The following is a 144179-nucleotide window of genomic DNA, read 5'->3' on the forward strand; positions in this document are numbered from 1 at the left end:
TGCACAGGGAGGGGGGGGGGGGGGTTCAGCCTGTGGCAGCTTTCGGGGAACAGGCAGTCCAATTCAGCAGCAGGGGACTATTCCGACTCAGTGCTGGACTAAAATGGCGGCTGCAACCAGACGGCTCCCTGGCTGTTAGGGCGAGCAATGTCCCAGAGTCACAGCCCCTGTCCCCTGTTGCCCCGTATGAGCTCTGCAGCTTGTTTTGTGTCAGGTGGCAGCTTCCCCCCGGACTTGCAGGTCTCCGCGTGGTCAGGAGCAGCGCCCGCTTCAGGCCCCACAGATTGCAGCACCGGACAGCCGACCCACACCAGGGCGGAGCTCAAGTCCGCAGCTCATGGCAGCGTACCGTAGGCTTACCGCCTTCCCCAGTGCTCCTCCGGGTCCCGCACTCGTCTGGGGAAGCCCTCTGCAGCCTGCCCCGTTGTCTTCGGCCACACCGCTTCGAGGGTCCGACCCGCCAGTCGCTGAATCTCCGCGTCTCCCTCCGAAGCTCTCTCCTGACCTCCGCCTCCGCTTGGCGCCTGCTGATGCCGCTTCTTGGCTTGCAGCCGCATCCAGCCGTTTCAGGGGTCCTTTACTCTCCCCCAGTCACATTCTCACCGGCCGTCCCACCATACAGGCACTGGCAGCGCTCGGCTGGGTCAGCGGCTCCACCTGCCCCCCTCCTTTCGCCGTCAGCAGCGGTTGGGTCCCACTCCCGGTTTCGCGCCTTCCCGTCTGAGACGTCTCCTCCCGTTCTGCGCTGCCAGCGGCTCGTTCCTCATCCAGATCTCGCTCGAGGGTCCCGTAGGGGATTCCGCAGCCTCACCGCTCCGTGTTCAGGAGTAAGGAACACTGCAATGAGTCAATGTCAGGATAAGTTAGGGCCCGCCAGACGGAGCTCTAAAGAGTCGCGTCCGCCATGTTTGCCTGGCTGGCCACGCCCCCCGGTAATTTTAGGATTTATAGTGGGTATGTGTTTTTGGGATTGCAAAGGTAATTTTAGGTTCTAGGGTGGGTATGGTTTTTGGGTGGCAAGGGTATTTTTAGGGTTTAGGGTAGGTATGGGTGTTTGGGTGGAAATTGATTTTTTAGGGTTTCGGGTGAGTGTGGGTTTTTGAGTGGCAAGGGTAATGATAGGGTTTTGGGTGGGTATGGGTTTTTGGGTGGCAAGGGTAATTATAGGGTGGTTATGAGTTTTTGGGTGGCAAGTGTAATTTTAGGGTTAAGGGTGGGTATTGTTTTTGGGTGGCAAGGGTAATTTTAGGGTTTAGGGGGTGGGTTTTTGGGTGACAAGGGTAATTTTAGGGTTTAGGGTATGTATGGGTTTTTTGGAATGCAAGGGTATTTTTAGGGTTTAGAGTGGGTGTGGGTGTTTTGGATGGAAAGGGCCTTCATAGGGTTTAGGGTTGGTACAGGTTTTTGGGTGGAAGGGGAATTTTTAAGGTTTGGGGTGGGTGTAGGTCAATAGGGAGTATAGGGATGTGTGTGTGTGTGTGTGTGTGTTTGTATATATAGTGGTTATACTTACCAATATTAATTTAATAACGCATATTATTACCACGAAATTTAAGTGTTTTACAGGTACACACAAACCCATTACACACATATATATATATTGTGCGACTCACCTCTTTCTCGGAAAGAAACCTGTTGTCATAACAAGCGGCGGGGTCCTGCCGCCGAGAACGCACTGCCACTTAAAGGAGCGCCCAAAACTGCCTACACTTGGACCCACATCTTTTGACTGCGCGAGCAATTCCAGGCAGGGGCAGCCGCCAGGGACCGGACCTTGGTTCATGGCCCTCTTTGACTCGAAAATAGGTAAAATGAGGCGAAGGTGTTCAGCAGCAAAGAACAGTAATTGCGTGCATCGCTCCCCCACGGGGCTTAGCAGGAGCAGACTACGAAGACCAGAAAGCCTCAACTGACCGGCCGACTGCGGCGCCCACCAGGGGGCAATCATCCCACCATGTCCCGAGAGTGACGCCCACCGAAGGGTTATAACATTAAAAAAACATGAGGCAAACGACATCCAACCTCTCCTGCTTTTGCCGATGCCACTAGCCCCCTTGAGAAAGGTCTATGTTTAGACCGAAATGCATTGGGACACCAAATGGCTAGATCACTGCTAGCGAAATAAAAGACTTTCGTAAATCACCTTCAGGAGTGCGACTCACCTCTTTCTCGGAAAGAAACCTGTTGTCACAACAAGCGGCGGGGTCCTGCCGCCGAGAACGCACCGCCACTTAAAGGAGCGCCCACAACTGCCTACACTTGGACCCACATCTTTTGACTGCGCGAGCAATTCCAGGCAGGGGCAGCCGCCAGGGACCGGACCTTGGTTCATGGCCCTCTTTGCCTCGAAAATAGGTAAAATGAGGCGAAGGTGTTCAGCAGCAAGGAACAGTAATTGCGTGCATCGCTCCCCCACGGGGCTTAGTAGGAGCGGACTACGAAGACCAGAAAGCCTCAACTGACCGGCCGACTGTGGCGCCCACCAGGGGGCAATCATCCCACCATGTCCCGAGAGTGACGCCCACCGAAGGGTTATAACATTAAAAAACATGAGGCAAACGACATCCAACCTCTCCTGCTTTTGCCGATGCCACTAGCCCCCTTGAGAAAGGTCTATGTTTAGACCGAAATGCATTGGGACACCAAATGGCTAGATCACTGCTAGCGAAATAAAAGACTTTCGTAAATCACCTTCAGGAGTGCGACTCACCTCTTTCTCGGAAAGAAACCTGTTGTCATAACAAGCGGCGGGGTCCTGCCGCCGAGAACGCACCGCCACTTAAAGGAGCGCCCACAACTGCCTACACTTGGACCCACATCTTTTGACTGCGCGAGCAATTCCAGGCAGGGGCAGCCGCCAGGGACCGGACCTTGGTTCATGGCCCTCTTTGCCTCGAAAATAGGTAAAATGAGGCGAAGGTGTTCAGCAGCAAGGAACAGTAATTGCGTGCATCGCTCCCCCACGGGGCTTAGCAGGAGCGGACTACGAAGACCAGAAAGCCTCAACTGACCGGCCGACTGCAGCACCCACCAGGGGGCAATCATCCCACCATGTCCCGAGAGTGACGCCCACCGAAGGGTTATAACATTAAAAAACATGAGGCAAACGACATCCAACCTCTCCTGCTTTTGCCGATGCCACTAGCCCCCTTGAGAAAGGTCTATGTTTAGACCGAAATGCATTGGGACACCAAATGGCTAGATCACTGCTAGCGAAATAAAAGACTTTCGTAAATCACCTTCAGGAGTGCGACTCACCTCTTTCTCGGAAAGAAACCTGTTGTCACAACAAGCGTTGGGGTCCTGCCGCCCAGAACGCACCGCCACTTAAAGGAGCGCCCACAACTGCCTACACTTGGACCCACATCTTTTGACTGCGCAAGCAATTCCAGGCAGGGGCAGCCGCCAGGGACCGGACCTTGGTTCATGGCCCTCTTTGCCTCGAAAATAGGTAAAATGAGGCGAAGGTGTTCAGCAGCAAGGAACAGTAATTGCGTGCATCGCTCCCCCACGGGGCTTAGCAGGAGTGGACTACGAAGACCAGAAAGCCTCAACTGACCGGCCGACTGCGGCACCCACCAGGGGGCAATCATCCCACCATGTCCCGAGAGTGACGCCCACCGAAGGGTTATAACATTAAAAAACATGAGGCAAACGACATCCAACCTCTCCTGCTTTTGCCGATGCCACTAGCCCCCTTGAGAAAGGTCTATGTTTAGACCGAAATGCATTGGGACACCAAATGGCTAGATCACTGCTAGCGAAATAAAAGACTTTCGTAAATCACCTTCAGGAGTGCGACTCACCTCTTTCTCGGAAAGAAACCTGTTGTCATAACAAGCGGCGGGGTCCTGCCGCCGAGAACGCACCGCCACTTAAAGGAGCGCCCACAACTGCCTACACTTGGACCCACATCTTTTGACTGCGCGAGCAATTCCAGGCAGGGGCAGCCGCCAGGGACCGGACCTTGGTTCATGGCCCTCTTTGCCTCGAAAATAGGTAAAATGAGGCGAAGGTGTTCATCAGCAAGGAACAGTAATTGCGTGCATGGCTCCCCCACGGGGCTTAGCAGGAGCGGACTACGAAGACCAGAAAGCCTCAACTGACCGGCCGACTGCAGCGCCCCCCAGGGGGCAATCATCCCACCATGTCCCGAGAGTGACGCCCACCGAAGGGTTATAACATTAAAAAACATGAGGCAAACGACATCCAACCTCTCCTGCTTTTGCCGATGCCACTAGCCCCCTTGAGAAAGGTCTATGTTTAGACCGAAATGCATTGGGACACCAAATGGCTAGATCACTGCTAGCGAAATAAAAGACTTTCGTAAATCACCTTCAGGAGTGCGACTCACCTCTTTCTCGGAAAGAAACCTGTTGTCACAACAAGCGTTGGGGTCCTGCCGCCCAGAACGCACCGCCACTTAAAGGAGCGCCCACAACTGCCTACACTTGGACCCACATCTTTTGACTGCGCGAGCAATTCCAGGCAGGGGCAGCCGCCAGGGACCGGACCTTGGTTCATGGCCCTCTTTGCCTCGAAAATAGGTAAAATGAGGCGAAGGTGTTCAGCAGCAAGGAACAGTAATTGCGTGCATCGCTCCCCCACGGGGCTTAGCAGGAGTGGACTACGAAGACCAGAAAGCCTCAACTGACCGGCCGACTGCGGCACCCACCAGGGGGCAATCATCCCACCATGTCCCGAGAGTGACGCCCACCGAAGGGTTATAACATTAAAAAACATGAGGCAAACGACATCCAACCTCTCCTGCTTTTGCCGATGCCACTAGCCCCCTTGAGAAAGGTCTATGTTTAGACCGAAATGCATTGGGACACCAAATGGCTAGATCACTGCTAGCGTAATAAAAGACTTTCGTAAATCACCTTCAGGAGTGCGACTCACCTCTTTCTCGGAAAGAAACCTGTTGTCATAACAAGCGGCGGGGTCCTGCCGCCGAGAACGCACTGCCACTTAAAGGAGCGCCCACAACTGCCTACACTTGGACCCACATCTTTTGACTGCGCGAGCAATTCCAGGCAGGGGCAGAAGCCAGGGACCGGACCTTGGTTCATGGCCCTCTTTGCCTCGAAAATAGGTAAAATGAGGCGAAGGTGTTCAGCAGCAAGGAACAGTAATTGCGTGCATCGCTCCCCCACGGGGCTTAGCAGGAGCGGACTACGAAGACCAGAAAGCCTCAACTGACCGGCCGACTGCGGCGCCCACCAGGGGGCAATCATCCCACCATGTCCCGAGAGTGACGCCCACCGAAGGGTTATAACATTAAAAAACATGAGGCAAACGACATCCAATCTCTCCTGCTTTAGCCGATGCCACTAGCCCCCTTGAGAAAGGTCTATGTTTAGACCGAAATGCATTGGGACACCAAATGGCTAGATCACTGCTAGCGAAATAAAAGACTTTCGTAAATCACCTTCAGGAGTGCGACTCACCTCTTTCTCGGAAAGAAACCTGTTGTCATAACAAGCGGCGGGGTCCTGCCGCCGAGAACGCACCGCCACTTAAAGGAGCGCCCACAACTGCCTACACTTGGACCCACATCTTTTGACTGCGCGAGCAATTCCAGGCAGGGGCAGCCGCCAGGGACCGGACCTTGGTTCATGGCCCTTTTTGCCTCGAAAATAGGTAAAATGAGGCGAAGGTGTTCAGCAGCAAGGAACAGTAATTGCGTGCATCGCTCCCCCACGGGGCTTAGCAGGAGCGGACTACGAAGACCAGAAAGCCTCAACTGACCGGCCGACTGCGGCGCCCACCAGGGGCAATCATCCCACCATGTCCCGAGAGTGACGCCCACCGAAGGGTTATAACATTAAAAAACATGAGGCAAACGACATCCAACCTCTCCTGCTTTTGCCGATGCCACTAGCCCCCTTGAGAAAGGTCTATGTTTAGACCGAAATGCATTGGGACACCAAATGGCTAGATCACTGCTGGTGAAATAAAAGACTTTCGTAAATCACCTTCAGGAGTGCGACTCAACTCTTTCTCGGAAAGAAACCTGTTGTCATATATATATATCAATAAATCTTGTGAGCAATTTTTCCGTGTCTGAGGCCTGACTTCACTAGGGGCTACCTATTGGTTTGGATATATATATATGTATATATATATATATATATATATATATATATATATATATATATATATATATATATATATAAAAATAGATATAGGTTTATAACTACCTGTAAAATAGATACATTAATGGGGTAAAGGCAATCATGGTAAAGGCATAGCAGTTGTAAAAAATAGTTGTTGTTAAAAGTTTAGTGGTTTAGACCAAGTAGTGGTTAAGGAGTACTTGTTTAGACTGTAGTTGTTCACGTGGTTGTTGTTCCATCATACAATCCATTAAAATTAGTTACAGTTTTAGGCAGAAATAGTTAACCTCCTGTCTGGAAATAACAGCACAAGAGGCCAAATAGTCCGGTTCTCCTAGGTATGTCTCTTTATAAAGGTAGGACACACATATTGGCAGCATCATTGGAAGGAATACTGTTCTTTGATTCCAGACCACTTTATCCAGTGTCTACTCTACATGTAATATTGAAACCTACCTAGGAGGACCGGACTATTTGACCTTCTCTGCTGTTATTTGCAGACAGGAGGTCTGACTACTGTACTCCTACAAAATATCAGCAATACGGAAGTCGTAGGGACATATCCCAGAAACGACGAAACACATGTTGGCTAAGGCTAAAAGAAGGTCATCTGAAGAAGATGAAATAAAACACAACACCTGAAGACAAGACAAGAGATCCTTTATTTATTACTAATTCTGATTATTTCTACACAAAACTGTAACTGATTTGAATGGCGTGTGCTTCAAACCTATAGTAATTGTCTTACTTGGTCACTATTACAACACCAATAATATTAATAGCTCGGGTGATTTTCATCGAACATACGTAGCTCTAATTTCTTTTAAAGTTGAAGACCCCTGCACTAAGCTTTTGTACTTTGCCTCCCATAATGAAGACTTGCCTTGCATCGGCTGATCTCAAACTTCCCTAATGACTGAGAAAATGGATTTCGTCACATTGGGGGCACTGAAGGTTTTGTTTGAATAGAAGCTGCTTTAGATTACCTAATTGTCCATGTATAAATAGTTGATATTTAGCCTCTTAATTTTAATGACGAGATCGTAGTCTTGGTGCTGGCGACACTCAGTAGACCATACAGATAGTTTGAGATCAGCCAGCTTTTCAGAGAGCCATCTGCCAGAAGGGTGAGCATGCTTCCCAACTCTATTAACCACTGGAGCATTCTGACCCGTAATCTAGCTCACACTGGTAGAATAAACATCCATCAGTGGTTGCTGAGCTGCATCTGAAGGGACAGGAGGCAAAAGGCAAGCCAATGCCTCACAGAAACACTTCTCCACTTCCTAAACTCTGCTGATGGCTGAGAGACAATAGCATCCTTATTCCACTTACTAAAGGAACTAGAAAAAGGGACACCTTGGTGGCCCGACCAAGGATATGCAAAAAGAAAGCAGGCTTAGCAAAGTGCAGAGTTGGAAATGATAATATTGACTGCCTGGCCTTTTGAATGTGCAGAGAAAGAAACACTCATGGTCAGATCAAAAAGTGAGAATAAATCAATAACCTTAGAAGACAGTCATCTTCGGTACATCGAACTGGACATTCAAATCTCCCAGGACAAAAGACTGGGCTGTCTCAGATATAACATTGGAATGAGCCGAGGCCAAGAAACAATTAGCCTGAAGACCCCCCTGGAGATGTCTAAATACCAACAGAATGTTCCACTGAGAGCCAGAGGGGTCAGTACGTTTGAAAGAGCTTCCAAAGCAGGAACTAAGCAGGCATCCAACTTTGTACATTTCAAACTATTGCAATGGTAATAGTAGTAGTAGTATTTATAGTGATAGCAAGGCCTCCACCTCTTTTAGAACTGGGATGAACTAACACAATGTGTAATGGCAGGGCAACATTAATTAGATTAAATAACTAACTGATCTATGATAAATATATAGCCCCACATGGTAATTTGAGATGTAAAACCAGAATAAAAAGATTTAACCAACAAAAAAAACATTAATTAGAATAAATAAAATGTCAGGCATGTTTTTGTTAAACGAGGTTTCTGTCAAGCACTCAATATCTAAATTAAATTCAGTTATTAAATCAGTGATTAAATGTCTAATCTCTAATTTGTGTTTTGTATTGGTTACACTTTGGATGAGACCCATGCACACTTTGGAAATGTTCAAAGCTTGGTCAGTGTTTTGATCCAAGGGCTGCTTTAAGCCTACACTGGGATATTGAAATCATCCAAAAGCAGCAGGCTTGAGTATTTTAACTTCAAGTAGTGTAGCAAAATAAAATCGGCATCGGTGTCCAAGGAGACTGAGCAGATTGCAGAGAGACGGCAAATAGTCAACACCAGCCTTCGAAGCAGCAAAGAAGTTAACAAACAAGGTACTCTTTGCAGATAATGCTGGAACCCCCACCTACTACAATTACAAGGGGATAACGTTTTTTATTTTATCCACGGGCAGAAGGAAGCTGTGATGGCTGAACCACCAATATTTTCAGCCAACTCTACATCAAGGAAATTGTCAGCATCTACCAGGTAGAAATATCTAAGGCATGCTTCACCACAGATCAAAGCTTTGATGCTCATACTACACAGGTAAAAACAAGACTGTCATCTCTTACTGGTTTTAAGGTACAGCCTAAAAGAGGCTCACCCTGATTTATCTTGGAGTGCAGAATAACTGACTCTTTGAGTTGAGTGAGCAAGGTTCTGTGCCCTCAGCCTGGATTGCACCCAGATGGGCTTATTTAGGCGTCTTATTTTAGGCATGTAAGCAGACATGCCAGGAGCACATCCATTGGGTATGTGCGTTGTGTGAACATAGTATTTCTTGTCTTATGTTTGCAGGATGTGATGTCATAGCTCATGGGGCCAACTCTGCACAGAACGAGGCAAGTTCTAATAACAGGAATTTACAAAAATGAAGAAAATCCCATTGCGTGTACACGTTCTAAATAAAATAATAAAGCTACACATGATTGGCTCCTGTGCTCACTTGGAAAATGTCTACATAACCTACCGACTAACTGGGAAATAAATAATTCAGTAACACTTCTAAGACAAACACTCAGCCAACAGCAATGGTATCAATTACACAGACAAGACAAGATGGTGTCTGCTCGTAGTCTGCGGTCTGCTTTAAAACAGATGCACTGTAAATCTGGTCTTATGCGTACAGAAATAGATGAATAGAAGACCACTCGTAGCAATATTTGTCATTTTGAGTGCAAAATTAGGCTACTTCGTCTCAGCTTCAAATCCTCTGAATCACATATTTTTAACGTTCTTTTTGATTTTTTCAGTGATTTATCTGGATGATTATTGATTATTTGCAAGCAGGAACATGTCATTTCTTTTTAAAAGCAGTATTGCGATGTCCTGAACCAAATAGCTCAAATGCCATCTTAGACGAATTCGTGGGGTATGAAACATGAAACTGGTTACAGCCAAAGAAGTAACTGATTCTGTACATTTAACCAAACTATTTTCAGCAAAGCATCTCTTATACAATTAACCAGAAAGAGTTTTTCTTTTTTATGCTGAGTAATGAAGAAGTGACCCGTTAGGAACTGGGGAGGAAGATGGATTTTGGTTCACCATTGCAAAAACTAAAGTATACTAAAATGGCCTTATTGGGAGACTAACGCATCCCACATTGTTGAAAGAGGGGAAACATCCTTTACAACGCCACTTTTACCACGCAATGCCTTTACAACGCGGTATTTACAACGCAAACCATTACAACGCATTGCGCTGGGGGGCACTCTAGGATAGGGAATAGATTTAATTTACTATCCAACACCTTCCCTACTATCCACGGGGACTGGAGTTGGAATAGTAAATTAAACTATTCACTATCCAGCGCCCCAAAGCACTATGCGTTGTAAAGGTATTCGTTGTAAATACCGCGTTGTAAAGGCATGCGTGGTAAAAGCATGCGTTGTAATGTCATACATCCTTGAAAGAGTTGTACTGCGTAAGATAGATGATGATGGAAAATGCATCCTTTGGGATATTTTTCAAGAAAACTTCCTAACAATTGGTTTATCTTAAAACTTTAATGTATGCTAGCCTTCTCTAGATTTAATAGGAAGCTTCACAACTTTCAATGAATACATGGTTCCTGAACCCTGATAACAATATGGCAGCTGCTGAAAAGCTCACACACGCTGAACAACCACTTTAAAAAGAGAATTCAACTAATAGCCGGTAGGAAATCTGACTAAACTACTTTGTAGTCCAAATAGAGGGACTCTCTAGGACAAATCAGCATTCTCCAAAGGTATCCTTAGCTCCCCTTTGGTAACAGCGACAAGGTAAAACTCCAGAAAAGGGCATGTTGAGTGACTGAATTAACTAAACAAGTGATAGAAATAAAGAATATAAAGGGTTAAACTGGGTTACTTTAAATAGGCAAATATTTCATAAGCAAATGGTCACAAAAACAAATAAAATAATTAACTGGGTTACTGAGATGTTACTGTTCAAAAAGCAGATTTCTTCAAGGAAAAAAATAATTCAGAAACTGTATTCCTTATTACTGGCTAGAGCCATGGCTGTGACTATACAGCAACCTGCAACTTATAACACATCAAGCTCCTTCATGGTGTTCTACCCTATCACAGCCTAAAAATATTTGGCTGAACTACAGAGATGCAAGTCAGGCTGTCATGGGGATCCCTGAGCCCCACAGATTTTTAGATCTTGGGCCCCACTGTTGAACCCAGTGTTGAACTACATCTGGAATTCCTCATTGAAAAAGGGCATTTTTCCAGCCGCATGGAAACAAGCATTCTTACTTCCGCTAACGCTAACCCAGCTATGCTAAGTAACTTTCAAACGATTTCTCTTCTGCCGGCACCCACAAAATGCTAGAGAAGATGGCTCAGCGACAGCTAGCTGATTTCATCGGGGCAAACGGCCTCCTTCATGATACTCAATCGGGTTATTTCCGCACTGGATTCAGCACAAAGACAGCCCTGGTTGAAGTAGCTGAGTCTGTGAGGATGACTGAATCCGGTCTATGTCTTTTTACAGCCATTTCAATCTACTCAAAAACCTCTAGTGTGCAGAGTGCCTCAGGGCTTTGTCTTGAGCCCGTTGCTTTTTAATATCAATCTGGCACCACTGTCGGCTCTCATTGCATGGGGGGGGGGGGTGAAGGCGGTCTCTTATGCGGATGATAGCCAGCTAGTGTTCTCTTTTAAAAAACAATCCGCTGACGCCTTCCATAATTTTAAGGAATGTCTGATAATATCTCAAGTTGTATGAACAGTAACTGCTTGAAATTAAATGTAGATAAGACGGAGGTCCTGTTGTTTAGTCAGACACCTCCTCCTGGGGAAACATCCTTTACAACGCAACTTTTACCACGCAGTGCTATTACAACGCAGGTTTTACAACAAAAACCATTACAACGCATTGCGCAGGGGGGCGCTCTAGGATAGGGAATAGATTTAATTTACTATCCAACACCTTCCCTAGTGTCCACTGGGACTGGAGTTGGAATAGTAAATTAAACTATTCACTATCGAGCACCCCAAAGCGCTATGCGTTGTAATGGTATGCGTTGTAAAAACTGCGTTGTAACAGCATGCGTGGTAAAAGCATGCGTTGTAACGTCATACATCCGGCCCACTGATATGTGACCTCTACTGATTCCAACAGAGGCAGCAAGAAATCTTGGAATCATGTGGGAAACTGCCCTATCCTTTACAGCACAAGTACATCAGATTTCGTCAGCATGTTTTGGGAGATTGCGTTGCATAAGGAAATTCCTCCATTTGCTAATGGAAGAGAGTCGCAGGATAATAGTCCATGCGCTGGTGACTTCGCAGTTGGACTACGCCAATAGCTTGTGTTTGGGGCTGCCAGCCTACCTGATACACAGACTACAGATGGTTCCGAATGCTGAGGCAAGGCTGATTCGCCGGGTCCCTTTCTGTCATCATATATCACCCCACCTGAGACAATTTCATTGGCTCCAGGTGACTAGGAGGATTGAATTTAAGGCGTTGACCTTTGCTTTCCAAGCTATGGGAGATATGGGCCCAGGTTGCCTCAAGCTTCGGCTGAGCTCATATCTACAGGAACAGACGCTTATATCCAAACACCAGCGACTGCTCTGCGCCCCTCAATATGCCCACGCCCGACAAGGGGGACGGTCCTTTGCAGTCAGGACTGCAAGATTGTGGAACTCTTTGCCATCATACTTGCACCAGCTTGAATCGAACGCGAGTTTAGGAAGACCCTAAAAACCTGGCTCTTTAAACCTGGCTCTTTAACTTTAACCACTTAAGCGCTGATGACGAGCTCAGCTCGTCATCAGTTGCGCCGCTCGCACGCTGATGACGAGCTGAGCTCGTCATGTAACGAGGCTTTTTAAAAAAAGCCGCGCAGCGCAAAAAAAGCCGCCGCACGCATGCGGTTAAGCAGGGATAATATCTAACTGTTGCTAGGTCACAGATGCAGTCTGCGCAGCACTGGGAAACCTCTGTTTGAGGTAGCTGCGCACTTTATAAATGTCCATTTGTATTGTATTGTATTGTTACTGTTTAAAAAGGTTCCCACAAGAACAAAGGGAAAACAACCATTCAGTGGTATTCATTAGAACATCCTCAGAAAAGTGCGAGCTCATTACCTGGAAGTCTTACTGGGGCTTAGGTACCAAATGAGACCGATGTGCAAGCGTACATAGTCAGATAAATGTTTGGTCTGGATGATGTGGTTTTAGAACTGGAAGTGCACTGGGACTTGCTAACCAGGCCCCAGTGCCAGTGTTCTTTTCCTCAAAAGGTAACGTGAATTGGTTGACCAATAGGCAAGATGCTTTAACCCCCTTATAAGTTCCTAGAGTATATGGTACTACTGGCACCCAGTGCAATTGTGTTAAAGGGGTCACTAGGGATGCAGCACTATTTGTGACACCCCGATTGACCCAAGTAAAAGTAAGGTCTGCAGGGCTGCTACAACACCCTGGACAAGCAGCTTCCCTGCTCAAGTTCAACTCTGCAGACACCATGTGTGACAGAGTCCCTTCACAGCATTGATATATGTAAGTCACCCCTAAGGCAGGCCTCCTAAAGCCTAGGGGGCAGGGTGGATTATATTAATGGTGAAGGCGTATATGTATAGACATATCTACCTCTACAGTAACCCTGCCATTCAAGTTTATTGTAAGTGAACTGCGGTCACAGGTTAATGTGGACTGGCTACTGAACAAAACCGAGACAGTCAGCCCCATGATGGTACCACCAAATGTAGCCATGTTTGGTATCAAACACTGTGCTCTTTCACCTCTGACATGATTCTTGTGTTGAGTGTGAGCTGGCATGCACTAAGATGACGCCCTTAGAGGGTCCCCACTGCACTGAGATACTGAGTTCCCTCGCACCTTGGTGGGCTTTCTGAACTGTTTGCCACCTAGACAGAAGTCTGAACTCCTTCTTGTGAGTGCATCACACCCAGAAGACATGAGACATAAGGTCTGGGCAGGAAGGAGATCATACATCCGCCTTCCCAGGGTGGCTAGTGAAAGACCCATCAGGGTGGTGAGTCTCAAAGGCTTCACCACCTCTGATAAGTAAGTGGCTTGTCTCGCAGTGGAGACAAAGCCCCCCTGGCACCCAGGCACTTGTGTTGGCTGGCCGGCAGGAAATTAGGTATGCAGGAGGTGTACAACCCCCAAAAGGCTAGCCACACCTCTAGGGTGGGCTAGTGGATCTGTACAGCAGAGGATGGCCTGTATCATCTTGAAAAGTCCCAATAATAGCGGGTTCTGGGTTGTTTAGTGACATACATCCCCTGGATGTGGTATCCTAAGGGGCAGATTATCTGCAAGACTAGTAGCCCAATGGCCACTAGTCCTCACACCCGTAAACACCCCCTAAATGTAGGATTTGAGGGGCAACCATGACACTAGAACTCCAGATCTGCTCTGAAGAAGAAAATGACAAAGAAGCGACCAGTGTCAGCACAAGGCAGGACTCCAGAAAGAAGAGGAGCAAAGTACTGCCGTGTGGCAGCCCCCTGCATGTGCTGGACTATGACTCATCCTAGACCAGAGTCCGGTTCCAATAGGTATATGATCCCCTCTGCAACCCAAATACTTCACTAGGATTCCCTAGGGCTCGGCGGCGGCCGCCATAAACATTGGATGGTGCGGCAGGTGGGGTTGTGTGGGGGGGGGGAATATAATATTTTAAAAATATATAAAGGTATATTTTGCCGCCAGCCGCCTCCAGCGTCGTATGTCGTCATTCCACCTCTCCTCATCTTCCTGGGTCCCAGCAGCCCCTGGGACAGACTTCCTGCGCGGGGGATTTGTCTGAGCAGGCATGAAATATGCCCTGCTCAGTCCAGGGAGTCTGTGGGGTTTCTCCAGCCCGGCTGCTCAATGCAGCTGGGCTGGAGAAATCCGAAGTACGCATGTGTGTTTTGGTTGGCCTGAGATGGCCGGCCAAAAACACATGAGCACTTAGGGAGTGGAATGCACTAGCACTCCTCCCCACTCCCATGCCTCGGCCCCGCCCCTCCCAGCACCGCTGGCTAAGAGCCGGCAAATGTAAAATAAAACGATGTAAGAACATCATTTTATTTTACATTTGCTGGCTCTGAGCCAGGCAGTGGGGCGACGCTCCTCCGCCATTGCGGAGGAGCCACCACTGCTAGGGCTAGAGGTACTAGTCCACGCCAGTCGGCAGGCACAAACCGCATTTCCAAGTCCCAAAGAAAGACTGTCCACCAGGCTCTGTCGAGGCCCAGCCCAAAAGAAACTGACCAGGTTGTCGTGTATTTCTATAGGTTCTGAATCAGTCCCCCTATTCCTGACCCTATTCTGGTTAAACTAACTATCAAGTTAACTAACAGTCAGCCCATGAGGCAAGAAAACCCCCATGATGCAGATACCGTTATCTGACGCAGTCACACTACGGCACAGGAACGTGTTATCTGATTAGGTCATAACGCTTGAGATCTAATTAGACAAGCGACATTCCTCCAGCCCCTGATAAGGCATACGACGTTCTCATAACAAATCAAACCTATGACAACCTGGAAAATCCGTGCGGCCATTGTTTTGATTTCACAGAGAACTTTTGCAAAAGAATGTGCTAACGAGCAAGTCGTATGACATCTTTATTGACGTACCTATGTCCATCCTTACGTCAATCTCGGCACCTTTAAGGTATAAATATTGCCGACCTTGCCCTATGCAAACACACGCGTGGTGACAAGACGGAGCAGCCATACTTGCCGAAGCCGAGAGCAGAAGCAGACCCCGCTGGCAGCAGCCCCGCCTTCCTGACGCGCTGAGAGACGCGCTGCTATCTCAAGCCGAGAGACCCAGCACCGGCGCTTTCGGGCAGCCCTCGCAGGCAGCCTGGAATATCGAGAGCAGAGAAAGAGATACCATTCCTCATTCATCCTAACTTCCAGGTACAGAACTGAATAACCCCTCACAGAGAATTCTTTAGTTATTCACTTGGCAAAAACAAACTTAACTTAAACTGTAACTTTCTATTCCCGCCCACGCATTAGACTTAGGTCAGGTACACGGGGTAGGCGTATTTAGAAACACCAGTTGAGTACGTTTAGTCAAATGTATATGTGTATGTAAATATATTTTAATCATTTTAAACATCATATGGCTCAGAAACCATATCAATGTTTTTACAGTATTATTTTATACTATTGCTTCTAATGTATGCACTTTACTTAACTATAAGTATTGCAATAATATCGATCCATTTCTCTTGTACGAGAAAAGAGACTGATCAATAAATAACACCTTTTTATTGAACACGCCCGTCTCTTCCTTTTCTCTACATTCTGATGAGACTAAGAATGCACGTACTGACTGAGTAAAATAATTGCCTTGTGCTCACACGACTCTTGAGATTGACTCTTGATTAGGGGAGAGCAAAGTTGTCATGTTCTATGGTTGTCAGAAACTAAATCCCTTCTTGTCTAATCAGGGGAGTTAATCCCTTCCTTGAACATTCGAGAAAGTTTCTAGCGAACTCTGAGCTTAGCTGGCAAACCCAAAAATTAAGTCTAGCATCGACAGTAGTAGACCTAGTTAACGTCTGGCCTAGGCCTTTACTGCTGTAGGTACTATTCCAATGCGCAGAGCCTATTGGGAAGATAGGAGCTACAATACATGGCGCCCAACGTGTTTGGAAAGGGCGATAAAACTAACGTAAGACATTTAGAGTAACTCAGTCGTGCTTTCTCACTCAGACCCCTTTTCCCAAATACTCCAAAGACGTCTGGAGTGGGTGAAAGGTTATATCCTCCAAAACCTCGCAGGAGGGAACTCCTATGTATGGTTCTTGGTGAAGTCAACGTTGAAGGATAAAACAGTTCCGAAATATTGTGCATCTTATCTTTGTTCCATAAAGAAACCTGATCTGCAAACAAACATAATACCATCCTGACAGTAAAATGTCAGAAAGTGATGAAGAAAGAGAGGCAGTTAGATTAGCTACTGAACTCGCAGATGCTGATGCTACCATGCAAGCAGCAGACGCGGAAATAATACTCATTCCGGTCATTAAAAGGAGATCTATAACCTTAAAACTTATAGAAAATGGACTGACACCTAGAGGTGGCACAGTCATATTCGTAATTGAGGCACACGAATATCGGCAGACAGAGGTATACTATTCATGGATACATTTTCCAGCAGCAAATGCTGTAACAAAGTACTTCCACTATTACAAAGTAGAGGAACCTCCTGAAACGTATACTCCTTTCGAGGAGGTGGAAGTACCACTCAAATTCCAAGAGCATTTGCTCTTATTTGATGGCGCCCTAAAACATAACAATCACATTACAAGGCTCGGTCCTTTAGGAAGACCAGGAGCAACGTGGCCGGTCTTAGCCGGATACACACCACATCCAGACATCGAAAGAATGCCTGCAGCAGAGCTGTTAATACAGCTAAAACAATTAATAAAAATTCATAGACAATTAGTTCAGTATGTGATGCGGACATCAACAATTCAGCCAGCGATTAAACTTCCACAGCTGACCCCTCACCAGGGGAACACAAATAAAATTACACCACAGAACATCCAATCCTGCCTAGGTAAAGTTCCAGCTAAACGGGAACAAATACCATTCTGGTTGGCACAGAAAATCACCCAAATAGAGGCGGTGTTTCCTGACACCACCCCGCTGGAAAAACACAGGATTCTGACTATATGTCTCCCAATGGGAATCGCACCACACATTGAGGACTGTGACATTTGGGGTACAGTCTTTGCTTCCATCTACACAAAAACGCACGGTGTCCCATCCATTTCGGTGATACCAGATGTGCTAAAACAAATTCAAGATGAATACGGTCCAGAACCTGCTTTAACTCTTGGTATGAAATTACTAAAAGACTTCAAACAGGTTTCGGCTATATTACTAGCCAACATAAAAGGTGAAGCAGCAAACGTGGCGATCCGCCAGAGGTTAAAAGAGACAGATATAGCAGACCAACCAGCTGAAATTGCCAGAATCATAGAAAAATCCTATGAAGAACTAGGCAGAGATAGTCTAGGTGGAATACCAGTAAAACCGCAACTGACTACAAGTCCAGAAAAAATATTTTTTAATAATAATAATTCACCAAAAAAGAACTGGGATGGAAACAAACAATCCAATCCTAAAGAAAAGAAATTCCAGTCCAGAGGAAGGTCTCCTAGGCGAAGAGAGAAATCTCCAAACCAAAGACAGAGGTCACCGCAGAGTGACCCCTCTGGGAATAGATATAACCTTAGAAATAGGGATAATATTAAAAAACCTGATAGATATCAAGACATTGATACACGTCCCTCTCAATCTTTTCAGACTTCCTCGCAGAAATCGGAAAGAAGAGGACGATCAGAAGAGCACGCCAAGTCCAAAGACAAGGAACCTGCTCAACAAAAAAAGAAATTACAATTTCCAAAAAAGAAGGTAGCCAGTATCAAGGTAGTTAACAATGCCGAGAATACTGAGGACACAACTGAAAAACGGAGAGTGGGCTCAGACAATGCTAGACAGCGCAGCAGAGGTGAGCATAGCTCGCAAAGTCCTTATGAATCATCTGGAGACAGTGGACACGAATGAATACCTTCAAGTGGAAACTGCAGACACCAGAGTTAGCAAGCCCCACAAGATATACGAGATAACATTACGTATAGAGGGAGATAAGACTAGGAAAATAAGGGGACTATTTTGGGATAACCTCTCCAAAGGCTATGACATCCTTCTAGCTGAAAAAGACTGGCCACCAGAGTTTGTCAGGGAGTGCCCTCATGGCGAAGAAGTAATTATGCCTGCCTTCTCGAATCAAATACCGATTCATAAAAAATACACACTTGCTAGAAAGTGGGCAGTGGCCTTAGCACCTGCTTTATATAAAAATCATGTAGGATGGGATGAGGATTCTCCTCCTCACAAAATCCAGTTAAAATCACAACCAACTGCACAAAGGCAGTACCCAATTAAGCAAGAAGCTAAAAAACAAGTAAATGAAATACTAGATCAGCTAGAATACCAGGGGGTGATTGAAACTTGCACCTCACAAATGAACAATCCTTTGTTTCTGGTCTCCAAACCAGACAATTCGTACCGTCTAGTTTTGGATTACCGACACCTTAACACATGTTGCAAAACCTTTGCAGTGCAAAACTCACACAGTGCTGCACTAATGAATAACATAGTGCGCAAAAAATACAAAACTACCTTGGACATTTCCAATGGATTCTTTTGTCAAAACATAGCACCAGAGAGCAGATCTTTAACTGCATTCTCAGTAAATGGCACTCAAAAACAATTCTGTCGGTTAGCCCAGGGGTACAAGAACAGCCCGGGGGTATTCTCAGCGAGAGTAACAGAATTACTACAACTATATGATGATGAAGCATTATCTTATGTCGATGACATTTACTTAACAGATGATGACTTGGATACTCACTTGAAAAGAGTGAACACCATAATACTTGGGTTCGCTGCAGAGGGTTACAAATTCAACTTCAAAAAGTCCAGAATTGCCCATCTGACGGTCCTATTCTTAGGATATGAGTTATCAAGTGAAGGCAAAAGCCTGGCAGACAATTTCCTAGAGAAATGTGCCGTAATCCAAGCTCCTAAAACACTAAAAAACCTACAGTCAATTCTAGGCTTCCTAAATTTCGGAAGAACATACATTGCAAATTACGCAGAAAGGGTCAAACCCCTTTATGATCTAATTAAACCAGACTTTAAAAGATCCAGTTGGACTCAAACACACACAGAAATTTTGAGATCCTTACAAACAGACATGCTAATTAAAACAAAATTAGAAACCCGTGATAATACACGCAACCTTGTGATCCGAGTCATCCCAGGGAGATGCGGATTCACATACCTGACCTCTAATGAGGGAGAAAAGGTACCAATTGCATTCAAATCACACTTGTACACTAAGGCTGAAATGAAATTTAGCCCAACGGAAAAAATTCTTACAGCGACACAGACAGCTGTAGCAAAAGAACGAGCCCTGGCACAAGGTAAACGAATAATAATCGTGACACCGATACCAGCCCTAGAGGCGGTAACAAAGGCAAGCATTCCAAATGCTAAAGCACTCCATCCGAGATAGATACAATGGGCTAACTCTCTTGCTGCAACAGACGTGGTGTACGAATTTGATCCTTACTTAAAAACACAAGAATTTCTCCAATATGAATTTGAATGTCCTCCGCCGACCGAAATTCTGCCTCTAGACCAATACGGCTGTATAATATTATTATCCAAGCTTCTCTCTCACACTCTAAGAATCTCTTCCTTGGTGACTACAACATCCACTGGAACAAAAGTGATGACCCTGCTGTCATCACATTGAAGAATACCATGGACATCACCAACATGTCCCAACTCTGCCATTCCCCCACTCACAACAAAGGTTCCACCCTAGATGCTATCATAACCAGCAACGACCTGGCCTCCCTCTCTTGTATACTTCCTGTCGATTGGTCTGATCATTACCTCATCCTCTTCAACGTGAACAGACCCTCTAATCGTCCCGCCCCCATAAACACCCTACCTAAGAAACCTACACGCAACCTTCACCTTATTCCTCCTGGTGAACTGGAATCCACAATTAAAACCCGCTTACTTCTCCCCCCTCCCTCTGACAGCACCAATGACCTAACTAACCATTATAATAACTCTATTCTCGAAGCCCTTGATGTAATTGCTCCAATTAAACTCAAACAACAAAAAAACAACCCTCCCAAATCCTGGTTCAATTCTGAACTCAATAATGAAAGACGGTCCCTTAGACAATCTGAACGTATTTGGAGAAATCGTCCCACCGCTGACAATCTGGTCCTCCTCAGAACTGCTAGAGCCCAATACAAAAAACACATCTATAACGAAAAAGCCTCCTTCCTCCGTTCACAACTTGACCAGGCTAGAAACAGACCTAGAGAACTCTTTAGCATTGTTAAAAAACAAACCTCTACTGGCCCCCCTAAAATATCAGCCTCTATTGACAAATGCGAAGAAATCGCCAGCTTCTTTATTAACAAAGTCAATAAGATCGAACTTTCCTTCTCCTCTCTCCCCCCATCACTCCAACCCTCCTACACACAACACACCCTCCCGAACACTCCTAAGTCACTCTCGTCCAGTCTTCCCACTCTTCGCGACCCTTCTATAACCCTTCCTACCCCCGCTCATCCACACCCCCCTCCTAATGAACCCACAGCCAAAAACAATGCTTCATGGAGTGAATTTTGTCCAGTTTCAGAGTCATCAATCATTAACATCATCACCAAACTCAAACCTTCCTCCCACTCCAAGGATCCTCTTCCCGCTCATTTGGTCCAAGACCTCAAATCTACCATTGCCCCTATATGGACCAATATCATCAATTCCTCCCTTGCCACTGGTTGCGTCCCGGCCTCCCTTCAGCTTGGCCAAATCTCTCCCATCCTGAAAAACACCTCTGCCGACCCAAATGACCTTAACAACTTACGCCCTATCTCTAACCTTCCTTTCCTCTCTAAAGCCCTGGAAAAATGTGTCCTATCTCAACTAGAGAACCATATCCTCGCCTTCAATCTCCTTGATGTTTTTCAATCTGGATTTAGAAACGGCTGTAGTACAGAAACTGCAATGTTAAACATCACAGACGACATTCATCGCTCCCTTGACAAAGGTGAATCCTCACTGCTAATACTCCTTGACCTATCGGCGGCATTTGATACTGTTCATCATCCCACCCTTCTCAACACTCTCAAAGCTCGATTTGGCTTGGAAGGCACGGTACATAAATGGTTCTGCTCATTCCTTCAAAACAGATCTCAGCAAACCAAGCTTAGCCACTTCCTTTCTAAACCCCAACCTGTCTCCCTCGGTGTCCCTCAAGGCTCTATCCTATCCCCAACCCTTTTCAACCTTTTCATGGAACCATTCACCCTCATTCTCAAACAAGCTAAAATAAGTTACCACCTCTACGCTGACGATACCCAACTATACTACAAGATCAAATCCCACAATGACATCCTTCACCTCAATGACACCCTGAATAGAGTACAAGCCTGGTTCCACCTCAACCATCTCAAATTGAACCCTAAAAAAACTGAAATCATTCTTTTCACCCCCAAAAACAATACCCTTCCCATCCAAATCTGGATCAACGATATCAAAGCTCTAAATTGCTCCCTCTCCACCTCTAATTCTGTTAAATCCCTAGGCATCAGCATCGACCAGAATCTCAATCTCATCCCCCACATTAAAAACACAGCCAAAAGTGCTCTTTTCACCCTTCACCACCTCAAGAAGATCAAACCTTTCATTCCAGCCGATGATTTCAAAATCGTTGTCCAATCGCTTGTCCTCTCCAGGATTGACTATGGTAACGCCACGCTTACCGGCTCTCCTAAAACCCATCTTGCTCCGATTAAATCTGTCCTCAATCTAGCTGCACGACTTATCTCTGACTGCAAAAGATTTGACCACATATCCCCCGTCCTCAAAAATCTTAACTGGCTCCCAATTGAAGGAAGATCCGCTTACAAAACCGCTTGTATCACCCACAAAGCTCTTCACCAAAACACCCCCTCCTACCTTGCAACCAAACTAAAAAAAGCAGGTTGCTCCAGGTCCCTGAGAAGCACTAACTCCCTCCTCTTGATCCCACCTAGACTTAAATGTCAAAAAACCCAATCACGCGCATTCTCTGGTAATGCTCCTACCATTTGGAACTCTCTCCCCAAGGACCTTCGCTGCATCCCCTCTTACTCCCTTTTCAAAAGTGAACTCAAAGCACTTCTCAGCAACAAATATTGGGGTATATAACAATATTGTCACTGAGCTTGTCCACTCTTCTCTCCTCTCTTATCCCCCCTTCCATTCTGAATGCAACTTTTTATCACTTTTTGCTGTTTTCGCCCTTTTGTAAGTTTACCTTCCTTTTTCTACCACCTTTTAAACGAAGTATTACAATAGAGTATCACGTTGCTAATTTTGCACCTATTGTTATCCTATATTTTGTTGTTCTACCTTGTTGTAAAGCGCTCTGATACTCCAGGGTCCAGCAGCGCTATATAAAACCCTCGAAATAAATAAATAAATAAATAAATAAATAATATATACAGACGGATCAGCACAACCCGCAGTAGGGGGTAAACAAGCTTACAGTGCTGCGTGCGCGATCGTTAAAGGTCGTTGGCACGAAGGGAAATTTAAACCAACCCTCACTAAAACACAATCTCTAGGAGATTGCACAGCTCAGCGAGCTGAACTACTAGCATTCAAGATGGCGCTTGAAAATACTGATCGAGAATTCCCCACACTTATAGTGTGCGATTCGTATTATTGCGTTCAGTCTTATAATGAATACTTGCAGATCTGGCTTCAGAACGGTTTCAAGGATGCAAAGGGTGGCACAATCAAGCATAAAATGCTCTGGGAACAAGTAGCTCTTTTACAAAAAGAACTACCAAAGACTCACGTGATACATACACTGAGTCATCAACGTGATGGCGTTCACGTTGCAGGGAATTCATTGGCTGATGAGGCCGCGAAAGCAGCTGTGCAAACGGCTTCCGTAGCTGCCGTCACCCGGTCAAAAACAAAAATAGACAGCGAAATATTACAAGCTGTCAGCGCTTCAGAAAAGGATTCGATAGAACCACTCCCTAAAGGCTTTCCAGTAAAATACTCATACATAACTGATGCAAACAATGTTCCTTTTGCTCGAATCCCTGGAGTGGGGGATAGGGCAATTCCAAACATGGAACATAGGTCAGGACTAATAATAGCGGCACACGAAGGGCTTGCTTCTATTCATGCTGGCGTCTCAGCCACAGTATCATTATTAAAACAGAGATACTGGTGGCCACAGATGAGAAGACAAACAAGGAACTATGTTCTAGCATGTGAAATATGTCAAAAAATGAAAGTATCAACGGTGAGACGTCCAGCGCAGACGCCCCTTCTAATCTCGGATAAACCATTAGCCTGTGTTTATCTAGACCACTGCGGTCCCTTACAAAGGGATGGTAACTATAAATATATCTTGGTCGCAGTGGACTCATGCACGAGATTCATATGGATGTGGCCCCAGCGAACGGCTGACGCCAGAACTGTTATAAAAGATTTGCGGGTCTTCATCGGCACATACGCAATTGGCATTCTGCATTCGGACAATGGTCCTGCTTTTAGCTCTCGGGCTTATAAGGAGGCCATGGTCAGCATGGGTGTGCAATTGCGGTACTCTTGTCCATTTCACCCTGAGGGGAACGGAATTGTTGAAAGAAAAAACCGTGACATAAAGCAATCTATAACGGCAAAGGTATTAGGTTCGGGAGCTGGGTGGGTCAAACATCTAATAAGTGTCCAACGTAGTCTAAATAACTTGCCAAGAAATTCTCTGAAGGGATTCAGTCCGTACGAATTATTATTCGGAACTAGGATGTTGATCTCTGACCTTGATAGTCAGACTTCAGTGGTAATAGAAAAAACCTTTGATGTCAAAGACCGTTTGGCTATTTTGCAGGACTTAAACAAAACAAGAAAAGACCTGAGCAACATACAGTTGAAACAACAGCCAACGACCACTGAAGAATCACCACCTGTCCCAGCAAGACCTGTCTGGATTCCAAAAGTCGGGAATCTAGTCAGGGAGAAGATCGCGGTAAAGAAGGAATTTGGGCCTTCTTACAGAAAAGCAGTTCCTGTCTTGTCTGTCAACGGGACAAGATCAGTTGTACTACCGCCACTTGCTGGAAAAAAGGAGAACCGAGTTGTATCCATCGACCTGGTAAAACCACAACATGTGGCCAATAACAAACAGTAGGCCAAGTGGACTCCCAATAAGTAGCAGAACACCAAGGTTTGCTACCAGCACAGAGGTCCTAACAAAAAGGCTCATCACATTCGAAACGCCTAAAGAAGAACAAGAAGGACTATGCAACAATGCAATAGAACTCAGACCTCTGAAAACCCAAATAAAAACATTTAGCAGAGACACACCAATCTATACTGAAGTACCAAGTGACAATGCAAAAAACAAAAATCCTGAACCAATTGGAACAATTGACAGAACTGCATCTGGTTACTTCATCAACTTCGATGATTCCTCTGAAGGCTTCAGTGAACCAAAGACACAGCCATCATCAAAATCCTTTAAAGACAAAGCTAAGGAACTTTTGAAACAACTGAAAGAAACATATCTGGTTTCTCCATGGATTGAATTTTGGGTGGGTTTTGGTGCATTTATCCTCATACTTTGGCTCATCATGGTATTTACTTTGGGACGCTTCATTGAGGGAAAATATGCTAAAATGGACACAGCAAGTCAGAACATCAACTTGGTCCTCAAACCACACACATCTTCACACGTCGAGAAAAGAGAACTTTCTCCAGAACTTTCTTCAGCCAACTTCACAGCCAATCCGATACCTGGTGGGGTAGCCTGGGACAACACTGACTATGAAATTTATGGTCCGGTCGAGATCCTGAAATATCCACACCAAATCAAGATCTCTTTGAGTGACTTTGCAAAACCAAACTCATTTGCTGATGATTGGGACTTTGAAAGTATTAACAATATGATGTCTGACTTAGTAATGTCTGCTAAATTTACAAAACATGATTATTTGCAAGGTTCTACAAATTATGATAGTATGTATTGCTATAACCATTATGGTAACCATTTCTTGCATAAATCTGCACAACCTAGAAATGTTTTAAATTATAATCAATGGGAACATTGTGCTACACCTCCAAAAGGGAGCTCTAGAACCGTTTATGACAAATATTCATATTTTTCAGGTTTTAACATAACTAATGCTGAAACATTTTATTACAAATTGTCAAACAAGACAGGGATGAAAACCATGATAACCAACACAAAATTGATATATTCAGATTCATTCTTTGAAAAAATGAATACTTTTGGATTTGATTATTGGGACAAAAATGTTGATTTGAAAAGTGTTTGGGGTACAAAAGAATGGCAAGTACAGGGTTTAGACGCTTTGTTTAGAGCCTGCATGATCCCAGAACAAATGATATTTTTAAATGACACTGTTCAACAAACCACCTGTCTTGGCTTAGCCAAAATCAAAGATTTAAATAACCCGTCTATTCCAAAGCCAACAATGTTTAGCAATAGCTCTGATACAGATGAAGAGATAGACGTAAACCATATACTTAACCAAAACAGAACACATCCTGATTGGAAACAATGGTTGATCTGGCCCACAGATACAAATAACTGTCAAGATAGATTCCTGAATAAAACACAGGGTTTCAAAATGACCAGGCCAGACCCTAGATATCCCCAAAGACATCACCCAGGGATAATAACAACCTACAGTGTGGGCAAATTATGCCTTCAATGGCTACAGACTTCCACACTGCCTGAAATTAAGCAACACCTAACTTTACTTACTGATGGTGCTGACTTGCGTGATTTCATACTGGGACCACGCAAACAGCGTCAAAAGCGTTTCATAGCAGCCTCTGTATATGCAGCATACAATGAGGCCTGGAAGGTTACTCAAATTGAGACAGCAGAAAGAATACGGGAAATTGACCGTATCAATTTGGAAAAATCACTTTCTGTAGTGGACAATGGGTTAATGACTCTGTCCTCCAGAATTTTTTCATTGGACAGCATTGTGTCTTCAGCAATCGATATATTATCGCAAGACTTACTGTTATTACAACATGGACAGTCACAATTGCGTTCCATTGTACAGCTTGGCTGGACGTTACAAAATCTGCGTTCAGGCTATGTGCCTTGGCGTTTAATCAACACAACGTCACTATTCCAAATCTTTAACCTTACTGATAGACAAATCGGTATGGCGCAAAAGGGTGCTGATTATACAATCTTGAGCATTGAAAAACTAGAAAGATTACCAATGACAATGTCAGAACGACCTGTCAGTGAATGGATAATCCACGGAATCATAAATATTCCAATCTCAACCTTCAGGTTTCAATACTGCCAAAAATATATACTGCCCTATTCACATGCATGTGTCAGTAATAAAGGACAGAAAGTGTTTCTTAGTGGCAACAATTGTGATATGTCACTAAGCGGCACGCTTCTGTGTAACGGAATTAGTTTGCATGGAGCCTGTGAAGGGAATTCATACAACCTTTCATGTCACCAGCAAGGCGCACCTGCAACTGAAATAGAACCATTCTTTCAAAGACTCTATAATGGGAGTTACATTCTTATTGTAGACCGCAGATGTTGCAGTCTTATGCCCGGGACTCCTTATCTAGTAACTACAACAGCGAAGGTCAAGTGCTGTGGACGTTCTTTATTCCCCAGCTCCTTTCCAGACAGGGAGGCAAGGGCATGGCCCAGTTTGAAAATTACTTCTATTCGAATAGACACTTTAAGCAGAATGAAAACAGTGCTTCTTCAGACGCCTACAAGGCTCACGTCATCAAAAGAAACGTATGATCTACAAGTCGCAAGGACGACTGCAGAGATACATACATTATTATCAACTAATTCCCCCGTACATTTCGCGGAAATCCTGAGCGAAATCTTAAATATTTCTGATACCACTGGGGTCTCAAAGGTATTTAAGACAGTATTTTCGATGGCATTAACACCATTCAAAGCCATACTGGGTATTTTTCCAGATTTCGTCCATTCGATTTTTGGCGGACTTCCCCTGATCCTGGGACTAATTGCAGGAATCCTATTCCTAGTCCTTATTTTTCGTTATGGCAACCCATGTCACAGATCAAACTCTCGCGACAATGGAAGATACGATCCTAGCCATTGGATACCGGGACCGGATATCAAAAATCCTGGGACTCTCCCGGCTTAGAGACCTAAACATGACTTGGTTTCTATCATTTCGACCAATGTGGCAAAGGTGTGTTTTACCTGTACTAAGGTGTCTGCTATGCGGAGAAGAATGCGTGTTAGACACCTGTCTGACGCTACAATCGGATGCGCCGGTGGATGCAGATACACTGTTGGTTCCTACCAAGGTTCACGCTTTGTGCTGCCCTCAAAGGCTGCCAATCCTGATGACGGCATTCCTGGAATCTTCACCACTACGATTGAAGAGTAGTGAAGTTCAAGATGAAAGCAACATCGAACAGGTACGACCTTCTGTCAGCAATGCGAATCAGAATGTCAATGGAGACAATCATGCGCACGAATGCATGGTTACCCCTATTTCCGACTTAGTGGAACTTTCCCATGAAGCTGTTGACAGTTTTTTCGAAAGCCTGAATGATATGATGTTCTCTCCGGAACAGAAATAGAGACTTTTGAGTAAACTCGCACACGGCGTTCCCTGAATTCGGCCTTCAACTTTAAAAATAAAGTCACATGAACGATTACAATCCAGTTCACGGACAGCAATTTTTTCAGCATGCCCCTTAAAATATTTTTCTACATATTTTTTCCCGGGACACTGATCTTCTGCTTAAAGTAAGAAACTATTCCTAGAGAACTAAGATTTCTATTTTTAGATACTTTATATAGACTTTAGCTGCCCGCTGGTAGGTTCACAAATATTTTATTATGTGATGAAATGGTCTCGGACTTCCTTTCTGTATAGCCATATTAAGAGCCATTTCATGTGTATTTCTCATATACCAAAAAGCAATAATGCATAACAATGCGTGTTTACTTTTGCATTTAATTCATAGCTTAAGTGCATACAATATATATGACTGCAATTTTTCAGTATATTTGAAAATTTCGAAATGCATTTATGTATTTTGGGGTGGTAAGGTATACACTATACTCTATAGTATGTTGTACTATGTTATACTATGCATAGATTAGTAGATATGACCATAGTTAGCGTGGAGTGGGTGTCGTGTATTTCTATAGGTTCTGAATCAGTCCCCCTATTCCTGACCCTATTCTGGTTAAACTAACTATCAAGTTAACTAACAGTCAGCCCATGAGGCAAGAAAACCCCCATGATGCAGATACCGTTATCTGACGCAGTCACACTACGGCACAGGAACGTGTTATCTGATTAGGTCATAACGCTTGAGATCTAATTAGACAAGCGACATTCCTCCAGCCCCTGATAAGGCATACGACGTTCTCATAACAAATCAAACCTATGACAACCTGGAAAATCCGTGCGGCCATTGTTTTGATTTCACAGAGAACTTTTGCAAAAGAATGTGCTAACGAGCAAGTCGTATGACATCTTTATTGACGTACCTATGTCCATCCTTACGTCAATCTCGGCACCTTTAAGGTATAAATATTGCCGACCTTGCCCTATGCAAACACACGCGTGGTGACAAGACGGAGCAGCCATACTTGCCGAAGCCGAGAGCAGAAGCAGACCCCGCTGGCAGCAGCCCCGCCTTCCTGACGCGCTGAGAGACGCGCTGCTATCTCAAGCCGAGAGACCCAGCACCGGCGCTTTCGGGCAGCCCTCGCAGGCAGCCTGGAATATCGAGAGCAGAGAAAGAGATACCATTCCTCATTCATCCTAACTTCCAGGTACAGAACTGAATAACCCCTCACAGAGAATTCTTTAGTTATTCACTTGGCAAAAACAAACTTAACTTAAACTGTAACTTTCTATTCCCGCCCACGCATTAGACTTAGGTCAGGTACACGGGGTAGGCGTATTTAGAAACACCAGTTGAGTACGTTTAGTCAAATGTATATGTGTATGTAAATATATTTTAATCATTTTAAACATCATATGGCTCAGAAACCATATCAATGTTTTTACAGTATTATTTTATACTATTGCTTCTAATGTATGCACTTTACTTAACTATAAGTATTGCAATAATATCGATCCATTTCTCTTGTACGAGAAAAGAGACTGATCAATAAATAACACCTTTTTATTGAACACGCCCGTCTCTTCCTTTTCTCTACATTCTGATGAGACTAAGAATGCACGTACTGACTGAGTAAAATAATTGCCTTGTGCTCACACGACTCTTGAGATTGACTCTTGATTAGGGGAGAGCAAAGTTGTCATGTTCTATGGTTGTCAGAAACTAAATCCCTTCTTGTCTAATCAGGGGAGTTAATCCCTTCCTTGAACATTCGAGAAAGTTTCTAGCGAACTCTGAGCTTAGCTGGCAAACCCAAAAATTAAGTCTAGCATCGACAGTAGTAGACCTAGTTAACGTCTGGCCTAGGCCTTTACTGCTGTAGGTACTATTCCAATGCGCAGAGCCTATTGGGAAGATAGGAGCTACACTACAAGGTGCCTTCTGGGAAGTGTAGTCCTGAACCTCGGCGAGTCTCAGTCCTCTACATCGTTCCCAAGTCTTGTGTAAGAAGATTTTCTTCATCACTGCATTTGCCGTGGCCAAGGTTTGTTGGTGGTCTTGCTGACTACTGTCTACTTTACTCAATGCTCATAGAAGAGGGAATCCCTTGCTCTGTCAAACTTCTCCTACTATGGTACAGTTTTCGAGTACTTGCATCTCAAACCTGTCTGCGTTGGCATGCCTGACAAAGTCAACTCTTGCAGTCCCATTCAGCACCATGGATAGCCAGGTACACCTCTGCACCCGAGACAGCCGAGCTAGGTAGAGCTGTTCTGCTTGCCGATTCCTGGTCCAGGAGCCCCTCCAATCTTCACCTCCAAGGGGCTCCCGTGAACTCAACCTGCAAGTATTCTTTTCCTAAGTACTGCTTTTCAGCACCCACGGCTCTCATTCAGCACCAAGGACACCCAAGTCACCTCTACACCCGGAGTCCCCAGGCAAGGTAAAAGTGTTCTGACTCTCCTAGCTTGGTCTGTGGACCCGCAAGACCTTAACTCCAAGTGGGTTCCGTGGAACTCAACCTGCAAGTGACCGAGTGTCACCTTGTGTTTTTCCAATTGACTGCAATAATACAGTTTGACAGCTCTGCAAAGTATTGAATTTATTATCACTGTAAATTCAATAACACCGGTTATACGAACTGTTCATACTTTATTCTGGTGTCTAAAATTATATAAAAATAAGCTCTATGTTTATAAATTGGTGTCAGATTTCTTTTGACTCATGTCAATCACTTATTGTCAATGTTGGTACTGTAAAATGCTTTACACGTGTTCCTCTAAACAAGACTGTCTGCTCTTTGCCACTCTACCAGGACTAAGAGAAGGTTTACTAGATTACATCCAAGGTCCAATTTTGGGTATGGTGTAAATATTACATTGTAAGGCCTCCCAGCCATACCACATAATATTACCACTTTGCTACAATATCTATAATTTACAATAGTTCTCTGCAATATACTACTAAACACACTGTGATTTGCTATAGACATGTTTTAAGCAAATTAGAAAGAGCCACGTGGACCAACTCCAGAAACAAAACTGGAATATAGCAGGTTCCTCTGGTTTCGTGGCAACTTTACTTTAGGTCATCACTCTGCACCTACTAGAGGTAAAAACTGTGCGATCTGGATGATAACTACCTCATGGATTGATTTTGGGGTTGTGTACACTGCTTTGGTTGGAAGTGCGTTGTTCTTTGATTTTTTTTTTCAGTTTGCTTTTCTATCAAAGTATCCACTACTTGATAACTGGTATCTGAGAGTTCCTACACAGACATTGGTGGTATCCAGAACTGTGGAGCTGACTCAAAGATTTAAATGATTCAACTGTGCTTGTAAAATGGTCATGGTCTACTATGGTATGTGTTGGTGGACAGGATATAGTTCTTATTGTGGTAATGAACTTAAAATAATATATACTTCGATTCACCAAAACGACTGGGGTAGCAAAAGTGACATCATGCACCATTTGACCATTTCCCCATGATGACACCAGATTGTGTACCCCTTTGTCCCATTCTTAAAAGCATCCTATTTGCTTCTAAGAGGCTAGGAAACGGACAAGAAAATTGCATCACAGAATGTATAGAGGACTTTTGTACCTTTACTAACTTTTTGTTACTGCCACTCCTTTCGTACCCACTGAGAACCAGGGTATCAAAGGAATTCCAATAATTATCAAAGGTATAAACAAGCACCTGCTAGCCCAAATTGACATCCACGGTAAATAAATGCATGGTTGAGACTTTTATGCCTGAACTCGCTGAGCTTTGTACTGCCATAAGGTTTAAAAAAAAAAAAAAAATCTATAATAAATAAAAATGCTGCTACGGAGTTTTGGAAGTTTATTCGATAGAAATGGTGTTCAGAACGTATGGCGAGCACTCTTTCCAAGCCCTTCCTAAAATGGCGGACTCACATTTCCAGTTCTGTTCTTGCGTGGCAGAGGAATGTGAGCCCCAGAAACCACAGACATTTCCGTGGTTATTGCTTTTGAAGTCTACGCCGCTCGTGCAGCTGCTGAAACGTCACTCCGGAATTCCCCGTTATGTTTTTAAGGCTCCAGTGTGCAGTTCGTTTAGAAAAATAAATGTAGGGCGTTCCATATATTGGAGGGTGATTTCAAAGTCAGTCAAGATGCAAATAATTCGTCTATAAACACCCTTCCACAGGGAAATATGCAATTTGCATTTTCTTAAGCTAAAACTCATGCAATGCGAGAAGATGAAAGCTGTAATTTTGAAATATGAAGACATTGCTTTAAAAAGGTGAACAAAAATGCGGAAAGAGAGAGAACAAGTCATGCTGGGAGCTTTATGCAGTGTTGTACTGGCACTTGATTAAACAGCTTCCCTGGAGTGCACACGACGATAGAACGCCATCCAAAGGCCATTATGGACGCCCGTCAACTGAACTTTGACCTAACCTTTGCCCGGCACGCGGATAAGCAGTAGCTCTCTTTTGACAAAATGTGCCCGGCTTGTCATTTGGAGCCACGCTTCCCTGTGTAGGACATTGTTCACAACAACGTGAATGGCAATTTGCATGCGTTTACATTTTGTGAAGAAATTGTCAGAAATTTGCCATTCGTGTTGCATGTGGTGTGCATTGCATTATTACCTTCCGGCCTTCAAGAGCGAAATGCGAGTGTGTGAGCATTGTACCGCCAGGCCATAGCAAATAAATAACATAGAGAATAGTGTTTTTTTACATAAAGTATTTTACTTCCAGAGGACAGGCACTACTCGAGTGGTAAACAGTATAATACAGAAGACACAATAAAAAACAACAACATGCAACTATTGATACTGTTTTAAAACAGAATCCAAGACATTAGGATTCGTATATTTTTGTACATTAAAATAAGAAGTGTTCAGGATTTTAATTTCCCTTTTGAAATTGCCTGCCACAACCTTTTGCATGCCAAATCTCCTGTCAATCGAATATGTGGAAAAATCTGAGGTAAAAATAGATGTGTGTTTTTCCCATACATAGGAAATACGCAATTTCCATTTGGTATGCACTAATTATGCCTTGGGAACATATGCTTAGATGTTTTTTATGTTTTATCACTCATGTGCATGTCGTCAGTAAAAATGCAAGATGTTTACAAGCACGTGTGATCTGGCTGGTTTGCTGCTTTGCTCTCTGCTGCTCTGTCGCTGTACCGCTTAATGCTGGCATACCTTACTCCTGCATTGCAGCATCGCCATGACACAGAGGAACGCATTTTCTGGGAATCTGAGAGAGAAGTGGTGGTCTGTCTATTCAAATGTGTCCTCCACTGCTCACCAACACCCACGCCTGCAGATTAAGGTTGCACAAACTTTTGGGGCCCAGGTTGTGGTTTAGCAGAGGATTAAAAATTTGCAAACATACGTGACAAGAATTTTCAATTCTATTAAGGACACGGAGGCGAAGATTATGCTGTCTCATTTCTTTACTAGAAATACTCAGCAGCCAATCACAATAAAGTGGAAAAAAACACAACTACATTTCCCATGAATACTCTGGGTAACCATAGAGTATACACACTATATAAGGGACCATAGAGAATAGGCTATCCTCTTTCTTTGTCCATAAGCAAACAGTTCAAGTGAAGAAAAAATCACAGTCCCAAACGAAACCATGGATTAATGAAGAACACCATGAAGAAAAACAGTCCACTGGAAAGGCAGAAGCGATGGTCGCAGCAGCTGAAGAATTCTCCGGGACGAACAACAGCCATCAGGCAGAAGGATGAACGCACAGCATGAACTTCATTTAGGATCAGAACCTGAAAGGTAAACCAGAGTCGTAATACACTATACCCATCATAGATCAAAACATCAGAAACAAAGAGGGAGGGTAAAAAGTGCAAGGATCATCATAAAACGATGATATGATATGATAAAAATTTATAACGCGCATGGACAATAACCCGCAGGTATCAAGGCGCCTAACAAGATCAAAAATTGAAAACAGACGTCCTTACATATAAGCTTGCCGGAAGAGGCAAGTTTTTAGGGCAGTACGAAACTTCTGTTAATTCGGAAGGGATCTCAGGTCCAAAGGAAGATCATTCCACCATTTAGGGGCTAGAGTGGAAAAAGCCCTGCCACCCCATTTAGCTCTTCGTACGCGGGGGACTGTCAGAAGCGATTTCCCGGAGGAACGCAAGTTCCTTCCGGGGGTGTAGTGGGAGATGATAGACCCAATTCCCGTGTCGCTATTTTTAGCGATGGCTCTGTAGGTCATGCATAAGACTTTAAATCGGATTCGATGTTCTACCGGTAGCCAATGCAACGTTTTCCTGGCCGCAGTGGCCGAGGAGCGTCTAGGAATATCCAGGACAAATCTAGCTATGGCGTTTTGGACTACCTGTAAGCGCTGCAGGTGGCTCCGGTTTAGCCCAGCATACAGCGCATTACAGTAGTCCAAACGAGAACCTATAAGTGCGACGGCTATTTGCTTTCTAGCCTGTAAGGAGAGATATTTCCTGATCCTACGCAGGGTGTGAATCAAGCCCCAGCAGATGGAAACGGTTCTACTCACCTGACTAGCCATGTCAAGGGCAGGGTCTATCATCACCCCGAGATTCTTAGCAGATGTTGTGGGGGAAGGGCATATGCCTAGGGAGTCAGGCCACCAGTTGGCTGACCAGATGTTTTCTTTTCCCCCAAACACCATCACCTCAGTCTTATCCCCATTCAGTTTAAGAGAGTTCTGAATCATCCAATGACCAACCGCCTCCATACAAGATCTAAACTTGGAGGCGATTAGCACATCTGAATGGGGGAGAGAGACGAGTATTTGGGTGTCATCTGCATAAGAGACTACCTCCATCCCGAAAGATCTAATTAGTCTGGCTAGTGGGGTCACATAGATGTTAAAAAGGGTCGGGCTGAGTGCCGACCCTTGGGGGACCCCACACAGCACTGGTCGGGATGGAGATAGGAACTCCCCCAGCTTGACTCTTTGTTCTCTCCCAGTAAGGAAGGAAGTCAAAAGATCTAAAGCTGCGTCCCTCACACCCACCTCCCTCAGGCGAGATGTAAGTACTGAGGGGGAGAGGGTATCGAAAGCCGCAGTTAGATCTAACAGGACCAGGAGGGAGGTCTGGCCCCCATCCACTGACGTGCGGATCTTATCGAGCACGATGGTGAGGGCTGACTCGGTACTGTGTTCCCTCCTGAATCCATGCTGGGAGGAGTCCAGACATCCCGAGCTTTCTACAAAAACAGCGAGATGCTTGTTAAGATGTGCCTCAAGCATCTTCGCTGGGGCAGGAAGCAGCGAGATAGGACAGAAGTTTTTTAGAACCTCCGGATCAAGGGAGGCCTTTTTTAACAGGGGTTTTACTACCGCCTTCTTCCACTCCAAAGGGAAGATACCATCTCTAATAGCTAGATTCATAATTTCTAGCAACGGTGGTAAGAGGGTCTCCCTACACTGCTTGATGATTTTCAGTGGGCAGGTATCCAAGGGAGAGCCAGACTTGATCTTATTAAGCAGGATCTCCAGATCTTGCAAGGCCAGCGGGGGAAAAGAGTCCAGGGTGCACAATGGGGAGATGTCAGTAGTGATCATGTTCATCTCAACCCGAGCGGTGGGCACACTGATACAAACTCTTTGTTCCTCGAGAGCTAGGTGGATATCCTGTATTTTGGAGTGGAAAAAGGAGGCAATCCTGTCACATAGGTCCTGCGAGGGAATAACGGGATCAGGGGCTTGCAGGTTGATTAAAGAGTCTACGGTTTTAAAGAGCTCCTTCGGCGAGGAAAGTGAGGTTGTCAGAGTTACAAAGTAGTCTTGTTTGGCCAGCACAATCTCAGCTTTATATTTCCTAACAAGGAGTTTATGGTCTTCCTTGTTCTTAAAGTCCCAACTAGCATGCCAGAGCCTCTCCTTTCTTCTCACTTCTTGCCTGAGAAGTCTGAGGGAATCCGAGAACCACGGGGCAGATGGTCTCTTTCTGGCTCGGCGGCGGGACTGTACTGGGGCCAGTTTATTCAGGGCCTCAGTAGTAACCTGTTCAAAATGACCTACTGCGGTCTGTACGCTGTCCAAGCCAGTGGTAGAAAGGCTAGTAGCCCAAGGCACGAAGGAATCACTGCTAATACTCCTAAGGTTTCTAGCAGTTTCCATAACGTGATTCCCTTTTTTGCAGGAGTCCACCCTATGGTATTCCAAAAGAAAAGGAACCGCAAGATGATCAGACCAAGATAGGTACACCGGATCCTTGATGGTCAAACGAGGGTCATTGGAGAAGATGCCGTCCAATGTGTGGCCCGCACGATGGGTAGCTCCGCTAACACGTTGCGTGAGTCCACATGATTCTAGAGCCTCAATAAGACATGATGTATCAGATAGATCTTGCCGTTCTAAATGATAGTTAAAATCACCCAGGATAGAAAAATTTTCCCGGCCGAAATAGGGTTCCAGGGACTGGAGAAGGTTGTATGTAAAATGAGTTCTAGAGCCAGGTGGTCGATACACTAAGATTCCATTAAAAAAGGGCCATTGCGCTTCCTTTATTGTAAAGTAAAATGCTTGAAAGCTATCCGGGAAGTCGGGTTTGGGTACAATATGGCATTGCAGGTGATCCTTATGAAGGATCGCTATCCCCCCTCCCACTCGACCCTGTCTATCAAGTCTGACCAGACAGTACCCTTCAGGGACCGCATCAATTAGATCAGGGGCAGAAGAATCCTTGGCCCATGTTTCCGTGACAAACACTAAAGTAGGCATTCTATCTAATACCATCTCTTTGAACATTATTTTGTTCTTGACAAGGGAGCGGGCATTAATCAAAATGCCTTCTACTCCTACTGTCTTAGGGCTGGAAATGGCGGGATGGCCAAGAACAAGATGGTTAGGGACAGAGTTAAGAAGCCTACACGAGGGGTAGCAACCACATCGTAAAGGAAGAAGAAGATCATCCGGCTCGTAGGAATGCGAACATCGCTGTCGGCGAGGTTTCAGACCCAGCATTTGCTGGAGGGAGTAGCTATAAAGGGAAGAGGGAGTTTCGCAGGAGTCCGGAGTCCAGCCATCCAGCCCGTCCTCAGCGCGGACGGGCGCAGACGGGCTGGACTCTGGCGTGACTCCGGCGTGGCTATGGCGTCCACGCTGCGCGTACACGCTGCGCGCCATATCCTGCTGTCTATGAAGGGCTCTAGACAGACCACGTGTCTGCTTCAGCGAATGGCTGAGGAGCGCTAGTGACCCACCCAAGATGACGTCCCAGAAAACAAAGCGCGGGGACCGGGCCGCCCAAATGGCGGTGAATGCAGAACTATTACAGTGCAGCAGTGCAGTCCGGGTCTAAGGGCACAGGTAGGGACCTAATGATCTCTAAACAATTTATTCTAACTATTAAAACCAGGGAATAACGAACGTAACTCAAAGGAAAGTAAAACAAAACGGGGCTTTTAAAATTCATCAGTCAATGGTAAACAAAGCAAAATATCAAACATTAGAAATGCAAGCAGATAACATGGGTGGGATAATCTTCGCCACCGTGTCCTTAATAGAATTGAAAATTCTTGTCACGTATGTTTGCAAATTTTTAATTCTATGGCAGGGCCAGAGGCTCCGATTATGCTTGTTTAAAGCTGAGCCACCACAACAGAAGCAATATCAACAATAGGTTTAAAATAGAAAGTTTTAAACACAGTCAGAAGACCAATCAGCGGTTTTCATGATATCATGTAGACTCACACCCATAGAAAAAGCTTTAGAAGCCATAGCTCCCCGTGCGGAATGCGCACCACAGATGGAAACATCAATGCCGGCTTCCAGCATGAGCCAACGCACCCATCGTGCTAATGTAGCAGGCGTCACAGGCCTAAAAGGCTTCTGTAGAGCAATCAGCAATTGACCATTTAAATCTTGACGAAAAGGAGTGGTACTCACCTCATAATCTTTAAGCACTGGACTACACATAATTGTGGATTATGAGGAAAAGAAGGATACGTGACAGAGGACGTACTGCATTTGGTGCGTCTGGAGATAGAAAAGGTAACACCTTCCAGTGAAAAGGAACGACCAGCAAGGTCCAGAGCCCGAACATCGGAGACACGTTAGCATGATACTAAACACAGCAACATCGTCAATTTTGCTGAGAGTTGTTTGCGAGTCAACAAAGAGTTGGAAGGCCAAGACTCCAAAAAACGCAAAACAAGAGAAACATCCCACAAAGCCACATACTTTGGACAAGGCGGTTTTACCAGCCGTATACCCCTAAGTAATGTGGAAATTAAAGGATGTTCCCCTGCAGGCTTCCCATCTATAGAGATGTGGCCCACAGAAATGGCAGAACGAAAATTATTGACAGTCCTATAAGCCAGACCTGAAGAAGCAATGGAGGCTAGAAAATTAACAATCAAAGCGATATCCGCTGAAGCGGGATACACCTCCCGTTGTGAACACCAATCACACCATCGTTTCCAAGCTGAAGCATAACGTTTGTGTGTGTTGGGGGACCAAGCTTTACTGATAAATCGCGCAGCGTCTCTAGAAAGGCCTTGGACTTGCCAGCATTCCCCGAAATCCGCCAAGCAACCAGAAGGAGTTGACCTGATTGAACCAGAGGGTGCGGATTGAGAAGAGGGTCCAGCAACAGATTCAACTTCTGGGGAAGAAGGAGCGGCGTCGAATAACTCATCTCCAGAAGAACCGGGAACCAAGCCTGAGCCCTCCAAAGAGGAGTGATCAGAATGAGCTCCGACTGGAAATGCTTTGTGCGAGCCAGGACCCTGGGGATCATCGCAAACGGGGGAAACGCATAACACAGGTGAGGAGGCCAGACCTGGAGAAACGCATCCGTGGCAAGAGCCTCCGGATCCGGACGCCACCTGAAAAACTGGGGCAGTTGAGCGTTGAGGCGAGATGCGAACAGATCGATCTGACACCGGCCCCAAATCCGGGACAAAGACCTGAACACCCGAGGATGAAGCCTCCAATCGCTGAAGTCCCTCAGATAACGAGAATTCCAATCGGCAATCAGATTGTCGCGACCCGGGCAATATTCTGTAATAACAGTGATCTTGCGCTGCAGACAAAAATGGCAAAAATCTTTTGCAATCTCCGCCAGAAGTCTCGACCTCGTCCCTCCCAGCTTGTTGACATACCGAACCGCTGAGACATTGTCCATGCGGAGGAGTATGCAACAATTCGTCATGTGTGGTGCAAGACAACGAATCGCGAAAGAGCCCGCCAGGAGCTCCAAGCAATTTATATGGAGATTCAACTCTTCCTGAGACCAACGGCCGCCCGTCGAGATGGGACCGCAGCGGGCTCCCCAACCCCACAGGCTGGCATTGGATTCCAACACCACATCCGGAGATTTTCCGAACAGGGCTCTCCCGTTCCAAGATTCCATGTGGTCCAACCACCATAACATCTCCCACCTTGCGTCCTCCGTCAGAGGAACAAGATCGGAATAGCGAAGGCCTTTCTGGAGATGCCTGATCTTCAGATGCTAAAGAGCCCGGTAATGTAAAGGACCCTGGAAAATGGCTTGAATTGAAGATGCCAACAGGCCGACAATCTGAGCCACCGATCTCAATGACACACTCTGTTTGGATAAAAGTAATCTCAACTCCCTCTTGATGGACCTGATCTTCTGATTGGGCAAGAGGAGTTGGCAGGAAACTGAATCGACGCGAAAGCCCAGGAATTCCAGAGACTGAGAGGAGCGAAAGACAGACTTCAGAGAATTCACTAGAAAACCTAGTGATTGCAACAGATCTATTGACCAATTCAAATGAGTTTTTAAAAGGAGCGGACACTGCGCCATAATGAGAATATCGTCGAGATACACTATCAGGCAAACTCCGCGGGCCCGCAAGGACCCCACAACGGGTCTCAGAAGCTTCGTGGAGCACCACGGTGCTGACGAGAGACCAAACGGGGGAACCGTGTATTCGAACCAAGTCCCCAACCATTGGAATTGGAGGAACCGGCGATGAGGGCCGTAGATCGGGACCGACAAGTAAGCATCCTTCAGGTCGAGGCGGACCATCCAGTCCCCTTCCCAAAGCAGATACCTGAGAAGATGGATGCCCTCCATCTTGAAATGGCGATAAACAACTCCGCCGTTGAACTCCTTGAGATTGAGAACCAAACAGGAACCGCCCCCTTTCTTCTCGACCAGAAAGATAGTGCTGGCGAAACCCTGCGGATGATGGGAAGTCTGAACTATGGCCCCTTTGGCCAGAAGAGATTAGAGTTCCACGGAAATGACCTCTTGATCTCGTTGGGAAAAAACAAGGGGCGAAGGAGGGTGGGTCTGACGCGGACAACTGTAAAACTCTATTTTTTAACCTAGGACAGTCTCCAAGACCCAAGCATCGCTCGAGATCAGACGCCACTTTGGTAGAAAAAATTGTATCCTGCCCCCCAAAACAACCGTTGAGGCTGGGATTAAGCTCACCTGAATTGGAGGAGTCCTGACGTCCTCCCTGGTTTCCACCGTAACGGCCTTTATGGAACAGCCCACGTCCTTTGCGGTAGGGGTAGAAGTTGGACTTATTACTGGAGTAAGAGGCATCTTGACCACCTCCCCTCTGGGACTGATAGCCACGTTGATTCTGCTGGCCGGATCCACGGCCGAACGAGCGTCCCCATGAACGTCCGGCCCTTCCAAAAACCGGGCGGAAAGCCCGACGGAGAGATGACTGAGCTTTGTCAAGCCCACTAAAAGTTGCAACAAATTTGGTTAATTCTTTAAGGAAGGGCTGGCCAAACAACAAACCCTGTGCGAGGGATCCCGATTCCGACGTAGCCAACTCAGCCAACTTGGGATCCAGTTTCAACAGAATAGAGCGACGGCGCTCACATGATATCGCACAGTTAGCATTTCCTAACTGGCAAATGGCCCTTTGGGACCACCCAATCAACTCGTCAGGATCTATGAAGGTGGCAGATCCTTGGCCCGAAAGCCCAGATCTAGAATCTTCGTAAGGGGACTCAGAAGATCTAACATTTTATCTTGACACAAACACCAAGACCTGTCAATGCCCTTTTTGGGATCCTTAGCATATTTCTTGAGATATGTAACCATTGTGGGATCCACTTCAGGGGTTTCCGCTAACTTGTCAGCCAAGTCAGGGCATGGGCACTCCGACCTAAGACGGGCCCGTACTTCCTGGTCGAAAGGTTGGAGGATATGCGCCTGTATATACTCTGCCACTTCTGAAGAAGGAAGCCAAGATTTCGAATTGGGGTGAATAATGTCAGAAGGATTGAAGGTAAGTAGTTGGGGATGAGAAGGCGCATCCACAAAGTGCTCCTTACGAGCCTTCTTTGCTGGAGGAGGGACTTGAGGACCAGAGGACGAAGAAGAAGATGAGGTATTGTCATCGTCCGAGGACGTGTGCGCAGCTTTGGATGCTTTCCCAGAAGTGTGTTCAGAAGACAGCGTCTTGGCCAGTTGGCAAAATCAGAGTGAAGCGGGTTCTTAAGATATTTGGAAGCGCGTTTGGAGGAAGAAGAAGGCAACCAGCCCTGCTGCGAAGCATATTCCGACAAATGACGCTACAAGGGTGCAATGGCGTGGACCAGCGCATTATTTTTTTTTTTAAACATTTTTTATTGAACAAAAGCAGAGTAAGTGATCAGTTGGCAGTCATAAATTACAGAAATTGACACATAAGGCACACATCACAGCAGTACATTAGTAGTTTCAAGTGCGAGGAGGACCATTCCTGGTCAGTGCCATATCAGCTGTAGGGGAACTACAGAGCTCGCCTCTATAGACATTCCAGTGACCCCATTTCTTATCCCATTTCTTAGGACAACCCCAAACCTTGTATACAGTTTTCTCCGACACAATACATGTATCCATTGCAGCGACCCATTTGATCAGGAGCGGTTTATTTGGTGAGCCCCATTGCATTGCTATCTCACGTTTTAATAAAAGGAAGCCCAAAGCCGCCCATTGCTGTTCCAGTTCAGCGAGATCAGTAAGGTCCCATACGTTAAGGAGTCCGCTTTTGGGAGATAGGGGGACAGGCTTTCCCAGTGCGTCAGACATCTTAAGGGTTGCTCGCTCCCACAGGTTTTGAATCACCGGACAACCCCAGATAGTGTGGTAAAAAGTGCCTACAAGTCCACAGTTACGGAGACATAGATCGGTTGTGCGCCTACCAATTTTGACTAGGAGGGGAGCAGACATGTATGTTCTATGCAGTATCTTCAGTTGTATAAGTCTAAATCTGTGATTGATAGCCGACTCGCGCGTGGACATCAGTGCCGCCTGCCATTCATCGTCTTCTAAGGCCCCAATGTCACCCTGCCACTTGTCTCTCAGAAGCTGGAAGGAGTTAGGCATGTTATTACTTAGCTTGCGGTAGGTGCAGAATATCGCCTTGGCCTGAAGGGGTTCCGATAATAGCCTGTCTTCGAGAGGTGAGGAGTGTCGAAGAGCAGAGAGATCAGGGACACTAGTGAGTATGGCATGTTTGATTTGGAGGTAGCGGAAGGCCTCCGAGTGGGCCAAAGCATATTTCTTTTGAAGCTCTGTGAACGTTAATAATTTGCCCTTAAAGATCATGTCTCCCAGGGTAGAGATGCCGATCATGTCCCATTTATCAAATCCCTGATAATGACAGAGGGAGCCTAGTGTATATGAGGCCCAGAGTGGAGTGGCCAATGTGTGGGTGTCAGACCAATCTAGGCGTTTATTTGCTCGGTGCCAGATTGCTAGTGTTTGTGACAACGGGCCTATATAGCGATTGCGGGAAGGTTTACCATATAAGGCGCCAAGGTAACCCTCACGGCCTGTCTGATATCGTTCAAGGTGAAAAGCAGGGTTGGTTGGCGACCATATATCCAAGAGTTGGCGGTAACCAATTGGGATGCCTAGTACTAAAGTCAAATATTTGGCAAGGCAATGCCACCATCGTAACATCCCTGCGTGAGCGAAGGAAGAGCTATGCGGGGAGAACCATCGTCCCATAGGAGGAGGCGGAGGTCTCCTTCCAGTGCATTGAAATAGGAATCGGTGATGGGGAATGGGCAATTCTGCACGGCGTATAAAAAGCGAGGAAGTGCGAGCATTTTGAAAAGGGCTGCTCTGCCTGGGAGGGACAGAGGCAGTGATATCCAGTGCGATATGTCGGTATGGAGTCTTTGCAGTGGGCCCTTCAGATTCCGGTCATAGAAGACTTTGGGGTCTGGGGTGACAAAGACGCCTAGGTATTTAAATCCATCTTGGGCCACAGCAATCGAGTATCCCTTCGGAAGGGGGGGGTGGGCCATGCAGTCTGTATAACACTGATTTAGACCAGTTTATGGAGAAGCCCGATTATTTGCCAAAATTGGTGATGACGTGTAGTAGACTATTGATAGAGGACTTGGGGGAGGAGACGTAGACGAGAATGTCGTCTGCATATAGTGAGATCTTATCAATTGTATTGTCATTCCACCGAAGGCCTTTGATAGTGTTATCAGTTCTGACCCAATGTGCCAAGGGCTCCAGGGTGAGTGCGAAGAGTAATGGGGATAGGGGACATCCCTGTCTGGTTCCCCTGTGTAGAGGAAATTGCCTGGATGTATGACCATTAACGTAGACCTGACCCCAGAGATGTGTAGAGCAAGCGGACCCATTGAATAAAATTCGGACCAAAGCCATAGCGGACTAGGACCTTGAAGAGATAAGACCATTCTATGGAGTCGAAGGCGAGCGTGGCGTCAAGGGAAAGGACAACCGCGTCTTATTAAAGATAAGGCATTCTACTCATAACGTTGTGAACCCTACGCAGATTAAGCGCTGTGTTGCGGCCTGGAAGGAATCCTGACTGGTCTTCGTGAATTAAGGAGGGGAGGACTAACATACGTCTGGTGGCGAGGAGTTTCGCTAAGATCTTCACCTCAGAGTTAATGAGGGAAATTGGTTGGTAAGAGCTGCAATCAGTAGCTGGTTTATTAGGTTTGTGGATTACGACTATTGATGCCAACCGTTGGTCAAGCGGCAAGCTTCCGGCATCTCGGCTCTCTTCAAACATGGCCTTCAGGTGAGGGATTACCTCACACGCCATGCCTTTCAGAAATTCAATAGGGATGCCATTGGGGCCCATGGCTTTACCCGAGTTTATGGCAAATAGTGCATTTCCAATCTCCTCCGTTGTGAGGTCCGCCTCTAATTCCGCCATGTCAGCCTGAGAAAGCGCAGGCAAGCGTATTTCATTTAAGAGTAGCCTAGACTCCTCGGCATTATATTGTGCCCTGGCTGTGTATACTTCCTCTAGGTGGTCAGCAAAGGCCTCTGCTATTTCCTTGGGATCTGTGATAGGAGAATTGTCTGGGCCGGATAGCTCCGGGATCCATCTGGAGCCTTGTTCGCGTTTTTCGAGCCATGCCAGCATTTTACCTGCTCTATCACCCAGTTCGTATATTCAGTGGCGAGTTTTTAGGAGCTTGGCAAACGCCTTCTCCAAGGCTAATGCTTTATATTCTTGTTGCTTAGTTTGAGACGGTTTCCTCCGAAGAGTTTGTATTATGGGCCGATTCCAGATGGACTAGATCCATTTCGGCCTGGATTAGGTGTTCACTCTGTTTGCGCAGATAGCCAGTCTTGAGGGCTATCACCTTCCCTTTGAGTACAGCCTTGTAGGCCTCCCAGATGGTTATGGTTGACTTCACAGACCCGACATTTTCAGCAAAATAATATTCTGTATGTTCTAGCAGGCAGTCTTTTATGTCGGGAATTTTTAGAAGCCATGGGGTTATTATTATGGGACCTCGGGATCTCTGGCAGTGGTATGTAAGTTCTACAGTAAGTGGGGAGTGATCTGAGATTCCCCTGGGGAGTCCCTTAGGGTGTCGAAAAAGCTCTATATCAGTCGCGGGGGAGAAAAGATAATCTATGCGAGAGCTACTATTATGTGCATTAGAGTAGTGTGTGAAGTAAGAAGTAGTCGGGTGGAATGCACGCCATATATCTTCGCGTCCCATTGCCTGTGTAAAATCTAGGCGATCAGAGCCTTGTCTATGTGAGACACGTTGGGGGTGTCGATCTAGTGCATCATTCATCGTCATATTGAAGTCACCTCAAATAAACAGGGGCCCTTGCGGGAGTTCCAGTATGAGTCATTTCAAAGTCTGCAGTGCATCCACTCCCAGGGTTGGAGGAATGTAAACTGAAATAACATTTAGCTGTTTTTCCTCGCAGACGGCCTCCATCACAGCAAAGCGACCGAGAGGGTCAACCCATGTCTTTGTGCACGTTAGTGCAACATGTTTGCGAACTAGAATACCGGTTCCTCTGGACCTGGAGGTAAATCCTGCGTGCACGAGCAATTTGTATCCTCCCCGGTGTAGTGCTTGGCATGTGTTACCCATCAGGTGCGTTTCTTGGAGGAGAACGAGGTCAGGAGCATGGCGTTTAAGATATTGCATCACTATCCCTCTTTTCACTTTACTTCCTAGGCCATTAACATTCCATGACATGAGGGAGAGCGTCTTAGTCAGGGGGGTGTCATGGCGGCTCAAAGAATGAAAGATATTTACAGAATATAGGCTTTGGAGTCCCAGGTGGCCTCCCAGAACCAGTAACGAAACTGAAACGGCCGGGGGCAGAGTCTAAAGGAAACCAAACATGCCTCAATGCTGAGTATGGAATGCCTCGTAGGGGCATGGATCGCTGTGTGGCAAGCCTCACGCTCAAAAAACCTCTGCTGCATCTGCTGCATAGAAACAGAAACAAAACCAAAGTCATAATCTCAACAAGTGTCCCAACTACCCACCTCTCCCCCATACCATCCCCCCTCCCTGCCCCCCTGCCCACGGACTTTAAACTATCCACTCCCCAACTCGGCAGAGTGCCTGTCGCCCTCCCAAACATAGGTGGGGTGTGTGGAGAGCCTCATAAGCCCTCGCCCGAGAACTATTAGAGTACATGCATTATAGAACACAGATCAGTTCGTATCGAAGTAGTCGTCTACATATCACAGTAAGCAACAATAAAACCTGATGGCGGTCATCCCGGCGTCTGATCCGGAGGAAGGGAAGCAACAAAGTAGTCCCGAACAGCATCAGAGTGAGGTCGAGGCGGCTAGAGATCGTCCCTGATCACCTCGAGTGCCATCAGTAAACAAGTCCTGACTTCCAGGCATTGGGCTCCGGTCGAAGAGGTCTGTCGAGGTTCGGCAGTTATTCGAAGGTGCACTCTGTTGACGCCAGCCTTCGAGCCAGTCCCAGGCCTCCTCAGGGGACATGAAGAACCATGTCTTCCCCTCCGTTTCCACTCGCAGTTTGGCGGGAAACAGCATAGCGTATTTTATACTCTTGGCTCTCAAAGCTTTTTTGACCTCAAGAAAACTGCGCCTCTGTGCTTGTACTTTTACTGTGAAGTCGGGGAAGATTGTAATTTGGGCATTCTCTAGTTTCAGGGGTGTCACCGCTCGCGCCGTCTGGAGGATGACATATCGGTCTCTGAAGTTAAAGACCCGGGCAATTATAGGGCGAGGAGGAGCTCCCGCTTTCGGCCTAACTCCTGGGACTCTGTGTGCCCGCTCGATTGAGAAATAGTTAGATAGGTGTTTGGGCTGGAGATGTTTGAGGACGAGGTTCTCGACAAAGAGGTCAGTGGCCGGCTCCTCCATCCGCTCCGGGACTCCCAGGATACGGAGGTTGTTGCGTCATGCGCGTCCTTCATAATCATCCAGGAGCTCCCACATCAACTTTTGTTGTTTTTGAAGTTGGGACACATGTTGTTGGAGGGTGGAGGTGTCGTCAATGAGTGCTGTGGTCTTGACATCTATGTCTTTTACTTTGGAGTACATCTTGCGTAGGTCAGCACTTAACAGGGTGACCTCTATGTTCACCGAGTCTATATGGGTCTCCAAAGAGGAGCGAACGCCAGCGATGGCCTCCATCACGTCCTCCAGTGTGGGTGATTTTGTTGCCGGTGGGGAAATTACTTTTTTGGGTCTATGTCCGAGTTAGCCTCCTTGCTCTCTCCCCTAGAGCCCCACGAGAGCTTGTTGATCTGTCTTTGCATAGAGGGTCTGTTGCCCTTGTTAGAGGCCATCTTGTAGGTCAATCTGTACCTCCCAAGCCATCGCTTCTAGTCGAGATGGAGACAGTAGCCAGGGAGTGGGGCAATATCACCACAGTGGAGTGGTTGATCAGTCACCACCATGTTTAGAGTGTCACCATCAGATCGTTCCGAGCGTAGAAATCACCAAGGGTGTGCCAGCTCAGGGGGGATATAGTAGTGGGGAGAGACCAGAGTTGATCACTTATTGTGCTATAGACCGGGAGTTACATGTAGGAGTGCGGCGTACCAGATGAAGGTAGGTGAGTCATACCGAAAGGTGCAGTCCTCAATGCGTATGTCTACTGGCTCAGGGGAGAGGCACACAGGAGCAGACACTTTACCACCGGCGTTAAGGTGTATACCTGGCCTTCACCGGGGCACGAGCAGGGAGCAGCTCCACTTGGCCGTCACTTCCAGGGCCGGGAGAACAGGCTCAAAGTCTGGATTGTGTCGCCCCGGGGGCTAGGGGAGCCATCCGCAGCAGGCGGGGAGGACCAGCGGGCCACTGAGAGAGAGCCCAGATTTTCAAGTGTTCCCGGGGGCGCCGCCGCGCCAAATTACGCTAGGTCGTCCTTTGGGGTCAGCAGGGAGGGGGGAGCGATGTGGGCAATATCCTCGCCGGGGCCGGGCAACAGTGGCCAGCCACAGAGCACACTCACCGCGTTCAAAGGTGGGCGCCAGCACGGGCCGATTAAATGCAGGCCTTCACTGTGAGCAGCACGTAGGCCTTGATGTCGGGACACGGCGCGGCCTTCATGAAGATAGCCCCCACTCCTCTCGCACAGTCGCGGGGTTCCTCTACCAACACGAGGCCCCCGGAGTTGTGGGACGGGCAGCAGGAATGTTGGTGGTGAGTCCGGGAGGCGCGGGGCACTGCAGGGTTGTAACGTGGATGGCGCACAGGACCAAACGTCGGGCGTCTCTCGGTCTTCTCCGAGACAGCTCCACTCGTCCCCCCCCCCCGCCGCCGGGGGCCCCCCAGCACCACGGAGCCTCTGGAGTCGCAAGTCGGGCAGCAGGGACACCCCGGTGAGTCCGCCGGGCGCGGGGGTTTTAGGCCTCCGCAGCGAGCCTTACGTAGTCCGAGAAGCCGGGGTGTTGCTTAGACGCACCTCGAAGCTCAGAGTATCGGCGACAGTCTCATCTCGCACGCCTCATCGCGGGGGCCCCTCCAGTGGCGGAAAGCGCCCAAAACTTCAGGGCATACAGCAAGGACACCTCGGTCAGGATCGACAACTGCGGGGGTGATCAAGCAGGTAGGCAGGCCTGGCAATTACACAGTCTATCTCCAGCCTCCGGGCCGAGGCACCGCAGTCGCCGCCATCTTGTGAGCTCGCAGGGAGGTGCGCTCTTCCAAGTCGGTTTCTCTCGCCTTCTGTATCCGATCCACCGGAGTACGGACCACCAGTAGATGGTGGGAACCTCCCGATGATAGGGGGGGTCTCACATCAGGAAACGGATCAGGTTGACGGATTTTCTTGGACGAGGGCCGGGAGCCGCTCTAGCAAGCGACCATTCCCTTCGGCTGTAGGCCACGCCCCCCGGACCACCTTATTAACTGAGTGCTGGACACCCTGATCCAGAGCGTCCACTAAATCCTGTTCCATAGAACCAGAGGGTTCTTCATCATAGTAATAACCCTCTTCCTCATAGTAATCACCCATAATTCCACACTGTGTAACAAATATATATGCCCACTAGAGGAAGGGAAAACAATGAGTCCCGAAAGACAAGTATCAGGGGGAGTGACAACCCCAAAGCAAGCCAGAATAAGGCAGGCAGCCACCTGACCTCAAAAATTTTTAAATGTGGAGGGAGGGCTTGCTGACAGTCAGGCCACTCTAGGCAAAGCCTATGTATATTGTACAGCCCATGCAAATATTTTGAAGCATGGGCGTAAAGTGGGGACCCTCTGCGCAGGCTGTGGGCTTGAGCAATACAAACGCAGCTCCGGCGTGTATAACTCGTGAGAAAACACGGAAACAACAACAACAATGGCCGCCACGCATGGGCGGTAACGGCCGCCTGCCTCAATATGCAAAAGAGGTTCGCGCGAGCAGCGCGCGCAACCTCTGAGTCCCCGGCTCCCACTCCACTGAAAATACTGGCGCGGGCACAAAGCGCCCAATACCGAGGAGGCGAACATGCGCTCGCAATCACAGCGGCACCAAAATACGGGCCAAACACAGCGCAAGCCCGGAAACGCTGCAGAAAGTCGGGCACAGCGGGAAAAAACACATGGGAACAGCGCAATCATCAAGCAGCACAAAGCTAAGTAAAACGCAAACAGTGAAAGCAATTAAAACAATAAACAATGCGAACAGTGCAAGCAATGCAATAACACATATAAGAAAAAGCACTTAACTGGCTGCGGAGCAGCAAAGAAAGAGGATAGCCTATTCTCTATGGTCCCTTATATAGTGTGTATACTCTATGGTTACCCAGAGTATTCATGGGAAATGTAGTTGTGTATTTCTCTTCTTTATTGTGATTGGCTGCTGAGTATTTCTAGTAAAGAAATGAGACAGCATAATCGAAGCCTCCGGTCCTGCCATAGAATTGAGGTGGCATAGAAGGAGAGGCTGTTGAAGACTCAAGTGGGAGATGGGGGAAGTGTGATACTATTGCTTGAACGCCTGAAGTGGAGATTTGCAAACCCCAGCGTGTGGATGAAGACATTTAAAATGAGAGTATGTGAAAATTGTACAATTTTAGACTGGCATAATAATTTAAATTCTTTCAGTAAAATAATGTAAATAAATACATTTTTGGAAAAGTCGGAGAGCCGTTGTTTATCACTGTATTGTACAACTACAGCCAGTATGACTTCAAAATGTAAGCTGAAGGGTTTCCGATTTCCAGTGTACAGTATGTTGTTGACTCCTGCGGTGTTGGCATACCGGGAAAAGTCCCTTAACAGAAAAAGACCCTTCTTTCTGGCAGATTTTGTTTGCATTCGCTTATTTGATTAAGTCCTCTGTCTCAAATGCTTTACATTAAGGGAATGGTGTATAGTAATTTAAAATAGTCAGGGGTCATGCCCGGTTACTTACAGGTAATCTTCATTACTCCAAGTCCTGGTCTTCCCGTTCTATTCCTTACACATGAGCAGTTCTCCTGCTCCACAGAACCTATCACCTAGCTGAAGTCAAAATACTTCCCCCAATATGGCGCTGATTACCCAGTGTAGGCAAGTAGGATCTGCTTCTTATGGTTATCCCCACTTTTTGATTGATGTGATGCTGTTTTTGACTAGTCTGAGTGGGATCCTGCTAATCAGGACCCCAGTCTGTCTACTTTCTCCCTAAACATGTTGAGTTCAGTAACTAGGTAATTCCCAGATTGGATACTGGGGTACCCTAGTCAGTCCCTAGTATATGGTACCCATTTACCCAGTGCATAGGTAACCTAGAGGTCTCCCATGGGCTGAAGCATGCATCATGCCACCCATGAGAGGCCATTCAAAATGGAACTACAGGCCTGTCATTGCAGCCTGTGTAAGATGATGCATGCACCACTTACTAAAGATAAATGTTTACTATATCTAAGGGTCACTGCACTTAAAACCTATGAGTCACCCCTATAGCAGGTAGAGTTACCAACTGGCATGGATCAAATTCAGGACGGTGAGTGCAACAATTCAGGACAAATGGGGGTATGACCAAGAGCATGGCCGACTAAGACGTGTCCGACCGGAGCTCTGATGGCCAAACACAGATCCTGTACCTAATCCTGGTTTCTCCTTGTGATCTGGTACCGCCGCGATGCGGACCGAGTGGCGGAACATTGCCTAAGTGCCCCGGTGTGAGACGTTTGGGGAGTGATTTGACCTGTGGTGCCTGAAATCGGCAGAAGTTAGGCGGACCCGGCTGAGAGTAAAATGGCGACGGACTGAGCTCCAGGAACAGAGACTCCATCGCAAGTGCGGCGTGGAAGCAGGATCTGAAGAGGAGGGTGTCTCCCAGCGGCTTTGTGGGGACAGGTGCCTGGAGGAACCCCCCATCCGCCCTCGGGGGCCGAGACCTCTGCACGGTTGCTGGATGATCTGCCGCGGACTATCCCGGCTGACTATGGGGCGAGTTATGCAGCTGAGGAGACCTGGACCGGCTGCTGAACGGGTCACTTCCCCCCGCAGAGACTGGACACTGTCTGCGAAGATCGGGGGTGTGGAGATTGACACCACAGACTAGGAGAGGTTTGCGCCAGCTCTGGGTGGTGCTCAGTGGTGGAGTGCGGAAGAGCCGCTGCCCGGGACTTGAGCGTGCGGCCTGTCGGGGCGCTGTGCGCTCGCCTGGGAGGCCATGCTCAAAGGCAACAAAGACCTGTGGTGAAGAGAGGTAGGGGGCACCCCACGAGGGAGGGAGTGATTGGGCCCCCCCCCTCAGGTTGGACATCGGGTGAAGCGGCAGAAGAGGCCTGTGTCTTGTTTGGTGTACCCTGCTTGCATAGCAGCCCACCCCCCGGACGTGAGCCATCGGGGAAGGGAGAGAAGGGGAAGCTTAAGGCCTGACATCTGAGCAACAGGCTATAACTGGCACGAAAGGGGACTGAAGGGTCCCGGAGGTGGGACGTGCAGCGTTACGACGGGGATCTCGCCATATAACAGGCAACAAGTGGGCAAGAACCCCCACGGAGCTGCTGTTGGGGGTGGCGCACATAGCTGACTGACCGCTGTTGGGCGGCACTGCTCACAGGGACATGGGCAGGTATATGGGGGATACACATTGCATATCGGGGAAGCCTCTGGAGAATCCTCACAGGATGGTCCAACAGTAAGAAGAACATATAGCGCGGTGAAGGTCACCACTGGTACAATCCACGGTGAGGGGCCTTGAGACCACGGCAGTGCGACCTGGTGCTGCACCGCAGCGTTGAATGATACATGGGCGCACGCTGAAGACACAGGGCTTGAAGATGGTTGCGCTGCGCGTAGCAGGACAGAACCGTACACCAGCCTAGGACTAATCAGGCTACTGCGCACCTTGTGCAGACACGTTTGGCCCGCCACGAGTTACAGATGAGGATCGTGCCGCAATTGGACGTTACCTTTCCCCACTAGTTGGCTTGTGGACCGGACGGGGCGCGGTCCACACGCAGCGTCCTCACTCCGCGGGCCCCTTGGAGAAAAGAATAAGAGAATCAGGCAGACTGTAACGTTTGAAGCCCCGGTGATCTAAAGTGGTTCCTAACGGTTGCCTGACCCGAGTGCCTGCCATCTATGGCGCGAGATCAAGACTCCAAAATGCAGAAGCAGGGCAAGATGGACAAATTCACTAAACCACTGCAGGTGCCGAATCCCACCTGGTCGTGCTCGGCCGACCCTCCTGACAATGCGGTCCTCCTCCAGGCGATTCAATCCTCAAGAGAGGTGCTCGAAGGCAAGATAAATGAGATTAAAATATATGTCACCCTGCTCCATCAGGATCTCTGCAATGTATCCAAAAAAGTCACGCAAGCGGAGCATCGCATCTCATAAGTCGAGGACACTACTCACTAACTGCGGGGCGAGGTCACTGCCCTGACGACAACCCTGAAGGAGGTCCTCTGGAGAGTTGATGACATGGAAAATCGGGCACAACGAAACAACCTGCGCTTCCTCGGGTTTCTGGAGGCAATTGAAGGGGCGGATGCGGGTACTTACCTACGTAAATGGTTGTTGGATATGTTCCCTGATACCCATTTTTCACCCTGCTTCATCATAGAGAGGGCACACAGAATACCGGGAGTCAGGTCGCTGCCGGGAGCACCTCCGCAGCCGCTGATTGCCAGGTTTCTTAATTATCAGGACAGAGACACTATTCTCAGGGCGTTCCGACAGAATGGAGAAATTTGAATGGATAAGGCGAAGATCATGGTATTCCCGGACTACTCCCAGAACGTAAAACATTTGATTCTGTGAAAGACAAACTGCGGCAGCTGCAAATTATGTATATGCTCCTCTTTCCGGCTAAACTTAAGGTGATTTTTCAGGACAAGACTCTGTTCTTGGAGGAGCGCCCCCTGCCACGAACACCCCGTGATATGCCGCTGCGCTCTGGGAAAGCCTCTTCACTGCTTATTAATACTTTTAGACCACAAAACCGTGCACGGAGGGACAAAGAAACTGCACCGAATATAGCGCTCTGACCAACACCCTACCGGAACAGAAGAGCTGTGGAGGCTGTGCCACGAGCATCGGACTCGGAGAGCGTCCCACGCCGGGGCAGTCCTCGGGAACAGGAGACGCCCAAAGACCTTGCTGCGCGCCTCTCGGCGGATTGCACTGATCAGGACATCACCACAGACTCGGGAGAAGAGCACCCCCTGATGCATAACATCAACCTCCTGGAGTGCACGGGCGAGAACAACGGTGACACTGGAAAGGACACTCTGACACTATCTGTGAACAATGATGCTAAGGAGTAACGATTGTCCCGGAGAGCAGAAAGAGTAGCGGACCGGGAAAACACATCGCACACCACCCTGTGTGCTCTGCCCCAATTCTATCCCTCCTTTTTGTATTGGTTCTCCTTTTCCTCCCTCCTCCCTGGTTGTTCCTCCCTCCCCCTCTTTCCCCGCCCCTTCTTTCCCCTAATGTCCCACCCCCCCCTTTTTTTTTTTTGCTTTGGGTTTGTTAAAGTAGATTTTGAAGTTGTCACTCTGGGACTCAACTGCCAGGACTGCATAATTGGGGGTTGTGGGTTTAAGGGGGGGACTAGAGGGACTGAACAAAGTTTGAGACACCGGGTTTGGGGGTGTGTGCGATAGACCTTGCCAATATGATCACGACACAGTTGGTCCTGTTGACCCTGGGGGTGGTCGGACGGATGTTGGAGGGGTGTGAGGGGGGAGATTGGGGACTTGTAATAGTAACATGGCAAAACAGTGGGAATGCAGACACTTATGGATCGCAGGGGCTACAGCAGTGGAGAGAGGGAGATGGGCCGGATGACAGGCCTAACACTACCCACCGTAACAATGGGTATGTATGATCAAGGGCAATACTCCGTCCTTTCATGGAATGTGAATGGGATGGGGAATAAGATCAAGAGAGGATTAGTGGCCGCATATTTTAAGAGACTGAAACCTGATGTTATCCTCAATGTGGTTTTCTGGGTAGAGGCACCTACAAAACACTAGCACGCGCTGGGTTTTCCACTGGAGCGTGAGGCTTAGCAATATTAATTAGGAAAAGCCACCCTTCCGCCTAGAACGCACCTGGGTGGATCCAAATGGTACATATGTTGCGGCTAAGGGAATATGGAACAGACGACATATTACCTTTATGAGCCTATATGCACCACCTAGGCTCCAACGTCAAACACATGATAAGCTCGCAGCAATCCTGTTGGAGGCTGGCTCGGATACCATATTATTGAGGGCGATTTCAATGACGTAATGGACCTCACGATTGACCGTACCACTGTTACGGGGAGGGATCACACAGAAACCCCTGCAGAAACGGTTCAAAGACACACTACCACTCACAGACTTGTGGCGTAGGCAGCACCCCCAGACCAAGGCTTACTCCTTTTATTCAGAGACCCATAAAGCCTTCTCAAGAATAGATTATTTATTTTCTCCGGCCGGGGACCTGGGGATATATATGAAGTGGAGTTTCTGGCAAGAGGCCTTTTGGAGCACTCCCCCCTGTGGCTCACAGTAAGTACCCGTACACAAGGCCGATGTAGGGAATGGGAACTTAATGCTTGAGACTTGAAAGATACGCAGATTGCGAAAGAACTTAGGATGGATACAGAGCTTTATTTTAAAGAAAACGTATGGACAGTAGACTCGGCTGTCACGCTTTGGAAGGCGTACTAACCAGTCCTCCGGGATAGGGCACAAAACATCATAGCCCATAAAAAACGGAGGGAGGAGGAGGAGATCATTGAGATTGAGTCCCGACTACTGCAGCTCGCAACGGGGGCGAATGTAGATACTGATCCCTCCCAGCTACGTAGTCTGCAACTTCTTAGACAGGAATATCTTGCACTAGCCAGAAAAGATGCGCAACATGCAATACAAGCACTGCATAGGAGACTGTACGACACCGTGGATAAGACAGGCAGGCTGCTTGCATGGCTTAGCAGAAAGAGCTATATTCCAGATGGGTAACCCAGATACAGGAAGAGAATGGACGGACTCATAATACCCCAGCTGCAATGGCTAATGCGTTTGCAGAGTACTACAAGGCTTTTTATAAGCTAGGAGCCCTGACCAAAACTGCGCAAATACTGGTACATCTATGGGCGATACAGCTCCCCAGGCTAGGGGGCGAGGACTCACAGTCCTTAGACAGGAAGATCACAAAGGAAGAAATTATGGTGGCCATCAGCCAGCTAAAAACGGGGAAAGTTCCTGGGCCTAATGGGCTCCCCCCAGAAATTCTTTAAGCAACATGCGACGCTCTTCTGCCCGCACCTCCTCCAACTCTACTTGGAGGCACACGAGGCACGAGGCCTCCCTGGGGACTTCCAGACTGCCACAATAGCGGTAATACCTAAGAAGGATCGACCCCAGAACAGTGCAGTTCGTATCGCCCTATCTCGCTGATTAATCTGGAGACCTAAATACTTGCCAGGATATTAGCGAAAAGGCTCACAGTGGTGATCTCCGGTCTCATTCATAGAGACCAGTCGGGCTTTATGCCCAAAAGGTCGACTAGGTTTATCCTGCGAAGACTGCATAACTGGCTGGAAGTGGTAAACAGGAGGGATGATCCACACCTCGTACCATCACTAGACGCCGAAAAGGCGTTTAACGCGGTACATTGGCCCTTTCTTATATCTGCCTTGGAGGAATTTGGTTTTGGACCGGTGTTCCGGCAATGGATCGCCATATTTTATGACAGACCCGTGGCGATGGTCAGAGTTAAAGGGGTGCTAACATGGGAATTTCCTATAGGTAGAGGCACTCGTCAGGGCTGTCCTCCATCTCCTCTACTCTTCGCCCTGGTACTGGAACCACTCGCTTGTGTGATACGAACACACCCAGACATAACAGGTTTTCGGCCGGAGGGTACGACGGGGCCCGACGAACACATATCCCTATATGGGGATGATATATTACTGTATGTGACAAACCCGGAAAGAACACTCCCAAGCATTATGGAGAGTTGCGAATCATACGGTGCACATGCGGGTTATTAGATTAACTGGGGGAAATCTTATCTGTATCCAGTGGGTGGGGGTGATGGGTATACCTTAAGCCCAAGCCAGCTCCAGGTTGACCCGAGAGGGTATTAAATACCTAGGTATTTATGTAACCACAAATGCGAAACTAGCGCTGGATCATAATTTATACAAGGTGCTCAAGGGGTTTCGCGAGGATATGGAGAGATGGAGGTTCCTGCCGTTGACCCTACTGGGAAGGACAGCATTATACAAGATGATAGTGCTCCCCAAATTTCTCTAAGTGCTACAGAACACTTATCAGTTAATACCAGCGGAAGTGCTTAATAGAATTGATGATGCACTGCGGACATTTCTGTGGGATGGACGGCCGCCGAGAGTAGCACTGGCTACACTACAGCGTAACCAATATAATGGCGGCATTTCCCTGCCGGATCTACGGGCATATTACTGGGCAGCCCATTTAATTGTTGTGAATGAATGGGAACACATAGAGAGAGATCACCATACGTATGCCCTAGAGCGCACAAAGTTCATTGAACACCCGTACACACATTACATGTATGGGGGGAAAGGGGCTACACAACTCCTTACAGTGACACTGATCGTCATGGCAGCATGGAAGCAAGCGGAAAGACAGATGAAATGGGGCGGCCGGGTCACTAGGGAGACCCCGCTATGGGTGGATAACCGCCTGCCGGAAATTAAGAAGCTGTGTGGTTTTAGGAAATGGGATCTGCTGGGCATCTCACAACTTAAAGATATATTGTATCGCAAAGAGCTAGTCACTTTTGCACGCCTTCAGGCCGAATACGAAATGAACACAACCCAACACTACAAATACCTACAGTTGACGCATGCCTGGCAGGCTCAGGGCTTAGATACTGATGACATCCCCGAATATGCACCCTTAGAGGGACGACTCGTGATGGGGGAAATAGCGGAAAAAGCGGTCTCTTGGACCTATAAAACAATAATAAACAATAAGCCAGATAACCTATTGAAATTGCGAACGAAATGGGAATCCGAGCTGGGGGAGATGGACGATTTGGACTGGGAAATGGCTCTGATGCATCCTCGAGAGGTAGCCATCCGATCGCGCTTCAGGCTGATTCAATATACATTTTTGCATAGGGCATACTACGACAGGATGCGATTACACCACTTAGGGAGGGCAGAAACTTCCACCTGTATGCAATGTCTAGGGTTGGAGGGTACATTTTATCATACGGTGTGGGAGTGTTCTAAGATTCAAAGGTACTGCACGACTCTGATGGATGAGATGGAAAATGTTTTGGGGGAAACGATTCCACTTAGTCCCTCGTTTGTTTTGCTGGGAATCTCCACGGACATTGACCTCCCTAAACCTAAGTTGGTCCTGCTGCAGCTAGGGTTGGTGGTCGCAAAACGAGGCATAGCTAGGGTGTGGGGGCCGCAGTGGTTCCATCTATTGTTGAATGGAGAAAGAGCATGGACATGTATATGCTAGGAGAGAAGACAACCTATAATGCACGGGTTGCCCTAAAAAGTTTTGGAAATATGGAAGCCATGGCTTACACACTATGGACTCTCGCTCTCCGATTCACAATGATCTTATATGGTTGGGTGTATGGTTGGAATGGAAAGATGGGGCCCATGATAATGATTTGGTGCACACTAAAATTGTTTGATTCTCCTTTACTGCTGACTAGATACATAGCTGCTGTCTACTTGCGCATGTTTACATACTATGCTGATAACCACTGTTATTGTCTTGCAATCAGAAAAAATGTCAATAAACATATTTCACAAAAAACAACAATTCAGGAGGAAGGGTAAAAATTCAGGACCAAAATTCAGGGCAGAAGGTCAAAATTCAGGACAAAACTTCGGGACCAAAGGTAAGTTTTACAGACACATCAGAGAAAGTCACACATTAGTATATAAGTAATGAAATAGACAACCAACAAAGGTACAAGTCAAAATAAATGTATATTAGGTTGAGACTCTGCAAAGAATACAACACCTCTCCTGTGGCCAGCAACTTCAAGAAACCCGAAGAAGACTGCCTACTCTTCAACAAAGACCAGATCTCCCTAAGACAGCGGCCCTGTCCAGAAGAATCAAACAACAAGGACTCCGGATCCAGCTAGAACCACGACTTGTGCCCACTCTGCACCCGACGCCCACAGCCTGAGTCCGAGTGGCTCACCTGTCCAGTGAAGTCTCCCCAGCGATCCTGACCTCAAGTCCAGGGTTGGCTGACCCCTACAGCCTAAATCCAGAGGCTCCCCAGACCGTGACACCCTCTGTTAAGACGACTCCAACATCCAAAGGCACCCCTGCACCCGAAGCCTACGCACCTTAGTGAGCTGAATCAACGGTGTCCCTATGACCACCCCCATCTCTAATTACCTCTGCTGTTGTTGGCCTTCCTCCTGCAGTTTCCGGTGCAACACCTGCAGCACGTTTGTTGAAAGCGGTGCTTGGCCTAACCCCCAAAGCTTGGCCCCTGCAGCCAATTCATTTACCTGCAAGTAGTGTGGCTTTGAGCACCTTCAGTATCCATTGAAACGCATCTGGCCAAACTCCGATTTTGGCCTCTGCACCCAGCCGCCCCTGTGCCGCGGGTGGTGCAGTGTTGGTACTCACCTGACCCTTGCTCCTTGCTGATTTTTGGTCCTGAAGACTTGAATTGTAAGCTGGGTACATGATAGTTTTCACCCTTAGGATAACACTGAACTGTTCAGAAATTGCACAGTCTTGACTTTTGAAAGTGAAAAGTATTTTTAATTAAAAAGATACTTACCTTATTGCGAAGATCTTGGTCTTAAAATGAAGTACAAACCACGCTTACTTTTCTAAAATTGGTGTGGATCCCCTTTTTGAGTCATGTGTCCATTATCGCTCAATGTTGCGCAATAAATGTATTACACTCCTCGCTGTTGGGCCCAAGGCTGCTTGCCCACACTACCACTAATAGAGCACCTTTGGGTTTACATTGAGCCCTGTACACTTTTGGAGAACCCCTGGGCTCTTGGAATGGTATTACCACCTAGTGGCATACCATATACAGGGACAGCTTCCTACAGGAGGTGCACAAAAAACGTGGGAAAGAGCAAGGAGAAAGCAGTGAAAACAAGAGAAAAGCACTTTTAATCAACTTACCTTTTAAAAAGGTGATTGAAGGGAGTGCTTTTGCACAACCTAAAGTAACCCACGGGTGGGTCACCTAAAGCTGTTCTCTTTGGCCCTGAAGCAACCTTGCAATGCTCTCTTAGTTTAAAAAAGATTGACAGAATGTGACCAGCATGGCATGGAGACAGCCGGCAGCTATGACAGAGAGTGAAACCCAATGTGCCCTGTTGTGATCCCTCTTGCTATATCTCCACCATCCTCACCATTCGGTGTTTCTTGGAAGCACTCTATCGTAAGATTTTTTTCAGGTCTCAATAATGTGACAGATAACTAGCTTGAGGAAGCTCTTCTAGTACACACTGCTGCCAATCCTAATTGGCATGGCTTTGTAAAACAAAACAACACTGTCAGATAGGCATTACATGGGCGGCGCATGGGCGTTCCTGTGCATCCACCCATGTAAACCCATATTTACAGACCTGTTCGGATGGGTTTACGGCACAATTGTGTGCCTATCAGAAGCTGGGGTTACTTACTCTTTGCACACATGCAAATATAAACTGACCTCAAAGGATAGTTTTCTCTTCCTGCTCAAACAACTTACCTGACCACAATGTCTTGGCACTAGGCAGCCACAAGTGCAACAGAACTAGGAAAGTGCAGAACTGTCCCATATGTTTGAAAATATGGTGCTGTTCTGCTCTTTCCACTTCACGTAGTGCAGCAGCTGCATTCGCTGCGCTGTGCTACATGCAATGTTAGTAAATATGCTCCTCAATGATTTGGCGCAGGCGTCTAGACATGAATCTTGTTGTGGAACTTGTAAACCATTCTGCTGCCTTTTGACCAGGCCCATGCTTTAGAAATAATATATAAATACGGACAGAAATTCACAGGGCTATTTTTGAAATAATGAGGGAGAAATCCATCCAAGATTGTAGCACGAGGCATTTGTCTGCAGGTTACAGTATTGCACTAGAAGATTTGGGGATTAGTGCACACCAGTCCTGTTATGTTAGACATTTCTAATTGTGCTCTTCGTTCTCCATTAACTAAAGATGTTTAAATAGAAACTGTACAGAATTAGTGATTACAATAAGATTAAATCCCTACGTTTATAGACTATGCCTTCCTGCCAGTCCATCCCACATCAGCTCCTGAAGTGCCTTTGTTTTAGGACCTGGGGCACTGCATAGGCTACTGGAATAATAACTACATCCCTGGCAGGACAAGCTTTGCTGCTGGTTGCACCCTGTGTGACAGTCTTTGTTGGTGTCCCCCCTAAGACCTCCTTCTCCAAAGATTCCCTCAGTACCACCATTCAAAAGAGTGCCCCTCAAAAATCTATACCCTCTCTCATGTGTATTTAATTTCTTTTATAGTATTACTCATTCCAATATAGAGTGCCAAGAGCGCTTCACATGACATATATTATTCAGAGACAATGATTTGTAGGTGTGTGTAAGTCGATGTTATTTAAGACAATGAGGGCTGCAAGGTGTAGGAGTTACATGCCATTCTTACGAGTAGGCATTATTGCAGGGCCATTGGAATTGTGCGGCAGGGTTGACTAAATTATACAGCAAGTAAAGGCAAATTATGTGGCATAATGCGGCACATATTTTGTAGTATCACTTCATTCTTTTTTTCATTTTAATACATGGTAATACTATCATAGTAAAGATGTCCCCTCATCAGTGTCAGCTTAACAACTACATAATGAAATAAGCAATGGGAAGCTGACCAGTTAACTTTTATAAAGGGCCTTTCACTGTGCGTGAACACATCGCGCCACTTTTAAAAAAACATTTGATCCATTTGAGCATATTATGCAACAGTTAATGGTTTTATGTGGCAAATCAATAATTTTGAGGAAAAAACTGCAGCTCCAGAAGTGCTTAATTCCATTTGCCCTAATTATATGTTAAGAGTGTTTGGCCTGGGGCGCTAGAGGGCGCGCTTGCGGAATGGCTGCCTAGACGCGCAGCTCCCGCTCCTTGGTAATTGATCCTTCATTGATCCTGCGCCACGGGGTGCTGTATCACCCCCAAAAGACCGGATCCCACATCCTGACATCACGCTTCACACTCGTTCCAAGTTTGGGGCCGCTGCGCGCTCTGGGGCCGGAGCTACGGGCTGCTGTAATCTGCCCGACTATCGCTTTGGAGCTGCGGAGAGCGAATGCCCGGCCGCTGCAGTCACGCGACCCTGGGGACTGCCACGAGGCTTCCAGGCCGCATCAAGCCTCTGCCATCGGGATCCTCCTGGGACGGCGTGCGGGGGCGGCCACGCAGGTAGGCGACTGCTGGAGACTTCGCCTTGGATCCCCCCCCCCCAGCCTCCGCTGACTCTCCTTGCTGGCACTGAGGGGGGGCTGCTCCTCGCACGACGGGTGGAGCTGCGACCCCTCCGGACTGCTGTGCCGGCCTCCCGCATTGCTGCTAATCCCGGCCTGTGCGGCGCGGACCGCTGGACCTACTAGCCGGGGGTCGAGGCCGGCCCCCCTGCACTGTGTGTCGCCGTCACGTCCTGCATCACTCACCTGCGGACCACTGCATCGCGTCGGGTGCCGGCGGTACTGTCGGCTGTACAGACGCTGCGTGTCCGCCCTGCAGGGAGGCCCCTGGCTACTCCCCTGTGCAGCGCCGTCCTGTGGGATGCGATGCCCCGCTGTTAACTGCCGCTGTCTGCCCTTCTGATCTGGACCCTGCTGCCCGCTATTGCCACCGGTGCCCAGGCTTCTCCCCAGCCGGCTCTGGGTTGCGAGTGCCCACTACAGCGACCACGTGCCTCTGGCTGGACAATCACCTACGCTTTCTTAGCGCTTGGCGGATACATAGCGCTTCTCCCTGACGGCGCCTCTACTGCTGTATATTGAGTCATACCGTGATTGCGCTTCTCCTGCCTACTGCTGGCTGTATCTTCCCTGCGGGACCTCACTTCACGCTGAACTGCTCTGCCATCATTCATCTTGGCCCATAAATCGCCTCCAGCCGCTGCCATGGGGCGGCCCGAGACTCGCCAGCCCAAGCTGAGCTTCGACAGCGCTCGTAAAGACGCCAAATCGACACAGATGAACCCGGGGCCTAGCGTACCTTCTCCGCAACCTGCCCCGCCTCCGACCCCTGCTGTGGACCGTACCAATTTGATTCAAGAGATGCGTCAGGGCTTCGCCACCGTCGTGGAGAAGGTGGATGGGGTCACGGCTCGACTAGACGCCTTAGTCCACAAGGTCGACCGCCATGAGGAGCGCATTACAACCGCCGAGCAGCGAATATCCGATACCACTGATGTCACTACGACCCATACGACGCAGCTGGCCAGAATGGACAATCTACTCCGCGTTATAGCGGCAAAGAATGAGGACTTAGAAGCACGCAGCCGTCGGAACAACATACGCATTACGAATGTGCCGGAGTCCACAGCCACGGGTAGGATGGAACTTTACGTGGAGAAATTGCTCAGAGGCTCAATCGGAGAGGAGTTTTTGTCTGACCGCCATAATAATGGGAATAAGAATGTCACAAGATATCCCCTATTAGGTAAACTGAATCTACGCGCCTTTTAATAAATGTGTGTATGTATGAGGGAAGTGTAAATAGTCATAATATATGAAAAATGATGATATGTATCCAATGGTTTGCCTAGATAAGGCTATCAAGTTGCCTTTAGTAGACCTCACCGAACGGGAAGTCTTTTCCAAGGAGTGCTCATAGGTAGTCCAGTTTTGCACAGTCACAGGAATTTAACCATAGATCTATCCATCTAGAAATAATGTTTGGGTAAAAACAAAGTAAAAAGGACATGTTTTAATGTTATTGGTATTCGTAAAATAAATAGAAAATGTATATATGTATGTTTTGAACCTGTATTCTGAATGAAGATCTAAGACACTGTTTTTATCCCTAGATTTCAGGCCTGTCCCCCTCCCAGTTAACCACCCCGAGCCCTGAAGAAGGTGTGGCCCCCCTGGCCAATCACCGAAACGCGCGTCGGCTTGCGCTTCCAGGAAGACGACATAATATTCCATATTCATCAGGATCCCTTCAAGTCGTCCTCCCCTGGAACAATACCCTGATCTATGCAACAAATTTAAACATCTTTATGTTGCAAGCACTGGGCCCATATTAGTGAATACAAGTGGAATGAAAGAACACTATAGTGATTGAACTGGAATGAGTGAATGTTAGAGAATGAATGTTATGTGGTATGTTACTGGGTAGAATTCGATACAGGTGTAGGACCATCACTGTCTATTTTTATCCTTTTCTATCATTTGTACTGTATATTGTATATATAATGTGGATCTAAAGAATGTAAATTATGTTTACACCATTTGATACAAAAAAAACTCCAAGATAAAGAATAAATAACTTCATGTTTAAAAAAAATATATCATCTCTGAGTATATCTAGAGTGAACTGACTTGTGTGTTGTGCAATATTGGCTCCTAGATAAATCGCCCTATAAAAATTTGCTGGATCCCCTCGGGGACGATCATATCATATGGGCAGGGTTGCTCTTTCATGTTCTATTTGAAGTGTTTTTTCCCCCTGTTGCCTGCCCCCATCATTAAATCCCACTGGGGAACCCCCTTCTTTCGTCATTTGTCTCACAGCCCTGTGCTGTGGGGGTGTTCTGGGTGCTGATCTAGGTAAACCATTGGTTTTTGTGTAAAATGAAATAATTGGTGTGAATAATCTATGTAAACCTGAGTTAGGAACGTGTGGTGTTCTTGAGTACTATTTATTTAACTCTATCCCTCCAGGCGGCCTTGCTTAAACCCTTCATATATATCAAATAAAATATAATAAAAGAGCAACATAGCTTTAATAAATCCTGACGTTAGTCATTCCTAAAATGGATGCCATTAAAACGTTTGGCTTCTCTGACGAGGATTTTGCCAAAATGCTTGGGCTTCCTGTCGAGGGAAATCAGGGTTTCTCCTTACCTAAAGGACTTAATGGAGACTGGAACAAACTACTTAATCTCCGAAAAAAATCTAAGAGAACAGAACTACACGCTAAATTTATGCTCGATTACTTAAGAGCTGGCACCATCCCTATTGGACTCAGAGTACGTAATATCCCAGGGATGTTCATTGAGATCAGACAGTTCCTGGAGCGATGGGCCCTGATTTCCAACCGTTGCTCCAGGGACTGGATGATGCTCATTGTAGAAACAGCCCGCGCTGTGATTGACATCCTTAATAAAGAAATCCGTGAATTGGAAGATAAACTTAAAGAGGGAGATGCAGTAGATGAAGGTAAAAAGAAACTGGAAGAGATCCAATTTGAACTAGAATCCTTTTCCGAATATTTACTCAAAAGAAAGACGGAAAAACTGCGTAAAGATATTCGGCTATTCACCCAAGAAAGGGCATACCCCTACCTAGCCTCAAACTTCTATACCAACCAGGAGGAAAATACATCACGGGGACAGGTACCCAGATGGGACCAGAGGAAGATCACAACCTTCTCAGAGACCACTGACTCTGAAGGGGATGCTCCCGAAGAATATGACCCCAGTTATGACCAAGGACATAACTCCAATCGTGGAAATAGAAATGGAAGCTATGATCGGAATCATCAACAGAACCGTTTTTTAGGGAACCGCCGGGGCAACACTCGTCCCCCCTCGAGGACCCCTCAAACGAGGAATTACCATCAGGGTCGCGGACAGCCGCAGAAGTATGTCCAGACCCGTCAGCAACAGTATTGGCGAACATAAGGGGGCTCCCTGTGTTCAACCTCTCTGGGGAAATGATAGACCCCACGGCCATTCAACTTCTAACGAGGGGCCTATCATTTGTACCATCAGCTAACTTTAACAAATTTGAATTGAATAAGGACTTACAACTATTCTTTAGGAAGGTTCGCCTCAAAAAATTTTTCCTGGAGGCCGCACCCGCCAACCATGAGGATAACAAATCTGGATGTAGACCACCCTCGTCATTCACTCCCTCATTGGAAATGGTAGGCCCTGAGGTAAATATCTTCGAGAAGACAGTCATGAACAAAGTGAACAAACTGACACGATATGTACCCCTACCCAAGGCGAATCTGCCCACACAAGAGAACAGGGCGCTAAAGGAACTTCAACAAAACAAAAACATCACAATTAAACCTTGTGATAAAGGGGGCGGTATCGTCTTATTTGACACCACAGACTACAAAAGGAGAATGACAGAATTACTATCTGCCTCAGGTCATTACATACCTATCAAACGGAACCCTGAAAATGCCTTGAAAAAACGGATACTAACCATGGTGCAGAGAGCTGTCCATCAAAACCATATCTGTGAGGCAGAAGCCGAATTTCTCACTCCCAGCAACACCAAAATGCCAATCATATATGGAGTGCCTAAGACACATAAAAGCAGTACCGATCCACCACTGCGACCGATTGTGTCAACCATTGGCTCTGCTACAGAGCCATTGTCGAAGTATATCGACAAATTCCTAAATCCGATGGTCATGGACCTTAAGTCATACGTACGAGATACGGGACATTTTATCCAACAGGTGGAAGGCATTCCTTTCATTGAGAGCTCTGAGATACTTGTCACCCTAGATGTTGAATCTTTGTATTCAAACATCCCCCAAAAAGGTGCATATGAGACCATTGAAATCATATTATCCAGAAACAATGACATCACCAATGGTGAATTTATCTTACAATGTCTCAAAATAGTGCTCTTCGAGAATTACTTTGAATTCGACCAAACCATGTACAGACAGGCCACTGGAGTGAGCATGGGAGCGAGCTGTGCACCCAGTATAGCATGCCTGTACATGGGAGAATTTGAAAGAATGAACATCTTCAATGAAATGGCTCCTTTCTATGAGAATGTTAAGAACTGGAAGCGATTCATTGATGACATCTTTTTTATTTGGAAGGGAACACAGGAACTACTCCTTGAATTCATCGAATGGCTCAATGCGGCAGATGCCAACCTCAAATTCACCAGCCATACCAGTACATCCAAAATTGAGTTTTTGGATATCTGGATAGAACACCACGAGAATACGATTAAGGTTTCCCTATACACCAAACCTACCGCACGAAACACCCTCCTCCAATATGCCAGCTTCCACCCGCGAAGCCAGAGGGACAGTATCCCATACAGCCAGTTCCTTCGCATCAGAAGGAACTGTTCTGATATGTGTGATTTTCTGTCCCAAGCGGATATTTTGAAAGAAAAACTACTCTTCCGAGGATACCCTGCTAAGTTGATAAAGGAATCCTTTAAACGGGCTAGATACACAAACAGAGAGGAGATGCTCACATCTAAAAACACCGAAGGAGCCAACCAACTCGTATGCATCACCCGCCACTCGGAGATGAACCATAAAATCCGACAAGCCATCAATTCAAGCTGGAATATCTTGAATTTTGAGAAAGACAGAGCCAATTTGAGCAGACCCATATTCGCTTTAAAAAAAACCCTAATCTGAAAAACCATCTGGTTAGAGGCAAGCTTCCACAAATATCTGAAAATGCCCAAACTTCTTTAACTGGATTGGAACCTATATATGGCAACCACAAATGTGGGACATGCCATGCTTGCCCACAAGCCATTGTGGGTGAAAATGTCAATACCAAGACTCGTACTGTGTCCGTACGGCGCAATGCCACCATGACCAACTGCCGCACCAGCAATATCATTTACCTGATACTCTGTCCTTGTAACCTCCCCTATGTTGGGGAAACAGGCAGAGAATGTCGGGTACGAATAGGGGAGCACAAGTCTAACATCAGGAATAAGAAAACCGCAGCCCCCATTGTAGCACATTGGTTGGAAAAAGATCATAATGAATCTGAACTGCGCTGGTTCATTCTGGAAAAAATAAAGGCCACACCAGGAAGTGACCCTGTTGGCCTCCGGAAAAAACGAGAGGTCTTTTGGATCTTTTTTTTGAATGCTGTGACGGAGGGATTGAACGAAGATTGCCCTTGGCACCATGCATTCTTATAAAGTGATCCCCAGAAAATGAGCTGTGAAACAAAGGGGAAAACTATCTCTATGGGATTCACTGAGTGAATACATAATGAGACTTGTACCCCCTGGACGAGACTCAACCATGCACATCATACAAGATTGGATTTCCAGCCACTCCACGATTTATACCCCCCCTACTCGGGGCTCTTGTAATTATATTCACTTGGACCACCATGCGGTAAAAAAATTCCCCCCTTTTTTGAAAATAAATAACAAAATAGTATATCTCATAGGCGTTCCAATAAACGTCAGGCTAGTACCATGACAATTTATATATATATATTTTCTTGCTAGTATCAAGACACTTCATATATATGTATATGCATAAAGAAAGAATTGTGTTTTTTTGAAGGAAAGGGGTAGAACTCTTCCCTGGGGAACAATATCAATAACAAAAAACATTTAAAACAGTAAATGGAAGTAATTTGTTTATTTCCACGATAACGTGATTCCCCGTTCCAAGATGGCATCCATCCGTCTACTGCATTATACGTGTCTGTCCTCTATGTCGACAGCCAGAACACAGCTGATCATAATTATCGGAACTGCCATCCTATTTAAATGTGATATGCCTGAGACTGAGTAAGGTACCTGCCCCCTACCACGGTTGGTCGGTCGGATTGGAGCCGACGGAACCCCATGAAAGGAAGAATTATCCGAAATTCTTGGTAAGGATCCCTACCTCTGAGGGCACGTATTTTAGCGCTTAGTGAGAGCCAATGCCACCTGCTAAAACCGTGTGTAAAATTAGTTTTCCTGTTCTTTGGCAGGAACCTCTATCGATCATACCGGCATCCTATTTAAATGTGATATGCCTGAGACTGAGTAAGGTACCTGCCCCCTACCACGGTTGGACGGTCGGATTGGAGCCGATGGAACCCCATGAAAGGAGGAATTATCCGAAATTCTTGGTAAGGATCCCTACCTCTGCATGCACATATTTTAGCGCTTAGTGAGAGCCAATGCCACCTACTAAAACCGTGTGTAAAATTAGTTTTCCTGTTCTTTGACAGGAACCTCTATCGATAACATCGGCATGGACCTATGGTACCGCTAATTTTGAACTTCGCCGAAGGGGAGCAGCTTTCTATCGCGCTCCGGTAAGCGATCCACTACCCAGCTGGGGGCTGTTTCATCTACCTGGGCCACAGAAGTCTAGGTTAAATCATCTTATATCAAGAATAAATGGCCACTCTTATTAAAAACGGTCTCTTTTTCATCCGCTAGAAACTCCTATTCGCGGAAGTGAACACCATTTGTGAAAACCCTAAAGTCACCTCCCTTTTTCCGCCCCGGAAAAACAACCTGAAATCTTTCTGGGTAAGCAGCCTCCGTGTTGTGAAATAACCATTTGCCAGTATAGGATGTTGAATCCATAGGATGTTGGATTCACAGACCTACCCTAACTTCGATGAATATTCTAATAAGACCATGGAGCCTCCATGCAGAAACCAGTCATACACTCACATGAGATTAATACGGAAGCCCTAGTTCCCCCTCTCCACTAACATAGAGGTAATGCTTTAAACAAACCCTGGTAACCTGCTACCCATTTATGCATTATTATCGGCATTTAATGATCTTGTTATCCATCTGTTACACTTAATACTGACCCCTAAATAGTATCCTCCCGTCCCTAGCAGCTAAACCTTACCATAGTATAGACAGCATGTGAAAGCTCAACGTGTCATGTTTACTTATCTCTAGCTGGCGTCCGGTGTAGAAAGTGAAGTCCCTCGTGAAGCTAGTGAACAATCAAACATATTGTTACCAACACTATGTAAGTACTACGCCAGCAGTAAAACTTAATATTAGATAGGGCCAATTAAGCAATGTTTAACTGGGCATCAAAAATGAATTGTCTGACCGCCATAATAATGGGAATAAGAATGTCACAAGATATCCCCTATTAGGTGAACTGAATCTACGCGCCTTTTAATAAATGTGTGTATGTATGAGGGAAGTGTAAATAGTCATAATATATGAAAAATGATGATATGTATCCAATGGTTTGCCTAGATAAGGCTATCAAGTTGCCTTTAGTAGACCTCACCGAACGGGAAGTCTTTTCCAAGGAGTGCTCATAGGTAGTCCAGTTTTGCACAGTCACAGGAATTTAACCATAGATCTATCCATGTAGAAATAATGTTTGGGTAAAAACAAAGTAAAAAGGACATGTTTTAATGTTATTGGTATTCGTAAAATAAATAGAAAATGTATATATGTATGTTTTGAACCTGTATTCTGAATGAAGATCTAAGACACTGTTTTTATCCCTAGATTTCAGGCCTGTCCCCCTCCCAGTTAACCACCCCGAGCCCTGAAGAAGGTGTGGCCCCCCTGGCCAATCACCGAAACGCGCGTCGGCTTGCGCTTCCAGGAAGACGACATAATATTCCATATTCATCAGGATCCCTTCAAGTCGTCCTCCCCTGGAACAATACCCTGATCTATGCAACAAATTTAAACATCTTTATGTTGCAAGCACTGGGCCCATATTAGTGAATACAAGTGGAATGAAAGAACACTATAGTGATTGAATTGGAATGAGTGAATGTTAGAGAATGAATGTTATGTGGTATGTTACTGGGTAGAATTCGATACAGGTGTAGGACCATCACTGTCTATTTTTATCCTTTTCTATCATTTGTACTGTATATTGTATATATAATGTGGATCTAAAGAATGTAAATTATGTTTACACCATTTGATACAAAAAAAACTCCAAGATAAAGAATAAATAACTTCATGTTTAAAAAAAATATATCGGGGGAGGAGCCTAGCTCGCGTCCGAGATGGCCGCGTTTTAGCTCGGCTCCGATCACTCTCCTGTCTGCAACAAATATCCTGTACTTTATCCTGCCCCGGGAAGTATTCCACGATGTGCAGTGGAACGACGATGACTCACAGGCACTTACCGTTTGCTCCGGTGATTCCTGGGTGTCCCGGATCCTGAGTTACGCCCCTGTCTGCTTCGGGGCCTCCGGAGCGGCCGGGCCTGGCACTCCTTGGCGGCGCCCGGGCTGGACGGGGCGCGGTGGCCGGCCCTTGGTGGTGGTGTGGAGTCGGTCGGAGGGGCCGATGTGCTAATAGACCAATTGCGGCCTCCCGAGCCTGGTCCGGCGGTCCTGCGGCCTGGTGTTGGGGTGCTGACTTCCATGGACGGGGTTGACCGTACATCTGGCTCGTCTCCCCTTTGTTCTCCGGCCCGGCCATTTTGAGTTCCTCCGCCCGGACTCGGAGAACGGTGCCGGCGGCGTGTGGGGTGCCGGCGCATCGCCTTCTTCTGGTGGCTCCCCTTCCTGCCCTGGTGGCACCTCCGCTGGTGGTTGCCGGTATCCTGTTTTGCCCCGCTGATATCCGGGCGGGGGTCGGTGTTCGCAGCGGCCCCGCCGGGCTTCTAAGATGGCGGCCGGCCCCATGATTCTCGGCCTTGCGGGGACCGGCGATGCGAGTCCGCCGCGCGGCACGTTTGCTGAATACTGTAAAGGTGAGCCTACGCTCCGCGACGTCCTCGCCGCCCTGCGCTCCTGGGGGGCACTCATGACCGCACCGACCGCTATCCTGGAGGGGGGTCCCTTTGTTGGGCCTGCCGGACCCCCCTCGGTTTGTGCGGCTTCATCTATGTTGTCTGCTGCTGGAACTTTCCTTGGGGTCGTGGACCTGGAGGCTGCTGATGGTGTGGATGTGCGGGGGTCCGCTGCCCTTCTTCGTCCTGTGCCTCCTTCTGCTCCGGAGGCTCCCCGGCTGGATCCCGTTTGGACCGACCTCGATGGGTCTCCTTTTCCTCTTTTGCCTCACATGGCCGTACGAAGATCCTGTGACGGTGCCGCTGGACCGGCTTTCTCCGTATTCTCATCGGAACTTTGCCTGCTTTGCCTGAACTGGTTACTGTACTTTCTGGATCATCCGGGTCACGATCGCTACAACTTGAGTGTATTTTTGATTCGACTCCCTGTTCTTCACCTCCTGTTTTATGTGATCTGGTTCCTGGTGCGCTGGACGATTACAGTTTGCGAAAAACGAGGGCAGGGTTGAGCTGATCTTGCCTCTGTGGACTGTTATTTTGTGGTATGGTTGGGTGATCCATTCATAATTGTATGATTATGTTTGATACGTCTTTACGTTCCTGGAGCTTATCCGTGTGTTTATTATCTTCCCGTGGGCTCTGAGTATTTTCGGGCGGGGGGGTGGGAGCTGAAGGGGTTTTGATTATGTGGCTCCTCTCCCGCTGTTTTTTCCCTGTTTCCCCTTCCCCCCCTTTTTTCATCTAAGTGATTCTTTCTTTCTTATATTTCTCTATATTTCGGGTTCTAATTAGGGCGACAGGCACGCTGCTGGGGGGTAGGCCATAGCCTTCTGCGGGGGTGCAGGGTGGGCTGTGCGGGGTGGTGGGGGGGTCTGTTTATTGTATTTTTCCTTGTTCCTCTTTTTGGTTCTATGGCTCTTATGTATCCCCTAATTTCGTGGCGCGGTGTCGGCACGTAGCCCCCTGGGGTGTTTGTGCTGGCATGGCCCTTTTGGTATGTCTGCTGTCACGGTTTACTACGCATTCATTTCTCCTGTTGCCACTAGTTCCCTGTGCCGAATTAGTATTGGGTGCTTTGTTAGCCGTGGGGGGCGTGCACTGACGCTGCGCCCTCACTTTCCCCCTCACCTTTTTTGATGTCCTCTTCCTCCCCTTTTTTCCTTTTCCCCACCCCATTTTCTTTTCCTCCCTTGGGTTGTTGTAACGGAGGGCTTTTAGTTTTGTAAACGTATTTTTCGCTGTTTTATTATTATGTGCCCTGATAGTGGCGGGTGGGTGCTGAGCAGCGATTGTGATTGTTCTTGATGTGGGACTCACGTTCTGCCTTTGCCAAAATGTATTGTTATGTTGGTCTTTTCCTGTATTCGAGACTTCGGCTTGCTCACGGCCCGCCACGGCCCTCCGGATTTTACAGATTGACATTATCCTGTGACACCCTTTATTCTATTATAAAATTAACCTACTTTTATCCTGTCCGTGATGGCGACTCAAAGACTTGTTGCCTTTGCCTTTCATATGAGCTATTTAGAAATCCTGTTGTCTCTCCTGTATTGCCTCGTATGTTTCTTTATTGTGGTGGCCGGCCCGGTGGGTTGTAGGCCCGTATCTGTGCGTGCCTTCTGTACAATAAAGGTTTAAAAAAAAAAAAAATTAAAAAATATATCATCTCTGAGTATATCTAGACTGAACTGACTTGTGTGTTGTGCAATATTGGCTCCTAGATAAATCACCCTATAAAAATTTGCTGGATCCCCTCAGGGACGATCATATCATATGGGCAGGGTTGCTCTTTCATGTTCTATTTGAAGTGTTTTTTCCCCCTGTTGCATGCCCCCATCATTAAATCCCACTGGGGAACCCCCTTCTTTCGTCATCAATCGGAGAGGAGGCCTTCTCGCCTCAATTCATTGTGGAGAGGGCCCACCGCTCCCTGGCGCCTGTGCCCCAGCCTGGTTTGCCACCTAGGCCTATAATTGCCCGTCTCCTGAATTATCGCGATCGTGATGCTGCCCTCAGAGCTGCCCGGACTCAAAGATCACTGCAGTACAACGGAATTACTTTTTCCATCTACCCCGACTTCACACCGATGGTGCAGGACGAGCGGCGCAAGTTCCTTCCAGTGAAGAAAAAACTGCGGGAGGCCCAAATAGACTATGCCCTCTTGTATCCTGCGAAGCTCCGAGTTTCCCATCAGGGCAAGCAGCGCTTTTTTACCAACCCGCAAAAAGCTGAGGACTCCCTGAAGATGATATGTAGGGCACGCAGGGACGAACATGTTTCTGCAGATGAACAGGAGAATGCTGACCTACCTCCAGTGCAACACGATGACTAACTATCCCTACGTGCTTTGAGTTGCATATGATCCGCGCCGACCTGCCTGCAAGCAGCGGCTCGGACTTTGGTAGCTGGGGTGATACGAGAACGATGGACCTGCATGGACCCTGCACCCCAGTGGTAACGTACACCAAGGACCACTTTCTCAGCCCTAGTCTCCACCGAGGGCGGTACAGTTCTGGAGCTACGGACCGGATAGTGGCAGTGCGTGCTCTATGCTGTACCCCTATTGGGTGTTCCCCATTGCTTTGTTGCGTTTTTTGCTGTTTGCGTTGTTACAGTTGGGAGGGAGGGGGTGGGGGGGGGCTGCGCGGGGGGTCCATGCTACTGGCATGATTGGGATGCTGGGGTGGGTGGGGGGGGATGGGTTTCAAGAGGCTCACGTTGCTTAGACTGTGTGTATATTTGCTAACCTGGTGTATGTCTTGGTGCTGGAGGGGTGGATGTGGATACGTAATGCAGCCCCCTCGGGCGCTATCACTTCTACTGTTGCCATGTCCATGGCTGCTTTGAATACAACTGCGCGACTGACATGTTTGTCATGGAATGTCCGAGGATTGAATAATGCTAAAAAATGCAGAAATTTTATCGCCTACTTGGATAGACATCATGTGCAGGTTGCCATGTTGCAGGAGACGCATCTACCTGTACGAGGCGGTGCCTCTTTTGCGTCGAAATGGGCTGGTGCCCGTGTTTTTTCCTCCTACTCGACTTATGCAAGGGGTGTGGCGGTGCTCATTGCCCGCGGAGTGCCTTTTCACCGCCTTGGAGAGGCGGTAGACAGAGAGGGCCATTATGATTTGTTGTGGGGTAGGGTGGGCCACGACGTCTACTTATTTGTATCAATGTATGCACCGAATGTTGATTCACCTGCCTTTTTTTCCACATTATGGGGTAAGATTGTGGCTGTTGGGGCGCGACACATCATCTGGGGTGGTGATTTCAACTTGGCGCTGGCACCCCCCCTAGACAGAGCGGATGGTGTTAGCTCCTACAAGCCCATGGCCAGGGAGGCATTGGAGGGAGTCGTAGAGGAGGGTGGACTATTAGATGCCTGGAGACACCTACATCCCCTTGGACGGGAGGGTACACATTTCACACCTCACACAGGGACATGAGCACGCTTAGATTACTTTCTGGTTAACAGGGAGATTGCTGTAGAGTTGTTGAGGGTGGACCATCTGCCTAGAACCTATTCTGATCACAGCACTGTGTCGTTGCAGTTCCGTACTCCTGGGTGGGACACTCCGCGGCCGCAGTGGAGACTGCGTCCAGATGTACTTCTCGACAACCTGTTTCGCACTGAGCTGGGTGCGGAGATAGAGGATTTCTTTCCTAGAAATAAAGGTTCGGTGATGTCAGTTGAACACATATGGGAGGCTTTCAAGGTCACTATCAGGGGTTTCTGCATCTCTAAAAGCCACGGGGTACTGCGTGATATCCTGCAAACCATCACCACACTGGAGCGGGACCTGCGGGCTCTGGAACTCCGCATGACGTCAGACACTGACCCACACCTGAACGCCACCTTTAGAGAGACACTATCAAAATATGAGGAGGAGGCGGCCAGGGAGGCGAAATATCGGGGTAAACACTGGGTAGCCCGGAAATATTGCGAGGGGGATAGGCCTGGAAAGGTGCTTGCTGCGCTCACACGACCATCACGGGTGCATAACACTATACTAGAGCTTACCGACGAGTCCGGTGCCTCCATCAGAGACTCGGATGCGATACTCTCCACCTTCACGAGACATTACTCTTCACTTTATACTTCCACGGCAGAGGTAAACGCGCCATACGCTGCGTACCTCGATGACGTGGCACTATGCTGGCTCAGCGACGGGGACAGGGAGTTTCTTGCAGCACCTTTTGAACTGGACGAGGTTCGCGAGGCCATCATGTCCCTCAAAAATGGTAAGGCACCGGGGCTCGATGGCATACCAGCCGAGTTCTACAAAGCATATATCGACATTATGGCGCCCGTGCTCTGCGAGGCCTTTACCGAGTCCCTCGCTGATGGGATACTTCCCTGCTCTATGCGTGAGGTAGTGATCACCTCCCTTTTGAAGCCGGATAAAGATCCCACCTCCTGTGACTCTTACCGTCCACTCTCCCTCCTAAACTGCGATGTTAAAATACTCGCCAAGATTCTGGCCACTCGACTGTCGCTGCTAATGACCAGAATTGTTCTGCCTGATCAATCTGGCTTCGTTGCGGGCAGATCCACATCCCATAATCTTCGCACCCTCTTCTCCTTGCTCCGCACGGTCCACCCTGACATCCCAGTGGCGGCTGTGTTCCTGGACGCCACCAAGGCGTTCGACTCGATCGAGTGGCCATACCTCTTTTCAGTCCTGGCCAGCATGGGATTCCCTAAACTGTTCCTATCTTGGGTTCGCCTCTTATACACGGACCCCACAGCGAGGGTACTAATTAATGGACGGTTGTCGCATCCTATTACACTCACAAGAGGCACCCGTCAGGGATGCCCGCTCTCTCCCCCCTGTTATTTGCCATCGCGGTCGAACCGCTCGCCTGTCGCTTACGACAATTACACCGAGCGGGAGCGGTACAATGCCTGCAGCGGCAAATTGATGTATCCCTCTATGCGGACGACATCACACTGTACGTCAAATATCCTGAGATACATCTCAATCCCCTGCTTCGGGAGTTCATCCTGTTCGGTGGGGTGTCAGGTGTTCACATCAATTGGGCCAAGTCGCAGTTTTTTCCTCTTACAGATGCGGTACACGCCTTCCCTCTTGATTATCCGTTGGTGTGGTGCCGCGATGATCTTCGTTATTTGGGAATCCGTATTTCTCGCGATAAGGACGAGACGCTACGATCCAATTATGGAGTAGCCATAACCAAGTTGACTGCCTCCGTCGATAGATGGATCACACTGCCGCTCTCCATGGCCGGGAGAGCTTCACTCATAAAAATGGTGATATTACCCCGCTTTCTGTATCTTTTTCTTAATATCCCCTACTTCCCTGGTGCTTTTTTTTTTCAAGACACTCCGTACGGAGCTGCGCAGGCTTTTCTGGGGCGGCAAATCCCCCCGCTTAAAGTGGTCGACACTGACCCTTCCCTACGACAAGGGAGGATTCGATGTCCCCGATTTTGAGACATACTACCAGTGCGCGCAGGCGCACTTTGCCTACCACTGGATGGCTCCTACTCCCTTCATGCCGCATATAGCAGTGGAAGACTGGACCATGCACCCACTCCCGCTCAACGGCCTGCTGCACTGTCCTGAGATGTCCATCACCACATCGAATACCTCAGTTTCCTGCACATTAGATGCATGGCGCCGCATCGCTAGGCGACTGTTATGCCCGCTGCCCTACTCCCCCAGAGTACCGCTCACCTATCATCCACAACTTTCCCTGTTATCAGAACTGGGATTCCGTCACCTCTGTGATAAACTACTTGTCACCTGCTGGGGTGATCTGTTTCATGAGAGTCAGTTCAAGTCCGCTGACCTATTTTTTAAAACGCATGAGCGTACTCCCCTTGAACTCTTTTACTATATTCGGCTACGTGCGGGGATGCGTGACATCCTGCCCGACTACCCTGATGAGCCCGAGATCCTGTCACCGCTGCACTTCCTCTTGGGATCGCACGACGGGACCCACCTGGTATCTGGGCTCTACCGCCAGGTCCGCAGTGCTGCTCCAGAGCAGGTCTCCACTGCTCGGCTACGCTGGTCTGCTGAACTTGCCATCGATATCACAGATGACCAGTGGATACACTGCTGTACACTGACTTCCCGCATCTCTGCCAGCTGCAGATTGAAAATTATTCATTACAAATTCCTTCAGCGGATATATTACACGCCGGTACGGAAGCATAGATTCGGGTTGGCTGATAATGACCGATGTGAGCGTTGTCGTGCCGACCATGCTGATTTTCTTCACCTGGCATGGGACTGCCCCCAGATTGCTCGCTACTGGCGACAGGTGATGGAGGCCATTGCGGAGATGGTGGGGGAGGCGATCCCTGCGGACCCTCTGATAGCCATCCTCGGGCACACGATGCAAGTGCCTAGAGATTGCAGAAAATTCGTTGACACAACTTTGCTCTTGGCCAAGCGGCGTGTTGCGTGCCGCTGGAGCAAGGGGAGGGCGCCCAAGTTCAAGGACTGGCTTACAGATTTGACATATTGCCAGGATCAGCATGCTACCTTTGCTGAGCTGCTACCTCTCTCGTGTCGACCCAGAGATATTTGGGATCCACTGGTGCACTACCTGCTCAAGCGCTCGGATGATGACGCGCAGTCGGGCGACTTCCCTATCACTCCTCGGCACCCTGAGCTCTCTCCTAGAACTTGACCTATAGCTCCTGCTGCGGCATTCAGGCCTCCCTCTCTTTGTGTGCCCTCATATCCCTACGGACTCCCTGGCGATATGGGCTGCCATGCCCCGATCGCCCTGCCCCCCCCCTCCTCTCTGAGCATGTACACCCTCTCTCGCACTCACGACACGATTTCACACCTCTGGAGGGCGACATCCCGGGACACCCCGCGCTTTCCTAAGATAGACCTCTACTGAATTTTACAGCACTGGGATGGGAGTTCTGGACACGACATCCCCCCACACGCCTCTACCCGCCCGGACTGCCACAATACACCACTATCACTCATTACTACTACATGGTCATGCACTGCCTCTTTGTTGTTACCTCGTTGGGTTGTTTTGGTTCCTGTTCTACAAAATACAAAAAAAAAAAAAAAGGAGAGACTCTTCTCTCAATCGAAAAACTCTGTTCGACTGCTGCTCATCCTTGCTTGTCCTACATCACCGGATGCGGAACCAGCGTCATACATGACTATAATGTGCCGCCGGGCCCCCGGGATGCCGGCTTCCAGGCTGTGTATTGTTCATCCTCTCCTGCTGCCGGCCTCCGGGTTGTAGGCGAACCGAGCTGTGTACCATACTCTGTTTACTCCAATAAAGCAGATTTGAACCACACAAAAAAAAAAAAAAAAAGTGTTTGGCCTGGAGAAATACAAACTCAGGGTTCAAAACATATATTGTGGTTGGGGGTTGACCTTACTAATACATCTTTATTGTTTTCCAAAGGAACCCATTGAACTATCTACATAAAAACAATTCTTTGAGCAGCATGTTACACTTTGTGATTTGCAAGAGGCACATTGTCCCTCTGCTCTACTTTAAGATGAGTCAAAACTGGGAGTAGTCAAAGTTCAGATATCTCTTAAGGAGATACATTATTCACTAGAGTTACATTTAAATTCTTATGATGGTCCTATAATTGCAGGCAGGCAAAGAACTCAGAAGTCTTTGTCATTAGCCCTGTATTTCAAAGTAAAGTGCACACCCTGAACCCCAAAGCATGGCTCTTGTTTCAGTGGCACATAAGTGTGACTATAAAGTAGGTTAGCAAGAACAGTTTTATTAACCAAAAATATAAATAACAAGTCTGCATGTCTCCCAATGGTTATGCAATCCTGTCATGCCCTAGGCTGCTGTAACTGCAGCATGGTCCTTTGTCATTCTGTATGATAGAATCGGCACAGACAAAATGACAATGGGGCTAAATGACAGACTGCGAGGTCCGGCAGGAGCTGTTGAAGCCTCTTCATCACTTCGAAGAAATGTGAGCTGGCCTCAAACAGCGAGTGCTGTAGAACTCCTGGGGCTTCTCACAGGGGGCTTCCCAGATTCCTGCAAACCCCAGAATTACGGGCAAAAGGCGTCCGTAAAAAGAATGATTACGGACAACGGACAAGACAACGAAAAACGGACTGTCTGTGAAATTTGCGGATGGTTGGTCACCCTAATAGCAGGCATTTACAAATCTGAGGGCAGGGTGCTTGGTCCTAAGTGAGAGGGTGCCTAGGCATGAGCAAGAAACCCCTGCAGCCTAAGGAGTCCATTCTCCTGGGTTGTTAGTGAATATACTATATAGAGAGGCATCTCGTAATCGCGCGATGACCATCTAGAAAACTGTTGCAACAAATCCTATCATATTTGGTATCAAACATGTTGGAATCATACCCCCACACTGTAAACGGTGTGGGAGGTATGATTCCAAGCACTGGGAGAACCCTCTGTTAGGCTCTCAGTGTTCCCAGTACCAGCCTTGTAGTCCAGGGCAGCACAAAATGGTTGTTGCCGACCAGAGACACATTTCTGCCCTTCTGCTGCTGAGCCAAGCTCGGGCAGGGGAAGGCAGAACAATAGGCATCCTCCCAGACAGGATTTAGTGCATTATCGCTGGGTGGGTGCACTTGCCAGCACCTTAAAAGTCTGCATGAGGGGCACATTTGGTGTCCCTGTGCATAGTTCAGTTCAAACCAGTCCTGGGAGTTTTTGGTTCCCGCTCTGGCACAAAACTGGACTAAGGACATGAGAGTAACCTCCCCCCTGTCCAGACCCTTCCGTGGGAGGGTCCCTTGAACATTCCCAACCCTTTCCTTAGGGTACTTAAGTGCTTACCTGGGTGTAGGTCCCTAGGTTTGTCATGGGATGAGATTCAGAACTGAAATCACTGCACGTCTACCATCTGGGCATTCTGGACTTCGCTGGACTTCATTTGGGCTTGACTTCGTCTCCCTTTCAGTCTGCTGCATCGTCTGTGCCTGTGCATCATACAACCAAAATAATCTCTCTTGAAGTGACGGAGTCACTACTCTGCATTCACAGGCACATCAATGAAGACGATCAGTCTGCAGATCCTGAGCTCCTCCGGACTCCGTGGGCTCTGCAACACAGGTGGTATTTGTTCTCAGCTCCTGAGGCCTGCTCTACCCTCTCACCAAGTTTGAGGCTAGTAGTCCTTGTAGGGGTTGCAATAACCGAACCCCTGGGTACCTTGTCCCTTTGCAGTTACAAAGGCTTGTGGACATCTTTGCAAGAAGTTCTTTGGGCTCCAAGTAGCCCCAGCCTCTAGCACCTCCAGTGACCAGAATCTTCAGCCACACCACACTGTGTGCCTCGTGGCCTGCATTTTGTGGTGAGCTGCTTGAGGTCCTCTAGCGATGCCAGTGCCTCTGGCCTGTGGGTCCACTTGAAGGCCACACTTGTTTCTTCCGGGCTCCCATGACTGCTCGGGCCTGCCCTGACTCCCCTGCTTGTGGTGAGTCTCCTGAACCTTGCTGGTCCCAACCGTGCATCGCAAAAAGAGAGAGGGGTACCTAGGAGCTATTCAAGGTCCAGTGTCCATGCTCCTAATGCATGCATTGTAAACCAATAAAGGACACTGTTCCTATAGCAGGGTGCAAAAAGTTACCCACGCTCAAGGGTGCAAAAAGTCACCTGTGCATTTAATATAGAAAAGAAACGTGAACAAAAAAAGAGAAAGAAAAAGACCTTAGGTAAGGGGTACCCACAGATAGGGGGAGAATACACTTTTCGTCCTACAATGCCCTCACACACCCCAAGGGGTGTCATGCTTCATCATCGGGCATTTGCTCCTCGTAGGGCCGGCGCTGCAATTCCCTACGGGCCCCCGTAGGGTCACTTTATTGGAGATCTTTTCAAGGACTGCCGGATGGTGCATGAAGGTGTGTTGGGAGTGGATCCAATGAGGGTAAAAAGGAAAAAGGTGCCTGCGAGATGATAAATAAGGTTTATATAGGGTCAACATGCAGCAACAGTGTTAATGTTGTACCCTTCGCAGTCCAAAAACTGCTCATTAAAACATTGCCCCAAAGGCACACTATGCCCGGTGTCAAAGGTCATAGGTCAACACGTTTCGTGCCTACCTCGCCCACAAGGGGTTGTTTTGCGCTTCTTCAGGACCAAAATAATTAAAATAAGTGAAGTGCACGTGAAGTAGTGTTAATTGAATAAAATACCCTCCATCTCAATCAGGGCGGAACAGCAACCTGTATACCCTCAGTGTGGCAACAGCTGTATGATGGTAGTCGCTCCTGATTAGTACCTAGCCCTGCTGAGTAAATATCTCTATTGGCAAGCGCAATGAACGCCCGTATGTGGTCGGGGGTTAAGTACGTGGGCTACCTCCTCCACACCTACCCCTTCATAGAGTTTACCGAAAATGAACTGGTAGTGGAAAAACGTGGTGCTTACAAAATGAAGGGGCCTGGTGTATGGGTGGCATCCTTTTCCGGTACGTCCTTCGGGAATCTGACACCGTGCACCTTCTTGACTTCCTGCGTGGGTCGCATTTGCCAAGACTTGTTGGTGGTCCTGCCGGACACCGACCCCTCAGCACTCGACATCCTAGATGGGACAGCTCATTTCTGGGTACTGGTTGTCCTCAGCATCGCCTGGTCCTCGCAGCTCCATAGTCAAGATAACTGTGACATCCTTCCTGAAGCACCCGACATCGGAGGGCATTCGTTTTCCAAGTCTCCTGGTCACCCCTGAGTGACATAGACTCTCTCCCCTCTGCTTTCAGGTACTCCTCATCAAGAATCCACATTAGGATTCCTCCAGACACTTTCTCGTCTTACAGCAGCCGCACTTTCTTGAAGTCTTCCATTGGGTTCGATTGCGGTTTCAGACGCCACTTCACACCTATGCATCTGGCTTCCCTGGAAAAGTAACTTTGGTACCACGGTATCCACAGGTGGGGTGGCTCTCCAACGTTCTGTCTTCCACAGGGTTTCTTCGGGGTCCGCTGGGAACGGTCCCTCATCTTTAAAATTTCAACCACGACTTGCACATAGACTTGTACGAAGCACGCGGTCGTGTTCACACACTGCACACGTTCTCTGTGGGGTCCCTCTCTACTTACCTTGGGTAGTTCTGTGGGTCCCCAGCAATTCTACATTGACATTGTTCTGACTTGAGTTGTGGTTCTTATACCACTTTCTTAGTATATGGTTTGGTCGCCCCCCCGTGGCACACTGTATTAGTGCTATTTCCTGTGATTTCTTTGCTAAGGTATTGTGTGCTTTGTGTCTATCTCCATGTAGGAGATACTGTAACATATGAATGAATACGCATTTCTATAGCGCATGGCTACCCTAGGGCATCCCAGCGCATTTAGGAGCTAGAGAACATTGCCACTACTCAAGGAAAGAGAGAGGTCTTCAGCAGTTTCCTAAAAAGAAGATGATTAGGTTCCAGGCGGATGGAATTGGGGAGTCGATTCCACAAGTTTGCAGCATAAAGGGCGAAGCGTCGTCCAACCATGCGTGACCGACGAATCCTGGGAACCGTCAGAAGATTTTGTTATTTGATCTCAGTATCCTTGGAGCTTGATAGGGTTTCAGCATAGGCACGATCACCGGGGGCCATTACCGGTGATCGACTTATGGACAGTGTACATAGCCTTAAACCAGATTCTTTGTTGCACTGGAAGCCAGTGCAGTTGAGAAAGGGCAGACCTAGCAGAGGCCCGCCTCTGGACATTCAACAGAAGTCGCGCGCACAATTCTGAACCACTTGTAAAGCGTTAATAGTCCCCTTAGGAGCACCCAGGTAGACCGCATTGGCGTAATCAAGCCGTGACAAAATGAGGGCCTGAACCAGCAGCCGCCTAGCGTCAAAAGGAAGGAGTGGCAGAATCTTTCTCATAAGTCTGATTAGGCCATAGCAAGTAGCAGCCACTTTGCATGATTGTACGGAAAGGCTAAGGTTGGAGTCCAGCCATACACCCAGACTCTTAATTTGTTTCTTGGGCAAAGGGGGTAAACCGAAACAAATAGGCCACCACTGGTCTAGATTAGGGGGGGCTGCATGTCCAAGCAGCATAATTTCCGTTTTTAATCCTTTTAATTTGAGGAAGGAAAGATCCATCCACTCGGCTATTTTGGTCAGAAACGAGGTAAGATTCTTATCACTCGTGTCACTGTTGCTGAGCGACACTACCAGCTGAGTGTCTTCAGCGTACGTGACCAGCTAGACCCCCCAAGGAAGCACAATGTCTGCCAGGGGCCACATATAGATGTTGAATATTGTGGGACTTAAAGAGGATCCCTGGGGGACACCATACTGTAGGGGGGTCTGTTGTGACAGAGCCTCCTCTTCGAAGACCATAAAAGATCTATCAGTAAGAAAAGACTGCAGCCACTTGAGAGCAGTCCCCGTCAATCCCACATCCCGCAGTCTTTGGATCAGAATGCGGTGATTAACCGTATCGAAGGCTGCGCTGAGATCTAATAAAATAATTGCAGCGCCGCCTCCGGTACCCACAATTTTCCTCGCCTCTTCCATCACAGCAATAAGGGCGGTCTCCGTGCCCTGCTTACTACGAAATCCCGTCTGAGTGGGATGTAGAGCATTATTATTCTCAATATAGGCAGCCAATAGAGAGTTTACATGCTTTTCAGCCAATTTACTGATGCCTGGCAGTAGAGAGATTGGGCGGTAACTAGCCCAATCCCCCGGATCTAAATTTGGCTCTTTTAGGAGAGCCTTAATTCTCGCTTCCTTCCACAGTGGGGGAACCACTCCGGCCGCAAGCGAAGAATGAATGACATCCCGAATAACTGGGGAGACAATCTCTGAAACAGAATTAAGAATCGAAGGGGGCGCGACATCGGCCGGGGAGCCAGATTTAAGATTTCCTAGAAGACGCACAGTGTCTGATAAGGAAAGAGGGATAAAAGTCTCCAACTTGGCATATGGAAGGGAGGGAGAGGATTGTGTATCAATCTCCGCTTGTGGAAATAGCGAGTAAATATTAGCGACCTTAGTGGCAAAAAAGTTTGCAATCTCATCACAGCACTTTTGCGCATTCGTTGGGTCAGGGATCGAGCCAGGAGGGGAAATGAGGGATTTAAACATTTTAAAAATTTCCCTCGGAGAATTAGAGGCCAACTCCATCTTTTCCTGGTAATAGCTGGATTGAGCCGCTTTTATTTTGTTCTTATATATCCTAAGTGCAGCTCTACTAGATAGTGTTATATAATAAATACATATTTTTCTAAATACTGTGGGGCATATTATCAAGAACGGAGTTAAAATTAACGCCGATTTAGCGGCAGGAAACTGCAGTTAAAGCAGCTATATTGGGCTTGACAATATGCCCTTGTGAATTCCCATAGAAGCCCAGGTTCTGGTGTGAACATGGGCTTCTATGGGAATTCACAAGGTCAGGTTATCAAGCCCTTTATCGCCGCTTTAAACACCGTTCTTGATAATATGCCCCTTTGTGTGGTTAATCTATACTATAAGATTGCATTCTGGTAAAACAAGCTGCTTTACACTCCTTCAAGACTAAGCCTGAAGGCGGCTCTCCACAGCTACCACTTGAATAGCTTTCTAAGGTTGTCTGGGACCTCCTAAATCACCATAAGGGTTGTCTGGACTGGTGTAGAGTGCCCACTTACATTAGTGGACATCATATACCAGGCCAGCTTCTCACACCCAGCATGCATAAAGGGGGAAGTTCATCACCATGAAAGCCTGAGAATGCCAAAGAAACACCTAAGAAAGAAACACTCACCAAAACAGAAACCTCTGGGAGGGAGGGACAGGCTCAGGAATGGAATGGGAAGACTAGGACTGGGAATAATGAAGATTACCAGTAAGTAACCGGGCATTGCCTACTTGTACATCTTCCTGTCACATTTCTCACACATAAGCCCATAACTAAGAGCATGGGGATTGATTCACGCAGAAACCAAGGATTGTGCAACACACATGCAAATGTTTAATGCAAAAGGCACTTTATAAATTACTGATTATGTACAGCTGATAAAACACGAGACACAAATTCCGATGGTCCAGCCATCCCCAATTGAAGTTGGTAATGGTAAACAAATGTGTTAGGAGAAACCCATGCTGTTGCATTACAAATGTCATGGAAGGAAGCCTCCTTAAACATCGCCCAAGGTGAGGAAACACTCCTTGTAGACTGTCCCTGAACAGAAGATGGGAGATTCTGGAGAGTCATTTCGTATGACAAAAGGATAGCACACTTCAACCACCTGGTCAAAGTGGACTAAGGAGGCTTGAGAGCATTTCCTGAGAGTCCATAGGTGACAAACAACAAATCCACCTGCCAAAACGGCCTGGTACTGTCCAGGTAGATAAGTAGGGTTCTCAAAGCATCCAAGGGATGAAGTGTTTCTTCCTCTAGGGTAGAGGGTTTAGGACAAAAGCCCTGACAGTGGAAGTGTGACAAATCCTTGGGCAGAAAAACTGTCTAGGATGCAGGATCCCCTTCTTGAGACAAAACGGTTAAGATGGGGGACAAGACAGCAAAACCCCAATTTCCCCAACCCTGTGACCAGAAGAAACTGCGACCAAAAACAAAAACTTATCTGAAAGAAACTTATGGTCAACAGAAGTAAGAGGCTCAAACGGCAGACAAGTCAGAGCCTGAAGCACCATAGGAGGACCCCGGGGGGGGGGGGAGGGGAGGGGGGGGATGACCGGAGAGCAGGAGATAGGCATCTGCAGCAAAAAAAATCTTCAAGAATCGCGTCACCAAGAGAGACACAGGGGACACATCTGAACCTCTGAAAGCAAGAATGGTGGCCCACTGAGCCTGGAGAGCAGAGACAGCCAGACCCAAACTGTCCCTTAAAAAATCTAAAATCTTGACAGATCACAAAAATTGGAAGCCACCCCCTTCTCCTGGCACCAGGAGACAAAGTTCTGCCAATGATGGTTGTAAAATTTGAAGGTGGAAGGCCTAGGAGACAACTGAATGCTTATGGAAACCTCCAGAGAACAACCCTGTGTCAATAAAGTCAACATTTCAAATGCAGAGAGGGGATGCTAAGAAAAAGAGGCACTCGCAATGGAGATGGATGAATGGGAAACCTCCACTGCCAAATTTTGAAGAAGAGGAAACCACGGCCTCTTGGACCATTCTGGGATTACCAGCAGAACATCTGCCTGATCCACTTAAAATTTCCTGAGAACACTGGGAATTAATCGAAACTGGGAAAAGGCAAACATGAGACTCTATGACAAAGAGATGGAAAAGACATATGTCACCCGAGCAGTCCCTGCAGGGACTAGGCTGCAAAACGGAGGGAGCAGGACAGTCTCCCCCAAAGCAAAAAGATCCAGCCAGGGGCAGCCGAATCTGGAGAAAACGTAAGGGGCAACAGACACATGGTCACACATAAGGGAAAGAGCCTACTCAGGGAGTCTGCAGGCCCATTCTACTTCCCTGGAAGAGAAACTACTGAGAGAGAAAGGAGATTCCTCTCGGCCAATAGCCCGATCTTCTGGGATAGGAGAAACAGTCTCTGCTGCATGCACCCCTGCCGGCGGAGGTAGGCATGCATTACCGCATTGTCCGTCTGGACACAGACTGCCTGGCTCTACAGGTTAGAAGTGAACCAAAGAAGTGCCTGCCAAACCACCTTTAACTCTCCCCAATTCAAAGACTGAAGAACTTCAAAGCGGAACCACATGCCCTGGGGCTTGGAATCCCCCAGAACCGCTCCCATCCTTTGGCACTCGCATTGGTCATCAGGCCCACAGAGGGAGGGGGATTGAGACTGAAACCTGTGGAGAGATGGTGAGGAGACAACCAACACTGGAGAGAATTTGTGATTTCTGGGGTAACAGGGATGAGAGAGTCATACTCCTGAGCAGCCGGATCCCAGTGGCATATGAAGGCGATGCATGAGGGGATACAAATGGAGACTGGCCAATGGGAGAATCTGTAGAGTGGAGGCAGTCACTCCTTGACTCCACAGCCAGAGACTGGCCGGGACAGAACCCAAAAGAGATGTTTGAACAGAGTCAATTGTCTCTCAGGAGCAAGGAACAGCATCCCCAAATCCATCCTGAAGATGTCCCGATCAATTTCAGGGACTGAGAGGGTTGCAGAGAGGACTTCTTGAGGTTGCTGAGTAATCCAAAGTCTTCCAGAAGACAGCACACTTGCCGCACATCCTCTGTTGCTTGAGAAAAAAGAAGGAGAAACAATCAGACAGTCATCCAGGTAAGGGTATACTTGAATACCCAGAGAATGAAGAATACCTACCAGAGTGACTAAGAGCTTTGAAAAAACACTTGGCACTGATTAAAGGCCGGAAGGAAGCACATGGGATTAGTAATACCTCATGCCCACTGCAAAGTGAAGAAACTTCTGAACATTTGATGGATTGGAACGTGCAGGTACGCATCCATTAGTTCTAGGGACGCCAGGAAGCTCCCCATGTGAAGCAGCTGAAGGACTGACTATAAGGTCACCATTGTGAAGTGCTTGTGTGGAATGTGCATATTCACCCTTTGAGATCAAAGACCGGACGGTATTCGGCCTAGGCTTTCTGCACAAGATACAAGATGGAATAATAACCAAGGTCCCCTCTCCTAGGGAGGAACCTCGATTATTGATGCTTTGTTCAAAAGATGTCATACACCTTCCAGCAATGAGGCTCACTTCACATGGTTTTGAGGTAGAGAAGTCTCCTTGAAAACATGAGCAGGGCATGATGAAAATCAAATCCCATAACCAGAGGATACCGTCTGAGCTGCCCAGGCCTCTATGTGACAAAAGAAGCGAAGCTGACCTCCGACTGGAAAGAATGGATAGTCACTGCTTTGGAGAAGGAGTGGTTGAGGTGACAGTGGATTGGGACAAGGCTTTGCCTGCTCATCAGCCCCCCCGGACATGACTCCTGCCTCAAAAGGCCTGGTTAGTACCCTTAACCTGAGGATGGAGAAAAGTGTGACAATATCCAAACCCCTCTGCCTTAAAGAAGGGTGAAAGGGAGCTACCAGCTTCCTGTTTTCGTCCGACTGCTTCTCCATCTCCTCAAGTTGGGACCCAATCACCTTTGAACCCCCGAAAGGCAACTTCAAGAGGACAGGCTTTTGTGAGGCATGAGTCTTCCTGGTCCTCTTCTAGATATGGTGACACACCTCACTAGCTGCCCCAGACTCTGCAGCAGCTGAACACAAGTTGTCGAAGAAATGTTAGACAAGTAGCGAACCTGAAGTTCCATCAAGGAGAACAGTGAGGTTGTGTGCACCCCATCACTCATCTGCTGAGCCAAAGTCTGAATATCCCTCAAGAGTTACTGTACCATGTACGTAGTAAAGACCTCTCATCCAAGTGGTCGAAGGGAAGGGCATTGTCAGAAAGCACCATGCCCTGTGAGGATAGACCAGCCGTCAGTTTATCCACCTTGATGGAATGCCAGATTCCTCCAAAAACCCCTCCAAGGCATGACGCTTGGTCAGGAAATGAGGAAATGTAGACTTATCAATGTCCATCCACTCATGGGAGAGCACTTTGTGTACCACACTGTGCAACAGCAAAGGCCCTGGGTCATGGCGCTGAAACTAGGTAAAAAAAATCCTCTTCTACTTCCTGTTTCACAGGACTAGGAAATCCCAGATTATTCCTGACATGGACAAAAATGTTAGAGAGCTTAGCCCCCTGCATGCACAAATCTACCCCTCCTTCCTTCCTCCTCACCTGGGTCCTCAATGTCATCCAGGGAATTAGGACTTGGCATCTTAGCTGGTGGCCGTTCCACTTTCCTCATCCTGAATGCTGTCTCAACCGCCTCAATGATTAAGAGGTGCAGCGTATCTACAGTCAACACTTGCACAGAGCTACACGTAGCAGACTCGAATAGCATCTGCTACCACGCATACCAAAAACGCGTACCAAAACCATGCGTTGCTTAACAACGCAGTGAAAACCACCACTGTGTCGTTAACACAAGTTCCATTACAGCGCACGTCATTACAACAACTTGCTTTAGGGACTTGGAATAGTTTAAATTACTATTCCAATTCCAGTTGGTGTATCAGTAGGGAAGGTGTTGGACTTAAAATTGAACACCAGTCGAACACTGCATTCCCTAAAGCAAGTCGTTGTAATGACTTGCCTTGTAATGGAACTCGTGGTAACGTCGCAGTCATGGTACTGACTGTGTTGTATAGGCACTACGTTGTAATGCCTGCGTTGTTATAGATGTTTCCCGGCAGACTCCATTCTGCTCAGACGCTAACACGGACACTTACTGCAGCGTCCTCATTTCTTTTCAAATCTGTTTATTGTGAAATTACAATTTCATACCACAGCGTCAAGACAGATGGCAGGCAGTACACAAGAGCTGGCTTTGCATAATGTATAATGCCGATACAATAACAGCGTTAATATTATACATTCTATTTATAGTACCATAATGGCCAGAGGAGATACTGTGGCTGACCTCAAGCCACTGGCTTTGGCAGTAAGAAAGGAAATAGAACCAGTAGTAAAAAAGGGAATAGAGAAGGGAGGGAAGAAGTCACAAAGGAGAAAAAGGGGGGGTGTCGGTGTCTCGATTGGGGGTCAACCTGAGTCTCCGCAGGGAATTAAGGTGCTGTCATCGGACACTCCATAGCGTCAGGCTGAGGGCTCGCCCGTGTGCTCGCAATGTCCTGGGGTGGTGACAGGTCTTCAAAGAGTTGGAGGGCTTGGAGTCATGGGGGGTGAGACATGTGTACTCCCATTGGGAGAAGTAGTCTATCAGTGGTAGCCAGTTATGCCTGAATTTGGTCTCAGTGTGTGGCACCCGGCTTGAGAGAAGTTCTATCGCCATGACCTGCCAGAGGCGTGTAAACCAAAGGGCGGTGGGGGGCATAACAGATTTTTTCCAATAAAGGGCAATTAGTTGCTTGGCAGCTCCGAGACTGTGTGTGTTGAGATGCCAGTCTGGGTGGGTCATGGCAGTGAGTGCTAGAGGTCGAATTCCCAATATAACCACGTGTGTGTATTCGGTATCGGGAAGCCAATGGTGTCTTTGATGTGGCTTAGAATTTCTTTCCAATAGAGAGTCAGCAAAGGGCAGGCCCACCAGATGTGTATAAAGTCCCCAATTACAGATTGGCATCACAACAGGTGGGGCAGAAGGAGGAAATATTTTCTGCAAGCGGTAATACCATCTAGTCATGACTTTATATGTGGTTTACCGCTGGGGTATGCTTCTATATATTTTAGGGATGTACCCCCATAATTGCTCCCACTGTTTCGGTGAGATCTGTTCTGCTGCATCTATATGCCATTATGTTTGGTATGCGTGGGGTCTAATCGGGGTAGAGGGTTGTAGCACTTGGTAGGTACAGGATATCAGTCCCCGTGAGCCGTTGTATTAGTGCACTAGTGATTCAAAGGGAGTAAGTGGCCGGTTTGCCCCTTGGGTGCTTGCTGATGTGAGCAGTGAATGTCGAATTTGATAATATTGTAGTCTAGACTTTTCAGGTAGGTGGTAATCGCTTTTATATTGATCAAATGTTTTAAGCTTGTCTCCTATGGTGAAAGGGCAGGTCTGCAATAAAGTGAGGGATCACACAGGAGTTCCAGTAGGCAGGGAAGGCGAAGCGGCGACAGGTTGGTAGGCAAAGTGCTCGTGTTCCAGCATCAGTGGAGAGGAGGGGGGAGTCAACAGGAATGTTTTTTGTACGTGGCTTGGATTATGCAGCATTCGCCCTCACGCCATGCCAAAATGAATTGTGGTTGTAGAGCCAGGGGGAAGTCAGGGTTGCATGCCAATGGGGTGTCAGGGAGGGAAAGGTGGAAAGGCTCCTTTGTACTGCAAACTTGTCCCATATAGTAAAGTAAAGTAAAGTCCACATTTGTAAAGCGCACAATCACCCGTAAGGGTCTCTAGGCGCTGGGGGGCCGTCGGGAAGATTAAGCGAGCTATTGCCCAGAGTCACATGGTGCAGGGCTAATCTGCCGCCGGAGCCGGGGATCGAACCCTGATCCCCAATTTCTAGTGTCAGACGCCCTGGCCGCGGCGCCACACCTCTCCCCTCTCCAAGGATGGCTATGTACCTCATCCCTCCCTACTTGTTGAGGTAGTACATCATTGTGGTGTTGTCCATTTGAACAAGCAGGGACGGGGTGTTGAACGAGGGGAAAAGCTTTCAAGGGCAGCTAGACTGCCAGAAGCTCCAAAAGGTTGATGTGGTACGAAGCTTCCTTCTCTGACCATTTCCTAAGAATCTGGAGATGGGCCATATGCGCTCCCCAGCCCAGCAACAATGTGTCTGTGACAATAGTCTGAGGAGGGATCTCCTGATGGAACGGAGCACCCTGGAGTAGATTGGATGGGGAGCACCACCATTTGAGAGATGACTTCACATGGAGGGATAGTTGTATATTGTCCTCCCAGTTCCCCGTCAACTGGTCCCATTGATCCTCGAGACATTTTTGCACTGGTCTCATGTGCAGACGGGCATTCAGTGTGAGAAATATGCATGAAGCCATTTAGCCGAGGAGACAGGCAACTGTCCTGACTGTTGGATGGGAAGCTTTCATGATCCTCTGACACTTCAGAAGGATCGATAAGCGTCTCTCCTCCAAAGGAAACACTTTTGCCTTTACTGTGTCGATTAAGGCACCTAGATAATGCAAGGTCTGTACTGGGGTAGATATGGATTTGTTGTGGTTGATCTGAAGCCCCAGTCTCCATAAGAGGTCGCATGTCCTGTTGAAATGAAGCTGCGCCTCCTGAGGCGAGGAGGCCTTGATGAGCCAAGCGTCCAGATATGGATAGATGAATACCATGTGTCTCCAGAGATGGGCAGCGACTACTGCCATGCATTTGGAGAATGATCTGGGTGCTGACTTAAGCCCGAATGGAAGGACATAGTACTGGTAATGGTCTTGTCCCACCACAAACCTTAAGAATTTGCAATGCTTTCTGGCAATTGGAATATGAAAGTACGCGTCTTGAAGGTCAATCAAACAGAGCCAATCTCTTTGATGTAATTGAGGATAAATTTGGAGTAATGCCAGCATCCTGAACTTTTCTTGCCGACTCCATTTGTTGGCTGTCTTGAGGTCTAGAATGGGTCTGAATTCATGTTTGTCTTTCTTCTTGACAAGAAAGTATCTTGAATAAATGCCTTGTCCTTGTTGTTGGTGAGGAACTGGTTCCACCGCCAATTTCTGTAAAAGGATGTTGACCTCCGCTTGTAAGAGAGGAAGCTGGAAGGTGGTTGGCTTCGGAGGGATGGACGGTGGAGCACTGATGAACCGCAGGCAATAACCATTGCGCACGGGGGGCGTGGCTTGAGGCGTCAAGATGGCTCTGGACCCCCTCCGTCATCCGCCTCACATCCGCCCGCTTGCAGCTGACATCGGCTCCTACCTCGCACCTGCTTTGGCTCCCCTCACTGCTGGCTCGGTCCCGGTTCCATCTGTGGACGATTTGATGCTTCCTTCGGCTCGTTGAGCCTCCTCTATCCCGGGGCCTCCCTGCTTCTAAAATGGCGGCCTCCCTGCCGGTCCGTCTCCGGACGCGACAGCCCTGCCCCTGTTGGTAGGAGTTTGGCTGCCCGCTGCCTGCAATTTCCTCTGCCCCCTGCCACTGATGGTCGGAGTTCAGCTGCCCGCTGCCTGCAATTTCCTCTGTGCCCTGCCCCTGATGGTCGGAGTTCGGCTGCCCGCTACCTGCAATTTCCTCTGCGGCGGCGGCCTCTGAGGCTGGCTGGCAGCTGCTGGGAGACGGGGCCCCCTCCCCGTGTGTACGAACGGAGAGGCTTGCACCGCTGGAGGTGTGGCGCTACCTGCAGGCCTCCGAGCGAGGAGGTGGAAGCGACCTGGAGCTGCGATGGTGGTGACCCGGTGAGTGCGGCCGCCGGTCTTGGATGCTGTGGCGGCAGCTGCAGGGGGGCGTTTGCGACTGAGGCCCCCCCGGGCCCTGTGTGCGGAGCTCTCCGGCCCTCGGTGGCTGAGAGAGAGACTGCCTGGAATAGGGTGTCGGCCCGGGGCGCTGTGGCCGCGGCTCATGGGGGGTTGAGATTCCCCCCCCCCGGACTGCTAAGGAGCCTTGCGAGGCAGATCTGTCAGCTGAGGCCTGCTCCGGACCTCCTGCCCCCCCCTTCTCCGTGGCGGAGGCTTGATCCGTGCGCCCCCCTCCTGTGGCTTCTGACTCCCGGGGCGAAGTGTGCTATATCGGCTGCCCCTGACCCCTGTGCCTGGTGGGGGGTGGCTGTCACCGAGCGCCCCATCCGCCACCGGGCTACCCAGCTTGGTTCTTTGGCCCGGTTTGTTGGAGGGGTGGAGCGCGCGCACACAGGTGCCCCGGCCCCCCCCCCCTCTCTCCCAGGTGCTGTAGATCTTGCCGCAGTTGCTGGGGGCCGCTGGGAGGGCCCCTGGCTTGGAAGTCTCCCTGGGCGCTCGTGCCTGCGCGAGTCCCCTCACTTGCCTCCTGCGACTGGCCTGCTCCTGGACTACTCCTGCCCAGCAGACCCTGGGGAAGGCCCGCACTCGCCCTGCTGGGGGTCCCTGCCTCCCTGAGTGCCGCCCTGGACGTCTCGAGTGGGGTGGCCCCCCTTTGCTGCTCGCTCTGCCTCGGAGACCTCGCGGGCCGGCAGGCCTGTGGCTGGTGAGGTGCCCCCTGCTGAGGTTGGCCCGTATGGACTGAGGCTGCCCGCGGCCCTCCCGAGGTAGGACCTTTGACGTGCCTTGGAGGCGGGTGTGTGGTGGTGTGCGGAGGCGACTTGGTCCTCAGTGGACTGGGTCCCGGTGGAGGGCGGCCTCTGTCCTTCGGAGTCAGTGAGTGGGGTTGAGGGTCGGCCACTACATCGGGTGGCGGAGGCCTTTGGCGGGGGAGCCGGCTCAACTCCTTGCCCCCCTCTAGGCACCTGAGGTCGTCCTCTCCGAGAGCACGAGAGCATGGGCATACCCCGCGCCACCCAGACCCCCGTTCCTCCTAACCAAACAAAGATGGACCAATTTACTACATCGGACCGAGACCTGGGTGGAGGGGGTGCGGCTGCTTCTGAGACCTTTCTACCATCCTGCAGGCGATCAGTGCGTCACAGGCCTCAGTGGAGAGCAGGCTAGAAGAGGTGCGAGTGGACGTAGCCCTCATTCGCCAGGATCTGCGGAACGCCACGGCCCGCATTACAGAAACGGAATCCCGGATCTCCACGGTGGAGGATGATGTAAGTACCCTCAAGTCCCAGGTGGCCTGTCTCCAGACTCAGACGGCCCAGCTACATTGCAGCGCCAAAGACGCCGAAAACCGGGTGCAAAGAAACAATCTGCGCCTCTTGGGATTTCCGGAGGGAGTGGAGGAGGGGCGCACTGATACTTTTATAGAGACCTGGGTCCACTCCTGGATGCCCAAGGAGAAACTCTCCCCCTGGTTTGCGGTGGAGCGAGCCCACCACTCCCTCGCCCCCGACCTCCGCCTGGCGCCCCTGCTCGGCCCATCAATAATCCGGACTCTTCCCTGCCCGGCTTAAGGTAATCTTCCAGAATAAGACATTCTTCTTTGATAGCCCCCAGGCGGCATGGACCTGGCTCACGGAGAAGCGGCCCCTCCTGCCTAGAGCAACCCTCTCTTCTGACCGGGGACCTCAGACACAGCCGAAACAGGAAGCGCCCAAGTCCCAGCGACGCCGTACCGGGTCCCGGAGGAGGGGCGGCCGACGGGGGGAGGCATCCCGCTCGCCGGCGGCGCAGCCCTAGCGCTCTCTGACGCAACCTTCACAGCAAGGATCTGCTTGGCTACTTCTTTGATTGATATGGGCAGCTTTCCTGAGCCCGGGGACAATTTGGGAAGGGCAATGTCGGACTCAGACCTGTCCGGCAGCCCTGTGATCCGGGGAATGGGCGAGGAGGAAGGAGTGTAACTGTCACCAGGCGAGGATCACTCCGCAGCTCACCCTTTGGGGTCCCTTGATGTGTGACTGTACCTGACCCTGTGGGCTGGGGCCGACCCGGCGTGCTTGCATGGTCTCCTCAGGATCCGGAGACCCATTGGAGTCCCAAGACTAAGCCTTTTAAGAGTGTTGTTTTATTTCCCTCTCTTTTCAGCTGTCAGCGTGTCATCCGACTACATGGTGGGGGGTCCAGCTCAACCATGTTCTCACTCAACTGTTTGCTAACCGTTTTAGATTAGTGGTTCCCCTTAGTGTGGGGTAGTTGTTGGTTGGGGTTTCTTCAGGGCGACAGATGCTTCCACTTCAGAAGTGTAGGGTGGGGGAGTTGGGGGGCGAAGGGAGGTGGGGAGACCATTGTCTCCCAGCAGTTTGTTGTCTTTAGCTGCCTACGGGCCGCTGTGTTCTGTCTTCATTGGTAGCGGCGCGCTCCTAGATGTCCCCGCTGATTGCAAGCAGGTCACTGTACCTCGTGCCTTCCTTATGGGATCCCGGGCCTGGGGGGGGTGTTTTCCCTAGGGTTGAGTACTGCCCAGCGCATGCCTCTGTCCTTCCGCGTATCCCGCCCCTAGATGTCTGGAACCCTTCATAGACCCATCCATATCCTCTCCTGGAATGTCAACGGCCTCCTTGACAGCATCAAGTGCGCAGCTGTTCTCCGCACTGCCCATCGCCATTCACCCGACATTCTGTTTCTTCAAGAGACACACCACTGGGTGCGCAATGCAATTTCTTGGCCTGATACGGGTTTGACAGGGTCTGGCAATCTGGCTTTGCGCGGGGATCCCGAAGGGTGGCTATTTTACCCAGGAAGGGGCTCCCCTTCACCCTGACTAGGGCTGACACTGATACACAAGGCCTATATGTGGCCAAGTCGGGAATGATTGAAGGGCACCCCCTAAACCTCCTGTGCACTTATGCTCCCCCCGTGCTCCTGGCCTCCGCCCTTTGCCGTCTCACACTGGTGATCTCCTCCTTTCCACAGGGCCTGACTGTTGTCGGGGGAGACGTCAATGCCGTCGTCAATGCGTGACGCGACGTGCACTCCGTCGGTGCACTGTCTTGCCTCCGCACAGAGCCTTGTGGGTTGGGCATCGGCCCTGGGCCTCTGTGACGTCTGGAGGGTGTGGAACCATCGCAAGGATCAATACACCCACACCTCGGCGGCTCATCATACCCATTCCCGCATTGATCAAATCTTGATGTCCGCAACAGACTGCCAGCTGCTGTCCGGAGCTACTATATTGCCCAGGGGGATCTCGGATCACTCCCCTGACTCTATCCGCGTCGGTTCCCCCAGGGTTGGTCCACGTGCGACGTGGCAGCTAAACCCGTGGTTCCTGCAGGACTCGGCGTTGGTGGAGTCCCTTGGACAGGAACTGCGCCAATACTTCTCAACCAATACGGGCTCTGTTCCCTCACCAGGGACGCTGTGGGAGGCCGGCAAGGCGATTGTAAGAGGTGTAGCCAGGGGGCTGGTTCACGCAAAACAGGTGGAACATTCCGCCCAGCTCATACACCTGGAGGCACGGGCAGAGCGATTGGAAAGACTCCAAATGACCGACGATAGCGATGGCCTCGTCCGCCAGCTTGCTGTGGTCCGCGAAGAGATTTGTCGGATCTCGTTAGAGTCAGCCAAAATGCTCTGGCGCTCTTCAGTGGCGCGTATTTATGGATGGGGTGATAAGAACGGCAAGCTTCTCCATAACCTGGTGTCCTACCCCGTAGTCAACCGCATTATCCCCGAGGTTCAGACGGCAGATGGGGCCCGTCAGGTGACATCTGTTGCATTGCACGGACGTTTGCGGACTATTACGCGGCCCTGTATGGAGCTCGCCCTCCGGGTGCTTCCCTGGCGGACTTGCTGAGGGAGACCGGTACTCGGTTGCAGTGTCTTCCCCAGGAGATAGCGGATACCTTGACCACCCCTTTACCCCGGAAGAAATACACGGGGCGATCTCCCTGCTGCACTCGGGCAAGATGCCCGGACCAGACGGCTACCCCCAGCAGTACTACACAGCTTTCCGCGGCGACTTGATTCCCCAGTTAGTGGAATTTTTTAACCATGTGGTAGAAGAAGGGTCCTTCCCACCTGAAATCAATGTGGCCACCATCGTGGTCATCCCCAAAACGCAGCCGCCCGCCTTGGACTGTGCGGAGTATCGCCCGATCTCATTGATCAATACGGAGATGAAGATTTATGCCACCGCAATAGCCCAGCGGCTCCGCCCGCTCCACAAGACTTAGTTCATCCTGATCAATGCGGGTTTGTGCCCGCCAGGGGTATCCGTCACTGCATTCGTCGCCTACACTTGGCTCTAGCTCACTGTCACCATTTGACCCCGTATCTGGCGCTCTTATTCATTGATTTTGAAGAGGCCTTTGATACGGTGGACTGGGGCTACCTAGGAGATGTGCTTGAGCTGATGGGATTTGGTCCTCCCTTTTGCAGCCTGATTAGAGTCCCCTACAGTAAACCCAGGGCTCGGGTCCTCATCAACGGTGAGCTTTCTGAGGCATTCCCCATCCGGAGGGGTACCCGCCAGGGGTGTCCACTCTCCCCGCTCTTGTTTGCGCTGGCAATGAAGCCTCTGGCGGCGATCATCCGCCAAGATCCTCTCATCCGAGGCTGGGCCTGGGACCGGAGTCAGACTGACAAGATTGCTCTATACGCTTACGATGTTCTGCTGTTTCTGGCTGACCCGGACCGCTCTGGACCCAGGTGCCTAGAAGCCCTTTCGGCATTCGAGCGGGTTTCCGGGCTGCGACTCAACCCGGCTAAGTCGACCCTCGTCCCCCTGCACCCTACTCGCACTTGCTTTGATTGGCAGGCGACTATTCCCCTCCGGTGGTAGTCCTTCAAGTACCTGGGTGTGTGGGTCACTCTCCTGCCGGAGCTTGAGTGGGCTCTGAATATTGCACCTTTGGTCACTAGGATGAAGGCAGACCTTAAAAGATGGCACGCCCTACCCCATAACCCCCTGGGCAGGAGCGCGCTCTTCTAAATGATGATCCTACACCGCTTTCTCTACATTCTACAAAATGTCACCATTCATCTTCCGGGTAGCTGGTTTCGGGAGCGAGATGGCGCTCTTACCCGGTTCTTGTGGAGAGGGAAGAGGCTGAGAATGTCCTTGGCACACTGTCGTATACCCCCCTTTGATGGGGGCATGTGGGTGACCAATCTCCACCTCTACTACCTGGCCACGAAACTCATTGTGATCCATGACTGGTTAGCGGTAGCCCGATACCACAGGCTCTTACCCCTGTCACCAGGACGGTGTTCGTGGCCTGGCGTACAGCCCTTCAACATGTGCAATGGGACCGGGAGCTTACTAGGCAAACGCCACTGTGGAGTGGGGCCTGGTTGCGGGAGGTCTCGTCCTTATGGGATTTCCGTCACTGGGATTTGGTTGGGGTGTCGCTGCTAGGAGGCGTGTGGGTGGGAGACACATTCGGTCCTTTGCGGAATTGCAGCAGCGCCACACCCTTCTTCCTTCCCAATTCTACGAGTACCTCCAGCTCAGGCACGCCCTCCACACTCACATTCCATCCCCGTCTCCCTCCCGGAATTTAGGCCCTTGGAGGCCCAGGTGATGATGGGGACCCTGGGGAGGGGTGGGGTCTCCCGCTTGTACCAAGCGCTGGTAAACAATGGCCCTGCATCCCTAGACCGGCTCCGTGATCGCTGGGAGGGTTGGGTGGGTCCCTTAGAGGAGGCGGACTGGCATGATGTGCTTATGGCGCCCAAAACATTGACAACATCTTCTAAGTTACGCCTTGAGAGAGGTGAGGCGCAGCCACGATTGCCGTTGAAGACAATGGCAGGTACTCGTGAGCGGCTAGTAATGAAGAGTCTGCTGCCGCACTGATCACCAGGTTGGAGACCATCAGGCCTTCCTTGAGGATCTCCATGAAGTCCTCCCTCTTGCCCCTGGGCAGATGGTCCAGAAATTGATTTAAGGACTCCCAAAGAGCTCTATCATACCTGACTAGTAAGGCTGTGGCGCTAGCTGCCTTCATGGTTATTGCAGCTGTTCCGCACATTTTGCGGCCCACAGAGTCCAGTCTGCGGCTTTCTTTATCCGGAGGGACCTTGGATGAAGGACAAGTGGCATGTTGCTTCCTAGCCGCTACCACAATTACGGAATCTGGTGCTGGGTCAGGGCGGAGAAAAGCTGGATCCTGCTCTGGAGGGCCATACTTTTTTTTGAAGTTTCAAAGGAGCTGTTTTTATTGATGCTGGAGCATGGCCGGGTTAAAAAGGTCTGGCACCAGAGGCAACAAGGGCCTAGCAATAGATTTTCGCTAAAATGATTCATAAATAACCAATATTGTCGGAGTTGGTGTGGATAAGGGGATATTCCGTTTTGTAGCACCCCTTATTAAGACTTCTTGGAAAGTCGAGATATCATCCACCAGTGAGATTCGTGGAGGTGGAGAGTCAGTTAATGTATCGACGTGTAGATGTAGAAGATCTGGATCTCGAATGATGGTGACAACTGTGACGAGACCTTTGGGACGAAGTAGAGAAGCGACAATGGCGATGATGTCTAGAACGATGGCGCGATCTAGACCTTGACCTCCGTGGCGTTACTAGAGGTGGTGGAGGCAGAGGAGGAGGAGCGGAGGCGGAGGCGGTGGAGGCCAAGTGGTTTGGGAAAATTGTGAAAATTACCTGAATCTCCAGGTGGCATTATACGTCCATCTCATACTTGTTGACCGGTATTTGTTTTTTATATGAAAGGGATACCGTTTAAAAAAAAATCATTTAAAAGTCATAAACACTTTTTGTGACACTCTTTATATTTGTATAAACTCAAAGATGTGTAGAATTGAGGAAGAAATATTTTAAGCAAAAGAAACACAAATTGTTTTCTGAAATATGTTTTTGCTGTCGTAGTAAGTATCGTGAGACAACATAACTATTATCACAGGTAAATGGAATTCAGAATATACTTTTCTATCTTTGTTTAAATATTTGCTTTCAGTTGCCAGTTGACTTGGAAAGTCACACAATCTGTTTTTTCTAGTCCTCTCTGGCATCAGTCCGTGCCATGTCCTTGTTTGCTTCCTGATTGCAGGAAAGAAAGTGAGTGGGCTGTATCAAGATGGCATGAGAGGTGGGTGGGTGAATTACTTTTATTTTCACATTTTATGACAGTGGGGGTAAACGGGAGAGAAGTCTGATATGTTTTGAAAAGCTGTGCGTGCTGTACTCAGCTTGTTTCAGAGAGTATACAGCTTTGTACATACATTTATCTTTTCATGTCCAATCTAAAACGAAATTAAAAATAAAATATGTTCACCCTTAGCCCAGCCAGCAGAGTGAGGAGAACTGTAAATCAGTAAAACTGTCAAACATGTTACAGAAACGTGAGAGTTGGGAGTTATGTTTAATGTGGCTCTAGCAGTGGCAAATCAAATGCAAAAGTTTAGGAAAGCTGCATTTGCTAATAATGAAGCAAGTTCTGTGAAATGAGGGGACTATTTCACAGTATTGGCGTCTCTCTCTCTCTGTATATTCACGTGCTTGAGTGTAATATGCCACTTATTGAAATTGTTGAGTGTGGGGGAGAGGTCATGACTAAACAAGAGAGAGCCCACTGTAGATTTCAGTGGAAGGAAAGCTGAACTGTCCAATTCTAACACCACTTTAATGTAGCCAAGAAATTAACCTTTGGAGGGCAATGCCTAAGACATCGGCCATATTTCGGAACCAGCAGGTCAGTAAACAATGGTTGACTAAACCAAACGTCACTGAGAGGTCTAAGTGGACCAAAAGCTTAATCCTCCTAGTGTCGATCAGGTAAAGCAAATGTGTGACTACATAAAACAATGCACTCTTCGTGCTTTTTTTCCAAGTCTAGGGTGAAATTTCGATGGATTGGGTTTTACTACAAATCAATTTATTTCAGTTTAGTTAGTGGAAGGCAGATTCTATAAAAGGTTGAAATTTAAATTACTTGTGGATGCAGCATCATCTCAGTACTTAAAGAGTGACAAGGAGGTGGTGCATCTGAGAAAGAGCATGGTTTATCATTTGCCTCTTTCCCAAACCATATATTTTAATTTGTTTGGAAATATAGCAGCAGAGTCGCCACATGTGTGGGTTTGATCTATGGTAGGCTACATAAGAAGGTACAAATGTTTAGACAGAGTGAACCAATTCTTTGGCGAAATTTGGAGTGGAATTATATTTTTGTGTGCCAGTAGTTTATTCTGACCCTTCTAATAGAGGTAGAGATGGTTATGAAATGTGCACTGTGCACAAGACAGCCTGTGGACAGGTATTTTTTGCTCCACTTTCTTTCAAGTTTTCTGCCCGTTTGATTTAACAGTTTTAACTCGGGTCACTTTGGTCAGATGTAAATACTGGATTACTCTGGAACCTAATTTCTTGCCCCAGCATTGAGTGTTCTAAATAGTATTGAGGAAACCCGACTGTAGAATGTAGAAAAGATCTGTGATCGGAAATATAATTATGTTCAGAACATACTTAGGTCAAACATGCTAAGTAAAGTGAGCTGGCTTGTTGTTGCCTGTTTGCATTGGAGGCTATTCTTAAGTCAAGGTCAATTTCCCAAATGGACGATACATTATTTTGCCATTTATTTAGCAGCCTGCACTGGAACCTTTGAAAGCCAGCTGTTGATGACTGACGGTGTCAGACTCAAATCACCACCAACCTGTAGACCTGCCTACTGCTGCAAGAACAACGTGAGCCCACCAGTCTCCCATCCCGTCTACAGTGCTGAACAAGCCCAAGACTGCGCTGGGCACTGATGGCGAAGTGGGGGTATGCAGATAGGGATATGCGCGAAGGTCCACAAGAGAGGTCCTCAGTTTGTAGTCACACAACTCGACTCATCAGATGGATGTTCTCTTGGATTTTCTGTATTGGTGGCCTCTAAGCAAAACATAAGACTGCAGTTGCTCTCTTTCTACTTGTCTATCAACTTAAAATACAAGCATTGTTTTCTTTTACATCCATATGCATGAATGGTACTCTACAGAAAATGAGACATAGACAATATTTGCCTTAGTAACTGATATGGTTGGTAAACTTTAACACATCAGCGGCACAGTTTCTTTATCTTATAGCCAAATGAATCGCCATGAGACTTGTCATTTCCTATAGCAGTTGTTAATGCCCCCTAACTTGAGATACCTATCAGAAATAACGATTCATACAGGAACTGCAAATAACATTGTGGAGGCTCAAGAGACAGTAGTGACAGCACTGCTTTGAGGGAATGACAGAATCCCAGTACGTAGGTGCAGGGGACAGTACAGGGACACAAAACGAGATCACATTCCAAACAAGTAATATCTAACTCTCCCTGGCTATTACTAAACTGAGGCCTCTAAAGGCAGTACTGGGAGAGGCTGAATAATTCCAAGATGCAAAGAAAGTCTATGAGGTGATGCTGAAGAAAAAAGTTCAAAAAGCACCAAAATCCGAAAAATTCTGGGTAGATGTTCTTAATCTCGACTGGAAAGCCACGAACACAGGTGAAGAGGAGGGCCCATGTAAAAGAATACAGGTGAAGAGCAGAGACCAAGAATAAGCATCCTTTCATCAGCAAGGATGAAAATCAAGCAGATGGTCCCACCCTGGCTGTGGATTTTATAGACTGTGGGATCCTCAAATTAGGTAGTAGATCCTGAAATCCTGCAGTAGGTCCTTGAATCTCAGTGTAGCCTGCCACTCAGATGCGGCATTCATTCACAGCTTTTGGGGTGCCTACATGGGGATAGGATTGTCTGCACTGGTGATGTAGGTAACAACTGGGCAGCACACACTTGACAGCTACAGTCAGGGGCGGCATGAATCCTGTCACGCAAAGTTAATGATATTAGCAAAAGGTGGAAGGGGTGGCCATTAATGCAGAGGACCAGCGGTAGATGGAAGTGGGTGCTAACACATGTGGCAAGCCATGACGGATTCTGATCTCCTTTTTGTGTGCACATTTTTTATTTGCTGATATGGTCACTAAACAATTCAAGGATGACAGGGTGCCAATAGAGTACCCACACTTGTCATTCGTGGATAATTTTAGTTATCCATACTTTTACTCATGCTATTTTATTTTGACATATCTTGATAATAACATAACTTGCTCTATTTTGCATCTAGTACATCCTCTCCTTATAACATGCCTCTGCAAGTATGGTAGCTTTGAAAATCAGTCAGACACATGTTGGCTAGATGACTCCATGCCAAGTGCTCTACACACAGCCGGTTCTGGATCATTAAACAACTGCACTGTGCATGCTGAGACTCTGGAACCCAAACATATAATGTGGAAAAGAAACAAAACTATGAGTCTCTCAGAAGGCATAGAGCTTTTGCTTCTTTAAAACTCCATTCTGGCTGAAACGTGGCACAGATAACATGCAGCAAATTGGAAGTGCTACAGTCAGATAACACAATCAGTTCTGAAGAACAGACAGGCTTGAGGCAGAGTTATTACTCCAATGCCAGCGTTATCAAGGAAAAACTGTGGAATAGTCAGCCACATGCCGGGATTACTTGTAAAAGATAGTGGGTGGTAAGTGTCAGTCATGCAACAGATTTACTTCTGAACGGTTGGCACTGGTAGAGCTAATCTTCTCAGTCACATGTCAGACCAATAACTGAAAAAGTGGTAGAGTGAGGGACAGTCACTCAAAAGTCAATTTACTCTTTGACTAAATCATTCCTCAATCTTGTGTTTGACATGGTGATAGAGTTTAGCACACTCACACACCTCCGATGAACTCATATCTGATGCACTCCACCCCAGCATTAGATTATAACATTTAAATATGTAATACTTTAGACAAATTTAAAAACGGTGCCTAAAGTATATGTATGTTATACACCTCCCTTAAGAAAATAAGGCTGAAAGATCTTCTGAGTCGAGTAATTTTTTTGATTTACACAGACCGTGGGTCTAGTGGCATTTCAAGCTGTGAGAAAGGGCTTGAAACAAAATCCAGCCCCCCCCCCCCCACACACACTAAGGGGTCCATTAGGATGGTGGTCAGAAAACCATCCTGACTGCCATGGTTGCGGAAATTAACCGCCTGCTGGTACTGCGGCAAAACCAGTGGTCCGATTACGATCAACCGCCAAATAATTCCGACCGTGGTGGAACAATGCCACGAAACACCACCGGTAGCGGGCGGAGCTGGTGAAAACCTGTCCGGGGTGGTCATATTCACGGCGGAAACACACAAAACCGCCACTAGGCCAGCGGAGTGACGGCACGTAAAATTAGGATTGTATTGAGGTGAAAGCGGGACGATCCGCTGTTTCTGACTGCCGCGATAGCAAACAGTGATGAATGGCAGGGCCGGTGGAAGGGCTGTTGCATACCCACCGCCGCAGACGCTCCCTGACAAATATGGTGGACGACAAAAAAAACACACAACAAGGCCAAGTGCACACATCAAACTAGCTCAGCCCCCAAAAACACCTAACACACCCCAATGACACCCCCCATAGCAACTTAAAAAATACAACTCCCAGGACAACCCACGCAACACACCTAACAGCAATACTCCATTTTGACACACCCACATAGCTGAGTATAAAACCAGCCCCTTCCCTGGCCAGAATCCTTTGCACTACTCCAGCCCTGAAGGAGCTAAACCCTGCAGCACATTGGATAGGCAAAACACCACACATCTCACCAGCACAACAACACACACACACACCACCTACACCACCCTCACAACTGCACCTCAAACCATTTGCACATGACACAATATGGCACAAAAGAAAATGCCCAAATTCACTGACAGTGAGTTGTCAGTCATGGCAGATGAAATAATCATAGTAGAACCACAATTATTTGGTCATCTGGTCCAACAGACACCATTAGCCACCAGAGCACAAATGTGGAGAAGGATAGTTGACAAGGTCAATGCAGTAGGGACCACCCCGCGCACCAAGAAGGAAATCATGAAGCAGTGGCATGACCTGAAGAGGCTGGTGAAACAGAAGAACTACAAGAACCATCAGCTAGCTCAGATGACTGGCAGTGGCCCTCCGATTCCACCAAGAACATTCACTGCATTGGAGGAGAAGGTGCCTGCCATACTGCATCCAGAGAGTCTCACGGAATTACCAGGCGGAGTGGAGGCTGGTAAGTACAAACACATGCCTACCATTACACTGCTATGTACTGTCTTGCACAACTACAAAGCTACACCTCCTAGGCCCAATTCCATTCATCTGCACCACAAGCGACCTAACACATTTCTCACAGATGTAGCATTCCCTCCATCCGAATCACCCCAGGGGTAACCAGCAACATTCCCAGGGTTGCATGTGTACAGGCAGCCAGCACTACAACTCCCACCCCTGAGAAGGATGTAGCACTCCCCCACACCCAGAAGCATGTAGCTGCCATTGTATTACAACAACCAAACGTACAGGTAGGTAGCCATCTTCCCAGGGAGAGTTGTTTGGGGGTAGTAGGCCTGCACTACAACTCCCACCAGGCCCCCTTGTCTCACCCCTGAGCGGGATGTAGCACACCCCCCACCCAGAAGCATGTGGAAGTCATTGCATTACAACAACTAAACTTACAGGTAGGTAGCCATCTTCCCAGGGAGGGGTGTTTGTCAGGGGTAGGCTTGCCCTACAACTCCCACTAGGGCCCCCTGTCCCACCCCTGAGCTGGATGTAGCCCTACACCACACCCAGAAGCATGTGGCAGCCACTGTATTGTTCACCTTCATCTGACAGGTAGGTAACCATCTTCCCAGGAAGGGGTGTTTGGGGGTGGGAGGCCTGCACTACAACTCCCACCAGCCCCTCTCGTCTCACCCCTGAGCAGGATGTAGCACTCCCCCTCACCCAGAAGCATGGGGCAGCCATTGTATTACAACAACCAAATTTACAGGTAGGTAGCCATCTTCCGAGGGAGGGGTGTTGGTGGGTTGTAGGCCTGCACTACAACTCCCACCAGCCCCCCTCGTCTCACCCCTGAGCAGGATGTAGCACTCCCCCTCACCCAGAAGCATGGGGCAGCCATTGTATTACAACAACCAAATTTACAGGTAGGTAGCCATCTTCCGAGGGAGGGGTGTTGGTGGGTTGTAGGCCTGCACTACACTCCCAACAGGCCCCCCTGTCCCACCCCTGAGCAGGATGTAGCACTCCACCACACCCAGAAGCATGTGGCAGACATTGTATTACAACAACCAAACTTACAGGTAGGTAGCCATCTTCCCAGGGAGGGGTGTTGGTGGGTTGTAGGCCTACACTACACTCCCAACAGGCCCCCTTGTCTCACCCCTGAGCAGGATGTAGCACTCCCCCCACCGAGAAGCATGTGGCAGCCATTGTATTACAACAACCAAACTTACAGGTAGGTAGTCATCTTCCCAGGGAGAGGTGTTTGTGGGTTGTAGGCCTACACTACATTCCCAACAGGCCCCCTTGTCTCACCCCTGAGCAGGATGTAGCACTCCCCCCACCGAGAAGCATGTGGCAGCCATTGTATTACAACAACCAAACTTACAGGTAGGTAGCCATCTTCCCAGGGAGAGTTGTTTGGGGGTAGTAGGCCTGCACTACAACTCCCACCAGGCCCCCTTGTCTCACCCCTGAGCGGGATGTAGCACCCCCCCCACCCAGAAGCATGTGGAAGTCATTGCATTACAACAACTAAACTTACAGGTAGGTAGCCATCTTCCCAGGGAGGGGTGTTTGTGAGTGGTAGGCTTGCCCTACAACTCCCACTAGGGCTCCCGTCCCACCCCTGAGCTGGTTGTAGCCCTACACCACACCCAGAAGCATGTGGCAGCCACTGTATTGTTCACCTTCATCTAACAGGTAGGTAACCATCTTCCCAGGAAGGGGTGTTTGGGGTGGGAGGCCTGCACTACAACTCCCACCAGGCCCCCTTGTCTCACCCCTGAGCGGGATGTAGCACCCCCCCACCCAGAAGCATGTGGAAGTCATTGCATTACAACAACTAAACTTACAGGTAGGTAGCCATCTTCCCAGGGAGGGGTGTTTGTGAGTGGTAGGCTTGCCCTACAACTCCCACTAGGGCCTCCTGTCCCACCCCTGAGCAGGATGTAGCACTCCACCACACCCAGAAGCATGTGGCAGCCACTGTATTGTTCACCTTCATCTAACAGGTAGGTAACCATCTTCCCAGGAAGGGGTGTTTGGGGTGGGAGGCCTGCACTACAACTCCCACCAGCCCCTCTCGTCTCACCCCTGAGCAGGATGTAGCACTCCCCCTCACCCAGAAGCATGGGGCAGCCATTGTATTACAACAACCAAATTTACAGGTAGGTAGCCATCTTCCCAGGGAGGGGTGTTGGTGGGTGGGAGGCCTGCACTACAACTCCCACCAGGCCCCCTTGTCTCACCCCTGAGCGGGATGTAGCACCCCCCCCACCCAGAAGCATGTGGAAGTCATTGCATTACAACAACTAAACTTACAGGTAGGTAGCCATCTTCCCAGGGAGGGGTGTTTGTGAGTGGTAGGCTTGCCCTACAACTCCCACTAGGGCCTCCTGTCCCACCCCTGAGCAGGATGTAGCACTCCACCACACCCAGAAGCATGTGGCAGCCACTGTATTGTTCACCTTCATCTAACAGGTAGGTAACCATCTTCCCAGGAAGGGGTGTTTGGGGTGGGAGGCCTGCACTACAACTCCCACCAGCCCCTCTCGTCTCACCCCTGAGCAGGATGTAGCACTCCCCCTCACCCAGAAGCATGGGGCAGCCATTGTATTACAACAACCAAATTTACAGGTAGGTAGCCATCTTCCCAGGGAGGGGTGTTGGTGGGTTGTAGGCCTACACTACACTCCCAACAGGCCCCTGTCCCATCCCTGAGCAGGATGTAGCACTCCACCACACCCAGAAGCATGTGGCAGCCATTGTATTACAACAACCAAACTTACAGGTAGGTAGTCATCTTCCCAGGGAGAGGTGTTTGTGGGTTGTAGGCCTACACTACACTCCCAACAGGCCCCCTTGTCTCACCCCTGAGCAGGATGTAGCACTCCCCCCACCGAGAAGCATGTGGCAGCCATTGTATTACAACAACCAAACTTACAGGTAGGTAGCCATCTTCCCAGGGAGGGGTGTTTGTGAGTGGTAGGCTTGCCCTACAACTCCCACTAGGGCCTCCTGTCCCACCCCTGAGCAGGATGTAGCACTCCACCACACCCAGAAGCATGTGGCAGCCACTGTATTGTTCACCTTCATCTAACAGGTATGTAACCATCTTCCCAGGAAGGGGTGTTTGGGGGTGGGAGGCATGCACTACAACTCCCACCAGGCCCCCTTGTCACACCCCTGAGCTGGATGTAGCACTCCACCCACCCAGAAGCATGTGGCAGCCATTGTATTACAACAGCTAAACTTATAGGTAGGTAGCCATCTTCCCAGGTCGGGGTGTTTAGGGGTGGGAGGCCTGCACTACAACTCCCACCAGGCCCCCTTGTCCCACCCCTGAGCAGGATATAGCACTCCACCACACCCAGAAGCATGTGGCAGCCACTGTATTGTTCACCTTCATCTAACAGGTAAGTAGCCATCTTCCCAGGGAGGGGTGTTTGGGGTTGGGAAGCCTGCACTACAACTCCCACCGTCCCCCCTAGTCCCACCCCTAAGCAGGATGTAGCACTCCCCCCACCCAAAAGCATGTGGCAGCCATTGTATTACAAGAACCAAACTTACAGGTAGGTAGGCACCTTCCCAGGGGGGTGTTTGTAGGTGGTAAGCCTGCACTACAAGTCCCACCAGGCTCCCCTGTCCCAACCCTGATCAGGATGTAGCACTCCACAGCACCCGGAAGCATGTGGCTGCCATTGTATTACAACAACAAAACTTACAGGTAGGTAGCCATCTTCCCAGGGAGGGGTGTTTGGGGGTGAACTGTGTGGTGTATAACCTGTAAATAAGATACATCTAACACCAAGCTTGATGGGTGCACTTCAATGACCATTTCCCGTCTGTCCCAAAGGTGATCAAGAACTGACAGCAGAAGATGATGACACCAACCTGCAGAACCAGTGTCCACTCCCAGAACATGGACTCAATGATGATGACTCCTTGGATTTCAAGGATGCGGAGCAAGAAACCGGCCCATCAGGCATGCCAGGGCGCAACAGGTCCCAGGACCCCACTGTCCCCCTCTCTAACACATCAGCAACAACAACTACGCTGACTCCTGCTATAACGACCTGTGTGGCCTCCACCACCCCCCACCCCCGTTGGGGTGGGGGGGTGCTGCCTACAACAGTGCTGCCTGCAACACTCTTCCTGCCTCAGAGGATGACCACCCCGCCCCACACCAACTGAGGAGGGCAGGGAGAGTAGGGGGGTGAGTAGAGTGGTGATGCCACAGGTCCGTGACAGCAGGGCAGGTGGGAGGGCCACTGGGAGTCAAACACAACCGGACACTGGGAGCAAAGCCCTGGCCAACATCACCAAAGTCCATGGGGCCTATGAATGAGCCCAGGGATACAGGGGCAAGGCTCTTAAAGGTTCCAGTGAGCTCTGCCTGCTGCTGAGGTCCATAGACACCCACATGGGCCAAATCGTGGACCTCTTGGGCCAGCTTGTGGCGGTTCTGAGAGACAGGCCTGCGGCCGAAACAACAGCTCCACCTCCCTCCACTGGCCCGCAGGATGACAGTTCCCCAACTTCCTTGCGGCCACAGAGAGGGGGGAGTCCTCAGATCCCACTGAGCCTGCAGCAGTGCCCCCCCGCAAAACAATCAAGGGGCTGTCCATAGAAATCCCAGGGAGGATCCCGTGGCAAAGCACAAGCCAAACGCCAGTCAAGGAGCCAGCCATGATGGCACCCCTCTTCACTACTGCATTGAGTTTGTTGACTGTCCTTATACATACTGCCATGTTAATGGCACGCCGGCAAACGATCTGGACGCCGCCTGACACCGCTGTGATGCCGCCATTGGGAGTCGGGGTCCCTCAGGGCTCTATTTTGAGCCCGACCCTCTTTAATATCTTTCTGTCCCCCTTGGCGGCGGTCGTGGAGTCTTTCGGTGTCCGGATCGTGTCATATGCCGACGACACCCAGCTCCTCTTCTCTTGCGAGAGAGGGGCTGACTTTGACGGGGAGAGTATCCGGAGTTGCCTTGGGGCTGTGTTTTCATGGTTCCAACTGCACAGCCTCAAGTGCAACTCCGATAAGTCCGAGGTACTCTTTTTCGGGTGCGATGCGGAGCCTAGCTGGCAGGCCTGGTGGCCCATTGACATGTTCCCTCCGTCCGGCTCTTCCCCTGTGGCTAAGAACTTGGGGGTTAAGATGGATGGGGGACTGTCAATGAAAGCCCAGATTTTTGGGGTGACCGGCACCTGCTTCGGCCTATTAAAAATGCTGCGGAGGTTCCTGCCTCTTTTGTCGGAGGAGCATAGGAGGCTGACAGTGCAGGCCCTGATAGGCTCCAGGTTGGATTATGCCAACATTCTCTACCTGGGCCTACCTGAGTACCTGCTGCAGCGGCTTCAGGTCGCGCAGAATGCGGCGGCCAGGGCCATTTTTGGTCTAAACAGACGCGCCAGTGCCTCTGGGTTAATTAGGACTTTGCATTGGCTTCCGATCCGTAAACGGATCGCTTTTAAGGCCATGCTATTGGCCTATAAGGCACTCCACGCAGTAGGAGCTAAACATCTCCAGAAGAGAGTGGTCTTTTACCATCCGGGCCGCTCTCTGCGGTCTGAATCGCTGCTTATGGCGGCCGTCCCTCGCATTAAGAGAGCTCGCCGGGGCGGCCGTTCTTTCAGTCTGCTAGCCCCACAGATGTGGAACGCGCTTCCACTCTCACTTCGGGGAGCGACTAGTCTTTTGGACTTCAGGAGAGGTCTTAAAACCTGGTTGTTCACCCAGTAGGCCTCATTAGCTGCTCTTTCTTGTTTTTTTGTGTGTGTTGTCTTTTTGTGTTCTTTTTAATTGCGTTATGTTATTCTGAATCTGTTCCCCTTACCCAAAGCGCCGGGACACTCTTTTTGAGTATCCGTTGCGCTATATTAAAAACATAAATAACATAACATAACATAACATAACATGCGTCTGTTGGACTGGGTCACCACATCAATGTGGTGACTACTCGATTGTCTCATCTTCCATCACTGACAACTCATTGATTCCCTATTCACCTTTTTGTAAATATTCACTTCCCTGTCACATATACCCATTATAAATAAACACTTCTTACACACCTATGTTTTCGTGTCTGCCCCATGTTTATCACAGGATGTACAATGTTGACCATGATTACAATGTACCAGGAGCACGGTTTGTTTGTAGGCAATGAGAGGCTGAAGGGACCTAGGAAAACACAATAGAACAATATTCACTTGTCAGGCGATGGCATCACAGCCATTTCACAAGACTTGTCACAGGTACTCTAATATGCACACATTACAATGAGCAACAGTACCGACATAGACATCCTGTATCTGTGCATAACTACCCTGTCCCAGAAACATTAGCAGCCAGCACAGAACCAACAACAGGCCGCAGTCACAAAGCTCAGCTAGGCCTTTTCACTAACATCAGCAGACAATGGCCCCGTTGTACGTTTTCACTGACCTTAAAGCGAAGCAGCGGTTGATGAGCTGTTGACTAAGCGTGGGCCTAAAATCCGTTTCGTTCACGGAATTTGCGGATTTTTGGCAAATTCGCGGTCTGCGAATCGCGCGAATTTGCCCCAAAATCCGCAAATTCGCAAGCTGCGGATTTTTTTGCTTGGTCGCGCTTGAAAAATACAATATCGCGCGCGCTGCGTTGACTTACTGTGATTCTGAGTCCGCCGAGTTATTTTTCTCCCGGTTTGCGTGTGCTGCGCCATTTTGGATCTTGATGCGTGATCGCGCAAGAGTTTTTCGAACGCAATTATGTCATCGCGGCTCACCATCTTGCACAGCGAGAGTTTGACAACGCGAGTACGTCATAAGGGCCTGCGATCACGCATTGCGGGAGTAAACAATGCCAAACGCATAGATGCGGCGCGCAGTTGACTTCCGGCGGGAGATTTGAACAGCTCGCTTTCCCGAAATTGCAAAAATTGCAATTCTGCACAAGAAATGCACCGCAGGCAGCATAAACCTTCTGAAAATGATGATTTTGATCAGAATAACTCCTCATATTGACATTTGGCTGCACTTTTTGGTGCAAGGAGTCCATTTTTTTGGGGGGGTGGGAGGAAGGAAGTGCCCCAGAGGCTCCAACTTCCTGTTCCTGTCCAGCAGGCTCCTCCCAGTGCTTTGTCCATGTCCTGGTCACTTTTGATTTGGATCTGGAGCTGGAAGGATTACTTTTTGTGGCTGCTGCTGGATATTTGTATTTGAGGACTTTTTGGACTTTGGAGTTTGGATCACTTTTGGACTTGAGATTTTACAAGTAAGTTGGTGTTGTTTGTTTGGGGCATTGCAGTTGCTGCAACTACAGTTTTAAAACTTTTTTCACAACTTTAAAAAAATTATATTGTGGGTAGCCACAGTATCCAGTAGGCCCAGGGTTAATCATGGGTGCATGATACAACTGTTTCTGTGATTTTTTTAAACTCAATTCTCATTTATGTCATGGAATTTTAGCTTACTTATATGTTGATTTTTTAAAAATTTTGGGGTGCCTGTAAAGCCTCACTAGCCAGTAGGCCCAGGGGTAGTGAGTGGTACATGGACCAAGTCTTTCTGTGGGGTGTCTTGAATTTAAACATCATTGAGGGCATGGATGGCATTGGATTCTGGAGATTTTTGTGTGTTTTTCTACTTTTTGGGGTGTTGTTGGGGCCTGGCCATGTGGGTGGGGGCCATTTTGAGGCCTGGTCCAGGCAGGGCCTGGCCATGTGGCTGGGGGTCAAGGGCCCATTTTGAAGCCAGGCAGTGTGCTCAGGCTTGCACCCAGTTTTCCTTGCTTTCTTCCATTATGCCCAGGGGTAGTGAGTGGTGCATGGAACAAGTCTTTCTGTGGGGTGTCTTGAATTTAAACATCATTGAGGGTATGGATGGCATTGGATTGTGGTGATTTTTGTGTGTTTTTCGACTTTTTGGGGTGTTGTTGGGGCCTGGCCATGTGGGTGGGGGCCATTTTGAGGCCTGGTCTAGGCAGGGCCTGACCATGTGGCTGGGGGTCAAGGGCCCATTTTGAAGCCAGGCAGTGTGCTCAGGCCTGCACCCAGTTTGCCTTGCTTTCTTCCATTAGGCCCAGGGGTAGTGAGTGCTGCATGGAACAAGTCTTTCTGTGGGGTGTCTTGAATTTAAACATCATTGAGGGCATGGATGGCATTGGATTGTGGTGATTTTTGTGTGTTTTTCAACCTTTTGGGGTGTTGTTGGGGCCTGGCCATGTGGGTGGGGGCCATTTTGAGGCCTGGTCCAGGCAGGGCCTGGCCATGTGGCTGGGGGTCAAGGGCCCATTTTGAAGCCAGGCAGTGTTCTCAGGCCTGCACCCAGCTTGCCTTGCTTTCTTCCATTAGGCCCAGGGGTAGTGAGTGGTGCATGGACCAAGTCTTTCTGTGGGGTGTTTTGAATTTAAACATCATTGAGGGCATGGATGGCATTGTATTGTGGTGATTTTTGTGTGTTTTACGACTTTTTGGGGTGTTGTTGGGCCCTGGCCATGTGGGTGGGGGCCATTTTGAGGCCTGGTCCAGGCAGGGCCTGGCCATGTGGCTGGGGGTCAAGGGCCCATTTTGAAGCCAGGCAGTGTGCTCAGGCCTGCACCCAGTTTGCCTTGCTTTCTTCCATTAGGCCCAGGGGTAGTGAGTGGTGCATGGACCAAGTCTTTCTGTGGGGTGTCTTGAATTTAAACATCATTGAGGGCATGGATGGCATTTGATTGTGGTGATTTCTGTGTGTTTTTTGACTTTTTGGGGTGTTGTTGGGGTCTGGCCATGTGGGTGGGGGCCATTTTGAGGCCTGGTCCAGGCAGGGCCTGACCATGTGGCTGGGGGTCAAGGGCCCATTTTGAAGCCAGGCAGTGTGCTCAGGCCTGCACCCAGTTTGCCTTGCTTTCTTCCATTAGGCCCAAGGGTAGTGAGTGGTGCATGGACCAAGTCTTTCTGTGGGGTGTCTTGAATTTAAACATCATTGAGGGCATGGATGGCATTGGATTGTGGTGATTTTTGTGTGTTTTACGACTTGTTGGGGTGTTGTTGGGCCCTGGCCATGTGGGTGGGGGCCATTTTGAGGCCTGGTCCAGGCAGGGCCTGGCCATGTGGCTGGGGGTCAAGGGCCCATTTTGAAGCCAGGCAGTGTGCTCAGGCCTGCACCCATTTTGCCTTGCTTTCTTCCATTAGGCCCAGGGGTAGTGAGTGGTGCATGGAACAAGTCTTTCTGTGGGGTGTCTTGAATTTAAACATCATTGAGGGCATGGATGGCATTGGATTGTGGTGATTTGTGTGTGTTTTTCGACTTTTTGGGGTGTTTAACTGATGTTCCTCTGGCTTCCATTGCTTTTAGGTGCACAAGAGAACCACCAGTGCCAGGAAGAAGTCCTGCAGCGGTGTGTGCAGCACAACCTCACGTGACGTCACGTGTGGCCACAGACAAGACAACTCTGCAACTCATGCAACTGCGGCCTGCTGTTCTGACATCTGAAGAAGATGGGCCCAAAGAAAGGTGGCCGTAGCGCCTCAGCGAAAAAAGTTGCCAGTGCCACTGCCAGTAAGAAGGAGCAGAAGAAGCAAGTGGCACCACCTACCAAGGAGACTCGTGTGACCACCGACACCTTTTTGGGGAGAAAAAAAACTACGCCTGCAGCAGCAGAGGTGTCCGCCGGGGACCAAGCTGGATGCAGCACCTCCGCTTCGTTGGGCTCAGTGCCACCACGCCAAGTTAGGTCCAAGACCATGAGTGCTGCTGAGGCAGCCACTTTACTTTCTCAATCACCATCGACCAGTGATGTTGGCTCATCACAAGAAAGTACCATCCAATCAACGCCGGGTGTAACTCAGCTGACGAGTGTTCAACAATCACAGCCGCAACGACAATCACAGGTGCAACTAGTACAAGCGCAAGTACATGGGCAAGGAGAGGCGCAAGGAGAGGTGCAAGTAGAGGCGCAAGGAGAGGCGCAAGGAGAGGCGCAAGGAGAGGCGCAAGGAGAGGTGCATGGAGAGGTGCAACTAGAGGTTCATGGAGCGGCACAACTGCCTACAACGCTTGTTTCTCCAGAAGTAGGGGCACATCAGGTAATTGATATTCAAGCGGAGGTATCATCCGAGGAAGCCACTCCTTCTGATGATTATCCATTGTCTTCTAGATCCCCAGCAAGAAAAAGGTCAAGGAGGGCTACTACTACTACTACAATTTCTTCATCAAGCCCCCTTCATTCTGATGACCTTGATCTTAATTGGAACCCACAAATGCAGTTTGAGAGTGAGGCACGCCATGAGCCGACAAAGGTAGCTAAGCCTAAAAGGAAGGTTCCCGCAAGGCTTCGACTTATGGGTGATGACGACGAACAAGAAGTGGTGTCTTCTGCTGCTGATGAACAGTCTGACGACGACCCAGTCATCACAGTCGTCACTCCAGCCCCAGCGGGCATGCAGCAGACAGACATTTTCACCCTATCCCGAATGGCTGCTGAGCGGGATGTGGGCGGCTTGGCACTGGTACCACCACCAACGCAGTTAACACCAACACGACCTACAGTTTCCATATTTTTTAGTCAGAAGGGCCAGCAGGAACCTCCATCTAGCTCGACTTCCATTACCTCAAGTAGTGGTGCTGTAAGTGAACAACAGAAACTAATTCAGCCACGCCCATCCTCCACTTCATCTGGCATTGAAAGTCAAAGTAGCACCTCCACCACCAGCAGACATCTCCAGTCCCTAGTTTGGGACTTCTTTACTGTTAGTGAAAAGGCGGAAAACATGGTCGTTTGTTCGATTTGTAAAGTATTAGTTAGTCGGGGTAAGCTTGGTACCAACTATGGTACCGGAGGCCAGAAAGGTCATCTCAAAAAACACCACACTATCCAGTGGGATGCGTACCTAAGGAACATCCGGGAAGCCCAAAGTAGAACTGATCCAAATGTATCCATTCACATTGCATCTGATGCTGACGAGGGGGGAAGTCAAGAACCAACCGACTTTTATTCTGGTACACCCAGTACCCCTGGCAGCAGCACTGTAGTGGTAGCGCCCACACCCTTTACCCCTGCAACATGTATGAGGCACACTAAGAGTCTGGGAGAGACACCAATGCGAAAAACTACATCAATGAGACTAACTGGTTTGAAGAAGTCTGTATCATCATCATCACGTAAAACGGTCCAGCCCACCATTAGAAGCATGTTTTGGTCGGATGCGCCATTTGAACGCAACCACCCAACGGCACGTCTGTATAACGCAAAGCTGGCTAAAATGCTAGCCCTGGACCTTCTCCTTTTTTCTTTCGTGGAAGGGGTGGGTTTTCTAGAATTTGTGGCAACAGTCTGCCCTAAATGGAAGGTTCCTAGCAGGTCCTATTTTGCCAGAGTTGCGGTTCCAGCACTACATCAAGATGTGCTGGAGGTGATTGGGGCAGCTTTGCAGAAGAGTGCTGTTCACACTATCCACTTGACAACAGACATGTGGACCAGTTGCCAAGCCCTTGATTACATGTGCATCACTGCACACTGGGTCTCTTTTGCAGGGGTTAGAGACAAGATAAATGCAGGTGTTGACCCGGACACAGTTTTTCAAGCTATTCGGAAACATGCAACATTAGCCATGTTGGGGGCGTGGCCAGCAGCATGGCCGCTAGGACGTGTGACTGCGGAGCTCCTGCGCGACTGCCTCGTGATCCGGCTTAAAACCGACATATACTTCACACAAAACCATTATTCTGAGGCTGAAGATATCCTGCAATTGGTGCGAGGAGCGTTGAGGAGTTTTAAGGAGCCACCGGCGAGAAAACTGCGACGGAGCAGAGGGAGCGTTCACCCGACTGCACCAAGATGGCGGCCATTGCTTTCTGGGGGTTCCGAGCACGGTGAGTTGCGGCGCCCCGCTCCCCCCCACCTTCCCCCCTGTGAGACGCTACCCCCGGGGGGGGATCCCGGCGTTGGCGCGGTGTCCGCCCCTCCATCGGCGGAACCGAAGAGATCAAACCGCGGGCGGCCTACACTAAGATGGCGCCCGGAGCCGCGCAGCGGAGCTCTCGGACCTGAGGGGAGCGGGAGAGGTTGCCAACGGGCCGGCGCAGGAGACTCCGGAATAACTGCGGAGTGTGAGGAGAGCTGCGAGGGACGTGAGCTTTGGCCTCCCTATCGCTCCCCGGGAAGTGAAGAGCCGAGCCGGTGCAAGACCGTGACGGACAAGCCTGATCCCCGGCGGCGGGGCACCGGCGGAGGTGGCGGTGAGTCCGGAGGGAGTGGGGCGGCGGACACGTGGACTGAGGATAGGCATCTGCCCCCCCCCCGCTGCAGGGAAGCCTAGAGGCATCGGAACCGTCCCCTCTAGCCGCAACGGAATAAGGAGGAGCTGCTCCTGCACCTAGACACCAGCGCCTCTACGGAAGGTGCACGCAACGAGCGGGACGAGACGAGCTGAGACACCTGGGTGGGCACTGGAACTCCCCCCCCCGCCCCCCAGTACACGGAAGATATCGCGCCGGCAAGCCGGACCTCGCCTGGGGGACACGAAGAGGGAGACGCGTGATGGAAGGAATGGACCCGTGAAGCATGACGGGGCGAATCCTGGGGGTTCCCTAGGCAGCGGTCAACGGGCTAACAGACACCTACAGCAGATAAACCAGCAACGAGCCAGAAACGTCACCATAGCAGGTCGGAACGCCAGCAGCGGCCACTGAAACATATTGTTGCACACCGGCGACCTACAGGGTAAAGGGGCGCCGGCCCTCGAGAGAGAAGGTGGACGGTGTCCGACCGGGAGAGGAGGAGAGAACTGAACGGTCGGTGGCCGGTTGGCGGAGGGAAGGAGGTCGCGCCTGTCCGGGCCGAGCCGTTGAACCATTGGAGGTCGGGAGACGCAGACGCTACCCAGGCCGAAAAGGAGTGCACCAAGGACGCCTGGAGATCGCGAGGTGACAGGGGCTGGAGAGAGGGCCCTACCATCGGACGCAACTAGAGTGCACCCTGAAACCCCATCTGACACATCCGAGTGGTAAGCAACGGTCTGCCAGCGGCACATTAGAACAGCGACCGCCCGGAAAACGACATGGGGAAAAAGGACCTCCCACCGAAGGGACCTAAACAGGGCCCCATGGACAACTTTGCTGCGCCACGCCAGGCAGTGGATAACCTCTCAACGGCCCCTAGCATGGGTTCTGATGCCGATCGGCTAATGGCGGCGATCCAGGCCTCCCGTACTGACATCCAGGAGTCCAGAGCGGCATTGGAGGTGAAGATAGGGGAGGTGGGATCGGAAGTAACACTCCTACGACAAGACTTTCGAAATCTCTCTGCCAGGGTCACCTCGGCGGAGACACGGATTGGGGAAGCGGAAGACACTATCACGACTCTGCGGAAAGACATGGCGGAGTTGCAAGCATCACATCGCCGGCTCGCCTGGAAAGTGGATGACGCCGAAAATAGAGCTCGGCGCAACAATCTGCGCTTTGTGGGATTTAGGGAAGGAATTGAGAATAACGACATGATATCCTTCCTGCAGGCGTGGTTGCGAGACACATTCCCACAAGCACAATTTTCGCCATGCTTCATAATAGAGAGGGCACACAGAGCACTCCTCGCGAAACCGCCGGAGGGGGCACGACCGCGCCCAGTTATTGCACGCTTTTTGAACTTTGCAGATAGAGACTTGATATTGAAAGAGGCAAGGAAGCTGGGTGCGATCCGGATAGAAAACTCGCACATCATGATCTTTCCGTATTACAGCCAAGAAGTGCAAAAGCAGAGGAGATCCTTCGACTCGGTGAAGGCCAAGCTTAGAGACTTGAACATTTCGTACATGCTCCTGTTCCCTGCGAAACCTAAGGTGCTATTCAATGGACAGACACTCTTTTTTCCACACCCGGAAGACGCGTGGCAATGGTTGGAGGAACGTCCAATCCTAAACAGCAGAGAGCTTGCAAGACGCGAGGTGCTAGATAGGTCACTGACAAATACAAACCGCTGGGAACTCCCGAAGCCTCAGAGACTTAAATCTAGACGTGCTAAGAGGCAACCGCCAGCGACACCCTACAGAGGCCGCGACATGGGGAATGCGAGAAAGGGGCGCTCTGCATCTCCGGGAGGCGCAGCAGCTTCGAGCTCGAGGTATGCAGTGCTACGCACCACGGCACGATCCGAAGGAGACGAGGAAGACACGCTCGACAGTCCCACGTTGGAGGGGGAGGGAGAAGACGACGAAAGGCAATCAGATCATCCATTGGTGCAAGAAATCAGGGTGTTGGAACAGGACCGATCGGGACGAAACAGTGCGCCGGAATCTGAATATCAATACTCCAAATCCTAAAGGGAGAGGGACTATGACGCTTATGACATCACCAGCTCAGTGACACTGGGGAAACGAGAACGAACCTGTAACCGGGAAGATTGGAAGAAGTGGAGTGGCAGCCCCCTGCAGGAAAACACGCAAGTTGGCACACCCCCCCCTTTTGATTGTGTAGTGTTTGACACTTTCGTAAGGTTGTTGGGAATTTGTTAGGGAGGGCTTCGTGGGGGGGCGACAGGCCTACTCCTTCGGATAGCTATGTCCATGTCAAGGGCAAAACTGGAAGGGGAGGGAGGTGGGGTGGGGGGGGGAATGCTCAAGTTTGTTGGGGCACGAGGGGAGGGAAACCACGTTCGTACACTTTGACACACCGTTTCCTACGTCCAATACGGACACCACTGGCGGATAAGGATCAATCCTCGCAATGGCAGATACACTAGATACACAACAACAGGGAGACAGGGGAGTCTCCATCCTTACATGGAACGTGAATGGCCTGGGTTCTAAAATTAAAAGGGGATTGGTAACGGCCTATCTTAAAAGAATAGCCCCGGACATAATTCTATTGCAAGAGACCCACCTGCGGGGGAACAACTGTGCATTCATAGCGAGGGGGCGGTATGAGGTTCTGGCGCATGCAGGATACACGTCGGACTCTAGAGGGGTAGCGATACTCATCAAAAAGTCGTCCCCGTTCTGTAGTACACGTACATGGAGTGACCCTCAAGGAACCTATGTGGGAGTGCAGGGGACGTGGAGGAAACTTAGGTATACGATAGTATCGGTTTATGCACCACCGAAACTCCAAGCACGTACACTCAAGGCAGTTATATCTATCCTTTTAGATACAGCAGACACGATACAAATAGTGGGAGGAGATTTTAATGATGTAATGTCTGAAGAGCAAGACCGCACAGGGCATGTACGTAGAGGAGGCACACGGACAACATTGTCACAACAGATGGCCACAATAGGACTAACTGACGTATGGCGATGGCGACACCCTACACAGACCGCATATTCATTCTACTCAGGGGCACATAGGGTTTTCTCTAGGCTCGACTATATATTCATAGCGAGGCAATACTTAACTGCAGATGACGTAGCAGAATACAAACCGAGGGGGATCTCGGACCACTCGCCCCTATATGCAAAGGTGGGAGGAGTGCGGGCGGGGAGAGGCGCGGAATGGCGTCTGGCGGCATGGGAGCTCCAAAAACCAGAGATAGCACGCGGCATCAGGGCAGATATTAAGGTGTATATAGCTGAAAACCAAGGATCAGTCGCTTCAGGGATTACCCTGTGGGAGGCGATGAAGCCCGTCCTTCGCGATAGGATACAGAAGAGGCTAGGGGAAGAAAGTCGGAAGAGGCTTAAGGAGGTGGCAGCCCTGGAAGCCACAATCCTGAATTTAGAAGAGAAATACCTAAAGCACAAGGACACGGTAACTGTGAGACAATTGTTAGACACTCAAAAGGAGTATAGAGAGGTGGTCTCTAATGAGGCACGGACACAGTCTCTGGCAACTCTCCATCGTTTATACGATGTCGGAGATAAATCAGGTAAGCTATTGGCATGGCTGAGTAGGAAGGAAAGGATGGCTAGGTGGGTGGAATGCATCATACCAGTAGAGGGGGACGCGGTGCGCACTGACGAGGGGATAGCGGAGGCTTTCACGTCCCATTATGAACACTTCTATGCGGCCAGAGACCTAGGGGATGTAGACATGGCGCTGCAATATATGGAAACGACGGAGGTACCGATACTGTCCTCCGAGACATGCTCGGTGTTAGAAACAGATATCACGGCGGACGAGATATCAGACTCTATAACTAAACTAAAAACGGGTAAGACGCCGGGGCCGAACGGGTTCCCTGCGGAATTCTTTAAACGAGCAGCTGATCTTTTGACGCGGCACCTTAAAGTCCTCTTCACCGAGGCATACCAGGAAGGGGCCTTCCGCCTGACCTCGCACTAGCCACTATAGTACCAATATATAAGGAGGGCAAGCCAAAAGAGGACTGCGCCTCATACCGCCCCATTTCTCTCCTCAATATGGAGGTGAAGATCATAGCGACTATCTTGGCGCATCGCCTACGAACAGTGATCCCACTCCTAATACATATGGATCAATCAGGATTCCTGCCGGACAGAGCGACCAAGCTAAACCTTAGGCGAACGCACAACTGGCTGCAGGAGGTCCGGGGGAGGAAAGAACCCCACTGGTTCCTCTCCCTCGATGCGGAAAAAGCGTTCGACGCAGTGCACTGGCCCTTCCTTATGGCAGCGCTACAGAAATTTGGCTTTGGCCCAAACTTCCGAAGATGGATACAACTCCTATACACGGCCCCGAGAGCACGAATACGAGTGAATGGGAGATTATCTCGTGAATTCCGGGTGGAAAGGGGTACACGACAAGGGTGCCCACTCTCGCCTCTTTTTATTGTGTGGTGTGGCTCACTGGTTAGAGGCGGCAGACCCAGAAGCAGAGAACGGCCTGGGACCAGGGTTCAATTCCCGACGCGGCAGGGTCGTGGACCAGGGTCAGCGGACTCGATAATTCTCGCCTCGGTGCCTACTCTAACCAGGGATCACACTCAGCAACTCTGGGCATTAGCTTGCCTCATCTTTACAACGGCCCCTCACATTCGCCGGGGATGCCTGGTTTCACCTTGGAGATACCCAGTAGGGACCATCTCACAGGGATAGCCAGGACGGGTTCCCCAGCGGTCTACAGCGCCACGACGCCTCAGGGCAGCAGTGCGCTTTACAAGACACATACATACATACATACATACATTTATGCTAACGATCAAAATCCTAGCTGCGAGGGTAAGGCAGAAACCGAATATTCGTGGCTTCCTGCGAGGAGCCTCAGATGCCGTGCAAGAAAAAATATCCCTATATGCCGATGACGTGTTATTGTACGTCACTCAACCTGACATTACTGTGCCGTGTTGTTTGAGGAATTAGACAGGTATGGAGCGAGAGCGGGTCATAGGATCAACTGGCACAAATCGGTACTATATGATCCACAAGGGACGGAGGTGTGGGGGAACCTGCCGGACACGTTGATTACCACCACTGTAGGATTCCAGTACCTGGGCATCTACATTACCCTAGATGAGAAACTCTCCTTTAATAAAAACATAGCGCGGATCATGGGGGAGGCAGTGGCAGACATGACTAGATGGAAACAGTTGCCGCTCACTCTTCTGGGTCGGGCGGCTATGTATAAAATGATCATCCTCCCGAAGTTCCTCTATGTCCTCCAAAATGAATACTACCCACTCCCACACACTACCATACCGAAGATCCATGCTGACCTTCGTTCATTCCTGTGGTTGGGAAACCAGCCACGGATAGCCCTACAGACGCTCCAGCGACACCAGTATAGTGGGGGGATCTCGCTACCCAACCTAGAAGCATATTACTGGGCGGAACACTTGACCCCAATAAATGAGTGGATACACGCACATACCCGACATACGCACTCGAAAGGTACAAGATGTCGCCCAAAACTATACTGTACTATCTGTACGGTGGTTTAAAGAGGAAGTCGCTCCTGCCGGCGACGAAAATCACATTGACAGCCTGGTCCAAGGCCACAAAACGCATGGGAGGGCAAACCCACTAGACAGACGCCGTTATGGCATTGCCAATGGTTAGCAGAACTCGGTAAGTTGAAGGGCTTCCAAAGGTGGGATGATATTGGCATTTCACACATAGGGGACGTGATCTCCCGGGGTGCCCTGAAGTCATTCCAGGTACTCAAGACTGAGTTTGGACTGCACCACACGCAAATGTTTAAATACACACAGCTCAAGACATCGCGCTCGCAGAGATACCAGAATATGCGCCACTGGAAGGCAGACTCCTCCAGGAGCAGATATGTCACCAGGCGGTATCCCTCACTTATAAAACCTTGACTAATAACACACTGGGCGACTTGACCAAGTTAAGGGGCATATGGGAGGCAGAGGTGGGAGCTATGGAAGATCTGGACTGGGAGATCGTCCTCATTCACCCACGGGAAGTGGCAATCAAATCAAGGCTGCGCCTCATACAGCTCAATGTGCTTCATAGGACGTACTTTGACAGAGTACGGCTCCTGAAAATGGGTAGAATTAGTGACCCGGCATGCCTTCGGTGCCATCAGCAACAGGGAGACTTCTTTCATACTATCTGGACTTGTGACAGGATACATACATATTGGTCGCACATTTTTACAGAACTGGGGGAGGTTCTGGAGACGGAACTATCACTTGACCCTAAGTTGGCCCTACTAGGCATGACCAACGAGGTGGACTTGCCGCGACCACTGCTCATTTTCTTGGTGTTAGCGCTGGTGGTGGCAAAGAGGGATATTGCCAAGTACTGGGGAGCCTCGGAGACACCAGACATTGAGGAATGGAGAAGGGGGTTGGACCTCTACATGGCGGCGGAAAGGGTAACCTATAAAGCAAGGGGCTGCCCCAAAAAGTTCCGCAGAGTGTGGGCCAAATGGAGACAATATCATGGATTGGAGGGAGGGGTACCAGGGGAGGTGCCTAGGGGAATGGAGTGGGGGGAGACCGCGACTGTAAGATGACGAGTGTACTGACGATAATTTAGAGCCCTGGGTGCGGGGACAGGGGGATCAGGAATGGAGGGGGGAATTCAGGAAATGTGAACTGTTGTTATGTGTCAGGGGAGGGTGGGACGGGGGGAGGGGGAGCTACAAACTGAGTTACACGAGTACTTAAAGTCCCTACTGCGAACGAAGCCAGAAGTGTCTGAAGGGACCGATTCTGTGGTACAGGCACGGGTTTGAGTTAAAAGTGTACAGTTGGGGGGGAGGGTTGGGGTTTAAAAGTTGACAACAAAAAATAAAAGCAGAAATTTCGAGTATCTGGGAGGCTTAACCTGGTCATTGTGAAACTGCCTTCTACGGAGGGCTGATATTTGCCGCCCGACCTCCGGGGTGTGGGCTGAATGGCCGTGTGAACCTACATGATTGTTAAGCGCTTTCTACCATGAATGAGCTGTGGGGCTCAAATGTTTGGTGAACTTTGCTGTGTTTCTGCAATAAAAATAATTTATAAAAAAAAAAACCATTAGCCATGTTTGCCATGGAGAAAACTCATACTGCACCTAACCTTTTGGACGAGTTTGATAGGAAGGTCTCTGAATGGCTGCATCCAAGAAATCGCATAGTTGGTTATGTTTCCACGGATAATGGCAGTAATATAGTTAAGGCCATGCAGCAAGGTGGCTATTTCAGAGTGCCGTGTTTGGCGCACAGTATTAACATCGTGGTGCAAGATTTCTTGAAAAAAGAAAACACAGTCAGCAAGTTACTGACCACCTGCCGAAGAATCTGCACACATTTCAGCCATTCTTTTAAGGCCCGGAAGGAGCTGAGGAGCATTCAACATGAACGTAGACTGCCAGTCAAAGGACTCATCCAGGAGGTGGCAACACGATGGAACTCAACCTTTTATATGCTTGAGCGTCTGTCTGAGCAGTGGGGGGTAATAAATGATTATGTCTATAAACTGGGTTCTACTATGAAAGACATGAGGCTAGAGTTGGAGGAATGGAAGCTAGTTGCAAGCCTGACAGACATGCTTTGTCCTTTTGAGGTCTTCACGCGTGAAGTCAGAAGGGAGGACTGTTCTTTGGGCAAAGCTATCCCATTGTTGGTCATGCTAGAGCACCAACTCAAGGCGGTGTCTTCAATGTTCCGAGATGATGCTGAAATGCACGATGCATATCAGATGGCGGAGAGGTTATTAAGCTGCCTAGTTGACAATGAAAGGCTTAAAAACATACATACAGAGCAACATTACATTTGTGCCACTATTCTGGATCCACGCTACAAAAAGGCAGAGGCCAGCAAAGCATTCATTCCTTTTGATGAAGCAGATGTTTCAAAGTAGAAACATTGGCTATCTGTGTCAGCCACTCGGTTCGAAAAAGAGCGGCAGAAAATTCAAGGAGCCGGTAGAAGTACAACTGAATCAGCATGCCATCCGGCGTCAAGTTCCACTTCTGAATCTGTGGCCGAAGGGAGTCACTTTCCCTCACAGCCATTAACGACACCAGCAGCAACCGTATCATCATCCTCACTTGCACCAGGCCCAGCCATAATATTGTCGGAAGCGGATTGGCTAACTCATCAAGGTTTTGCTCGTTCCAGTGCTGCAAAGGCCACAGAAGGTATGCAAAGTGGAGCAACCGTGGAGAACCTTGAGTCGATGGTGCAGGCCTATCTGGATGACCCAACAGAGGTCTTTGTTAATCAGAACCCATTGCTGTATTGGTATAGGAAAAGGCCTCTATGGCCACTGATCACCAACCTGGCTCTAAATTATTTGTCTTGCCCACTCGCAAGCGTGTCTTCTGAACGTGTTTTCAGTGCTGCTGGTGCCATTGTAACTTCATAAAGGACCCGCCTCTCGCCCAAAAATGTGGAGAGGTTAACACTGATCAAGATGAATCAGCACTTCATACCACCAGATTACAAAATACGTGAATGCACGCAGGAAGAAGAGGACACCGACTTAGGTGACGGAAGTTCTTCTCTGTTAGCTGACCTACTCCCGTCTCAATTCATAGAGTTTGAGGACGAGCTCTACTTCCCTGACACCGAGGCCTGAAAATGACTTCCTTTTTTTTCGTCCTTATTCACTTTTATTCCTGTGTGTCTTTCTTTGTTTTGCAACTTTTACCACAACAAACTCTCACAACAAGTCCATCAGCAGCACTGTCTTCATCTTATTTTCCTTATTGATTTGAATGTGCCGCAGTCTGCATTCCTGAGGTTCACAAGTTCACAACTCAATCATGCTCCTCTATCCTCCTCCTCCAGACTCCATCTATCCATTTCCCTCAAGGCAGATGGATGGATTACGAAGAATAAAGAAACTTTGGTTTCATAGACGAGTCCCCTCAAGTGGGACTGAAATTACTGACTGACTACATGCTTGCTGATTGCTGACAGAGTTACTTCTGAAATTGACAGGAGAGGCTGCCCTGTGGGCCCTCACTTTCCGAAGAAGATGCGGACAAAAAGTAGAACAGGTAATGAATAATTGAGAAGATGGCATGCAGTGGACAGCAATGGCTGTCTGGCTCTGATGAAACCAATTGCTGTTTGTTTTTTGTGCATGAAATGAATAATATTTCTTGTCTTAGTTATTATTTAATCTTTTACACAGTAATTGTAACTCATGTCTACTACTCTGTTTTTTTTACCTTGTTTAATTCAAATTGTACTTCAAATTCAGGGGCCACTATGTTGCATTTTACAATATGCAAAATGTCCTTGGAGTGGACTCACTTGCCAATATACCATGATGATTCATTAAATAATATATCTTTTTTCTTTACAGTCACTCACTGGGATGGATGGATCATCAGCGTTGGTTTACGGAAGAACTATGGCCAATTCGTGAGTGGCAAGCAGGTAAACCAGTCTACAACAACTACTACAGCAGAACTACATGTGTGTCTATTCATGGTATGTAGTGGTCGAGGGCGAGGCAGTGTACTGTTGTTGTTATGCCAGGCAGAGTCCACTCCAGACAGCAGTTCATGTAAAATTGGGGCTATGTGGCTTGCTGCATACAATTAGATATGCTTTGTCTGTCTGACAAAGAGCCTAGGTATGCTACATCAGGTTGCTTCACTCAGTGGTGCCTGCATTGACCGTCTGCATGGCACTGCGTCAAGCTTGGGCCAAACATCCGTTATGTTTGGGAAATTTTCAGTTTTTCGCGAATCTCGCGAAATTACCGAAAAATCGCATATTCTTGAGCGGAACGGATTTTTGGCCAATGCTTGCGCAGGGCCATGCAGACGGTCAAAGCAGGCACCACTGAGTGAAGCATCCTGATGTAGCATACCTAGGCTCTTTGACACAGACAGACAAAGCATATCTAGGGTTTAGGGTTCAGTGCGATTTACTAGGGTTTTTGGGTTTAAGTTGGTAGGGTTCCCGCTGAGTCTAGGGTCAGGGCCCGATGCAGGCTCGTTCATAATGATGTTGGCAAGGTTTTAGGGGGGGTTGGCGTTCTTTGGTCCAGAATTGGCAGAATTTTGGCCTTTTGTGGTGTTTTGCGGGCGCGTGTGTTTGGGTGAAAAGTGAAAACTAGTCGTAGACCTTCTTCTTCTTCTTCTTCAAAGAGAGCAGTGGTTCGATTTTGTTCTGCCTTGCTGAGATTCTTGGGAATCGCTGGAACAAGTGCCCAGGTAAATTTCAAGAGGATCGAAGTAGTGGAAGTGCTGAAAACAGCAATTTTTTGTGAACAGCGCAATTTGCCGTTTTGAATATACCAGTATTGCATGTTTTTGGGGGGCTGTTTGGGGGTGTTCTAGATTTGTGGGGGTGGGTCGAGGGGTCTTGGAGCACTGCTGGGAAGGTCTAATTTTGATTGCAAGTGGTTTCAAGAAAATCCATGGTGGAAAAGGGGGGTTTGGACCTAGTTGCAGACAGCGTTTTGGCACAATTTAAACTGAGGCCTAGCAGTATTGCGTGTTTTTGGGGGGCTGTTTGGGGGTGTTCTAGGTTTTTGGGAGTAGGTTTGGGGGTCTGGGAGCACTGCTGGGATAGTCTAATAGTGATTGCAAGTGGTTTGAAGAAAATCCATGGTGGAAAAGGGGGGTTTGGGCCTAGTTGCAGACAGCGTTTTGGCACAATTTAAACTGAGGCCTAGCAGTATTGCGTGTTTTTGGGGGGCTGTTTAGGGGGGTTCTAGGTTTTGGGGGGGGGGGTTTGGGGGTCTGGGAGCACTGCTGGGATAGTCTAATTTTGATTGCAAGTGGTTGAAGAAAATCCATGGTGGGAAAGGGGAGTTAGGGCCTAGCTGCAGAGCGCTTTTGGAGTGATTTAACAGGTAGGCTGCAAATTTTCTGTCACATTTTCCATTTTTACTTTTGGGCTGTTTGGGGGTGTTCTACTTTTTTGCGGGTGGGTTGAAGGGTCTGGGCGCAATGCTGGGAAGGTCTAATATCGGATGCAAGTGGTTTGGAGAAAATCCATGGTGGAAAAGATTTTCCGTTTTTGCTCACTTGCTTGTTTTGGGGGGCTGTTTGGGGGAGTTCTTGGTTTTTGGGGGTGGGTTTGGGGGTCTGGGAGCACTGCTGGGATAGTCTAATTTTGATTGCAAGTGGTTGAAGAAAATCCATGGTGGGAAAGGGGAGTTAGGGCCTAGCTGCAGAGCGCTTTTGGAGTGATTTAACAGGTAGGCTGCAAATTTTCTGTCACATTTTCCATTTTTACTTTTGGGCTGTTTGGGGGTGTTCTACTTTTTTGCGGGTGGGTTGAAGGGTCTGGGCGCAATGCTGGGAAGGTCTAATATCAGATGCAAGTGGTTTGGAGAAAATCCATGGTGGAAAAGATTTTCCGTTTTTGCTCACTTGCTTGTTTTGGGGGGCTGTTTGGGGGAGTTCTTGGTTTTTGGGGGTGGGTTTGGGGGTCTGGGAGCACTGCTGGGATAGTCTAATTTTGATTGCAAGTGGTTTGAAGAAAATCCATGGGGGGAAAGGGGAGTTAGGGCCTAGCTGCAGAGCGCTTGTGGAGTGATTTAACAGGTAGGCCGCAAATTTTCTAAGTGTCACATTTTCTATTTTGCTTTTGGGCTGTTTGGGGGTGTTCTACTTTTTTGCGGGTGGGTTGAGGGGTCTGGTGGCAATGCTGCGAAGGTCTAATATCGGATGCAAGTGGTTTGCAGAAAATCCATGGTGGAAAAGGGGGGTTTGGGCCTAGCCCTATTTGCAGAGAGCGTTTTGGCACGGTTGAAATTTAGGCCTAGTAGTATCTCATGTTTTTGGGGGGCTGCTTGGGGGGGGTTCCAGATGTTTGGGGGTGGGTTGAGGGGTCTGGGAGCACTGCTTGGAAGGTCTAATTCTGTTCTAAAATCGTAGTTTACACTTTACACCTAGCTTGAGGGGAAAGATCCGCAAATTTAGCCCACACTTATTTATTCTTGAAAAGGAGACTAAGAGTACGCACTTTCGAAATGATGCTTGTATGTACTGTAAATTTGTAATACTGTTGAATCTGAAACTGAAAGTGTTATTTTTGCACTACACAGTGTACCTTATATTTTTTTCTCCGTGGTGTTTTAATATCACTTCCTGTTTTTCAATCAACAATTACAGGCCGACTTTTACCCTGTGCAATGGCAAAAAGGATGAACTCAGGCTTACAATTAGCGACCCGCAATTCAGCATCCGCCAGGCAGGTAGTGGACAAGGTGTCTTCTGGTCCCCAACATCGATCAACGGAGTGTCAGATGGAATGGAGGAGTACCGCGAAAAAGAGGAATGGCTGGATGCATGCAACTTCCCAAAATCAACAGGACAACTACAACAACATACAGTTACAGTATCCATCTTCATTTCTACTTATTTTTTTAAGTAATGTTATTGCTCTGACTTCTATAAGTGTGACTCTGTGCATTTGTTTGCTCTCTGCTTCAATTCATTCCTCCAGCCATTGTATACTTTTGTCTTTTCTATTTTTTAAACTAATTTAATGTACTAAGTGGTTCTTCTCTCTGAGGGCAGATAGGCAAGTCAAATTGCTTAATTACTGCAGCCCTGTACTGTCTGTCACATTGTTTCTTCATAGATAGTACATTGTAGATATTACTACTTACTTTTCAGTAACCTATCCATTTAGCAAACAACTTCATGCATGCAGTAGTGCATGCACTTCCTTTATGTCCCTTAAAATATCTATGGATAGCTTTGTATCCAAAGATTTGTTTATCTTCATTTGTTGTTTGTCCATGCTGGTTTGTTTTTCCTCTCTCCACAAAACTTTCCCCACGAACCCCATTCCCATCCAAGTTTCAAACCCTAACCTTCCTCCCCCGGGCTGTGTGGTTTTCATTGAGGTGTGAGTAAATTACAACAATAATTCCACACACTTGCTGGGGAGGCTAAAGTGCAAGCAACCTCCTCAAATCAATTTGAAGGTAGCTAGATGAATCCTAGGATATTGTAATTCTGGTGAAAAAACCAACAATGATAAATTCTGAATTTCATGCCCACCATCGATTGGATCCATCGTCAACCTCATCCTCCGAAATGTCAAGAAGACTTGTTGTTACGCCGCTGTGTCACTGTTCTTGTTGTAGCCATAATCATCCATGCAATTCTTTTTTCCCATACTTATCTTTGGAATTGCTTAGGCTACTGTTCCCTCTAATACTACTCTCAGGCCACTCAATGTCTCATTTTTTTACTTTGTTTTTTCATATGCTGCTACTGCTAGTGTGGTACCACTCCTACTAACACCACAACAACGGAATTTCGGTCCGGGATGGCGTAATCACCATTTGCCATGCAGCCAGCGCTATGCCTAGCTCTATTCTCAAACATGAATCACAGGTAAGATAAGCATTTTGGGGAGGTAGAATAATGGGCTAGGACTCGGACGAGAGACTGACAGTAGTACTAGTAGGCCAATTGAATTCACTAACTCTGTTAGTAGCACTTTTGAACATTTTTGGACGTTTTAGATAATTCATACTGGTAAGTTTGAGGAAACCAAACGTGCCGTAACCCCCGCCCACCACCCCACAAAATAACATCAACGCGTACACTATGTTGAAGTATGTAAAATAAATAATTGTATTAACCCTAGCAAAAATAAACTAGTCCCATCCCTCCCTAACCCAAACAATTGTCCATTTCAAATAGAAAATAGTCCTCTGAAAAGTCCAAAATCCACAACTCCCGATTCCCACTCCCCCAACAGTCTTTAAAAAAGGGGCAAGGGACAGTCACTTCCTCCGGCGGTGTCCTGTAGACAGGTGATCCCGCAGCTCTTTGCGGAGGTCCCGGAGCTCTTTGCGGAGGTCCCGCAACTGGCGTTGTTGTTTCTCAGCCAAGCGCTCCAGGAAGTCCACTCTTTTTCTGAGATGGCGCACACATGTCATCCAGGCTCTGGGGGGGCAGCAGTTGTTTTTTCTGCTGTACGGCAGCGGCGGCGGGAGGCTGTCGGGCCACGGCATCGTTTAGCTGGAGGCTGGTGGACCCGGGGGCACTGGAGGAGGATGCAGTAGTTGCCGTCTCCTCGTCCTGCTCCCAAGCCCACAGCCGCCGATATTCAGCCCAAATGGCCTCTAGCTTACGGGCCCTCGCCCGGACAGCCATCTCCTTCCGGGTGAGCTTTTGTTGCGGAGCATCTATATGAAGAAAGAATGAAAAATACTGTAGCTAATAGTCTTTAACATTAACTCAAAATAATTCATCAGAAAGTTGTCTCACAGTCAGTAACACTAGCAACTTGCAAGCACAGTATAACATTTTGGCATGTATCTTTCCGCCGTCTTTGTAGGCCTGTGACATTAGTGGGAGTTTCAGGAATTCTACTAGCAGCACTATGGACTCACTACTACATAGTCAGAGAGTCAGAGACTACACCAGTCTTCTTTTTTCTCTTGTTTTGCAAAATAAATTATTTGCACGTGAACTTGTGGTAGCCGGCATAGTGCCAGCTCACTCAGCTTGCAACCAAGAAAAACAGACACAAGCCATGATGATGCAGACTCGCATTACTTTAAGCAGTACATGCAGGTGGTGATAGGGAAGCTCTTACTTTTCTATAGGGGTGGCACTGGCCATACTCGGTTACATCAAGGGCTACTGCTCAATGTAATTTATATTTCGCACTGCCCCCCCCCCCGGTCTTGACTACTACAAAAGGAAAATGAAGATTATTAATTTCTGATGCTATATCCTGCCGATCACATGATCTTTACTTATATGATGGATGGCTTTAGGTGCTTTGTTTTGATAGATTGGGTGAACAACAGCGATAGTCCACCCATGACACAGCTGAAAGAAAATTATTAGCATAGGGAGTGAGTGTGGTACCCATAATTGCCGGAGGAAGGGACTTTACTTGATATAATGTCAACTATACAATACATTGACAATATATGCTGTGCTTGCAAAGTAAACTACTGTACTGTTAGTCAAGGGAATATTTCTGAACAATCACAACTTCTAGTATTTGGATTTCCTCAGCTTTGCTACTCTGGCACGGACATGCTGTTCAAAGTAACACTCTTCATCAACTGAGCGTCTGCTCTACTACATACACCTCTGCTATCTAAGAGGAAGAAGAAGATACCATCCAGGCTACCAAAGTAAACATCTATCATTCTTCTTAATGTCTCAACTGTACCAAGTTTACTTTTTCTAAACAACCAACTAACAGCCTTTTCATTTTATTTGGTAAACCACCGTCTTGACTTGCATTTGAGTTTGACCCAAATGATATATTGCAATGCACACCACACATGCATTTTCTCTGATTCACCCACACATGCAGTCATCTTTTCTTTCTCCTCCAACCATCCTTGCTTCAAGCAGCCATGCAAGTGATTCCTTCCTATCAGCCACCTCTGCCTGCATTCAAAAACACGTATCGTTCTTTACAGTCATAAATGTTACGACTCGCTTGTCCTTCCTTTCACCCTTCTTTCACTTTTCGTTCTTCATATCCCTCAAGTTCATCTGATATGACTTGGCTTCACGATAAAAGTTTCTCAGCTGAGTTGAAGTCATAGAGGGGGCCATTGCTTACCCGAGAACTACCGCCATGTTGTACTTCTAAATTAGTAACTGTTCTTAACAGTACAGTGTACTTGTACTAGTGTACTGTCTACTGTACAGTACATCATATACACTCCTTTGTGAGCCTACTCAAAAATGTCAATAAGTAAGGAGTATAATAACTTACCACCGTCCGCCACCGTTGAGCCTTCCCCCCAACTCCTCCTGGTGGGACTTGTTGTGGCGCCGCCGCATCACCTGGAGTGGACCCCTCCGCACTGCTGACCCCAGCACTGGTGTTAGGTGTTGCATCCGATGTTGTGACGACTAGAAAAATCATGTTATATTTTCAGATGCCATACACCACCCCCTATGTCATCTCGTAATGAAAGAAAATTTTAATACATAACCAATTTTTCATTATTGGGAATGAAAAAAAGTGACGGTTTTGGGGAGGGTGATAACCTTTTATATGGTTAGCCATTAAATGCTACACTTTTTGGCACAACTGATGAATGCTTGCTTTTTAACGTGCACCATTTTTATAATTACAGACAAAAGATTCCATTGCCCTTCTGCCAACAGGACAATTCACCACCTACTCCTCATCACCAGCAGTACTTTAAGTACTTTAAAGAAGGTGGGGGCTCACGCACAGTTATTCTAATAATTTGATGTGTTAAGTTATATTGATTCAAGGGAATGTTGTTTAAACTTTAACGTCATCTATCTCATCACCAGTGCTCGCTCGCAATACTGCGCTATTAAAAATGAAGAAATAGTTTTTTTATTTCTCATTTGAAAATAAAACTTTAAAACTAACAAACACTGTATGGTTTTTGTTTACGACTGAGTGAGCGGAAGAGTTTGAACTTTGAACTGCTGCACTGTGCAGGCATGTTTCAATGACTCTGATAGGTCGGGACTCGGCGGTAGTCTTCTTCTGTTCTTCTGGGTCGTAACGTAATCACTGGTCAGACACACTAGATAGTCGGTCAGGGGATTGGGGGTTCAACTTCTGTTCAGACTGAGGTATGTGGAAAGTCATACTCCACCTATCATCAACAATGTCCTATTTCTCTTGTCCATACTCCTGTATGTGCAGAATAGTCCCTGAAACAGTAGCGGTATGGTATGTGCTCCTATCAAATCAAAAAAGCCAACCACTAGCTTATTCTTGTTGGACACATTGACATTTTGTTGTTGGAAATTGACAAAGCACTTGCATAAAGAAGACTGGAATAGACAGCAAGGGCACCCCAGAGGACTCCACTCAGTGCCTGGATCAGAGTTTTGATTAACACCGTTTGCCGACTGGGCAAGCTTAGCTACCTACACAGACCGACTCATAATAATAGTAAATAATAGTAGTAGCACAGAGAGTGATGGTAGAGGCATGATAAGAATGTAGAAATAGTCTACAAGAAGATCAAAGACTATTTTGTAAAAAAATAGAATTAGGAAACAATTTTGAATGAATAGGACCTGTAAAAGTTAGGGAAGTATAATTATTAATATTAACAACAGAAGAACTTACTGGGGCCAGCAGAAGAGCCTGCAGAGGACCGTTCCTGCCCACTCTGTTCCGCCGGAGTCTGGGGTGTTGCTGTCTTCTTGCCCCTGGGAGGTACTGATGATCATGAAATAAACACAAACATGGATGATTGTTTTTTGGAAATATTTGATTTCTTTAACCACAATCTAAAATTATCTCAGGGAAACAAATTAGCAACAATTGGACTACATGTATTGACCTATCTGATCTGGTCAACTAGGAGGATACTAGTACAGTATTGCTGGATTCACAGACCGTCTACTTGGAAAGTTATGTAAATCACTAACTAAACCAACAACAAAAAGGTTCTACTACGACTGCCAGCACTCAGCAGCACGCGACGTGACAGACACAGTCCGTCATTGTTAGACCTAGGGAACCTAGTCTACATAGGGTAGCCTGGCACAGTGGACAAAGCTAAACTCCGAGGCTTTTGTGTAGTGCTTACAATCCCACTCACCATAACTCAGCGACTTACCATTAAAAATAAAGGACGCCACACCGGTTTAGAAAAATACCAGTACCTTTTATAAAAGTTCTCTTTGTTCCTTTTTAGTCAAATTAGTGTATACATTTAGTTCAAAAGAGGTTTCCACATTCAATTAGCAATATTCATCAACTTTCTCAATTCAGTGAAGATTAATTCTACTTATATTTCATTTGAGATTAACCACCATCAATATCAACAGTATTGCTTGTCAACTTAAATAGTGCAGAATGGGTAGGTCACTGTACAAGATTAATGCACCATATTATATAACCTGACATGTACGTTACCCATCCGAACTCAGGGTCTAATTTAGCTCGAGCTCACGGCTCCACAGAGTTCTACCCCCAGCAGCGTTCCTGGCAATGGTCACAGCCAGCTATACGGCCAAAAGAAGACAGGCAAATTAATTACACTTTCTTATTGCTACTTTTATGCTCTACTTCTATTGGGGACGTTCTGGCTCTTAAAGGTCATTTACTGCCCTGAGGAGTTAATAGTACAATGATCTCTGGATGTTACTTTCACCCTGTAGTCCGGTTCTTAGCACTCGTGCCCAGGGTTCGTTTACTCGGGGCACCGTTTCCCTTCTCACACCCTCAATACCTCAGTGGTTTCTCAAGTGGGTTAAATCAGGACTCTAAAGGTTAATGTCCCGAAGCCGGGATGTCTATTTGCAGTTATTCTTTAGTCCGGCGCGTCAGTGTTCACAGTTCACTCGCTGTGCCGCCTCCCGCTTCCGCACAGATTTCCCAGCTTACTTCGAACTGAAGGGACAACGCGGCTGGAGTTGCCTACGCGCTCCGGTTACCCGTTCAAGCGCCGACGATGAGAGGACTCAGCTGGAGTTCGCATCGATTGGTTCTGTCAGTTCGTGTTGCTCCTCCGGCGGGACCGTAGCGGTGCTTGTTCCTCCTTCCTCGATCCCTCCGACACAGGCTCCGCCTCTTCCGACCAGCCTCCTTCGCTTCGGGCGCACCTCCTCCGACGCCGCAGGGGTCTTCCTGGTTCCGGACGCCGCCTCTCTCGCAGCGTCACTGCGGATCTCCTCCTCCTGTCAGCCGGCCTCTGCTGAGCCCCGCCTCCACCACAGCGGTCGGGTTCGGACCCAGAGCTGACAGCTGATGTCTCGCACACAACGTCACTCCCGCAGAGGGGATACTCACTCCCACAGCAAAGCGGTGAGAGGTTCCAGTTCTCTTAAGTTGGCAACCACCTTTTGAAGCGTAACTCTCACTTTCTGGCAGTCTCTAGGGCAGTTTCACGCTCCAGCACCTTGGTGAGGTAGAGTTATTGGACCTGCTTAAAAGTTAGTTATGGGTCCTTCAGGTCAGGGTTCAGTCAAACCAAGAGGGTCAGCATCAGTATAGGGCGATAGCCGGCCCACAGAACGATCTTTCCCTATTGAAGCGCTGTCCTCCTCATTTAGTTGCCTCTCTCCTGTCCTTGACCACTACACTCTCCTCTGGTCAGTGTGTACTACAACATGGCCACCCTGGACTTGGCCTTTTATAGGCTAGCCCCTGACTACTAGAACATGCCAGAGGGTTCCAGAACTTTCCTCACTTGGTCCAAAGGGTCAGCCTCCCTAAGTAAACCGTTATGGCAGTTGCTGGCCACCATTTTAGGTCCTTTGGTTTCCCTCAATTTCCAGGAGGTAGGCTAGGCCTCAAAAAGAGAAAATGGAGGAATAGCGTCAAGGAACACCTAGCCCCCAGACAACACTAGCAAAATCCAGGTGGACATTACAGAAAAAAAACTGATAACACTAGGGGCTAAGGGAGACAAAATAAATAATAATGGTAAGGGAACTCACAGAGGCAGACAGGTCTAACACGCGTCCCCCCCAGCTGAAAGTGGGGAGAGCTACCCAACCCCTTGGGAGTCCTCATCACTAAGGCGGAAATACCTTGAGAGACCGTCTGCATTGGCGTGGTCCACTCCAGGCCGATGTTCCACCCGGAGGTCCATTCCCTGTAGGGAGATGGACCATCTCAACAGCTTGGGATTCTCCCCCTTCATTTGCATCAGCCAACGAAGGGGCCGGTGGTCGGTCTGAACCAGTAAGTGTGAACCAAACAAGTATGGGCGCAGCTTCTTCAGAGCCCAGACCACCGCAAAGGCTTCCCTTTCAATTGCACTCCACTTCTGTTCCCTGGGAAGCAGTCTCCTGGACAGGAAGACCACAGGTTGATCAAAGCCCTCGTCATTGAGTTGCGATAACACTGCCCCAATGCCATGTTCCGATGCGTCCGTCTGGACAATGAATTCTCTTGAGAAATCAGGAGTTCTGAGGATTGGAGCAGTACACATTGCTTGTTTCAAGGTGACGAAGGCTCGCTGACAAGCCTCCGTCCAAACTACCCGTCGGGGTTGTTTCTTGGATGTAAGTTCAGTGAGGGGTGCCACAATGGTGCCATACCCCTTCACAAAACGACGGTAGTATCCAGTGAGGCCCAGGAAGGCTCGGACCTCGGTTTGGGTCTTGGGGGGCTCCCAGGCCATGATAGCCTCGATCTTCGCCTGTAGGGGCTGCACCGTTCCCCAGCCCACCAAGTGGCCTAGGTACACCACCGACCCTGCCCAATCTGACATTTGCTGGCCTTGATGGTCAAGCCAGCCTGTTTCAGGGCCTGGAGAACAGCTTGCAAATGCTGCAAATAATCCTCCCAACTGCTGCTGAAGACAGCAATGTCATCCAGATAAGCAGCCGCGAAAGTCTCCATTCCAGAGAGGACCTCGTTCACCAGCCTCTGAAAAGTGGCAGGAGCGTTCTTGAGCCCTAAGGGCATCACACAGAACTGGTAGTGACCCTCAGGCGTGGAAAAGGCTGACCTTTCCTTTGCTCCATCTATAAGGGAGATCTGCCAGTACCCCGAAGTAAGGTCAAAGGTACTCAAGTATTGGGCAGCTCCCAGCCGGTCAATGAGTTCATCCGCCCTCGGGATCGGATGAGCATCAGTCTTTGTTACTGAATTTAGTCCCCGGAAATCCACACAGAACCTCAGTTCTGGAGCGGAGCCCGGCGGGGCAGCTTTAGGTACCAGAACCACCGGACTGGACCAGGGGCTACTAGAAGGTTCAATCACTCCCAGCTCCAGCATCTTAGCGACCTCACTATGGATGCTGGCCTTCACCTTGTCTGACAGCCGGTAGACTTTAGACTTCACAGGTGGGCTGTCTCCTGTGTCCACATCATGGGTACACAGATGGGTTCTTCCCGGGACAAGGGAGAACAGCGAGGGAAATTGCTCCAGGACCTGGCGGCAATCCCTCTGCTGTTCAGGAGTTAGGGATGGGGAGAGAATCACTCCCTCCACCGACCCATCCTTTTCCTGAGACGAAAAAAGATCAGGGAGAGGCTCGCTTTCCTCTTCCTCTGCTCCATCAGTCAACATCATTAAGGTAACCTCGGGCCTCTCGCGGTGTGGTTTGAGGCGATTGGCATGCAGCACCCGTAGGGGCTGTTGGGGGTCTTAATATCCACTAAGTAAGTGGACTTACCCTTTCTCTCCACCACCTCAAAGGGGCCTGTCCAGCGATCCTGGAGGGCACTTAGCTCCCCAGGTTCCATCACCCACACTTTCTGGCCAGGCTCCAACTCCACCGGGTGAGCGTTGTGGTCATACCACTCCTTCATTACTGCTTGGCTGGCTTCCAAGTTGTCAGAAGCTTGCTTCCACAACTTAGCCATTTGGCTCCGGAAGGCCAGCATGTAGCTCACCACATCCTGGGGAAGCTTCCTGGGAGTCTGTTCCCATCCGTCTTTCACCAGGCTGAGAGGTCCACATACAGGGTGCCCATACAAAAGCTCGAAGGGGCTGAAGCCCACTCCCTTTTGTGGCACTTCCCTGTAAGAAAACAATAGGCAGGGTAGGAGGACGTCCCATTTCCTCCGCAGGCTCTCAGGCAGACTCCTTATCATGCCCTTCAAGGTCTTGTTGAACCTTTCCACGAGGCCATTGGCCTGTGGGTGATAGGGAGTGGTGAACCGATAGGTCACTCCACACTCCTTCCACATAGCCCGCATGTAAGCTGACAGGAAGTTGGTCCCCCTGTCGGACACAACCTCCTTGGGGAAACCCACTCGGGTAAAGATCCCCATCAGGGCCCTTGCCACTACCGGTGCAGTAATGGTCCTCAGAGGAATTGCCTCTGGGTACCGTGTGGCATGATCCACCAGAAGCAGGATAAACCTGTGACCAGCTGAAGTTGGTGGATCCAATGGCCCCACAATGTCGATGCCCACCCTTTCAAAGGGGGTGCTAACGACAGGAAGTGGTTCCAGGGGAGCTTTCAGCTTCACCCCTGTTTTCCCACTGGCTTGGCAAGACACACATGTCCGACAATAGGAATCGGACGCCACCCTCATCTGAGGCCAATAAAAGTGGGGGACAAGCCGGGCAAAGGTCTTGTCCTGACCCAAGTGTCCTGCCAAGGGTATCTCATGAGCCAGTTCTAAAAGAAAGGCTCGATAACGTTTAGGGACCACCAAGGCCCGTGATGAACCGTGCACGGGTGCCTTGGGTTCACTGTAGAGGAGTCCATCCTCCCAGTAAATATGGTAGTGCCCTGTAACGTTTCCTGCTGCCTGGGCTTCGGCCTGTCGCCTCAGTCCCTCAAGAGTAGGACACTCCTTCTGACCCTTGCAGAATTCCTCCCTTGTAGGACCTCCCTCCACATGCCAACTAGCAGGGATGGGTTGGTTCTCCAAGGGGGCAACATCCTCCTCTGTGGACTCCAGGTCCACCTCCGCAGGTGGCCTATCCATCTCACGAGGTGCGGATGTTGAGGCAGGCTCCTCCTGCCTACCATCCTCCTCTTTTCTGGCAGCTGGCTGGGCCATTGTTCCAGGCTCCAGCGTAAGCGAACTCCCCCTCCGGGTAGTCGCGGACCTTGTGCTAACACAGGCCCAGTCAGGTGTACCCAGCATCTCAGAATGAGTCCGGTATTCCACCTCCCTCCAAGCATTGTGCTCCATGTCATTCCCCAGCAGACAATCGACAGGCAGGGCTTACGGCAACTCGAAGTGAACCTGCAACCCCTTCCCACTCAAATGGAACCTCGGCCACTGGATAGTAACCCATTCTGCCGTCAGCCATCGCGGCGGGGTGGAGTACATTTGGAAGTATCTGCTCTGGAAACACCAGATGACTCCTTACCATAGTCATACTGGCTCCTGTGTCTCTCAGAGCCTCCCCTCTCTGGCCATTGATGGTGACCCATTGCTCATACTTCACAGTATTTGCGGGCAAATGGATCTTTGGAATCATCTCCTGTTCTCCCAGGGACACTAAGGTGACACCCGCCCACTCCCCTACCTTATTTAAGGGCAATTCCTCCCCGAGCACTACACTAGTTACTCCCGGGGCCTTTCCTCCAGTGGGAGGGGGTGGTCTTTTTGGGCATCTCACGTCTCCTTTATAGTGTCCAACACCACCACACTCAAAGCAATGGACAACCCTTGGCTGCTGGCTTTGGCCAGGATTAGGGTTTCGGGGTGGGTTAGCCCTAGAGGTGAATCCTCTTCCCTTAAAGTTATTTTGGGGACCTTTAGATAACTCCCTCTTGTTATCTCCCCCCTCTTTCTTCTGGGGAGCGCCCTGTCCAGACTTCTGGGAATCCCCTCCAGTCCCCCTTGGGGACACCCGGGTACTAGCCCAGATGTCCGCCTCCTCAGCAAGCTTCCTGGGGCTGGTCAGCTTGCTGTCCACCAGGTGTTGACGCAGCTCGGGAAAACATTTCTCGAGTAGGTGTTCCTTGAGGATGAGGTCATATAATCCCTCATAATCCCCTACCTCACTGCCTTTCACCCAACCCTCCAAGGCCTTTTTTGCGTAATCATGGAAATCCACCCAATTCTGTGTGCCTAGTTTGTGGCTACTCCTAAATTTCTGCCTATACTTCTCGGGAGTTAGTCCAAACTTTCTTATCAGCGCCACTTTCATGGTAGGGTAGTGGGTTTGCTTTTCCTGCTCTAGGGCCAACAATGTATCCCTTCCAGCAGGAGGCATGTACTTATACAAACCACCCCCCCAGTGAGTTTCCAGTATCCCATGGGCTCTTAAGGAGTCCTCATAGGCAGCTAGCCACTTAGCAATATCACCATCTGCGCTGTAGCTAGCAACAACATCCTTTGGTAAATAGGGTCTGGGTTCCCTGGTTATCTCCTTGGTTTCTTTAGTTTCGCTGCCACCATTGTTGGGTGTGGGAGTCCCTATTTGCAGGGCCTTGAGATCCAGCTCCTTGAGTACTAATTCGTGAGCTAACCTCTTTTCCTCCCTCTCCATCTCCAACCTAGCTAACTCCCATTTTAACTGCCTCTCCTCCCTCCGGTCAGCTAGTTCAGTTTCAGTTAACCCTCGTGAAGAAACACTGCTACCCTCCCGGGAGGTTACTTTGGGGCTAATTGACATATCCCCCACCCCCAGTGGGCACACCCCATCTACCTCGATGACAGTGTTCTTCTCTGACTCGTCCTCCTCAACCCTTCCCTCCGGGTGCGCTTCCACCCATGCCCTCGGACTAGTTTGGAGCTCCTCTTTCTTGGCCCCTCGCCTGTAGAACACCCCCCTTTCCTGACAGAAGTCCTTGAGTTGCGCCACAGTATAGGTCTCCAACCCTTAAAAATTGAACTCCATCTTAACAGTGGGGTTGTGGATAGCCACTCCGAGGTAGGTAAGGACAGTACACAAGGATCACCTCCACCCACCGCCAGAAGTAAATTTGGAAAAGCAAAAAAATGTAATTAGGGAGACCGCTTGGAGAAAACTCCAGGTGTAGGCCCGTGGTAAGCACTGCGTTACTACTAAGTGGGTGTAAGCACAAACCCGTATCCCGCCGCTGAACACCAATTATGTTAGACCTAGGGAACCTAGTCTACATAGGGTAGCCTGGCACAGTGGACAAAGCTAAACTCCGAGGCTTTTGTGTAGTGCTTACAATCCCACTCACCATAACTCAGCGACTTACCATTAAAAATAAAGGACGCCACACCGGTTTAGAAAAATACCAGTACCTTTTATAAAAGTTCTCTTTGTTCCTTTTTAGTCAAATTAATGTATACATTTAGTTCAAAAGAGGTTTCCACATTCAATTAGCAATATTCATCAACTTTCTCAATTCAGTGAAGATTAATTCTGGTTACATTTCATTTGAGATTAACCACCATCAATATCAACAGTATTGCTTGTCAACTTAAATAGTGCAGAATGGGTAGGTCACTGTACAAGATTAATACACCACATTATATAACCTGACATGTACGTTACCCATCCAAACTCAGGGTCTAATTTAGCTCGAGCTCACGACTCCACAGAGTTCTACCCCCAGCAGCGTTCCTGGCAATGGTCACAGCCAGCTATACGGCCAAAAGAAGACAGGCAAATTAATTACACTTTCTTATTGCTACTTTTATGCTCTACTTCTATTGGGGACGTTCTGGCTCTTAAAGGTCATTTACTGCCCTGAGGAGTTAATAGTACAATGATCTCTGGCTGTTACTTTCACCCTGTAGTCCGGTTCTTAGCACTCGTGCCCAGGGTTCGTTTACTCGGGGCACCGTTTCCCTTCTCACACCCTCAATACCTCAGTGGTTTCTCAAGTGGGTTAAATCAGGACTCTAAAGGTTAATGTCCCGAAGCCGGGATGTCTATTTGCAGTTATTCTTTAGTCCGGCGAGTCAGTGTTCACAGTTCACTCGCTGTGCCGCCTCCCGCTTCCCCACAGATTTCCCAGCTTACTTCGAACTGAAGGGACAACTCGGCTGGAGTTGCCTACGCGCTCCGGTTACCCGTTCAAGCGCCGTCGATGAGAGGACTCAGCTGGAGTTCGCATCGATTGGTTCTGTCAGTTCGTGTTGCTCCTCCGGCGGGACCGTAGCGGCGCTTGTTCCTCCTTCCGCGATCCCTCCGACACAGGCTCCGCCTCTTCCGACCAACCTCCTCCGCTTCGGGCGCACCTCCTCCGACGCCGCAGGGGTCTTCCTGGTTCCGGACGCCGCCTCTCTCGCAGCGTCACCGCGGATCTCCTCCTCCTGTCAGCCGGCCTCTGCTGAGCCCCGCCTCCACCACAGCGGTCGGGTTCGGACCCAGAGCTGACAGCTGATGTCTTGCACACAACGTCACTCCCGCAGAGGGGATACTCACTCCCACAGCAAAGCAGTGAGAGGTTCCAGTTCTCTTAAGTTGGCAACCACCTTTTGAAGCGTAACTCTCCCTTTCTGGCAGTCTCTAGGGCAGTTTCACGCTCCAGCACCTTGGTGAGGTAGAGTTATTGGACCTGCTTAAAAGTTAGTTATGGGTCCTTCCGGTCAGGGTTCAGTCAAACCAAGAGGGTCAGCATCAGTATAGGGCGATAGCTGGCCCACAGGATGATCTTTCCCTATTGAAGCGCTGTCCTCCTCATTTAGTTGCCTCCCTCCTGTCCTTGACCACTACACTCTCCTCTGGTCAGTGTGTACTACAAAATGGCCGCCCTGGACTTGGCCTTTTATAGGCTAGCCCCTGACTACTAGAACATGCCAGAGGGTTCCAGAACTTTCCTCACTTGGTCCAATGGGTCAGCCTCCCTAAGTAAACCGTTATGGCAGTTGCTGGCCACCATTTTAGGTCCTTTGGTTTCCCTCAATTTCCAGGAGGTAGGCTAGGCCTCAAAAAGAGAAAATGGAGGAATAGCGTCAAGGAACACCTAGCCCCCAGACAACACTGGCAAAATCCAGGTGGACATTACAGAAAAAAAACTGATAACACTAGGGGCTAAGGGAGACAAAATAAATAATAATGGTAAGGGAACTCACAGAGGCAGACAGGTCTAAAAGTCATCATGATTCCTGAGCACTAAAAAATGTCCTATTACTAATAACAAGTCATAATTTACTCAACCTATCAATCCATCACTATCTCTTCTTCTTAGTGGCAGCAGGAGTACAAAGAAAGGACTAGACTTGAGTCTCTAGTCTCTCTAGCATTACGCAGTTCTGTAAAGTACTACACTCATACATATTCTCAGGCCAAATGAGCACAAAGTTGCAAACAAGTAAGCATAGTAGCAACGTCACTGAGGAGGCGAGCACCTACAATCACAGAAGCTATTTAAACACTATTTTACCTGCAATGTAATTGAATAGGCAGCATTCTTGCTCTTCGGGAAAAACATATATTAGCAATATAACTCAGAGCAGAAGAATATAAAATAGTTATTAAATAGCTACTCACCAAGGCCAGGAATCTCCACACCTAGCAGGTGGAGCAGGTCCTGCTCCCGGTCGTGGACGTCGGCCAATAGGTGCGTCGCTTGGTCGTAGGTGCGCCGGACCCCCGACTCCTTCCGCATGGCCCGGCACACCTTATCCCACAGCTGCTGACGCTCCCGGAGGCCATACCCTTTACCGGGCCTGCCACCTGCTGCCACGGTCTTAGGGAGGTGGCGCTGAACAAAAAATATCAGGGCGGCCACCTCCACCACGGTAAAAACCTCCCTGGCCACTACATCCACTCCCCTCAATCGACCGCAAGGGAGCCGGCTACGGGGTGCGGGACCTTTCCCCTTTGACTTGCCGGCTCCCTTTGCCATGGTCCTGGCCGAAAGAAGAAAAGAATAGGGGGAAACAAATAAATAAAATAAAAGAGAGAGCTAAACAAAAAAAGTAGCTATTAAAGTAACAAAAAGTTGAAAAAACC

The sequence above is a fragment of the Lissotriton helveticus genome, chromosome 8 (assembly GCF_964261635.1).
Source record: "Lissotriton helveticus chromosome 8, aLisHel1.1, whole genome shotgun sequence".
Lineage (NCBI taxonomy): Eukaryota > Metazoa > Chordata > Amphibia > Caudata > Salamandridae > Lissotriton > Lissotriton helveticus.